Genomic DNA, 123,403 nt, shown 5'->3' on the forward strand with positions numbered 1-123,403 from the left:
AAGGATTAAGTCACAGAAAATCTAACAGCTTGAAAGGGTTGACTTTGGGTAGTCTAGTCATTTTAAGGGAAACCTTGTAAAACAGAGGTCCAGTATTCCTCCGGTCTGTAAGTGTCTAAAAACCCAGAAACCAGACTGACTGACCAGATGGGGCAGATTGGATCTTCCCGCAAAATGGAAGGAAAGGGAAATAATACTGTAATACTGCATCTATAGTCATCTATAGAGAAAACAGTTTGAGCCACTTCATCATCAACAAATATTCTGCAGAGTCATACATTTACAACAAGAAGGAGGCAGGAAGCAGAGGATAGCTTAGTATGTGATGAAGTTTTATTGATTCACAGTAATGATGAATGAATGGATTGTGATTTGTTCTTTAACTGATATTTGCGTCTGACCCAGCCAGTGTCTATCCACAGTCATCCCAACATTCCTCAAGGAAAAATGCAACTAAGCTTATCACCTTCATACCTTACATTTTTAACAGCAAAATAAACATGTGGGTACAGATTACTTTTGTAAGAGTGCTGTCAAAAAACAAACAAACAGCCCCAGTTCATCTGGCGTCGTCATGTATGCATCACAGCTAAAAGTAACTTAAATCACATCACATGAAATGTTCTTTTTACTCTGTAGATGAGGTCAAAGTCCCTGAGAGCACAGCTTTCTATGAATATGATTGTAGATAAGCACTCACACTCTCAGCTTTAAAGACAAAATATAAGCAGGACTGGCCATGGAAAACAATATCCCAATACTACAGCATGGGTGCACATACAGTAATATGATGAGTGTAGTGAATATGAACCAACTTAAGATATGGAATGGCATACAATTTTAAATAACACATAGAACAGACCATAATAATATGTCAATAGCAACTGTACACAAGCACAAAACAACAGAAAAGCATATCAGCAAACACTCCAGTTAGACTTTCAACATTTTTTTTATCATTTTTAGTGATGGGGCTGAATTTGAAATGCAGGTTTTAATGCTTATAAAAGCTACAATTCTTTCTAAACCTTATTCATGGAGTCAAAGTTAAGAGGGTCCAGTGAGGAGGATGACAATCTGTGAAAGGAATTAACGTCTACAGTTGTCTTTATGAGTGGCGCGTCCTTTCTATGACATGTCTTTGAAACTGTCCATCAGAAAACCATCTTCAACCGCATCAAACACGTGAATAGACTAAAACAACATGATTAACACAAGTTCCATGTTGTAAAGAAATGCAGTTGCATCATTGTTTGATGGGGAGCTTAAAAGTTATTCAGCAGAGATGTAGAAAAACACAGTATGTTTTAGCAGGCCAAGGGTTTAGCACAAATAAGGCCCCTGTTTACTGTGTTGGTACATGGATTGAGGAGTTTATTTTTTCTCCCAGACAAACATGTTGTTCTCTTTGGGGAGCTGAAAATGCCTGCCTGTGGTCTACAAAAATGCAGCTCTGGTAGTAAAAAGTGTATATCTGCATAAGTCTTTCTCCAAACTTAATCCCATTCTTTGTCACTTTCTAAGTCTTTCTTTCATTCACTGTCACCCTCAACTTAACCTCTTAGAAACTCAGAATCTGTCTTTCAGTTTGCGTAAAGATGAAAGTGCAGATTCTTTCTCTTTCCGTGCTTCCATAAGCAACAATACCATGGTGTTTTTTTTATAAAGCACATGCTATAGTCCTAACCTTAACCGTAACCTTAAGTCTAACCCAAACAGACATAATTAAAAGGCTTTTTATATGCTCTCAAAACCCAGCCTGCCTGCCTACCACAATACTGTGGTTTTGTCAGGCTGGTTTTCTCTCCCATCAGGGAGGCTGAAAGAGAAACGACTGTACACTTACAGTTGTTTTAATAACTAAAATAAAATAAATCAACAATTATTCATCTGCATCATGGGGACGTTTTCTAATTATATGTTCTGTAACTATGAAATTATTTTTTCTCCAAATTTAATTTATGTCAGAAAAAGAAAAAAAAAAAATCAGTCTTTTAAATGAAAGTTAAACTCTAGCTGACACTGAGTATGCTGTGTATGTGTGAATAAATAAATAGTACATTGCATATGAAAACTTAACACAAACCTTATATTTCACTGTCTGACATGTCAAAACAATAATGTATCATTTTTTGGATAAACATCCTAAAATGTGAATTCGGTGGCTAATTGGGAAAAAAAAAAGAAGTACGGGGCAAAACTAGAATACTGATGTTAAATAGATAAAGTGCTTTGTTCCATTTGAACTTTTCTTACCTAATCTAGATGAGAAGCAAATCTTTGCTTTGTAGGATGACCAAACTTTCATAAAACAATGATTTTGTTAAAGCCAAAGCAATAAAAATACCTGATTAACTGTTAAAAAAAATACCCAAAAATGCATTGTACAACACTGTTTACCTGAAACTTAGTGAGGTTTATATAATAACATACAGTATTCACAAGGTGCACCGATATTGAAGTAATGTAAGAGTACAACCTTAACAGATGATCCAATAAGTATAGAGTCTGGATAAAATAATGCCTAAAAATTATACTAGTTTTTTCTGCTTGTGCATTAGATTAGTTGCTGTTTTTTGCAACAGAAATTAAGTAAACTCATATTTTTATACTCATTATTTTATTTTATTTTTTTCAGTTTTTTTATATCTTTTATCTTGGGAATACGATTTCCCAACAGCACCGGCTTCCCCATTGTCTTTGCGACAGATTAGTTATAGCAACTTTAAGGTCTTTCATGCGTATATGTTTTGAATAACTAACTTAAGTTACTAGTAGTCCTCATTCACAAAAAAACATTATAGTTTGAACCAATATCCAATATACTCTTACTTAACTAGAGTAAAAAAAACATGTTGAGCTGACAGGCACCTGCTCCACTCTTGTTGTCATTGGCTGTTTGAGTTGAGAATGGAGTCTGTGCGATGGTCGCGTCTGTGATGTGATGTGATGTGATATGATGTGCTCATGAATATTTTATCCACATCTGCCAAGGAGATGGACAGGCGCCATTTTGCGTGTCCTCTGATATTGTGGGTCTTAAGGTCCCAAGAGCCTGGGGCCGTCAACCTCAGTCCACCCTGAGAAGTGTCTGGGCCCCACTGGAAGGCCTTCGTACTGGGCCCAGGGACGGGCTACACAAAGTTGTTGGTGATTTGCCTCTGGTGCTCAAACAGGTCTTCAATCTCTGCACTGTATGCATCTCCTTTAAGGGAAAACAATGTGGTTGTCAGTGACAGAGTTAAGGTGAAATTAAGGGAAATTAAAAAAGAGGAAAAAGTTTTGTGTTCTCACCTGCATGACATCCATACATGTAAGCTCTGTGGCCATCGTACTTGCACCGACATCTCATGACGTTGTTCATAAAGTCAGACTCAGCCATGTCCATTGAGGGGTTGACTTCCACCTGAAAAAAGGACACAATCTCTGCTGACACTGAGGACCGATTCGATATCATTAACAGCAGATGTGTCCGACCTTATTACTTGCAGCTGTTTATATCATCATCGCAACAAACGTTAATTAGAATACAGGGAGAATTTACAACTTTGTTGTTCTCACTTTTATCTAATTGTATATCTCCAGCTGGACAGGAACATGGACAAACAGGGAATGACTCCTCTCTTTACACACTGAGAAAGCATTTTGAAATAAAGAGCAGTTGGATGTAAAATTGTTAGAGGGCCTGTTATTAAACTGACTGCACTGGTGGCTGGTATTGTTTTTATAGTCAATCCCTAATTTATCTATAAAAAGTTGCATGACTTTTCCATACAGTATTTCTGTTGGAAAGATAAATATGCTATACAGTACAGTACTTTCTCATGAACACAACGTTGGAATGATGTTCACTTGCTAGTCTGCAGCTGAGCATATGGAATTGTATTTTGCACTGCACGAAACATACTGGTAGATACTTAAGGAAAGCCCATCGTAAAATATTTTATGTGTGTATGAAAACATGTAACAAAGACACTGCTGCCCACACAAAACATGATAACTGGCTGCATAAGAGGTTACGCAACTTTATAGCTGAGGTTCATGGAATGTGGTTGTACCACAGTTTAGGAGAAATCTGCTCTTTTCCTCACACCAAACATTGGTATGCAATAATAAGAACTAAACTAGCCTGAAATTGAAGTGTGTTGCAACAGAGTAGTTATGCATAAGCATGTTTATGCGTCTGAAATCAGACTTATTCTGAGTGCTGCTATACACTGTGCTAATAGTCTGTTATTTGCAGAGCAGCTCTATAACTGCTGATACAACCATTCTCCTAATCTGGTCTGGTGATAATATGAGAAGCCATTTACTCTAATAGCTGCTCTGTAAACTGCTACACCCATTTTAAGTACAGGTTACAAATGGCTACAGCGAGAAAGGACGCAAACTACACTAAGAAAAAAGGGGAAAACTTTAAAAAAAACTTTGTGAAAACTATCTCTTAATTTTTCAGGGTAAATTACAGTGTTGGACTTGAGTGTGTGAGGCTTTTGCTGAGGTCTCACTGAGTGTGTTGCTCAGTGAGAAAGTGGCTATAAAAATAAAAACAGGGCATGAGGAATTCCTTGGTGGCAAATTAGCCGTTCCTAATGGAAGGGGGACTAGGCGCTGTTTCACTAAAGGGAGGCAATGGTTATTGGGTAATTGGTGTGTTTCATTAACACTGGAAGGTTCAAGGGTAGGCTGGCGGAATCTTTCTGTAAAGCTCAGGATCAGAAAGGTCAGGCATCATCTGCACTTCACTAGTTAAATGAAAGGACACAGCAGGGAGAGACAAAAAGCTGCTGTGAGTGCTCTTTGTATTTTTCCAATTCTAGCTAACTCTCTGCTTGGCGTACTTTCCGCTTTTCTTTTGCCTCACTTGTTCCTCTTAGCTAAGTGTGGTTAGTTCCTAGAGTGCTGGTCATCTCAAATGTCCCTGACCTTTTAACCTTCGGTAGTTCTTCCATCATTCATTCTTTCTTTCCGCCTCTACACTGTGCGCTGTAGCAATGTGCCATTTAATGTCACTCGGTTCAACATGCTTAAAATACATCCAGTCTGCACACACGTTTAAATGTGTGTCTGGTATGTCTATCACAAGTAAATTAAATAAATCCATCTTCAATAGAGAATAGAGAGGTGTAATTACAAAGATTGAGTGTGACCTCTCAGACAAACTGGGTAACAGCAGTAATTATCAGACAGTGAGTTAGACTGTAACCAGTCTCCCACAGCTGGGAGGTAATTGGCAGCATGCTAGGATCTGAAGACTGCTGCATACCATGGTGGGATGAGTAGTCTGGACTGAAGATGGAGGATAATGGGAACTGTCCTTGATGTGTTTTACTCTAGTAGCCACAATGACTCGACCGATTGACCGAGTTAAAATAATGACAGACAGAGGGACAGTTGAGGTGGACTGTGAGGACTGAGGGAGGTCAGGATGTTTTACTAAAATAGACGGAGACCAGACAAGGGGAAGTCCACCTTCAGAGCCTATGACCGTCTTTCTTATAAATCTTTAGCCTCACAAGAATAGTCTGACATCCTGAAAATACGCTTATTAGATTCCCTGCCAAGAGTTAGATGAGAAGATCAATACCACTTTCACACTGTATCTGTACACTAAATATGAAACTACAGCCAGCATCCGCTTAGCTTAGTTTAGCATAGACACTGAAAACAGCAGGGAACAGCTAGCCTGACTCTGTCCCAATGTAACTAAATTTGCAACATGTTATATCTTATTTGTTTAAACCTCTCAGTGAAGACTCCAGGAAGTCAATACACCTAGCCACAAAATAGTCCAACACATAATCCTCCCTAAAACCACATCATGTCGTTTTTACTCTTTGGTTTTTTTTATGGATTTAAAAAAATAAGTTATAACATCTCATTATATGAGTGATCTTTAGAGGTGCTCGTGGGTGGACTTTGTTAGCTTTGGACAGAGCCTAGCTCTGACTGCTGACTGGAGCTTCGTATTTGGGGAATAGAAATGAGAGTGGTATTAGTTTTTCTAACTCAAACAAGGGAATACGATTATTTTTTTAAACACAAAGTTATTGATGTTTGATTTAAAGAAAAAAAAAAAAAGAATAGTTTGAACTAAAGCCAACCTGCAGGTGTGAGAGAAATAAAATGACCTCTCACCTGGAAGATGTAGTCTCCTGGCCGTACATCTGTCACGTCAACCCACTGACAGTCGATGTCGTGGCGATAAGTATCCCAGCAGCCCACAGAGATACCCTGGTCACCCATGTTGTAGCAGGAGAACCGCTTCTGGAGTCCTAACACACACCACAACGACATTATCAATCACATCATCAAACTCATTTAATGCTCAGCACTCCCTTTTAATTTTAAGAGAATTTAGCTTCCTGAATTGCATTAGACTACATATGAGCGCTGCTTTTTCATATGAGCTAATTCATCCATGATATAACAAGTAAATGGAGAGTAAACAAACAAAAACAGTAGCGATCTAATACATTAACCACAAAGTAAAAATCTGAATAGCTGTAGCTGAAATATTGATATTAATTTCCTGTCACTAATGGAAAAGAGTATTTTTTCGGGGATTCATGAATGGTGGTGAACATTACCTTCAGGGCAGTAAGTGTCCTCCAGACAGAAACTGGCCTTGTGTCCCTCTGCAACCCTCGTGCCATTCAGAGTCAGCAGGTCGTAATGCGTGAACACCTCGATGCTGTGGTAGTGCCTGAGACGACAGAGGGGGAAAGCCCAGGTGAGAGTGTGTGTGTGTGTGTGTTTCCGTGAGTGTGTGCATTTACACTAAATGAACACTGGCTTGTCGCTCAATGACCTCACTGCTTGAACATGAGCGTGGGTGTCACCGTAACACCTCTCACAGAAACTTGTTTTAGCGCCAGCTTGGTTGAGCTGTTTACTCATTCTCAGTGAATGGAGGGCTTTGAAACACACATCCAAAGCTCTGATGTGTTGTTGTAACAAACTGCGGCAGACCTGACTGTGCGTGGCCTACCCTGTCCTTTGTATTATGCCCGACCTGTAGTAAATGGTTTGGTTCAACAGTCATTTCCACAGACACGTGCTGCAGGGCTGTTAATGGATCTGGAGAGATGACAACACTGTTTCGGGCCACCCGTAACTCACTGGGACACATCTCACACAGCCAACACTGTGGGCTTCAAATGGGTCATTCTTCTCTCGTGACGACAGGCCTCAAAGTGCTCTCGTCATCTGCCAAGAAACTAAGTAACTGAGCAGAGCGTACTGAGAGGTAGAGTGGAATGTGTTAAGAGTATGCCAGGTGAGCCTGGTGACAGACAAAGGCTCTTATGTTAAGCTTGTGTTGCATGCTACCTGCCGACCCCTCATAAAACCGTACGTGCACTGGAACAAAGATCACACTTCAATATGTTTTCTTTCCAGATAGTAATTGAATGCAATTAAATTAAATATAACTCAAATTACTCAGTGTGGAGGTAGTTATATCACGAATGCAGGTATAAGAAAAAATTGTATGAGAATCAGGTGTTTGACAGAATATTTTTGGCCGCCTTTCATGCCCTTTGAAAACCACAAGTCACCTGTATCCAGGACACTCTATACCACAGTTTCCCCAAACAAACTGAACAAAATGACCACATGTGTAACCACAACACCCCAAATATAGTAAGTATTTAAACAGTTCTCTCCATTGCAACATACCTAAGCAAAGTAACACAGCCAAAAAACCCTTGTGGGATTCTCTACCTGTGACACTGGTGCCATGTCCAGCTCTCCTTTGATGCTTTGGGTCTGAAATCGGATCTGCCCAGGTTCATGATGCGTGAAGAGAAGCGCAGCAGGCGTCGATGGCCATAGGGCCAGTTCATCCTGGCAGCGGAGGAAGACAGACAGTTCTCTTCATGTGCACAGGTCAGCAGGTGGAGGGGTCTGTCTTCCAGGTAGGCTGTCTCCTGGACCAGCTGGGCATCCAGAACAAGGTCAGGTGCCGCTGAAGCAGGACAGATGTGAGAGGTTATGTTGGATTAAAACAGGTTTTGAACCAGAAGAGGGGATGGAGAGCTACAGGAAGACGGTTCGGCTTACTTTCTGAGCAGCTGACCCCAGCAGCTTTAGTTCCACCTCCCCGAGGGCAGTGGACATGGTTGTTGCGGCGACACTGTTGAATCGAAAGCTCTGTGCCGACACAGTGAGTTCCACTGAGAATCACATCAGCTGCATTTGGGTCACCAGACCAGTACCAGGTCTCCTGTTGGAGGCAGAAGCGGGGGTGGGGTCACAAGACATAGACAGCTTGTCAGGGTTTTTTTTTTATTAATGAGAAGTATTATAGCTTATTGTCCACCACACTGACTTCAGGGGCTGTGACTATGGATTGGCCTCCATCTGTTCATTTGTTTGATCATCTGTTTGTTTGTACTTTCATCAATAAGTCAGACACTGCTGATAGGATTTTGACAAATCTTGGAGGAATGATGCCTCTGACCACACTGATTGGTCTAGAGGTGGGAGTGCTATATTGTTTGTTCATTCAGGGCATAATGTCCAAGATCTTTAACAGTGATGATCCAACTTTGAGGAAAGTTGTGGAGGTGTACTCTGGCATTTACTAAATCACCCTGATTTGCTGCAGGGGTGGTGCCACAATCAAAGTCAAAATGACAAAATGCTTGCTGCCACCTTGTCAGTTATAGACTGTTGTCAGGTGGATTCTTACAGTACCTGATGTGCACTGGCAGCGAAGCCCAGACCCAGCTGTCTGCACACCACCATGGCTTCATCGATGCTCCAGTTCTCACTGCAGACAGAGCCCCAACGCTTACGGCCCCCAACCTCCATCAACACCTCAACACGGCCTTCCGATGGAACTCTACCACCAGTCAGCCGCACCTGGAAATCCATCAGATTAAAGGGATTAAATAAGTAATGCTTTATCAGTTGAAGCTGATACATGTACATGGTGTGATGGTGTAGTTTTTATACCGTGTTCTCTATGCCAGTCTTAGGGACGTTACAGCGTACTGAGGCATCCTGGCTGTGTTTGAATGTCCACGGTTGGACTTCCTGGAAATAGCAGTCTAGGATGGAGCGCTCTGTCCCCATACACTGGACACTGTTCATATGGATAGGTCCTGTACCTGGAGAGGGAGAAGGAGATGTGGGAGATTTAAAGACTGTACTGACAAAAATAAAGCAGGAAAATACCACAACACCATTGACATAACTGAAGGGCAATATTTCATGCGCCCTGTTTGGGGCCACCCAACGTGGACACAATGGCATTAGCAGACTTTATCACGCAAAGGACATGCACACACACAAGTGAACATCTGTATTTCTTTCACATAAATACGCTTTCTCTACCTCAGCGTCAAACCAACATTAAGAAGTTCCTATCTCTCATGACAAAATGCTCCTGCCAGCCAAGCCACAGTACCACCACCATCTACTCTGGGGATCTGTCACACCTCATTACCAACATTCTGTTGCTTTGGGCCAAACAACAACAACATTGTGCAGAGTCCACCACCCTGGGTGATCAAACGAGGCCAAATCTGTGTCAACAAAACAAGACTAAATAAGACTTTCACTTGTATTCGTTTGTCGTTTAAAACAAGATAATCTCTGAACAACATAGGAAATGGTGGAAAGAACACTAGAGATTTTGTGAAAGTAAACAGCTGATGTCACAATGATGGAAGTAAATGAAAACACAGGGCAAACTATGGTTTCTGTTTCTTAAAACAAAAGACATAAACTGTAAACTTGGGAGTGTGGCAGCATTGAAATAAATACAACCATAACCACATAACCAGGGGGAAAGAGAGAAAAACCGAGGAAAAGGAGTGAAAAGGAAGATGGTTGAAATGGCAGAGACCAGATTGCAGCCTAATTCAGTCTGTCTCTGTGTTGGTTTTGGTAGATTGAAGGCCTGGTTCCATACTGGTCACCATGCGTGGGTTCATACTTAGGAAAAGACACATCTAAACCACTTCCGCCTCTATCTGTATGGTGAAGGCCACAAGCTAGATCCAAACTCCCACTGTTTAAGTTATCAAGACAAACACAGGGCCCCCTCAAGGGATCTTCAAAATGAACACTGACATGTTGTATTTAAACTTTAGTTTGGGAAATCCACGAAAACCCAAAATAAATTCCAAGGAACCGGCCACACAGACTTTACATGCACACAAACACACAAGCTTTTTGGGTGTTTTACTCCCTTATGTACAGTATGTATAGCAAACTGTACTTCACGGGTAAAATTACACGGTAAAATAACAATGTTGGTCAAGAAAGGAAATAGAAACATTGTCCCTGTAATTTAACTCGCTGATGGTGATGATAAATGCAATGATGATGGGAGTTAGATGGTTGGCAGATGGAGTTTGCACAGAGCTTAGAATATTTTCTTCACTTTCATTCTCCCTGACATCAATCTCCCAAATGATCAAACCATGAACTTCAATATAACAGCAGATACAGCTATGAGAGCAATAATGAGGCATAATATAAATGTGGTATCTTAAAAGTAGTATTTACAAGAAATAGGTCGAGCTTCATTACCGCATAATTTGAACTGGCAGATGACACTGATCATTTGGACAGATTAGAAAATTGACTTTAAGGGATGGAAACAGGGTAAAATCGGTCACATTCTTGTTGAGAATAGCGTAAATAGTTGGTTAGTGGTTACGAGGGAAACCCTGTTCTTTTACTCTCTGAAATTAAACTCCATTTTAGGCACATTAATGTTGTGTCCGTAGTGTTTTTCTTTCCATGCTACGTCTCTTTCTAAGATTTGTAAGCAACTTTCTGTCATCGGACAAATCTGTTTCTTCGCCAAGTGCTAAAATCACGTCAGTTTGTAAATAGCTCTGCCTGTGGGCGTTCAGATGTTAGAAGCCAGAATCAAAATCGTGTGTCTTTGTCAACATGATTTCAAAGCTGATGCACACGTTGTAAACTGATACTTATACTGTTTATGAGTGTGTGTGTGTGTGTGTGTGCCAGTATACTGCAGTTGCAGGTAAGTGCATATGTGCAAGCAAGTGTTTCATGCTTTGAATGTGGCCTCACCCATCAAATCTGATGGGTGAGGCCACATTCAAAGCATGAATCTCTGCCACCCTCTCTGGTCCACCAGCCAGTGAACCACGACCTTTATCACCTTATCACATTTGATCATCATAAATAATTCAATGCTCTTCTGTGGGGTCTTGTTGCTACAGACTTCTGGCTGAAAGATTTGATAGAAATCATGGAGATTTTCTTTTCTCAAGTGCTGACAGAAAGCAAGTGAACCTGAGTGTTATGCAGTGTGATGTGAAGACTGTATTGCTGGCTATCTCAAAATATTGATGCTTTTTAATATATGATGATTTAAAATAGAAATTAACTGTGTGTGCAAATAAAATATGTACAAAACTACATTTAAAACAATTTACTTTTTCAGGACTTCTTTCTCAGTGAGAGTTTGTTCTATTAAAGAGTATAATTTCGGCCTTTTTCAATGATACATGGACCTATGTTTATGTGGCCTTCAAGCACATGGAAAATTATATGTCACAGTAAAATGTCTAACAGGCTGCATGTTATAGAAAAGAGGCTGTGAGACGCCTTTGATGTCCAATCCTCCTGCAATGGCAATGTATATGTAAGACAGAAACAGACAGAAAGTGAGAGTACTGTGTGTCTGCATGTATGCGTGTGGGTGCCAGTCTTGGACTGAGAGCAAGAATGAGAGAGAACGTATGTATGTGCGTGCATAGTAAATGTGTGAATCACCAACTCAGGAAACACAGTATAGGAAACCTGCATTTCCAGGAGCGAGACAGGAGTAATATGAGGTGAAATTAGAGGGTAAACCTGCCATTTGTCAAACCAAACTACAGCTGCAGAGCCACATCTTAATGTTATAATTTTGAGACTGATTTTATTACACACACACATGCAAAATATACATTCTGGCATGTGCACGCGTGCACTTACACAAATGCAGCTTTGTGGGCAGGAGAATCTATTTTAAGGTAGAAAATTGAACGCTTTTTGGCTTTTTGGCTCCTCCCTGGCAATTAAACACCTCTGCTTCAGACTACTGGAACCATGAACCATGAACCCGAACCCTGAACCGACGAGTAAAGGTACCGACTGAAACCAGACGATACGGTTATATGTTTGTAAAATCTCCTTAGAAGAGCCAGCTTTAGTTCTGTTAGACTCATCAAAAAGGAAGATAGCATAAATGACATCATCTACAGAAAACCCACTTTAAGAAGTTGAAAGGTAAAAGGGACTATTCCAACACTTACAAAAATATCCTCTGTATGATCAAGTGAACAGCTAAACCAGCAGATTGTCATCCCACATTTCATCTTGATCAACATGATTAGAGAGTACACCCTATCCTGAGGCCTGGGTAGGCTGTTCTCACATCTTGTAAGGGTGGGGACACCACTGGCGCAGCTGGATACAGACTGAATCTGTGCGTCACCATAGCTGGAAATTTGAAATCGAAGGAAAAAGACCACAGCACTCAGTGAGTGAATAAAAAGCTTGCTTGAAGCTAGCAAGATTATGTCTGTTACTTTAGTTACCAAAAGCCAATGTAAACCACTGTGGCTTATAGTATTACATTTTTTTGTGTAAGTGTGTGTATGCACATGTGCATGGTGTTTGGGCAGCTGGTAGCCTTGGCGAAGGACTCACGTAATCACAGCTGGAGATACTGCAATCATCACATTTGCAGTTTCACAAGGTAACATACAGAGACAGACAGACAAACACACATGCCCATACATTATCTGATCCGTCAGAGCAGACGGGGTGCGGTGTCTAAGATAAGCAAAAGACTGGAAAAGTCTCCCTTTCGTCTCCGGAAGACCATGACGCACGATAAACACATTCAAACATCCACATTGCAGATTCCAAACAACTAGATTAAGTGGGAAGATTTCCAGAAACTCAAGCTTAAGTCATGCAGAAGCCTTTGTCCTGAGCACCAGCAGTGATCTCTCTCACCTTGACCCATAAAGGCTCCATGCAGGGCATCCTTGGCAGTACCGAAGCCCAGTTCTCTGCACACCACACTGGCTGCAGTTCTTTCCCACATGTGGTCCACAATGGTCCCCCACTTTCCATCTCGGAGCACCTCCACACGACCTTCACCCAGCCTGGGGCCGGCCTTCAGACGAACAGGCTGAACAAAGCAGCAAAAGAGAGTATAGTTGAGCTTATCTGTAAGAACAGTACATGCAAACACTGTATGATTGGGCTACTGTAGGCCTAATTTTGTTATATCTTACCACAACTGGATAAGGGGCCTGGGGTCTTCCTGAGGAGATGCGAGCGAACTGAGGTCCCGGCACACACTTGACCACTGCATGCCTCCCATTCTTACAGGGGGTGGGGCTACGGGGGATTGACAGCTGAGCATGGCACTCTGACAGGCTGTTCTCACTGCCCAGACAGTGTACTTTCTCTACCCAGAATCCCTTCTTCTTTGCCATAATGCTCAGTCTAGAAAAGAGCAGGAAGTCCATTTTTGGTCAAACATTCTTAAATAAAGTTCAAGTTCAGAAGGTCAAATAATGTAAATAAACATGACTACCTTGTTGAAGGATCTGCAACTTTGGCATCCCATATTTTCCTATAAAACAACAAAGAATAGATGGATGTTAGTTCTATCAGGTCTGTGTATTTACTGAGGTTTCTGGGACACACACAAATCACCCTGTGAGGTGACTTGAGCAACCAAACTCTGATGCAAAGAGGGAGTGACTGTAAGATATACTGTAGCATCTGCTGTTTGTTTTATATGTAACCTGGCCAAACAGGAGAATTTTCTGCCACAGTGAATCGCTGTACACACACACACACATATACATAGACTTGCTTTTTACTTGAGTGCTTGGTAATTATCTAAAATAGTTGCTGCTCAGACGCTGACTTTATCAAAAAAATGAATCATACTGGTCTAAATATAATTTCTGCGTATAAAACCACAATGAGCTGTGCATGTGGCTTTGTGGTGAGTGTTAAAATTAGGTGTATTGATGGCAATGACTGGCAAAATTCAAGAGAATTCACTGTGCCTGTTCCCTTTCAGTAAGTTCATTTTCTGTCTCTCTTTCTTGTTTTATAAGTTCAGTAGGCTGTATTTCCATCAGGAATGTGGGCTGTTTGCTATTTGCTGCGTTTATGTTTAGAGAAAGTGACCGGTGTGTCATATGTCCCTGAGCTATAAGGCAACGGTACAACTCAAATTATTTTTTGCTTTTAATCTAACATGTGCCCTTTTACTACACGACTTTTGCATTGCTTGTTGTAACATAACAGAGATTTGTACATAACTACAGGATGTAAGAACTATAACAAGATAAACACTAGATATTTTGAACTCTGTCGTTAACCTCCAAAGCCACAAACTAAAAAAAAAAATCATGACATTCAACATCAGTGATGTACAACATTTCTGGGAAAACAGGGTTTGACCAAGCACGATATGCAAACAAAAACTCTGGCACGTCCGAGAAATACCAGAATAGAGATTTATGCACCAAGTCGGCTGGCTGACACGGGAGAGCAGTGGAGAGGAAAGCCTTCTGTTCTCTTGGCAGACAAACAGCCAAGCAGACATGCCACACGGACCATGCCAGGGTGTCCTTAAACCATCGCAAAATACACACACCATTGTAAGAATTCACATCAATTACACCAAAACACACGAGATACATATGATACACTTGATATAGCCTGACTGATGTTTTATTGGCCAATATCACCAAATCTTTCCAAGTTTAATTTCCTCTTTGGAGCTGTGCATCAGCATGGCATCACAAGTGTCGGAGGATTAAATGGTTCTTTGTTGTTTTTCCTACTGACAAGGTGAGAAAACTTGACTAAAACATACTCCAATGCTGATTTCAGTGGTATTGCCCTTTAAAGAAACAAACATTTCTGAGTATATTTGTTTGAAAGCACAGGAAAGTAAATGTTTGTATTTCTGACATGAAACTGCAGACTTTCCCGAAAAGCTAAGTCTTAAAAATAAACTGAGGATGTTGAAATCAAGAGACGCATTGTCATTGACGCAGTGTTATATAGATGATTGCGTGAGGTCATGGGCTGCTGACTGTACACTCTCCAAAATGACAAAATAACTTGTTTCCTGATGTTGTAAGCACCAATGGGCCAGAAGAAACCTCCTCGCTCTGTAGTTAAAAATATAAACAATCCCTCATCAAACATATTAGTATTTGGTAAGGAAATATACTTACTAATTAGTTTTAGAAAACGAGCACACTTTCATTTCAGCAATTATTTAGCAAATAGAGGTGTTTCGCAAACTGCAGATGCTATTTTTAAATGAAACTTTTTAAATGGACTTTAGCTAGTCGCTGAGGCCCATTTGAAGTACAAATGCAGCACTGAAAAGCTCAATGTAATTTATGAACATCTGTAAAAGAAATCTCAATTGCTTAAATCGTCTTGCTTACTACCACTAAAGACTATATCAAACATTTCACTTGATGAGGCAGAAAAATCCCATAAAGGCATACATTATAAATCATGTGCATGGCGCTAAATAAAGCCATATGTGATGTCAGGAGACACATTGTATAGAATTTAACACTTGTTCTTTACTGTGTCTTGAACTACACTTGTAAAATATCTTCAATGCGTCTACCATGTGGCTCTGCAGTAACATATCATCGAGGACAGACACTGAGGAGCATCCACACACGTACAAACACATTTTCCCATGAGGCAAATATGACTTGTTTGTGACCTCACCACAGACCGATAAGCTAACCATTTTCCCTCTTCAGAAACAAACAGGCACTAACAAGCTATAAATGATACCTTCAGGTCTTTCATTTAACTAAATCAAAGCACTGTTTGTTGATGTTTCATTTCTTATCAAGATAGCAAAATGCATACAAAGCACTTTGTTAATATAGAAAAAAATATAATTAACAGTTCAGTGTTTCTCTTGGTTATGAAGAATATAATTGAGTCTATATGACTGCATGTATTTGTAATAAATATCACAAGCAGTATGGGAGCATTGGTCCACAGCTGTGTGCTCATGCAGTTAACAAACAGCCACAGTATTAGTTTTCTACCTCCATAGCATTCATCAGCCTGCTTAACCAAACATTGCCTGCTTAACCAGCACTTGTTGTGGAGCCAAGAGAACAGAGGCTAATGATAGGGAATCCCACCCGCCTCTTAAAAAGACAAGTATTACAACACTGTTTGGGTTTCATCACCCTCACACTGCTCACTGGCTTTAAGTCTTACTGTGTTCTGATGTGTTAAAAAATAACATCACTGGTATGTTTTAATCAGAGATTGGTGAGGATATGTCTCAAAAAGCAATGATACCAAAATCAGGGAGCAAAGATTATGAAAAGAACTAACTTCACATCAACAGCTTATTTGCATTTTTTCCCATTTGTACTACCAGAGGAACAGTCTGAGCTGTTTTTGCCAAAAGTAGACCTTGTTTACTCTAAACTGCGGTGAACAGCACAAAACACAAGTTTTGGGAGCTTGGAGACATAAAATCAGGGTAAAAAGTATAATGTTTTGGTTTAATCTGCTTCTTTAAAAAAAAAGTGTAAAATTGAAAACAATGAGCCTTTTATACCCTATATCAGGTGTACTAAATATGCTAAAGTATATTACTACTAAACCTTGGTTTACAACAGGCTTATTCGGCTCAGCAGTTAGCATTAAGATGCTTGAAAATATGTTCTGCAGTCACATCAAGAAGTTATCTCCATAGTGGACCAAATACTCAGCTACGGAAAAATGAAAAAGAAGGACAAGAGAGGGAATTTTATTTCCTTATAGAGCATAAATGAAGCCAATCTGAAAAGGATCTTGCAGACCAGAATGAGCTGATTAAATCACTCTGCTTCAACTTGGTTTTGAAAGCCGGCTTCCACAGTCTGTTCCAAACCACAAAAAGAGCCCATGGCATGAATACAGAAATTAAAAGATGGGAAAATAAATTAGAGAGAAGGTCATTTAGGAAGATCAGATAGGAAAACCAAAGTCGGTCACACAAAATGTCACCCAAAGGCCTGAAAATCATACCCTCATCGTTAAAAAAATTTCAGCTAAAACATAATTAAACAGAAAATGCCGGGTTAAGTCCCCAAATCACTACGGTGACAGAGGAAGACAGACAGCTGCTGACACAGCGGCCCTCACTGCAAACTGCAGCTGTAATTGGACATATTTCACACGAGCAAGCGAAAATCTGGCTCATCTGACTGCTGCTCTTGTTCTCTGCCTCCATCTCCTTTTTCTCTCGTTACTCTCTTCCTCCACCTTTGCCAACTCTGTCTTACTCTCTGTCACACACACGGCTATAATTGGGGGTGTTTTTTCACTCTCAGCAGAAACCCCAGAGAGCCTCAGTGCTGACCAACCTGTAATTACAGCATCTCCAGAGTCTCATCCAAGAGACACAGGCGGCCGAGAGACATGCAGGGTCCAGGATTTCTAAGAATGGACTGAGAGACTTGGAGCAAGGTGGAGAAACAGGGTGGAGTGTCACTGGCTAAATTTGGTCTAAATTTGCAATACAATACTAAGCTTTTCTGGCACCCGTTTCAGTGGAAGGTGTTACATAAAAACTGAACACCATATAGTTTCTTGGTGACTCTGCTCACATTTTGTAATTATAATTACAGCGGTAATTTCAGTCAGAGTGCAGTCCTTACAATTACCCATGAATCCAAGCTGAAACAGCATTCCCTGTGCTCTAAGTATTCTTTTGGTTGTTACTGGCTGTCAGATATGAACATCCCAATACGATAACACAGACAAGGATTCATCCTGACATTAGAAACCAAATACTGTAAAATAACTTGAGTATAACACTGGCATTTAATATTTTGAGACATGTGTACACCTTGAACCAGTCTGAAGTCAAGAACAAATATGCATTTGTGGTGCTAGAAAACAGGTACTGATTTGGACACAAATACATCATCGTGGTTCAGACCAATATAGCGCCTGAGGCTACAGCAAAACACCAGGTCATACCCATGATGGGCAAACCAAGATGTATCAAGTCACAACCGCTTCATGCCAGAGCCTTATAGTTTAAAATATAGAAAATCAACATAATGCTTTCCCACACTTTTCACTGTACATGTAGAAGATATGCTGCATAAACAGTATCATCCACATTGTTGTGGCTTAGGGCAGAGACAAAAAGAGCTTGAGGAGTGCTATTATTTAAGATCCTTTTCTTTAGAGGAGGATTTCAAAACAACACCCTGAGACAGTCGGTGAGCTGCTTCCCTGCAGGCTTCAGTCCAAGCCCTTCAAGCTACAGCAGCACTGTCCTTCTCTGTCATATCTCTCTTCTTGGTGAGCAGTTAAATCTCTTATGTTGCAGCCAAATCTACCCATCTGACTCCTCACTCAACTATTACTTGTGCTCCCGTCTCCCATTCTTGGCATTAAGTGGTGAATCTGTACTGCGATAGAAAATCGAAGAGAGTCATCACACCTGCAATGCGGGGAAGCTGTGCTCTAATAAATGATCCCATACAGATGGTGTACAGAGTCAGGCTAGGTTGTTCAGCGACAGCTCACTCTGAGGACCTTTTATTGCTGTAGATATGATGCCTGATGATGCCCTCCTCCAACAACAGAATCAAGTTATAGCGTCACTGTGTTCCCAATAAAAGAGTTCAGCGGAGATAGCTTTACAGCGGAGATACAAATTCAGTTTGTAAAGTGAATAAAGTCTATAAAACAAATAAGTTACCCCCTCAATAGGAACAAGGTTTCAGCAGCAAGAGGAATCCAGCACCTACAATACAGAGCAGATGTTGCGGTCTGTCGCCAGTTGAGTCACACTAACCCTGGCCAAGAGAGAAAAGGAATAGCTTAACTGTGAATCATCTAGAGCCAACAGCTCTCCAGGAACCAGATCCAACTGGGTCCCCCATTCACTGAGGACAGCGAATGGTCAGACATTATTCATTCTTATAATAGCACAGGAGTAATCCTCTGCTTATGTGTGGTCCTCCCGCGGTTTAAGAGTAGCACCCTTCCAAAAACCACTGTCACAGTTTTCAGCAGGAGAGGAAGTGCAGATTTGTGTCAAAAGGGCAAAAGGAGAAACTTAAACACAATATATTAAATACAATGCGGTGTATGCGCAAGAGTATGCATGTGTACACGCTAGGGTTGGGTATTGAACCTTAACACTGTTTAAACAAAAAAATTACCAAAAGTACACAAAACTGGGATTGAATACTTGGTCAAATTCTTATTCTTGTTTAGTTATTCATAATCAAATACTTCTTGCTGCTTTTTTGTTTGTTTGTGTGTTTTTTGTGTTTGTGTTTTAGTTAGAAATAGTCTTTAATAGCTGCTTCATGTTCAGACTAAATCAAACAGATGACCTTAAGAGGTTTAGCTTATAAATAAAAACATTATTTTTATTATTAAATAAAAACTGTTTCTATGTTCCCTGAAGTAAAGTCTTGAAAGGAGTATTGTTTTGCTACTGATACAGTTTGCTACTGTATCAGCAAATTTCAAATGACAAGCCCTGTTACACACACACACACACACACACACACACATACACACACTAACACTGGCAGCATGTCACACACACTGTTGGAGGAAGATGTAAAAGTGAAGAGATGCATGGCTGACTCAAGCCTGCAGAGGCTGTCCTGCCAATAAGACGAGTCGCTTCACAAAGACACTCATCCCGCTCTCCAATAGCTGCCTCAGTTGCACACCATGGTATCAATGGGACAGTTACAGCACAATCAGCGGTGATATTACACCTCGGCACAGGAATCTAAAAGTAAAAGTGGGGCTGTTTGTCTGGGAGCTGCATGCTGAAGATAGCATCGGAAAGAGACGAAGGGAGAGAGTGAGAGAGAGGCAATGAGGTGAGCAGAGGTGATTTACCTAGAGAGAGGTGTAAAGAAAGGGCAGGAGAGAGGGGACAGAGATCCCTTTATCATCATCCTGAGGCTGAGGAGAGGACGGGAGGGGAGGGGGAGAAAAGGGGAACATGGGGAAGAAGTGGCTGGGGGAAGAAGATAAGCTCGACAAAAGGCCTTTATTCAATGCAGCTTTAAACGGGGTGCCACTGTTGTTCTTTTTTTATTTTTGAGGATGTGTTTTTATTCATTTAACAATGGGATGAATGGCATAGTATGTTGCCCTTCTGAACTACAGTGAACAGCCAATCTCATAACTTGAGTTCATGAAGGTCAATTGTGTTGTTCTCAGTGGAGCTTGCAGGAAAAGATTCATACTCACTTGTACGTTTTGACATTGTGCTGGACAGCCTCTGGAAAGCCAAGCATCCCGCACACAACTCTGCTGCTGTTGAGACTCCAACCCAAGTCACAGACCTGCCTCCATCTCCCAGCATGCTTCACTTGCACCATACCCTCTGTGACCAGGCTCTTCTTCTTGGTAGCCATGAGGATGGGCCGAAGACGTACCTCCTCGATTTGCACCTTACTGTGACCCTTAGGGGAAGAGAATGTCACATCTGCTGTTATAAAAGAATAGCTCACAAATTCAGCTACCTGTCAGGTGGTGTTTATCAGAAGAATGCTGCTGTACCTGGAAATGGTGATGTCGCTGTAACCTGGGCACCTCATATGGATGTCCATTTCCGTAATTTCCGTATCCTGGATGCCTGCGGGTAGCCATGAGGCCTTGCCACTGTTGTGCAGGGCTAACATTGGGCCTGATGGCGTTGGTTTGGCCTCTGCTGTGTGTCTGATCCAGCCTTTGCTGAGGGGTGCACACCACTCCCAGGTCTTCAGAGTGTTTACAGTCATTCACACCCCAGCCATTGTGCTTGCAGTCTTTCAAGGAGTTCTCAGAGCCGTCACAGCGTACATTGTCCATCCATATTGGGCCTTGTGAAAGGATAAACAATTCATTACTACATTCATTGGGATTTTCATTGATTTTTCAATAGACAGACTAGGCATTGCATCTACATGAGGGCCAAATCAGTTCTTAAACACCTAACACTTGACTTTTACTGGCAGACTGATTTAAGGTTGCACCTTAGCGGTGTGTTTAGCAGTAGATACACAGTATTTTACAAGGCAGGGTACAGTAGATCCTGCTCCTTGAATCCACTCAACCTTCTCTTTAATTTGGATTTAAAAGCAGCAGTAAAGAATGTTTATGAACCACAGCGAGTGTTGCACAACTCTGGCAAGCTTATGCTGTCATTATTCTAAAACAAATGCCCCTTTTCAGCCCATATATTTGCTCTGCCAGCCTGCCGGGCGACCTTAACGAGATGTAGGCTCCAATCCCAAAACAAGTTATCTTTGTCACTTCATGATGCTAGTTATTTTGGATGTCTTAATTGGTGGTCTGTTCATGAAGTTATGCACTTAGTGTGTTGCTGGGAAAGGACAGTGTAGCAAGTCTTGGAAAAGACAGGTTTGGATAAACTGGTCCGATATGGCTGCCTATCATAGGGATATTAAATCTAATAAACTGACTATGTGAGTCTAATGGACCTTTTTCAGGACAGATATTTCTTGTAATAGCATGAAAAGCGCAGGTGTAGCTAACAAATACTATAGAATAGGCTATCTGTAAGCCTTGCACAGTGGTGGGACCCTGAAACTAGTAAACTAAATGGAGTGCAGCCCTTGTTAAACTTGTGGTTTTCCTGCTACCACATGTCAAAATGTCTGCAGTGAAAACCTATCATTTTGTTAACACTCACATTCAGCCAGTTTGGCTTTGGCCTACCAGTGTCATTTGACCTTTCTCAGTACAGTCTCTGACTACCAGAAAAGTGGCTGAATTGAATTTGGCACCGAAAGTAGTCTCACCCGTTCCTTCTCCATACTTGGCGCTGTGCGCCCACGTTATACCACTCTGGAAACCCAGCTCTCGACACACCACGTTGGCGAGTTTGATGTCCACTTCATCATCACAGACAGTCCCCCAGGTGTTGTTGTGCAGGACCTCCACGCGCCCCTCGTTCGGCTCTCGCGCAAAGTTGCCCGCCAGACGCACCTTGGCGGCCGGTGCGCGAGCCGCCCTGCGCTGAGAAGACGTCGTCCGCCGAGGTTCAGCACGAGCGGGACAGGAGAGAGACAGCAGCAGCAGCAGGAGGCAGCAGCTCAAGCAGAAAGTGCGGGTCATCGTGACAGAGAGGAGGGGGTCTGAAGGGAAAGGTTGAAAAACTGTTTGATTTAATTTGTACCACTTTTATTAAATCAACCCGTGTTCTAATTGTTTTAATTCATTTCGTGTTCAATTGACAAGTGAAGTCTTTAACTGGCTTGTCAATTAGGTATTCAGTTAAAAATTCAGTTAAACTACAGGCTCATTTGCCTGTGATGGGAAACATCTATCAATTTTAGATTCATCCTGAGACAAACCACTGCGCATTAAGACTGAGTAATTCTCTTCAAGTTAAGGAGCCAGCCCGCAGGGAGAGAGAGGCCTGGATATTTAACAGACCAACGGTGACATCGTCTGGACAAAATAGTTCAGATTGTCAACTCACTGACAGCCACCAGCATCCTCACTCTTATCAAAGATGACTGATGTGCTGATACAGTGGCAGTTTATCTGTTAACAGTCAGAGATAAAGCATGACTGCTTTTCTACACCCACATTTGATTTCAGCCAATGCAGTAATCTTGCAGTGATGCAAGAGAAGGCAACAAAATGCATAAAATGAACGCTCTTCACTCATGTCAAACATAGGCATATAATTAGAGATGCAGCAGTGCACTTTTGTATTGCAATTCACGTGAACAAACACCCCCCAAGGCTAACAAACCAGACAGAAACACAAGGCAGGTTCTAACTGGAAGTTAACAAGAACCAAACAAGAACGCAGTGGTGGAGACAGACACTGACTGAAATATTAAATTACCGCAGGCCACAGCACAACGCTGGCCGCAAAATGCACAAAATCTTAGTATGCTTTCATGATGAAATTATAAAGGAACAAACCAACGACAAGCAAAGAGACTATTCAGACTGAACCTCAGTAAATCATATTGAGAAAAACAGAGCCCAACTCATATATCATACAAAGCCATATGTATCTGTTGTTACAGTGTAATCCAGACACTACACTAACCAGTTTGAAATAAATTAAAAATTATTTAAAAATTATTTAAAATATTTCCTCTAAATGTTTAAATATTGGCAATATTATTTCTAATTGATTTTTTTCAAGTTAGAGAAAAGATTAACTGATCCATCTCAGCCCTTGAAACACCTGTTACACTTGTACATAGCTGCATCTATTAAAATAATATAATAAGAACAATATTAACTAAGCATTTTAGAAAAGATAGAACAAAATCTTTTATCAAGAAAGAAAATGTAAAAGGAGAAGTTAGGGTGAAAGTTCACTCACCTGGCAGGCAGCAAATGCTTGCAGTCGTGGACGTCACTGACTAGGAGAGAGTGACTGAGTGAAGGAGTGTGTCTACTAAATGTTCTCCCTAGTCAATCCTCCCTTCTTCCCTCCTTCTCCCTATATCCCTCCCTGCCTCCCTCCCTCCTGCTGTGCTCTCTTTCCCTTTAGGTCTCTTTCTCTCATATATGACTAAGAATTGACTAATTAAAATAGTAAAATGTAAAGCTGGTTTATTAGATTGCAATCTAATTGTCAAGATAATGATCCAACACTGTTCAAAATCTAAAAATATCTATAAGCAGTGGGTTTCCTCTGCCACTTATCATTTTGACTGAGCCTGTGTTTCTGTCTGTGCTGACATGTGTATGATTGTGGGTGAATACTTTTAAACAGGGCTGAATGAGCTCTTTGATAAAACATGGGATTATTGTTTGTCACAGAGAAATTAATCAGACGGTCAATCTGGTGTCAGATATTTGACAAATAAGTCTATGGCAATACTAGACTCACCAGTTTCAGCAAAAAAAATTGAGTTCGTACATTACAAAACTCATTTGCATTATTATATCATGTGATTGGACGTCTTACCAACTCTCCTCTCTGGTTGGCTGATCATGCTTTACACAACTGTACACTCAGAGCATTGCACAACAGTAGGGGCAACGTGTGTAAATGTAACCAACAGGAAGGTCTTGGTTCCAGAATAGTTTCAAACATCAAGTTCCAAGTGTCTTAAAGAAGCTCCTTATACCACAGGGTAGATATTTCCTTGTTGAGATGGCCGCAAACCACCAACACTAAAATAGGCCCAGCCTCACCGTAGCCATGGTGAACGTGACTGATGAGAATATACCATACCACCCCTGCACAGGAGTATGTTACTACCTTCAAACCTATCATCATTGTATAGAAAGTATAAAGAATTTGACTCATTGGTAGATCCAGATAAAAAATGAGGGAAAAGTCCTGTTTATGGCTTTCTAGCAAAGGTCACCTCAGTGCTCGGTCCTGATCCGATTTAGGATTCATCCAAATGACTACTAAGGTCTTTCTACATGTTTGAAAGATGTTTATTTTTTGAGTAATTTTGGGAGGATTTGAGACTAAATTAGCTACATGGAAAAGTTTGGCCTCAGGGTGTTGTGTTGATAAACTGTATTTTCAGTTTTCAAGTGAAACCTCAGTGGGCACCTTTTTTGAGGCAGCAAGGTTTATTCATAGACGTGAAAAATTACAATCATGACAGGGGAGGTTCGAACTGCAACATCAACCACAACCGTAAAAACACTTACTCATATGCAGATTACCAAACAGGGTGAAAAAAAAATCATACGTTACATACAGTATGTGTCTATTTGCGTGCACACGTGTAAAACTTTGAAGCTGTAATTGAGATGTTTGTGTGTGCCAGTGATGGTGTGACTGGGTGGCAGGATAGTGGTCCCTCCCTGACTGGTAAACCCGAACAGGAAGAGCAGACCCCCTATTAGCGGGCCAAATCAGAGGATATCCGAGGCCGACAGGGAGAGGAAAGAGAGAGGTAAGAAAAAACAGCAAAAGTAAAACAGGGGGTGCTAAGGGTAAAAATATACCTATTAGTTCTGTGTGTGACATCACTCCATTGTAACTGATGCTGCACTGTTGCACATCAGACTAATTAAACTAGACTAGACAGGTGTTCCTGCCTGTGAGCCAATACTTAACAGCTCAGTGGGTGTGTGTGCTAGTGAGAGTGTGTCTCAGGGCTCTCTCAGGGTTCACAGGACTGAGTCTCCGAGCGAAGCAGCTCTCTGTGGCAGAGCACTCTTTCTCTCCACCTCTCTAATTAGGCTGACTGAGCCGGCTCTGCCCTTACCCACAATCTGTGGAGGCATGAAATAAATACTTGCTCTCCAACAATAAACAAGTGCCTTTTCAAACGACAGCACCTCCTTATGCTCACCCCCACTGCCTTCTCTCCGGGCTTTCATAATGCTTTAACTTTCATACAGGCTATAGGAGTATGTAAGCACATACTGTATAGAGGTTATGCTGTACGGGCAGCAAAGACCTTTCCGAGTGAGAGGTTGACTTCATTAGATATAGTATCAAAGGCTATCGTTGGCTTACACCCAAGGTGGGCTAAAATCTGACTATCAGGTAAAAATCATATAAAACAGGGTTAAAATTTAGATTGTTAGCAGTGAACACCTTCCCACACTCATTTGAATCTGATAAATAATGATAGAAATTCCTTAGCAGATATTCATGCACCCTAAAATCAATAACTTCGAAGGACATACATCCAATTTTATTTTGGGAATTTTAAAAAGTATTGCGAGAGGCTGAGATGTATGTCCCCCCCTCACACACACACATACACAAACACAGCCAGTGGAAGCATTGGTTTATTTTTTCAAACTTTGGAGGGCTTTACTGTTTTCACATGCCGAGTCGAAGTACTCCTTGTGATGAACTTCATGTGTAACGAGTGCCCTGTTAATTTTGCAGTATCCATTTGCATGGATTGATATGTGTGCGTTCACAGGTGAAATCAGGCCTCTATTCCCCTTTTAAATGCCATTTGTGACAATGTGTGTTTTTCTCACACACTCTCAGTACTGTTAATCTTGTCTTTATTTCCCACTGATCTGGATGGTTACAGATTCCCTACATCATCTTTCATGCTGGCCACACAAGTGTATCCTACTAGTGATGACAGGGTTACCATATGTCCACCACACCAGGCTGGTCTGCTTTGATTTAAGTCTTTTGGGTTATAAGCATCAGGAATTACTTAAAGTATCATCTTGCATCCAGGAGATCAAAAAATACAGGATTAAATATGCATAGTGTAGGCTGGTTGAGTTAATGATATGTTTCAATGCCAGCTTTGCATGTACAACACTGCCACCTTGTGGAAGGCAGGAAAACCACACACACACACTACAGCCAGAAACTTTTTTTTTTTTTTTTTTTTTTTACAAGTTATCAGCATTAAAACTGCATACCAAATATCCCCCGCCCCAGTTCTTGACATTACTCACATAGAGACTGAGAAATAGGTGGTTCAAATACATTTATTAAATATAAAAGACTCTTTTGCAGTGCAGTAATGATAATACAAAATATTTGGAAGATTAACAAGATTGCAGTGCTCAGGTTATTAATGTATACAACATAATTAAAAATGCATTTTCCTGAAATAGCAGTTTGAATAGGGGTAAGAAAATTAAAAACACAGCAAATTACTAACAAACCCAGGGAAACCTCTTGTCCAATGTGGAAATATGTATTAGATTAAATTAAAAGATGCTATGGTAACAACCCATGAATTCCATTGACGACTACAAAATTAAATGCAATGTGTGACCACAGCAGTTAACAGCACCAATTACATAAAGGAACAAGCAAGTTTGTTCAACAAGTGCAGTCTTGAAGTTTGGTGTCTAATTCCTTTCTCACAAGTTTAAGCCACAAGACAGAAAGTAATACATGAAAAGCAGAAGTAAGGTGTGAGACAGTGTTCACACCAATTACTACAAATAGCAAACACTTTCTTGCCTTCTACGGCCAGACATAAACTGGGGAAAACTGTATTTGTAGAAAATACATTTCTTTAACCTACCCTAAAGTGAGAAGAGAAGGCGGCCAGTAAATTAAAAAGCAGAATTCAGCTCCCAAGGTTTGTTTTTTTTTTGTAAAAAAATGTTGAAAAAAATCATAGGTATAAATAGGAAAATAAATACTGTCACTATGCTGAGCATAGTACACTAATGAATGTAGTGTAGACTTAAACCAGATGTCATTACTGTAATTCTTGTCTAGTGGATGATACATACCCATGCCAATGAGTTTTAATGCATGTCTAGTGTTGTAACTCATGAAATAACAAGGCTGTTTTTACTTCAGAGCCATCAAATGAAGCATTCTTTGGTTCACTGAAATACTGAAATGGAGGCCCTAGGGTCAAAAACACTGCTTTTCAAGAGTTCTGTAAGAGCATCACCTTACACACGTGACTTTGTGTGTGCGCACATGACTGAGCATGATTTTTTGTAAGGCACTGTCTTGTAGTTTGAATTAGTTTATCAATGTGACCGGCATGTCGGTCATAGACAACAACAACCTATAACCTCGGGCAGACTTGCATTTGCCATACGTGGTAGGTGTGAATGTCTAAAACAGAACAGACAATCAAGTCGCTACATTTCTTTTGCATAGACAGAAAGCACTGTGATGTTTACTATGCAAATGTACCAAGAAATTACATGGACTATTATTCTAAAGCTATGATAAAAACTTATGAAGGCCATTCATTTGCATTGGGTGCACAGATATATGCCTCAGCTCATCTACAGGCCACAAAACAGGGAGTGAAGACTGAAGAACTTGATAAACCTGACACATCATGCAATCCAATAAAACAAAGCCAAAATCTATGGCTTTAAATTTACCATAGAGTTAAAACAATACCTCTCTGACACAGTCCCGACAAAACCTGAACACTACAGCCTTCATAAAGGTAGTACTTATTCTACTGGATTGCATGATATTGTCAAGTGTTTCTATTATTTCTTCTACATCCCACAAGTATGGTTACAAAGGATAAAAAGTCCTCTTTCCCAATATTTTAACAAAAGGGCAGCCAATAAGTAAATAATGTGAAATATGGACCTAATCCAACATAATCAAACATACAATTTTTCCATCCTTCAAGTCCAATTTGTGTCACATACGTCCACTTATTCATGTATAATCATCTAAACTGTAAAAGGTTACATAGCACAGTCCAAAGGCTCCTCACTGGGCCTCTGTAGCTTATTGGCTAAAGAGAAAAAACACACCTAGGTAGGGGAAGTACTAAAATGTCAAATGTCAAAATAATCTGTTGGTAAGTCTTTGGTCTGGTGGAAAATCTACTATTTTTGGCACAGAAACAGAGAGTATGAATGGAAACATCAGTCTAAACCATAGACTGATGCGAGAAGTGGTGGATGCACAAACTACAAGTGAAAGTATCGGCCAAGTTACTGTACATTATAAACAGGGAGAAACACTGCTGTATATTGGCATTTCTAAAGGATTAAAGTCCTTTATCATTTCATCACCGCTGTACAGAACGGAGGCAATCTTTTTTTTTTTCCTTTTTGTTTTTAGTATATTCAACAATTCAACTTCCTCTTTCTGTAGTAGGCCTGTGACGTTATGTTGTATCCCTTACAGCGGGGATAGATCACCATATGCCAAGAGCGGCTGCGAATATGAAGGTTTTCATTCCAAACAAAAACTACACCGGGTGTTTTCTTTGCTCCAATCTGCTAAATGGTGAACTGATAATCAATATCATCCAGTATTGTGAAAACCATCACACTCCCAGTCCTTTGTGGCACATGTTTGACTATCCCTGCTTTAGAGCCTTAGAGTGCTGGCTCTGATCCTTTGAATATTCTGGTCCATTTTGCCATAGTGAGTATTTTTAGCCCAGAGAACCTGGTCCATTTAGTACCGGTTCCTTCCGCTCTCTGTGCATCCTAGTTTCCTGCACACTACTGAAGCAAACTGAGTTTAAGGCTGCCAGGGTTTCCTGTCCTTGCCTTTCTGTTCAGGAATGTGTTTGTAGCGACACTTGTCCCCAAAATGGCAGCCGGTGGTTCTCCAGAAGTAACACTCATCTCCGTTCACTGGGCCACGCCTTCGAGGTCTGAGCACAGAGAAGGATGACATAAATTAAAAGACAAAGACACAGCAGAAGCTGTGATTTCAGTGAACTGGACAGTCTATACAGTGAGGCAGGAGTGCTTCTTACCCAGCAGCTGCTCCTGCCTGCTGTGTGACAGGAAGACAGGTTTTAAGTGGGAAAGGGATGACCCTCTGAGTGCGACGGTCAGGATAGCGCACCACTAAACGTGTGTTCTCAATGCAATAACCCTGTAGGGGGGGGAAGCATATTTGCAACCATGAGTCCAGAATACTGTTATTTAAAACAGCTTTGACAAAGAGGGGAACCAACAAGTACTCACATTTAGTTTCTCCATTGCACGAGCTGCCATGTTTGCATTCTTGAAATTGACAAAGGCACAGAATCTCTCATGCAGCACACGGATACTCTCTATCTCACCATACCTACAATGCAAAGTCAACATCTTAACAGACAAGTCAACAACCATCTTGGTTAAATATTAATGTCCATGTTTCTGTGCAAGTGTTTAAAATGTCAGTCCAGTTATTGAATTAGGAACAGGAACATTGTGCTTATATGGACTGATTTCAACTCATAAATTTGTAGATCAAATATTTGGCTGGACTAGGGTCATACATTTTAAAAAGGTCCCATAGGTGTTTCTCAGTTAGCTCAGTTGTCACATTTCCCACCCAGAGAGATGGGCAAGGGCTTCTGAAGGAAAGACAGAGAAAAAACATGACTGAAAGCAATAAAAACACAGTTCAGATATATCATTTGTTGATATTTCTCTGAAGAACACTAAAGACAACCTGTAAAGATAAATATGTAAACTCAGATGAAAAAAAAACCATTTTAACCACCACCCCTTCTGGACCCCAAGCTTTGATAAGACAAACAAATAGTGACCTACCCTGGCTGCACAACTGACTGATCTTGGCTCCCAGCTGCAAAACAAAAAAATCTTCAATAACTGAATATATAGAATAAAATCTTCCAAGCTGAATGATTTTAACATATGGCATATTCTCTACATCATTGCTTTCCACTGTTACAAAAGAGAAAATGAAGGCCCTTGTAAAATATAATATTGAATATCTGCATGTGATCTTACCCCTGGCAGCATCTGAACAAGATGCCAAAACAGCCTGCACAGTTGAGAATTTCTCCAGCAAAAGGACACTTTGCACTTCATCAAAACCAAGCTCCTGATGAAAGGGGGCAGAGAAAAATAAAAATAAAAACACAAATATAACAACATACAGTCAAAGGAATTAAGCTATAAGAGTCAAGAGTCAAGAATAGACAGTTGAGGTTAGACAGATTATTTTCACTCACAGCTAACAGGCTTACGAGAAAGACACTTTGTTTACAAGTGTATTTACCATTAACTGCAGCACTTTGCAGTTTAACAGGTCGTTGACGGCCTCCTCACAGTCTTTGTCCAGTTTTAGCACCTGCTCCATAGCCTTCTCTGCCTCACTGTACCGCTACAACGCAGATAATCAGACACAAAACCGTCAGTGAGTCTTATCACACAGTAAAGGCCTGTGAGAAGCTATTCAGTAGATATTTCTTCCATTCTAATAATACTAGGGCCACAGTGGCCTGTTCCCACCTTCATGCCCATTAGAGCACTGCCCTTGCGGAAGTGTCCTTTGGGCCAGTCTGGTGCCAGCTGAATGGAGCGTTCAGCATCTGCCAGGGCCTGAGGGTACTGCTCCAAGCAGTAATAGCAATAAGAACGATTCCCAAAGAACCTACAGGAAGTTGTTTTTGAAAAGTGAAAAATAATGATGTTACATGTGTCTAAAATGTCTCTATCCCCTTTGTAATAAGCAAGTCATGATCACAGATGATGTACCTGTAATCCTTTGGATCACATTTGATGGCTTCTGTAAACATACTGACAGCTTGCGAGTACTGCCCCTCTTGCACAAGCTTTATCCCTTTTTCTACAAGAGAAAAAAAAAAAGCCTTGTAAATAATTCTCTGGTGAGTCGGTAGCCCAAGGGCTCACCTGACCGCAGTGCCGCACGCTGACATGTTTGTACAAAGGAATGGGTAATCAATAATTTCCTTTAGGGCTTTGTGTCTCTGTCAATGAATAACCTAGTAAAAAAGAAAAGTTAAATTCCCTATTACATAGATATCATTCTTTACCTGTCAGTGATGCACTTTTCTTAGTCATGGTGTCAGTTCCGTTTGTCTGTAAGAAAATTATTATTTTCATCAGTTCATATTCACAGCTGTGAAAATGTATTCAATGATCTACTTCTCAACATTTTCAGTAGACAACGTTCTACTTGGGTTTGCCTTTTCAAATCAAACACATACAATGTGCGTAAATAAATTTACTGCTGATAAAAGTGTGTATATATATTATATACTTTTTCAAAACTACAAAAACAATAAAAACTGCCTTTTGTTGAGATTTGTTTTGTTATTGACGAATGCCTAATGTAATGCATTACATGACAAAGGTGATGATTCATTCTACAGCTGAGGTATAGTAGGTCAACACACACACACACACACACACACACACACACACACACACACACACACACACACACACACACACACACACACACACACACACACACACACACACACACACACACACACAGCTTTTAAAGCTTTTGCAGTCCAAAGTGTATTTTCCACACATCAGACTTTGGACCTATTAGAGGAACACACTGTTGTGGACAGTGGACAGTTATGACATGAGCTCTGATTTCACAGTGTCTATCATTATCTATTCACCTCTCTCCTGTCCTCGTTCTCCTTGTTTTCTTTGGACTTGCGACATGATCCTTTGGGTTTGATATGGCTAGCAGCATTAGCAAAGAAGGCACTGCTCACATCCCACTCTGGCTCCTGTGGAAAACAGGAAGACAGACATTGGTGATTGTTCAGTCATGTGCCATTAAAGCCTACAAGTATTAAGGCTTTGATTTCAAACCAATACTACAGCAGCTGACTGACAGATTTGAACAAGAGGTGGGGTAATTTATTGGTGACATCTTCTACTGTCGTGTTTGGCCAGAATTAAAACCTGCATACTCGTGAGTGTGGATGGCTAATGCCTGGGACACACTGCCTACCTCTACCTGAGAAGCGCATGTGCATCACTGAACTGCTGCGGCTCGCATGCATGTGGTGTCCACACAGACAGTGTTGCTGCTGTGGCGCTGCTACTGCCATCTATCCTTCTACATAGAGTTTGACTTTGATCATGGTTATCGATAATAGAATGTTTCATATCATTTCATTATAAAATTTTATTTATATTTAGCTTAGACAGAAAAAGGTTAAGAAGCGTGTGCTCAATTGTGAAAAACAAAATAAATATGTGAGGAGAGAGCGACTTTCTTTCTGACGGGCACGGTAGGGTCTGGTTGGGCCTACTTCTTTGTCGGCTACATGCACAGGACGAGGTTTTTTTTATTTTATTGATTATATTGATTATTCTGCCGCTGTTATCACGCCAAGTGAAAAAATTCCCTCCAGATGACAAAGTTCCCCAAATGAGCCAAACACACTCTACAAACAAACCTCCAAACTGACTGTCGGGGGAAACTGACAATAAATAAGGAAAATAACAACACCAAATCTCCGTCTGGAAGCACGTAAAACAGGCAGGAGTCACAGTTTGAACTAATATCACAGAACGCGAACAGAAGTCGAGAAAAGAAGCTCAGTGTGTCAGCGACTCTTTGCGCTGGAGTTCCCTGCCAGAGAGGTTCTCTGCGCGCACCACGCAGGCTGACCCGCAGTGCTGACACATTATATTGTTTTCATGTCTGTGACATATTTTACAGATATAGACATTGAAACTATAGTGAAAGATGTAAAGTTGCTGGTTTGATGTCAACATGGTTATAAACAGATCAGTTTCACCGTCTATTTTTGCTAAAAACCGCGCAGGTCACACAGAAAAAAGTAGGCGAGACTTTGAATCTCTAGATGACGTGCCGCTGCAGCTGTGCGTCTCACGCAGGCTGTGTGGCTGCTCTGACCTGTTAACATGGACGCCAAAATATAAAGCAAGAGGTTCCACGACGCACACGTGCTGCTCACCCAGGTAGTGTATCTCAGGCGTAATGACTGAAAAAGCAAGCGAAAGAGGATTTAATTTATTTTCGTCCTCACCTCTTCAGCGGACCTGGCTTGGGTCTTCTGATGCCCTTTGATTCCTGAGGGAGCCATGAGAGGAGCGGTATCGTACTTCTGTGAGGCGACTGATTTTGCCTCCTTTTTCTCCTCTTTCTGTACTTGTTTCTCCTCTTCAGCGTTAACCTCTGCTTCTGACTCGCTCTCATCCAATTCAGACTCCGCACCTCCGTCTTCGTCTTCATCATCCTAATGTGAAAGACCACATAAATATCCAGCTACTCAAAGCAAAAGCAAATGTAGGACACTCCCAGAAGGAAATGTGACTGTTACCTGTTCAGCACTCTCGTTTTGCTTAACCTGCTCCTGCTTCTTACGTTTCCTACGGCGCTGAAACAGATTCGGTACTTTAGACATGAGAAAATGAATGACTGCACCCATCATACGTAGCATAATAAACTCTACTTATTAAAAGGTGCAACAAGTAGGATCTTTAAGGGGTGCAGTGTTTGTGTGCTTACCTTCCTCTTGGCTCTGCGTCGCTCTGCCCTCCGTCTGACCTTCTCCTCCTCACTCAAATCCTCCTCTCCATTTAATGCATCCTGAACACACACACACACACACTCAGAATTGCACATGACACTTTGTACCTTCACCCTTACAGTCCTGACAATGCCCTGTCAGCCTGACCTCAATTGTTTACCTGTAACAAAGTGGCATCATCACTTGGTTCAGGGGTTGCGGCACCACAGTCCATCTGTTCCTCCTGCTGCTGAACAGGGGGGCCTGTTGGGAAGTACACCTGATTACACCGGCTTCTGCAGTCTTCATTTTTTACATTTTGGGAGCAGATATGTTGTCAGTTGAAACAGCTCTATCCATCTGTAATGTGTAGCTGTTCATGTTTAGCTTTGTAACATATCTTGACCAGCACATCTTTATCAAATTAAATTTCACTACCCCGCGCACGGAGGGGGAATAACTCTCCAACACAAATTGCATAATGCTTGGTGCCTATGAAATATGAGATGAGAAGTATAAACATTTGATTTGATGGCATAACTGGACCCATTTCTTTGCTTCTGTGTCCGATGCAAATCTCTAACTGGTTGTCAATTGTGAAGAGAAATCACCGGCAGCAAGTATCCTTCATAAAAAAAAAGAGGAGGTGCCAACAGTTCAGAATTGGCCTTAATAATAACAATTATGTAATTAAAAAATGTCGCTGTGTATCAGAGGAAAGTGACTGTACATCTGTGAGAGAACCAGGAGTTTTTTAAGTACCTGCCCACACAAACAAAGGAAATATTGGTTATCTGGATAACAAACAAACATGTTCCTTCTTTCCCCATTCACATTCAAGTCTAACCACTATGACCTCTGATAACAAAAAGCATAAGTCTTAATGGCAATGGGTGGAGACAGGAAAGATGATGTAATGGTTTCTCCTTAAAAAGAGCCAGGAAAGCTCAACATGGGACAAAAACGTGGACCGAACAGAAAAATCACTGAGATTAATTCAAGTTGTTTCTCTTAGGTTTTAGAAGGAATGTTTACTCTTCATTTTTTCACTACCAAAAGCCTTACATGCAACAAACAGCTGCTTTCGGCTATTGCTTTTTGAAAAAATGATACCTTTTTTTAGAAACTTGGTAAAAAAAAAACGAAATAGAAACAAAACAACCACTGCCCTGAATGTGGTTTGTGTCCGTGTGCATGTGTGTGTATGTTGGAGGAGGGGGGGCGTAGATCAGATCAAACCAGAACGCTGTAGTTGACTTAGGCCCAATGGCAGCAGACAAATGACAAGACAAAAAGGAAGCAAAACACTGGACCATGCGGGAGCTGGTGTGGTGTCAGATTTCAATTTGTTCAGCAAAGGTTTCCTGAGTAGTGACAAATTCATACTTGGTCTGTGACTCATGTTGTGACTCGCGAGGCATGGGATTGATTGCAGCTCTCCTACTGTTCATTGCAGTTTTGCTCTCTAAATGCTGTCTTGCATAATACATTTCTTGTGGCAAAATGAGATGACAAGCAGCGACCGAGCTTCCTCATTCTCTCTCCATTTATTCTCTAGGGCTCTCTATAATTACAACAAAAGTATCTAATCCTTGATCCATGTGCATGCCAATATATTTATTTGTATCTGTGGATCTATGACTAGCTGGCTTTGGTTAAGAATCTACCAACCTACCATCGCGAGGAGTTTGTCTCTCCAAACATGCATAGAAAGTGGAAGGAATTTCAGCTGTCTGTGTTTGGCTCACTACTCAGATATCAAGACACCACCACTACTAAAGTGCAGCTCCATCCCATTTGCTGAATCTGGCTTTTTGTTAAATCTTTACTATAAAGGAATGTTCTCTTAACAAATAAATGATCTAAGATCCGTGGGCAAAAGCAACAAAAGAGTCTCTGTTTCTCTCCTTGAAGGAGACTGCCTAAATTAGCGTTGAGCTGAAAGGTGAGCTCTTTCCACAGGAATGCAAAATACAACAGTGGATCATCATGGACTGGAACTTAAACCATGAAATCAGCTTTGCAGCTCTTTTTCTTTGCTGATCATCAACACGGCATGACCAAAACAGAAAAAGAGAACATAACCTTGTCATTAAAACAATCACTACAAAGTCTAGTCAGTGGTTTGATTTTTTTTTAAGTCATTTTGTGAACTGATACTCAATGAATCACCAGTCTTCCTACAACAAGTGCATGGCTGCAAGGTACAACGGCTGTGGATGTAGTTCATTCTTTATTAAAAAAAAGGGAAGTGGCAATTATAGTAAACATGGCATGGCCAATTTGTGACATGACAGCAGTTTGTTACTAAAAAACCCCACAAAGCAAGAGAAAAGTATTCAGTCTATTCTCTGTTGTGGTTTAGCCTAACCACATTAATGTGTAATAATCTGAAAATCTGACATTAAAAGAAAACAGAAGCAGTTGTAGGTTTAGATTATAGGTGCAATTATTAGCTGATTAATCGTTTAGTGATCAACAGGAAATAACTTAAGGCTCTCAAATGTAAGAATTTGCTACTTTCCCTCATATCACATAGTAAATGTAAAAATCCTTTTTGGGCTTTGGATTGTTGGTCAGACAAAACAAAACATATAGGGCCCTTGGAAATTGTGATGGGCATTTTTCACTGTTCTCTGATATTTGAATCTAGAAGATTGTAAACAGATTAATCGAAAAGACTCATTCAGATACACCTTAAATTCCCCATCAGATGTGTTGACGCCTAATAGGATGCTCATCCGCCTCTGATGTGGTTTTAAGTTAGTAAACCGACCTGCTCTACAGTTTGCACTACAAGGAAACACGCTTACATGGAAAAAAAACGAAGAGGAACAAAAGTGTGGGCACATGACTTCTTTTTAAAGACACATACTTAATGCTCAAATAGCCTGAGCTGTACCACTTAGCAGATTCTGGGCTACAGAGCTTTTGTCACCTATTTGAGGCATTGCTATCATACCAACATGTACCAGGGAATGTACTTCACACTCTCTATAAACTGTGTAAGTTTTGGCTTTTTGTGAACATATCTTTCTGCATAAGGCATACTCTGGCTTGTCTGCGCTGTTATTACTTGTTTCATGAATTAAAAGTATGTGAAAGTGTCTTTCAGATACGTTAATACACCAACTTTATGGCACCGACTGCGCAAACTTGGAAGTGGTGCAAGCAAGGGTGTAACTGGCAAGAGGGGAACTTTCATTGTCTGCCCAAGAACACAATTTGACGACAAATGACATTTGCGATATAATCGCACAAACAAACGTCTAACAAACCACGAGTGAGATTATTAACCACAGTTTCATTGTCACACGCGGCTCATTATCGATTTAACTTATGGTTGAGTTTAGAAAGTTTTGAAAAGTGGGACGTTTCTTACCGCTCCCGAGACCCAACAGCCTGCATATGTCTCTGGTGAATTTCATGAGCGCAACCATCCAGCATTATCGTCTTCAATATCCCACCAAAAATATTTAAGCAAATATTTAGGTTAGTGTGGACACGTTCGTAACATCGGGACTATCGTTATCGAATCTGCGGGAATCTTAGGTGGTTTAGTCCACTTCCTGAGCGTCAAACGCGACGCTGGGTACACCCTGAACAACGTCTTAAAGGCACAGGACACCGTTATCGACTGCGTCTTAAAGGCACAGGACACCATTATAGATTACATCAGTGGTTTTAAAGTGGGGTCCGGGAACCCCCATGGGTCCTTGAGGGGGTTCCCTGCAAAAAGGGGAATAATTTATTTTCAATGTAATTCCATCCATAAGTAACACAATGACAGAATGTATGACTATTTTGGTATAGATTTCATACACTTCCTGTAATAAACATCTAAAAGAAAAAAAAAAATCTTGTCAGAGGGCGATCTGTGGTCTGATTTGTGTCAGTTTGGGGTGAACCACGGGATCACACTATGTAATTTTTGTTCCTGGGTAGTCAAGTGTTATTTCCTAATTGCTTATACCTAAAAAGTATAGAAAATGCTATTATTCGATTCAAACTTTGCTTTTGTGACCTGGGAATTGATATTTTCAAATTTACCTATTTCCAATGGGGAAATGAACAAATTTGCACATTTTCATTCACATAAAGTCATAAAAAACAACATATAAATCAAAAGTAACATGTATTTATACTAAGCTCATATAAAAGTGACCACAAAAGATTTAGGTGTAGTTTTCAAGACATACAATTATACTGTAAATCACTACCACGAATCAGCCCCCAAATTCAGTCTCCCATCATCATATCTCATAATTCATATGTTGTTGTTTATGTGAATGAATATGTGCAAATTTGCCCATTTCCCTATTGGAAATAGGTAAATTTCACAATATCACTGTCCTGGTTACAAAAGCAAAGTTTGAAGGGAATAATAGCCATTTTCTACACTCTTTAGGCATAAGAAATTAGGAAATAACACTTACTAGACTTGAAAAATTGTGAACCCATCATTTAAGCAACTGTCTTGTGTTGTTTTATGTTTATACTTAGAATATGTGAACTGGCAATACTGCTCTGCAGACTCATGCTTTATATAAATTACATTTCAATCACCTAAAATGTCACATCAGTCTCAGTAGAGAATGACACACATAAAAGCACTGGCACCACAATCACTTTGCATGGTTTAAAGGAGATGCGACACATTTGCTTGAATGCATTTGAATTTATTCATACAAAGTTGTAAAAAGTTGCACTGTGCATCAATTCCATCATTACACTATCAGTTATGGCTGTTAATTTCATAGCGACATGTTATTTTAAAAATGCATCTATGTTGTGTTGGTATCACTGATTTTCTGCTAGATGACTTCATAAGTGTTGTCACACCTGGTTTTTGTGCAGCAATATTGTGCTAATGTTTAATATTAGGAATGATGTCCTCTTTTTCACTAGTTAGATTTTGGTACGGATGGCCTGTAAAGATTATTATTCAATCTCTCATCGTCTCTACCATCCAATGTCAACTCTGTTATTAATTAATCAGACACCCTTACATACAGGATGCACAACATGACATGGTGCATCAGATAGATCAGATAGCTTAAGTGAGTGTTGAATGTTATCGCTACAAATAGTCAAATTCAAACAAATCAGACAAAGGAGGGCTCTAAGATTTCAGCGACGTTTCAGGTCAGCCATTACAGTAAGTGCTGCGTTCCAGCCGGGAGACCCCATCACACCACCACCTAAAGAAACAAATATACAAATGAATTGGTCTCTTTCTGTTTAGGGAAATCATAAACTGTTCACTCAGCCACTTGACATCACTAGGTGACTTAATTTCTTAATCATCATCAGAAGCCAGGATAAGATCTCATCCAAAGGTCCAAAGGTTCCTTGTGTTCTTCCAATACAAAACAACATAACACACATGATTATACTCATACTACAGTACACTATACACAAGAATTAAAAGCAAACCTGGATGACCGCCACTGCCACATAGATACAGCCCTTTAATTGGTGACCGGTAGTTTGAGAGTGAGGGCAAAGGTCGTGCTAGGTAGAGTTGGTCCAATGACATCGATCCATGGAAGATATTCTGTAAAGATGACAGACCCAAATGTTTCTTTTAGTTTCATGATATAAGTACTTTTTGTAAAAAAAAAGCTGCCTGGCATTTGTTTAATGATGCCATCCTCATAAAGTCATAACCAACAAAACATTAGCAAATACCACACAGTGAATAGTGTCACTTGCTGATGTGAACTTTGATTCTGACTCACTTGTTGTGGTAAAACTCCCTGTAACCATTAATTGCTTATAGAACAGGTCTGTCCCTAAGTGGATAGCGAATGAAAGAACATTGTCGAGGACGCAAATTACTTCCTCATCCAGTGAACATTTGATTGTGTCAAACAAATCAGCTGTAAATCAACATTCAAATAGCTGTTCAGTTCCACAATGTCTACAGTGTGTACCCCTCCAGTGAGCCCAAAGATCCTCTCCAGGTCAGGTGGAGTCAGGATGTCCCTTCCCACCACTGACTTTTTGAACCCAGGGGCGTATTGCTCCACCCAGTCAAAAGCTAAAGAGGCAGACAAACACATACAGGTGCTTTATTACTGAAACAAGTTTATCAGTTCACATTTAAAAGCTCTTTGTCTGTGTTTTTGGAAGAAGAAAATACTTGAATTTGTCTGAATTTCACCAGTCAACATAAAAAAATATGGATTAGAGCTCAACCATCAGTTTTAAGATATTTACCACACTAAAAGTTGAGGAGTTTTAAATTAATGGGTGAAATAAATATCCTAAAAATATGTGTAGAGGTAATGTACACTTTTGGAACATTTTGTCCTATTAGTAGTCCTGGACCACTCTGTTCCTCTAACCAGTGTCTGCGAAGGCCTCTCTGTCCTGGTCTGTCCACTCCCTGCCTTCGATGTGGTACGGGGTGAATTGGGTGAACAGTGACACCACATGGCAGCCAGGGGGAGCCAGAGTAGGATCCAACGCAGAAGGGATGGTCATCTCCAGCATGGGCCTGCAGGAATAGAAGATAAGATGAGACAAGATGGTGGGGAGTGAAGGGTGGGTGAGTTGTTGACAAAAACTCACAGTGAGAGAATCTAAGTTTCAGAGGGTTGAAACTCCAGCTGTTGAATATTCAAGATTCATCAAGTGACTTCTGATACAACTTTTGGGTAAAGGTTACATGGTCAGCTGCCAGCAAGCAAACTATATTAACTGAAGTATGAACATTTTCAGCAAAAGATGACCTCTTGTTCAGGAGGATTTATTACTTATTCGAGGCTTAGCGTTATCTATGAGATAATGACATGTGTACAACCCAGGCTGTGGAGGAAATATCTACACACATACAGTACAAAGCACTCTTATCTTATAGTTTTAATACATACATGTTGTAAGGAAAGACATTTTGAGCTAAGCACTCAAAGTTTTGTTTTATTAACTGCGATAAGTGGTATCTTTTTGCTGCTGTGAGGTTTATCTCTAATCTATAATAACAAGCACCCAAAACTTACTGTATTCGCTACAGTAGGGAAAGTATGATTAGATTACATTATTTGAAACATGTTTATCCATAACATATGTTTACTTACTGTAGTATTTCTTTCATGGTCATGGTCATGTCTGCCAAATGTTATAAAAGTAAATGTATATGGTTGAATTTTATATGAGCAGTTACATTTTATATGTTTTAAGTGCTCACGTATGTAGAGGTGTGTGGATATGTGCACCTTGCTGAGGGACGTCCATTCATGGCCTCTTTGTAAGCAGTCTCCAGTACGTCCACACTTTCACAGTTGAGATGAATGGAGCACTGATGGTGGGGTCCTGGTTTATCATCTGGTGTGGGAGATGCTAGGAAGTTTGGTAGCTTGTCCACTGCCACTGTTTAGAACAAAACAAAGAAAATGATAAATGAAATCAGACATTCAACACTTGAGCCCCTTGTTTTGTGTAAATGTTTTTAGGTAAATGTTTTAGCATGTCAATGATTGTTGCACTATTTTCTTGTTGTCTATGGTATTTCTTATGCATTTGTCAACTTCCAGTCATTTCTTACTTACTAAAAATTAAAAAAACATACTTTTCACTATTTGTCACTGCACTTGTACCTAGTCAGAAAAAGCACCTGCCAAATGTAAATGTACATTACAATTATGACAACTCTCATTCAGTATGCTGTGCTTAATCCCTTTTACCTTAAAGCTAAGAATGTGAAAATAAATTCTACCAAAGCATGAAGACTATCATAAAGTCTAAGAAGCAACACGCCAAAAAAGATCTGTGGGGAGCAACGACTTCCTGAGTAATAAAGCCCTACAGCTCAGGCTCTACTGTAATTAGTAAGCAGGGAGCTACAAATGGCAACATACAGGAAGCTGAAGAACTCTCAACATCTTAGCAATGTGTACTTTACACAGTTTTATAAGACCCCAAACTTTGAAACTCGTGTTTTCATTACCAAGAGCTTAGGCAGTGACCTAATCCTACACTGTAATAATATACTGTACACAGGAGTGGAGGGCTTAAGAGCTGGTCCTTCCTGATAGACTACATCTGTTTGTGCCTCAGTGCTGAGTCTCCATTGTCTTACACCTTCCCTTAACAACAGGACAACACCAGAACAATAGTGTAAGTATGGATAAACAATGCATCTACACATGGTTAGCGTATGGGTGGAGAAACAATGCTTGCACTGAGCTAAGACAATGAGCCCCGCAGCTTGTAGCTAAGAGGCAGCTTCTTCTATTCTGACAGTCAGAACCTTTGGAGGATGATAGATAATACATTTATTTATAACAGTCATTTTTAACAGTCAAAACAATTACATACAACAACTAACAGCTACAGAACTTTTGCGTAAAATCATGATTTGAGATTAGCATGACAGATACAGAAAAGTTTTACCGTTGATCTTGGTGACAGGTGAGGTGTAATCTATCTGATCAATAGCTTTGATGAACTCTGGAGAAAGAGCACCCTACAAAGAAAACAGGAAGTTAGAATAAATCAAAGCCTAGTGCAGTCCTTACATGTGGTTTTTTTTTTTTTTATTACCTGTGGCATGAGATTCTTGAAGGTGACGTATGGGGTTGCATTTGAAAGAACAACTTTACTATGGATCTCAGTGCCGTCTTTAAGCACCACTCCCCCAGCAGCACCATCAGGGCCAACCAGGACCTGTCCTACATCCTGCCGATGAGACACATTTTATATGCATGAAGACTAAGATGCAAATAGAATGATGTTATTTCAGTTCAGATTACATTTATCCATGCCATAATATATATAATCAAAACCACATTACCTTCTCAGTGAAAATGTCTACACCATAGGATCGAGCAGCGCTGGCAATAGCCTGGGACACGCCTCCCATCCCTCCCTCCACATAACCCCATGCTCCCTTCTCCTTCTCCAACTCTCCCATCACATGGTGCAAGAGCACATACCTTCAAAGTGAGGCCATGAAATCACACTTTTAGAGACTTCACTTTATTTCTGTGCAATATAATCTATTACGAGTGTTTGTTTGTCACAGGATGCCCTAAAATGAGTCTCACCCACTACCAGGATTATGGGGACTGGTCATGGCTCCAATCACAGCATCAGTAGCCAGCGTTGCTCTCAGTGGCTCTGACTCAAACCACCGATTGAGGATCTAAAATTACAAAACATGAGTTAGTCATGATGCCATCAATAGACAACAGTATGTAATGTCAAACTATGTGTTAGCTATAACAAACCTTCATTATTGGTGCAGTTATAATCTCATATAAGTCTGGAATGTTTCCGCCCAATTTCAGACCTAGCAAGAAAAAAAATGAGTGCATGATGAGTAATTTGTTTATCAGACATCTAAAGTGAGTTTAAAGTTATTTCCCCAGACATGCATCCTCCAACACACCGCATTTGACAATAGGCATAAGTGTTTTAGCTGCAGCCAGCCTCGTCCTCAGTGATCCAGCAGTGACACCTGGAATGTCTACAGGAGGGGCATCCAGAAGAGGGTGGATAGCTGCTGCTAGCTTGTCAAGGTGTTCAACAAAACCTGGAAAAGCCTGGGCACATGTCAAAAAAATGTGTCAAGATGTAGGTGAGAGTAGGAAAAAGGGTGGAATAACTTTACTCTGGTGGAGAAATAAAAGAGAGGCAATGTGTTTTTTGACAAGAGCATAAATCTATAATCACTGGTGTGTAAAATGCAGACTCCTACGTGATATACAGCATGTCTAAATCACCTTTGCATCCTTCTGTGAAAATTTGCCAATCTCCTTCTGGTTCATAACGAGATCTGAGCCCAGGGTGAGAGACCTTGGTGGGGCACCCTTTACCCCCTCCTCCAACATGGGGGTGAAAGCATGGGGGTCCCTCATATACACTTTCAGCCCATGTTTCTGAGGGCAAAGGCACAACGATAAAGAAAAGTTACAGTGAACATTAAAAAAAATTAAGAGCAGCAACAAAGTAATATGACAAATTCCGCTGAATTAATAAATTTATGCAACTTTGCTGTGTGATCTTATTTTTTTCTGTGTTTACCTTGAGCTCCAAGTCTGCGTATATATGTGGTCTTAACAAACTGAGCAAGTAGGAACACCTGGAGAAGCGGAAACCTGCACATGAGAGTGTTATTACTCTTACAAGGATAAAATAATGTACATTGCTTTTCAACATCGCTTGACACAACACATTAAAAACAGTGTGTGAAGCAATAAACATAAAAATGACAAAACTGTTTATCTGCCAGATTACACACAGATGGTGTTCATTCAATCTCTTATAGCTTCTTTGCTTGTAGTCGATATACAAAATCAAATCTCCTCCACCATTAAAGAGTGAGTTCACCCACGTATTTCACGTATTTCTGCACTTACCTTTATGGTATCTAGTCATGCAGATAGAATTGGTTTTACCGGTATGTTGCCAAGTTTTAAGATATCCATCTCTGAGATTTGCCTCCACTTCAATACGATAGAGGTGAAAGGAATTTTGTTTATGTTGCTCACAGCACTGGAAAATTACACTTAAGCTTCTTTCACACATAGTTCCTGGTAAATTACTGGTAAAATCTTTCGGGCAGCGCTAATGATTTTCACTATTCACACATGCAGCTACATTCAGGAACATTTCCGTCTTGTGCCTTTTCGTACATGCAGTGGCAATGCTAGAATAGATGGGGCAAAGGAGCGATCCAGCAGATGGCAGCAATAAAACACTTAAAGATGCCAACTGCCATAAAACTCAACAGAAGAAGAAGAAGATTGGGCAAGGCCGGATGTAGGCGTACATGGCGGAAGATGTCTGTTATTATTTTCAGGAACATGATGGGCGAGGAGCTCTTTTTGTCTAGTGTCCAGACATTCTTGAAAAAAGGAACTTGTGTGTAAACAAAAGAACTGGTACTGCTTTTCAATCATGAAAGCATTGACAAGAAAACAATGCTTTCATGAGTGATTTGATAGGGACGTGCTGAACATTTCAGGGATAGACTGCATGTGTACATGTGTTTAGAAAATTCAACAATACATCTTTCCAGTGTTTGTAATCCTGAGAACATGCTGTAAAATGTTTTCAATGAGACTATTTAGTAGTTAGAAAGTGGTTCTCACTGCAGTAACTACATGGCAAGATAATATTGATACTAAATACTATTACTAATACTAATATGTATCTAATTTAGGTGAGCCACCCCTTTAAGACTTGGGTTGAGCCAAGATTGTTTCCCAGCCAGAGGCCACCATACCAGGGAAGAGCTCCTCTGACACAGCTGCTCCTCCAAGCAAATGTCTGCGCTCCAACACTGCTGTCTTCACTCCTCCCTTCTGAAGATAGGCAGCCTGTATACACACACACACACACACACACACAAACACCACGTTTCTATTCCAGAGAGCAGGTTCAACAAACTCTGAGCCTAACCTTGAACTTTGGTTTAATGACCCTTGAGATGAAAAACTGAGTTTTCAGTTCCAGCTGATCAGTCAGTTCAGTCAACTCTGAGTATGTTCACTCTGAGTTAAGTGCGTGCATGGTGAATGAAAAAAAAACATCATCAGTGGAGCTTTGATACTACAAGTCACCATGGCAACAAGTAAATAAAGGGCAGAGCCTCCATTTTAATCCAGTGGAGGTAGATATATTAATGTGTGTGTATGTGGACGATGACCATTTATCTTTATTTATCTTTAAAAAAGATAACAGAACCTGAGTCAGAGCAGGGAAAAGTGTCAATAGGTTCAGACAATAAAGTTTTATTCCATGTTGTCCATTAATTCACCATTTACCAGACTTTAATTTACTTAATGGATGATAAAGAGGTGGAATCTGACTGTTTATTGGGCTATAGCCTACATTGCATTTTTACATATATTTATTCAGCTTTAATCTGATGGAGACAAAAGACATGGCAGCAACTGAAGATGAAAAATATAGTTGAAGATTAAAAAAAATATAAATCAAACAGATAAGACACATGTTGCATAGAGACAGGATTGTAAGCTCAGTCTGAGCCAGTAATAATGACTTTGGTGATTAGCAGTTGAAGGTTCAAACTGAGAGTAAATGTTTAGACGTCTATTTGGATGTTGGCTCAACAGTATTCAGTGACTATATTTCCACTATTTCAACAAATGTAGTAAATTTAAACAGCATCACTGAAATGCTGTTAAAACACGTGAACACTATATACATCCTATTTAAAAGACTCACTTTAAAACTACATTGATTAAAACCTTAAAGTCCACAGGTGCACCACAATCCTGCTCACTCAGAAATATGAACATAATCTCCAATATGACATGAAAACTATGATAGGAATGTTCAATCAGTACGACCAATCACATCATGAGTGATAGAGATAATTATTCATTGATCTTATGTGTCTAAAGGTTCATACTGATTCTTTTAATTTAAACTGAGATTACACATTATGTGCAACAAACATTTCAGTGCAGAAATTGCTCTAACAACCTGACAGCTGCCTTATAAATGTGCACAGAGTCACAATGTTATAAAAGAAGAACATGCAGAGGTTTTATTCTGAGCTGAGGGTTCACGCTGTGTAATATTTGAATGTGAGGGCAAAACCTGATGTTCAAAGAAACGACTGACTATCGCATAAAAGTGGTAACTTAAGATAGGCCTTAAGTAACAAACTTTAAGTTTAAGTAAGCTCTCTTTCTGGAACTGAAAACCCAGAGTTTCCCTCATCTAAGGGTTATCAAACTCAGAGTTTTCAGTAAACCAGCTTTCTGGAATACACCCTACATCACCTTTACCCAGTGCTTTACCATTAGGCAAGCTAGGCCCATATGAAACATATAAAATTATATTACTATTCTAACTCATTATACCCTGAAATTACTTACAAAAAACCCCAAAAGCACATTTAAAAAAACTGTCAATGTGCAAGTACAAGTAGCAAATACTTGAGCAAATGAATTAAGTTACTTTGCACTGGCTGGTTCAGTGAGCAGTTCATATCAAAGAAGAAGAGGAAAAAACTGGTTAATGATTACACTTATGGGAACCATCAACTCCCATATGCTGAAAAGTAACCAAGTAAATTTACACAAGTATTATGCTTACAGTTATGAGGTATGTTTACTTTACTTTAATATTTCCATTTTATGCAACTGTATCAGCTACTTCTACTCTACTTCTACTAGGAGGGATTCAGTTCCTTCTATTTCAGGAGGAAACACTGTACTTGTCATTCTACTACATTTATCTGTCAGCTTGTCACTGGTTACTTTACATATTAAGATATTACACAAAAAGTATCTGATCAACAAATAAAATATGATGCATTATTATCGATTAAATTATCAAGCAGTATATGAAGCAGTTAAAATGAGCTCCATCTTAAACAGGCGTTAAGTAAATTTATGTCCATTGTGCTAATAATACTTCTGCACTTTTACCTAAGTGCATTTTTGAATGCAGGACTTTTGCTTTTAACAGACTATGTTCAGTGTGGTATTAATAGTTTAAAGTTTTGGGTAGGCTACTTCTACCAGCACCAATACCAACATTCTTAATTAGAGAAAGCATGAAAATAAGGCACAAAGGAGGCCCCATGACTGAGTTTGCCTCGGTTCACTAAAATCACTGATCCGCTCCTGCCTTTCACCTTGTGGCTGAACCATGGACTCACAGTGTATGTGTAGGGGAAAAAAAGGAACTCACTGCCACCAGTCCATTGTGTCCTGCAATGAAATAGAAAATGTGTCAGACAGTTTCTCTAGAAATGTAAATTCCCAACAGAAATTCAAATTACTGAGCAGCCTAAGGCTCAACTTCATTTGCAATTTGTTCAAATTCAAGTTTCAGTAAAATTTTTGTTAAGAAAGAAGACTTGCTTGCAATTGTTTTATTAAAAAAACATGCATGCAATCATGAGTGAAATAACTCTATTAACTTGTGAAAGCTGCTCTGCAGTCATTTTTAAGTTGAATGAGTCCAAATTTGATCAATTCATGGGTAACTGTGATCTTGCAAACCATTTAAATACATATCAAGAGCCACTTGATAAAAGGGAATTTATCGAAATGAGATAGACAATCTTACTAATCACTTTGATTGTAAAATACATATAAAATAGCTGGGAAGTTTTGTTAACATTGCAGAGTACGACGTGGGTTGTTATGGCATAGCTGTTGTGTTTTCTGCACTTGTTTTTTCTGCAGTCCACTGATCTCACCTCCACCGATGACTAGCGCGTCATACTGGGATTTGAATGCGGTGTGACTGGAACTGGATTTGGATCTGGTCACTGTCCCCACAGCAGTCACAGCCCTCCGTCCTCGATCCGTCCACACCGTTGCAGCCATGGCAGAAGTTTGAGCCAAAGTTCCACTACAAACCACAAGGTCCCTCCCATTTTGCTCCTAGAGCCGCGTAAAATAGATCCGAGTTTCTTACATCGAGGACTGGCACCCCCCACCGACACCCTCCACTCTAAACTCTTAAAAACACATACTTCATGTACATATTCGTGCGTATAGACTGTGTAGTTTAGTGGATCCATGGGCCATTTGAAAGCATAGGGAAACATCCGTTGCGCGCAAATATAGCCCTATGATTTTAATGCAATATTTCTACCAGATACAGCAATTTCGAGGTATTTATAGTTTATTTTAGTTAACATGCTGTTTCCACAAATTCCCACTTTGTTTACCGCCAATTAACTCGGGTGTTTATTAATTAAAACGTCTCAACTAATTAAGCAGAGGGCCAATTTGCCGTTCGTCTTTCATAAACAGGAGGCCCCTCAGCCAAAGATTTACATTGTCACCTATTATGTTTGATTACTTGCCATCATGCTGATTGTATTTCCCAAAAGCAGAAAAACACAAATATACAAGGCAAATGTAGTAAACATATGTGTTATTTTAAAATAAAGTAACAGGATTCAGTAAAATAGTTGTCAAAAATATCAGTAAGCAAATTTAGTTTTAGCTGTTGTGTAAAATTAAGTAATATTCTTGAATTTAGAGTGAAGCAGCCTGCTTGTCGTTAGCCAGTTTACCACTTGGTGGCACAGTTGTTCCATTAAATCCAGCTGCACAAACCGCTCATACAACTTCAGGCTGCGTCACCAGCAGTCAGGTCTGTCAAAACTCATCGATTCAGTCTATATTATATTTATATGTAGTGTGACGTGTTTTTGTACTGGCAACAGCTTACAGAACAGATTCACAATTTTTCAAGTCTAAACAACAGTCAGGTGCCCAAATGAACACTGGAACACTGATATAGGTTTTAATCATTCCTCCTGTTCATACTGGCCATTAGAAAATCCCTTAATAATGCATTTACACTGTAAGTGATGGGGGACAAAATCCACAGTCCTCCTTCTGTGCAAAAATGTATTTAAAAGTTTATCTGAAGGTAATATGAGGCTTTAGCCATCCACATTAGTCAAATCAAGTAGATATCTTTAAATGCACACAAAGAGGAAATTTTATGCTAAAAAAAACCCACTGTAAATGTGGCAGATATCCACTTGATATGACAAACTCAGACTGCTGAAGCCTCATTCAAGCTTCAGATACATTTTTGCAGAAAATGACTGTGTGGACACACTGTGGAATTTGGCCCCCATCACTTACATTGAAAGAACATTTGAAGGGGATCTTTTAATAGCCAGTATGAACAGGAGGAATGATTACAGCGAGTGTTCATAGGGGCACTTTCAAGACAGACTTGAAAAAATGTGAGCCTATCCTTTAAAAGATACATGTTACCAATTTATGAATCGATATGTCAATGTAACTATGTTGATTTTCGGAGTCTCCAGACTTCAGACTCATTCCAGATTTTGGAAATATTCAACAATATGAATATGTAAAAACAAAAAATGGCACAAGATATCAGAATTCAATCTGTACAAAATGCTTGCATGTGAAAACCATCATATGCACCACAGAGCATATGTAAACTGTGGAGGCATCACATACAGTGTGTACGTGTTTGTAAAGGTGTTTTCACACTTAAGCTTCATGAAAAATATATAATAACCAAAGAGTACAGTTCTCTCGGTTAGACACAAGTCATCTCACAGTAAGGGCCTATACCTTAAGAGTTTTAAGATGAGCTCTTAACACAGAATGGTTTCTTAGTGCTGCTGTTGAAGATGTCATATTGGCCTAGTGGTTCACTTACCATGCATTAATAAGATAAGAGGCCATAGATCATGCTTTGGGCTTAAGCAGCAGTCCAGAGAGTAGACAGAGCCAGAAGGAGATTGTCTGCTGGGATCTTAGGATGGAAGAGTGTTAACTCCTACAAAAACAACCAAACACAGCAGAGCATAAGCAAGTTATCCTCTCATCTTGTCTGTATAATGTGAATTTTTGACTATGTTTTGCTTAGACAGTGTAAAACAATTCCTCTGGCTTATATGAACTGTGCACTCTCTTGGCTGAGGGAATGAAATGAGGTGTTATGGTGATCTAGGGTTTCCCGCTAGACCTAACATGCCTCTCCCTTGGTGTATTAGAGTAGCATTAGTTTCAGAGAAGAGAAATTATCCTGATATGCTGTATGCTTGGTTTTGCTTCAAGGAACGTCTGCGGACAACAGCCAATCAACCATAACTAGATCAGAAGGAGGAGATTTTGTTCTTGTAAGCAGAAATTAACACTTCATTCCCCTTTGTCGGCAGAAATCCAACACTACAGCCCTTGAAGGCTCTCCCAGGCAATAAAGGAGAAAATTCAATTATGTGCATATAACAGTGCCACACCAAAACACAATTACCTCATTTTCTGGAAAAAATGTGCTCCTTTCCCTGCAGGCAGAGAGGTTCAATGAAGATGTTAAGCCTGGAGACATTTAACTGACATCTCTCAGCCTTCATAATTATTAAATCATAGACTACAGTCTCACAGCAGCCCTTAAAAGGTGTTATGCTGCAGAATGAACATTTGAGTGTCTTAAGAGCTTCTTTCCTCATTGTAACATTTTGCCACATTTAAGACATCTATGGTACTTTAAGTCTTTATGAGAGGTAAAGTCAAGAAAGTCACATGAACAAAAACAAAATTATCTTCAGTATAAAAGGAGACTGTGTCTTGTTTTCCGAATAAAAAGTCAAATCAAAAAGACAAAATAATTGAGGTGTGGTCCATGTGTAGTACTTGAATGCATAATACTTTGCTCTGTGGCGAATGAGCCCCTGCAGCACAAGATAGAACCGTAACACTTGGTTAAATGTACATCTTTTTTACCGTGATGTGGAAAAATGACAGCCTATCTAATGTACTGTGAACACTGAGATAGTGTTCAATTAGTTGATCAACTGACGATTAATCACCAGCACTTTTGAGAATTGATAACTTGCTTAAGTCATTTATCAGATTGCTGATTTCCTTTGGTCAGACAAAACAAGCAATTCAAATGTATTGTCTGGGGCTCTGGGAAATTGTGAAAGATAAATATTTTGTTAAATTTTACATAATTAATTGAAATAATAATTAGTTGTAGCCTGTTTATTTCTTCTGAAAAAAATGTCTTTTAATAAAATGTACTTGAATGAAAAAAATTGCAGTAGAAGCTCAAACATTGGCACAATACATTATTCTTTATATTCTGAATAAATTATTATTGTATAATTGTAAATTCACATATTTGAAGTTTTTTAGTGCCTATATATATATAAAATAAATTAAAAATTAAATTATATTAGTTTTAATTAAGTTTAATTAAGTTAGTGTGATGGCAATTGTACATGTGTTCATGTGTGTTTACTAAGTATTACTTGTGTTGTGGGGATATAAATCTATTACACAGTCACATTGTGGGCACTTGCCTTCCTTTTGGGGACAAAAAGCAAGTCCCATAATGTAAATCATAAAATTTTAGAATGAAGACTTGTTTTTAGGTGAAGGTAAGGTTAAGGTTATGGTAATGGTTATGGTAAGTCTCCAGCAAATGAACGTACAGTTCTGTGCAAAGGTTTTATGTACTAAAAGTAAAGTGAGGATGCTTGCAAAAATATTGCTATAAATTATGTTTTTTTATTTAGCCTTTAACATCATACAAAGTTCAGTAAACAGAAGAAACCTAAATGAAAACAATATTTGGTGTGACCACACTTTTCCTTTAAAATAACACCAGTCCATCTTTTTTTGGGTACTTGGCAGGTTGGTTGTTTCTGTATCTTGGAGAAGTTGTCACAGTTCTTCTGTGGATTCAGGCATCTCTGCTGCTTCCGTCTCTTCTTGTAATTGTAGACTGACTCCATGATGTTGAGATCAGGAGTCTGGGGGGGCTGTCCCCTCTGTTGCAGGACTCCTTGTTCTTCCTGCCACTGGAGTTACCTATTTATCAAATCAAATCAAATCAAATCAAGTTTATTTACACATTTTAAAACAACCAGAGCTGACCAAAGTGGTGTACAATAAAATAACAAAAGTAAATTAAAACAAGATAACAAGGTAACAGCAAAAAAAAAGAAGTAGAGATAACATAACAATACTATCCCATATGCAAACAAAAATAAGCAAATAATAGTAAAACATGAAGCTTAACACTCAAAAGGCCTGAGAGAACATGTGGGTCTTAAGTTTAGCCTTAAAAAAGGCTAAAGTTTTGGAGCAGCTACAGCAAATACACGGTCACCCTATTTATAACTTTGGCTGTATGTTTGCAGTCATTGTCATGCTGCAGAATTAATTTGGGACCAATCAGGCACCTCCATGATGGTATTACATTAAAGATAAGAATCTAAACATCAAAAGTGCCGAAAACTTTTGCACAGTCCTGTAAGTCAATATAATGTCATCTAAAGTGATGGAAACACCACTGTGTGTGTGTGTGTGTGTGTGTGTGTGTGTGTGTGTGTGTGTGTGTGTGTGTGTGTGTGTGTGTGTCTGTGTGTGTCTGTGTGACTGTTTACAAAGAAGAGAGGAGATTGTTGGTGTGAAAGTCAGTGGACTGTATCACTGGTGAAAATTTACATCATAGTAGCAACACAGCTGTTAGTTATGCAGCTATTTACATTGCCAGATGTGGTCATTGTTGACTATCTTTACTGATGGAATAATCACTTGATGAGTTCATGAATTAACAATTGATCAAGAGGCTTCTACCTGTCAAGAAAATAGCAAATTGGATGTATCAAATCACTGTCTGTGGCCTCTCACATAACTTAAATAAAGTTAAACATGCTAATGAAAAAAACCCACTCTTCATATGGGGAGATACACTCTTGGACTCCAAGCTGTAAGTTTCAGATTTGTGTGAGTGAGTAAAACACAACAAATTGGACTACAAAAGCTGCTTAAGTGTAAACATAATCCATACTAATACAAAAATCTTGTACACTTTATTTTCTTCTCGACAATTTAAGAAATGTATTTTTGATTGACCTATAGGTGTGTCTTTTAATAGCCCTCGAAAATGCACTGACTGTGTGGTAAAGGCCTTAATACCCATGTCAAGTGCCTCATGACAGGGTTTGAAGTCTTCACCAAAATGCAACCAAGAGTGACATGTGTATTAACCAATAGCGTGAGTAGGACTTGGCTACTGTAACCAATCAGAGTCCATTTCCGCGTTGCGGCCTGCGGTGTGGCTCGATGTGTATTTGTCCGCCTCGGCCTCCCTTGCTTGGCTCTGGCTGGGAAGGAAAGGAGCGGGGTGAGGGAATGGTTTAGCGGGCAAGCAGCTGCAAAACTACCCCAAGGGAATGCAAAACTTTCAGGCTGAAATTGACCACAAGACGCCGTGCCTGCGTGCCTGAAGACTTATTAACACATTACCTGGTTTCTCATGGAAGCAGATGGGTTTGTGAGGAGGCGTCGGATGACAGCGGAGACTGCAGGCAATGATCCCGGAGTTGCGGGCGCATCTGCCGGGGCAGAAGTTCGATGGCTGGGAGGAAGATTCTGGGTAGTTTCGGAAAGTATTGTGGGAAGCCTGACACCTCGTATCGGAAGCGAGACAGAACTACAGACTGTTGACTTTATTCGTACTGCACAAGATCAAACAGAGGACTCTGAACCAGACTATGAGGGTTTACCACAGGGAGCCTCCACCAGCACCCACATGTTGGCTGGAGCCGTGGCCGGGATCATGGAGCACTGCCTCATGTTCCCCATCGACTGTGTCAAGGTAGCTTAGCTTGGTGGCTGACCAGCTGATCCACGAGTTTGTGTGTTTGTTCTCTGTGTTTTCACAGACTGTGGATGTTATTCTTGGAAGGTTAGCTAACATGTTTGTTAGCATAGCTCATTAGCTAAACACGCTGCAGAGCTGACGGCTGTGAGGACAAGGTCAGCTAGCGTCTCACACCCCTCCTAGCTAACTTGTTAGCATGCTATAATAACAACAACAATAACAATGCATTTAATTTATACTGTAATTTTCATTCGCAGTGAATCTCAAAGTGAAGTTAACCGCGACTAACGTTAGCTAGTGGCTAATTATTATAACAACCTTAAAGCTCGGTCAAACACAGGAGCCCAGTTGGCTACTTGGTTGAAAACATACAAAGTTAAACAAGAAATTAATTTACTGTCAAACCCATAACGGCTATAATGTTACTTAACTGATGTTTACATGTGTAAAATGTAAGAAAATCTGAAAGTTAACGCCAGGTTGAGTAATTTAATGAGGAAACGGTTGTTTAACTGCAACAACATTTTAGGGAGACCAACGCTATGGTCGTTGTTTACTAAAAGCAAAGGCCACTAGTTGAATGTTGTTGTTGCTAGGAACTTACGCCCTGTCTGCCACTATTATCTCAAGGAACATAAAAATGGTGGAGTCGGGAGGCAATTTGGCTCTTCCAGTCCCCGGTGGTGCATGTGTTGACCCCTCCCCTCCTCCCAAAACACAGTACACGGTCGTTTTATAGAGAAGTAGGCCCACTGCTCGTAGTTTTGTTGAGAAGTAGGCCCACTGCTCCACACACCGTAAGTCATTGTTTTCAAAAAGTCTTCTGGTCACATGTGAGTCATGCAATTACTCTGGGCCAGTTCTCATCATGCGGCCCTGTTTGTTATGTATGAACTAGTTGTCTTAGGAATAAAAAGGTAAAGAGGCATGGCCTATTACCCCCTGAGGTCAGTTGTGGCCATGAAGTAGTGATGATTGTATAACGCAGGCACAGGGCCAGAGGAGATGGGACAAGTGACAATGAGCTTAGTACAGTCAGCTGTCCATGTCAGACTGAAAAGCTGTTCCCACACCTGTGCTTCATCCATGTCTCTTCCACCTGTAGTCTACCTCCGTTGCAGCCTGCAGAGCCCTAAACCTGGACAAGGCCAATGTTTACAGAGCCTTCTGGCGTGTTTGCTACGCTGCTAATGGATCTCAGCCTCTCTCCGTGCAAGCCACAGGAATTTTGGGGCATTGTGACTCAGCAAAATGACATCTACAGCCCATAATCAACCAGACATATTATGCAGAGAAACAGATATTTCAGAAAATTGAGAAATATTTAAGAGGCATCTAACATATTCCTTTATTTTGCATACAGTAAACAGAGGTTTCCCTCTTCCCAAATCAAGGCTTCTCCTGCACGATAAGCTTCTTCACTGCACTTGTTGTGTAATTATAGTTTTGAGTAGGCTTGTATTCTACCTTAATGTATCCTAAATCCCAGTAATTAATTGTGGATTTTAAAAAAAGCTTGCTGCATTTGCAGTGAATACTGCACAGCGCACATGAATGGAATTTCCAGTCATTAAAAGAAACCAAGAAGGTCTTCAGAGTTTTCTACAAGGATTGATGGACATTGTGTTAACATTGAGCACAAAGGTCGTTGCCTTTTAGATATGTAAACATACTATAGATAAACACAGCACTGTGCACAGCTGACCTTCGTGCATGTGTTTCTAAGGACAGCCATGATCGAATGAGTACTGAAATTACAGCCTCTGCTCACTCGGTGCATACACCTGTACCACTGTTAGCCAGCCCTCTTTGGGCCCTGCATTCCTCAGCTGTAGTATGGAGTGACATGAGGCCATGTTTATACTTTGCTACAGCACCACATGCACACACATACACAGACACACAGTGGGGTGTAAGTTTGTCCATTCAGCTGGAAGTTTGGTATTTAGGGATTATGTCGCTGCTAGTTCCTCAAGGACAGACGCACTCACCCAGTCCCCTTGCAACCCTCGCTAAACACCAAATAGCAGGTGACTGAAACAGTGATTCCTTGCACTTGTCCTCTTAAACAATATTGATTTATTTCAGTATGTGGGCATGCATGTGTGTGTTAAGCGGAAGAGAGAAAGGTGTGCTTTAGGGTCAGTGGGAAAAGAGGCTTACAGGAAATCAGCTATGTCCCCCTGTGACCTTGGAGCTTGTAACGCCATACTTCCTTCTATTCAATTATGCATGTACACCAACACACACAACACACAATGTCCGACTCCTCATTTCCCTTATTTGCCCCCCTATTCACACCACAGTCTATTCAGACCTCTTTTCATTGCCATGCTATTCTTTGCTGTAATAGGGAGACGTATGGTATTTTTGCGTTATGTTCAAAATTTTGATTTCAAATTCATTCAACTTCGCGCACTAAACTTATTCTTTGTCCATGTTTGACTTTACAAAACTTTTGTGGGTGGGACGTGAGCACTGTTTCGACTTTGACCATTGCTACATTCCACCTTTTCCTCTTTTCCAGACAAGAATGCAGAGCCTCCAGCCCGACCCCGCAGCCCGCTACAGGAACGTGATGGATGCTCTCCGCCGAATTATAGCCACAGAGGGCATCTGGCGGCCAATGAGAGGGCTGAATGTGACAGCTGTTGGGGCAGGGCCTGCCCATGCCCTCTATTTTGCCAGCTATGAGAAACTCAAAAAGACTCTAAGTGATGTCATTCACCCAGGGGCTAACAGTCATTTGGCTAATGGTACCATAAAACATACATATGCACACACAAGCAGTGACATATAATGACACATACTGTGCAGATGCTTTATAGTCATCTTAACTTTGAGATCAATCTAAGTCTGTTGATATGTAGGACTACAGGCCTAACTTGACCAACTTCAAGCTCAATACCACGCGCCCTCAGTGAAATCTGTGGAACTGCTGAGTCAGCCTAATCCGTAAATAGAGCAGACACGGCCTGGCCAGTCCTAAAAAAAAACCCTGACAGGATGTCAAATTGGATAGAGCCTTTTCATAGCTACAGTTGTGCACTGTGAGGAAGTAACAGGGACAGTTGGGAGTTCAACAAACTCTTATTTTGGTTCAGCTAAGTGACATCAACTGCCAAATAGGAGATTCAACCAGAAATTCTGTGTGCTCTCAGTGTCAACCTTTTCCTTATTCCATGTTCTGCCCACTCTCTCTCTTCCCTCTTTTCCAGTGTAGTGGGAGGCTGGGTAAGTCCTCTTTCTCCCATCTCATCTGCTCTCTCCTCTGTTGGTCCTGTCTTTTCAAGCTTTTGGGTTTGGTTCATAAATCTCAAAGGAGCAATGAACTGTCTTGTCCACTAGGTGTCTCTCTTTGCTCAAGTTTGGCCTACTGAACTCAGTCAAGAGTTATCTCTAGTTTTAACCTGTGCAACTTGCCATCAAGTATGCACCAATTCTGTTAAGATGATATATATGTATTTTTTAGCATGACAAGCACAGCCTTTAGGAAAGGGGAAGGAAGGGTTCTTAATCGTGCAAGTGAAATTTTGTTTTTTTTCTTACTCATTCTCTGCCTCTTTGCTGCAGTGCGTCCTTGTGCGTTTTTCCTGATTATCTCACTGTCTAGTAATTTTGGAGTTGTGTTTGTTTCAGGAGCAGCTGGGTGTGTGGCCACTCTGCTTCATGACGCAGTCATGAACCCAGCTGAAGGTAAGGGCAACATTTTATTGTATACTACTGTTTGCCTTTGGCCACAATTTGGGAACAGAATTAGGATGTGCGTCAAGATATTTTTTTAGTGAAGAAATTTACAGGTGCCACGCCTGGGCCAACCGTCTGCACATGGTGGCCTTAACCCCTCAGTCTCACATATTGACTTTCACAGCTGCATCCAGTCCACCTGCCCAAACATGTCCGTAGAAGGACACTGGTCAGAGTCATTGTGTGCAGCTGTTGGATGGGGTGCAGCTGTCTGAGCAAAAGCTGCTACTAAAATGACTTACTACATCTTACTGTATGTTTATTTGTTCAGAAGCTAGAGGTAAAAGCTCACTAATTTCTTTCATTCTTTTTATGTGCTTTTTTTTGTTCATCTCTGCAAACTGTGGACACATTTGACCTTCTCCATCAAAACATCCACCCATGCGTCCTTAGTTGTGAAGCAGCGCATGCAGATGTATAATTCGCCCTACCGTGGCGTGTTGGACTGTATACGCGCTGTGTGGCAGAGAGAGGGCGCTGCAGCGTTTTACCGCAGCTACACCACCCAGCTCACCATGAACGTGCCCTTCCAGGCGCTCCACTTCATGACCTATGAGTACCTTCAGGAGCTGCTCAACCCCCACAGACAGTACAATCCCTCATCCCACATGTTGTCCGGAGCTTTGGCCGGGGCCATCGCGGCTGCGGCCACCACACCTCTGGACGTCTGCAAGACCCTGCTCAACACCCAGGAGTCTCTAACCCTCAGTTCCCTGTCTTCCGGCCAAGGCCCCGGCCAGGGCCAAGGCCAAGGAGCCCACAGACATATCTCAGGCCTAGCCCATGCCTTCCGGACAGTATACAGGCTGGGCGGCCTGCAGGGCTTCTTCAAGGGAGTCCAGGCGAGGGTCATCTACCAGATGCCCTCCACAGCCATTAGCTGGTCAGTGTATGAGTTCTTTAAGTATGGACTCACCAAGCATCAGCACAACAAGAGGCGAACGCAGCAAATTGAGGCTGAGACATAGATGCCTCTTCTCACATTGCTTTGCCCTCCTTGTGAGGAGAAGATGAAGTCAATACGCACATAGAATCTGACTAAAATCACCTCAGTTGTCCCATCCCTCTCAGACATAGCAGATAAGAAAGACATCTTTGAAGACAGTTTGAGTAGTTATGTTCCTGCAGCACTATTTCAAGACTAGGCACGGTTTGAGTTATGTTGTTTCTCTCTACTAGGAGACAAGCATTTACACAGTATTATAGAACTAGTTTATCTGGAGATTTTTTTTTTCTTAAAACCATTCTAGTGACCAGTACAAGCTAAGGAAAATGTGAAGAATGCACAAGTTTTGAGTCGGAGAGGTAGTCAGCAGAGGGCAGTAGTGTTAATTTGTTAACTTTCTGGTAGTTTCATACGCTTTGCTGTCCTAGGATCAGATTTAATGAATAAAAATGATAACTGACTCCTGATACAGAGCCCTTTTTGGATTCATGCATTCATTTTTTTTGTATATCTCATAACAATATTCTCACAGTAATCCAAGACCAGACAAGTTGTTTGTTTTGGTGTCTAGTTGGGGGTACACAAAGGCATTCAGTCCCTTATTAAAAGTATCTATTAAGTCTTCCATTCTGATTTAAATGCAAATTGAACATGGGTGAGGACATTTTGTTGTTAATTCAATACATTAATCTACTGACTGATCAGTGGCCAGATACCTTTTTTATAGAAATGTAATGGAACCCTGCAAACAAAAGTGAAGACCACCAAATATACATATATATTATATGCAAATAGTATGATATTGACTCCACAAATGAACAAAGAGAACATGGATCAGATTGGGTTTCCCTTTTTGTTTGGCTGTTGGTGGTTCAAAGAATGAATTTGAATAATTAAATACTTTCTTTGCCCTTTATCAAATGTCAAAGTTCATGATTGTTGCCCATGATAGAATTGGAAAGAGAAATATCAACTTTCAGTTGAAGTTTCTGAAGTGTATGTTTAGTTTATTTTAACTAAAGTTGATTCCTCAAATGTTATTTTATTTCCAGAAAAAACATTGGTTTCTTTTGTTTTCTTATGGTCCCATTTATGAATTTAACCAACCCACTCAACTACTCACCATTATTGCCTTGTGTACCAGTTTGGCAGAGCAGCGTTATGATGGCCATTCCTGTGCATTAACTGTAGCTACCAGCCTGTTTTCATCTTGTGAACTACTGAGTGTCAATATCTCTGCTTGATAGCAAAGGCTGCATAAGATGTACCATGCTCCAAAAATATGAATTTTACTAAAATTTATGTGGAGTTCAGTATCCCAGAAGAAGTTAAATCGTACCCCTGTTGAGTACACATAAATGGAAGCTGTCATTCTTATTGATTGAAGTCTGATTGTTTCTGACACTGAATTGCACTCGAATAAAGACTGAGCAGTGGGGCTCCACTCACTGCTCATAAATGATGGGAGTCCCTTTGATGTATTTCTTTTAAATGTTGCTGAATGCTTTGCTAATGATGTGAAGATGACTTAATAGAAGAGAGTTCTTGCATATTTACTGATCATCAGCAAAGGGACAGTCTATAGTACTTTGTTTTCCTGGTGAAAAGTCACTAAATAATAGGATGGATGAAAAGGAAGCAATACCCAAAGTCACATCTGTACAACCAGAAACACATTGGTGAGTTTGTGTGTGTTTTCAGGTTTCATTTATTTTTAGTTTGAGGCAGGTACAGTTGTTTAGTCTTGAACGCAGGTGCAGATCTCAACTTTGACCCTCAAGACTGAAAACACTATTTGAACTAGTGGACACATACTCTGCGTACAAACAGCTAGGAGAGTGAAGCATTGGAATTCAGCAAAAATGACAGCAAATGTTAGTTCATGTAGAAATAGAAAAGCAGATTGCAATGAGAAAAAGTACAATATTAGTGCCTGAAATGATGGAACTTTTGCAGTAAGCCATACAAAGTGATGAAGATTTCTTAACACAACAAATCAATAGAAATGTAGAACAATATTGAATGTTAGAGAATATAGAATTGGCAATTTAAATGAGAATTAAGTTTTCCTGGCTTTTCATCATTTTGCTTCATCAGATCAGATCAACTTTATTATCCCACACGGAAATTCGTTTGGTCCAATGCTTCAGACATAAAAGCACCCGAGAATCCACGGTAAAAACAATAGAATAACCAATAAGAACTCAGCATAATCATAAAACACTTTTGATCACACTGAGACAAAGTAAAAACAAATCAAAAACAAGTCAATCCAAAATCAATAAAATCAAATTTGATATAAAAGTGCAAACGTGCAGGTGAACATGTTATACAGGCTGATGGCCAGAGGAATAAAAGACTTGTATCTACTTGTTTTGAGTTTTCTTTGTAGAAGTCTCTTTCTCCTTTCAAGTTGTTGCTGCGACTGAATTTGGAGTGACGGGGATGGGTACTATCCTGTAAAATCTTTCTAGTTTTTGGAAGATGAGTTTGGTGTAGTGTGGCTGTTTCTTGGTCAATGGCTATGATTTTTCCCGCTGTCCTGATTTGTCACTGCAGCCTGGCTTGGTCCTGTTTTCGCATGTCACCAAGCACACAGATGAAATGTGGTGGTAACTGTTTATGCGAGGCCTCTATATCTTGAGGATAAGTGACTGTGTTCTTGGTCAATATTGTAGGACAATTGTCGGACTTTCTCCAATGGAAAGGAGTTTAGATACACTTGAATTGTCATCTTAAAACAGTCTAGCCCCTTGCCAGTTCTACAGAGGATCCAGAAAACATGCATTTCCGTACATTTAAAGGTTCTATATATCGGAATCAGAAATTCCTTCTCATTAGTGACCTCTGTGGCCGTAAAATGAACTGCAGTCAACATCCTGGTGCTCACGCTCACATGCTCACAGCGCGAGACTATTGCAGGCCATGTCTTTTTCCTCGCTTACTCTTCTCATAGTTACATTCAACACGCCGTGGCTGGGCAGCAATGCGCTGTGGTCGAGGAGCAACAGGGTGTGGCTGGGCAGCAACGTACTGTGGTCAGGGAGCAACAGGGTGTGGCTGGGCAGCAACGCGTTGTGGTCAGGGAGCAACAGATTGTGGCCAGGCAGCAACATGCTGTGGTTGGGGAGCAATGCACTGCGGTTTTGTTGTGAAATGTGTGCTACGACCTTTGGACTACCGACAGGAAAAACAAAAGGGGTAAACTATGTTCTGCTATTGCTCTGGAGCTTATTTTCTGCTCCTTTGTTGAAGAAATAATGTTGTTTTAGTTGTGTGTGCTCAGGAGTGGATGACTTGTCATTGCAGGGGTGTTTTGTTGTGAAATGTGTTGTGGTTGACTGAGGCAGCTAATCATCTCAGTAGCTGGAGAGCTAATATCTGCAGGATGTTTCTAATCAGATAGCACCATTTTTGTTGTGGTATGGTGTCATTATGCCAGTCGTTTGTTGATGTTAGCGAGAGAGAGGCAAAAACAAAAATTTTCACAGAAAATCCAGCCTGGGTCCTTCACATAGAAATCAGTCCACAGGCTGTTACAGACAACCAAGAAAGTTGGGTAAGGTCTCATTTTTTACATTACATTACTACCTATTCACTCATTATCAAAAAAATAAAGATTAACACATGTAAATTGCTTCACAATTCTACATATAGAACCTTTAAGTATAGAGATCTGTGAGATTGGAGAGACACCAGAGGCAATAATAGAGTTGCAGTGAGGACAGAGCTAGTTCACAGATGCCACAATATGCCTGGGGACAAGAATATACCTCCAGAATTGAATTTAAGTTAAAAAGGTATGAAGATTATGGAAAGTGCGATTCATAAAATTCCCTACACAACTGGCCTTTAATTGAGTCCAAAACACCATAATTTAGAATGTGGGAAAAACATTTTAAGACTTGTGACAACTGGTGAGATGTAAATCAGTTTCAATGACTCATCTTTAGAATATAATCAAGCAGGAATGAATAATCAAATCCTGTTTAGCCATTCTTGCAGTAAACATCAGAGACAGCCCATATCTTAGTTGTGATCAACACAAGTATGTCAAATGGTTTTATTATCATTTTGATCTGTGCACAAAATGACATTACATAATGACACTCCTGCAGTGTTTGTAAATTAATTCAACTGGATTTGACAGGGTTGGGCTCCTGCACAAGGTAAAAGTTGAGAACTGGTTAACTGGAAAATTTGTGGTCCACTTGTCTGTACTTAATGTCCTCTTATGGATTGAAAAATGCCAGACAGTTTTTTGATGTCACATCATTTGACATGTTCACCCTATTTCTCTTTTTGGGAAAAATATGAAACAGACTCTACACAAACACCAAAATCTTTTGGGTAGCATTTGTGGACACATCAGTTTCATCGTGGTGAGGAGTGACAGCTCCCCCACCCCAGCCTCTACACACACACACACACACGCACTCTCACATACGCATGCTTGTCAGACAGACACCTGTTCAAACAGGGAGTGTTAATGAACCGTTTCTGTCTCTCTCTCTCTCTCCCAATATCTCTCTATCTCTGCGTGCATGTACAGTATACAGTATGTGTGGCCTGTCATAGTTTATGCTGTTATAATGGTGTGTGTGTGTGCGCACACATGCTCCTTTCTTTCCTACTACTGCTCAGCCAGCTCAAGCTTGCCCACAGCGACTCTCGTGACACTGTGCATGAGAGACTGAATGAAAGGTTTTACATGGGTGGGAAAAATGAATTGAAATGGCAAACGTGTTTAGAAATATTTTGATAAAAATACAAAGAGAATGACATAATACAGTAGAAACTGTTATTCACATGTCAGTTTTGTCTACCCTACTACTCTCGCTTTGCACTTCCCTGTCAGTGTGGGAGAGTGTGACTGATCAATCTGAGAGGAGTGAACTATGTAGTCTGTTCATTTGCCCCTTTCTTTCTCTTTCTCACACTTTTTATAGTGTGTGTGTACTTCAGAAATGAGTATCCATTACTAGCCTGAATATTATGCAGAGGCAAGAGTTGTCATGAAGGACAGAAATACTCAGGTGCATGTTTGTTTTTTTTTTAGCTGTCTTTCAAGATTCAGAATTACAGGGATGGAAGTTCTAGCTTTTTCCAGGGCTTTCAACTACATCTCACAGTCTTATCAGCAAATGGAGCTGGCAGGTGTCATCACCTGCTCATATGATAACAAATGGCCGTATATGGAGTATTTATTTAGTGATCGTCCTCAGGATTGGATGCAAATGGCCTCCTTCATCTTTCTGTCCAATGACTCCTGGTTGATGACTTCTTCCCAGTCAAAGCTGTGACTTTCTGTGACGTCTTTAATCTTCTTCTCTGGAGGTTTTGTCTTCAGAGTGTACCAGCAGGGATCTGAAGGTGTTGAAGGTAAGTGCTGCCTCCTCGTGACTTGAAAACTGTGGTCCTGGCTGGGTAGATTTCTTGTATCTATTGGTAATCTGCTGCACTTCCCTCTCTTTATCCTGTTTCTCACAAGACAAGACAATATGTTCTGCTCTATGAGCAAGAGCCTTCACCACTGATCTTTTATGTTGTAAGTGGTGGTTAGAGTTAAAATTGAGATATTGGTATGTGGAGTGGGTTTCCTGTATACTGCGGTCTTTATGCTCTCATAAGCCCTTCACATGAATGCAGGTGTCTAACAACGACAGCTTACTATCCTCTTCCTGTTCGCTAGTGAACTTGCTGTGTGGGTTGATGTTATAGATGTGATGGGTGAAGCTGTCAGTGTTGGAACAGAGCAGTTTGAAAAAAAAGTGTGAAACTGTTGTCCTTGTACTGGTATGAGATGTCAGGTAGGGTAGAGGCCATTATAGGATACAGCTTCTACCTTAGTTTCTGTGGATGCCACTAGAGTTTCTACATGGCAATTGTTAAAGGTGAAGTATGCCAGCTCCTGAGCCGTGCTATTGTACAAGTTGACTGGGACACTTCATTGAAACAGAGCCACCATTAACGGTATTATTAACACCTGTGCTTTCCTGCTATATTTGTGGTGCAAAGACAAGTAAACAGTAAACAAAAATACAGTACATGTACATAAAAACACTTGATCCCAAATAGATACCAGAACAATCACAAAAACATGCACAAAATATCATTTTAAATGTCTGTCAGTCCTGTCTCGTTAGGTTTTTACATAACATTTTCACTGTCCATGTTACTGTACATTTTATTGTTCAGACAAGGCTGGAGATATAGCACGGCCAACATGGAGGAAGTGGACCCCGTGATAGGCAGTTTTACAAGCTCAGGCAGCACCAAGACATAGAGATATTGTAGGGCACGAACAGCATGGGCTCAGCACAGCCCTCATGGGGCAACAGCAACAGCGGTAGGCAGGAGGATGCAGGTTGTAGAGGAGATTCAGAGACAAGAAGAGGCTGCTAGATGTGCAAGAGTCACTTAGGCAAAGCAGTACCAACAGATGATATGGGAAAGTGTAGAAAAGAAGAAACAGGGAAGTGTGGAAGCATGGAGTCAGAGATAAGATGGAAGTTGATTTGGGTAGGGATGGTAGGGACATGTCCAACATCAAGGTGTTGCCAGATTGTCCCTACCAATATTTTTAACAAACTCAAACGATCTTGCCACTTTAACTCCATGTTATCTTAATGGTAAGATTGGTTGATGATGGTAAGCAGAGTTGCTAGGTTTGTGTGTTTTCTGCAAAAATGTGTGCTTTTATGATGAAGAGTGAAGAGCAGGATATATTTAATATTTAATGTCTCTATTTAATTTAATCTCTCCCCTTTTCCATGAGTGGATCAAGAGCAGGGTTATTATTGCAAATGTGTCATTAAGACATGAACATTATTTATAAGCTAAATTTATGTGTGTACATGTTTGCGTACACGTGCCTAAAAAAGAGAAAAGATTGATAGAGAGTACAAATACACAATTATTTGGCAAAAAATGTCCCTACCAATGTTAAAACCAAACATAAACAGCTGGTGGGAAGGGCCATCACAGTGCATACTGTAAATGGATAGGTGAGGACCCAAACTGTTTTCATGTTCATGTATAGCTTCAATTCAGCACTATCTATCGAGGGGTAAAACAAAAGGCCTTAAGGGTCTCAAGGGCGATATACCTGAAGAGGTAACAAATTGCTGAAGTGCCTAGCAACAGCTATTGAGAGCTCTTAGAAGTTAACTCACTGGATACAAAAAGGAAACAAGACAGGATTTTGTTTATTTGTGAGAGCGAAAGGCCAGGCATGAGATGGGGCAGCAGGGAGCTCATAGTTCTTTAAGAGATAGACACCACTAATGTAAGACCAGATCTTGTGTTGCCGTCAGAAACACAGCATGTTTTGTCCATTGTACCATGGGAGGATGCAAGCAGGCAGAGAGGCGTGGTTGGAAACCTAGGGTCTGCCCAGTGGAGGTTGGCTGTAGGGGTTTTGTTGGCAGATCAGTTTTGTCCCTAAAAAAACATGGCCGACACTGCATCGGATTCTAGTGAATGGCTGTGGGTTAGAAGACAAGTGAGTGACTGGATTAAAGAAAGGTAAGTGGAGGATCTTGAAAATGTTTGCCAGTGGTGTTCTACACTGAAGTGTATGTAGTGTTGCTTTCTGGCATGAAGTAGCAGAAAAGGCTCGGTTGATTTGTTTGGTGGCAACATGCTGCTTAGCTTAACATGGTGTTAGCTGATGGTGCTAGCTCAGCTGGTGGACATAAGTGTATACTTTGTTGCTTGCTAAGGTAAAGTAGCTGAGGAAGATTGTTTGGTTTGCTGTTTGGTGGGTGTTAGCTGATGGTGCTAGTTGGTGATGTTATAGATGAAGTGAATATAGCTTGCTTTGGAGGATTGTGTTGAGTTTCTTGGTGCTGGTAGAGAGAGGGATGGCTCTGGGAAGCTGGAACACACCAACTCAATGAAACATCATTTTGAGATGGTGCCCACACAGATTCGATTCAAGTAAAACAAAATGCAGTTAGCATCCAGCTAGTGCAAACAGTAGCAAGTGCCTATAGATATAGGGTAGACTAAACCGTATGTACAGTAGAATGAGTCAGATAAACATATGTACAGGTGGATATATCTATGTTGGTGATAGATGACCCTGTAGACTTGCTTGCACTCTTACACCCAAATACAACTTCATATAGAAACCATTTCCTTTTTGTCTTTGTTAAGTCAGGTCAAGAGACATGATCCATGCATGGAATAGTTTATCATATCCGAGAGGTTGCTCATTGGTGACTAGTTGTGAAGGTTGTGTAACTTTAGATAAACAGTGATGGTGGCTGGGCAACTGATAGCCTTCAAATGAAACTGCTTATCAAGCCAGATGAGCCAGTCATTGTAGCTTAACCTAAGCACCTACAATTTATAAGGCCTTATGAAGCAGCTGAGTATGTACTGTTTGCTTGGGCTATGGTAGAAGTTTCTTATATAACTAGTGACTATTTGCAAGTCTATAGTGGATCTAGATAAGCAGGAACTATGTCTTGACTACTGAGCGTGCCATGGCATTCAGATGAAACTGCCTATCGAGCTAGTGGGCCAGCCAATGTAGGTTAATATAAGCAGGTACAATGTAGATATAAGGTTGGGTCTAGCTGCAGAATATCTGCTCTTTGCCAAAGTGAGAGTATGATTTAAGACAGTTTAAGGTACATTAGGTCAGCATCTAAGAGAATGGAGTCGCCAGTCCCACGGCTCAGTAGGTCTTGGACAGCACAGCCTGATACTCACTGCAGGCCGTAACGTTGAGTCAAAACAAAATTTAACATTAATACTGGGCTTCCACAGGCATGGTCATCCAACTTTTGACACATTTAATTATGTGTATTGAGAACTATTAGTATACTGCATGTTAAAGTTGGTGATGGAAGGTGGTGGCGGCCAGATCAGCTAGGTCATATAGGCAGTGATGTTCTTTCACCTGGCATTTATTTTTATATTAGCACTAATTTTTGGCCTTTTGCCTTTATTTGAGAGTCAGCGCAGAGATACAGGAAACATGGGGAAAGAGAGGGATATGACATGCAACAAGGGTCCCCAGGCTGGGAGTCGAACCGTTGATGTTGCGAATATTTGGTAACCATTAGGCCACTGCGACACCCTGTTGTATACTGTTTTGTGAGAAATTGTTGATTAGTAAGCTCAAGGTAACTTATTTTTGTCACTACCTTCTCCTTAACACAGAGAGACTTACTTGTGAAGAGCTACTGTATGTACAGTAAATGCATGAACCTGAACTTAACAGACCTTGACTTGTTTGATGATTCATTCAAACATCAAACATGACCCACTTCAACCCTCGTGTCTTTTAATGGAAGTATTATGGTAATAAGGTCGACCATTAATTGATCTTATCACAGCAATTACACCCTTAAGGCAAATGAAACTATTACATTTACAATTGAGCATTTTAAATTGATATACACATGAGAACAAAGATTTAATGTTCTCAGAGTGGCACAGTTTACACTGTCAATCACAATTACCTTGAGGTGTTTAACCAGTGGGTGTGTGATAATATGCTACTACGTGTGCTCACCGAAGGAGAAAACCAGTATGTGCATGTGTGAATGCGTCATCACAATATGTGAGTATGTGTATATACTGTATATGCATGTGTGTGAGTGTGTGGACCAGTATCTGCTGTCACCTGAACCTACATGTAACACTGTCTCTCCTCTTTGAATCTACTGAAGATTATGACTATATCAAGACCATCATGTCTGACTTTATTTGGATAATCATACACACACACACACACACACACACACACACACACACACACACACACACACACACACAGGTTAGATGATGCAGGTAGAATGAGGGATGCTTGGCTTTGGTAGGAATGAAAAAGTGTTCTTTTTTTGTATCTACCTGCTGAGATTGTTGGGATATGGAAGATGTGTCGAGAATCTGACTTCTCCATTCATGTCCTCTACTGCTATGATGTCTTTGGGACCTTTGTTCTTCACTTTGCTTGTCCTACAAAAGCAGCCAAACATGCAAAGAGAAAAAGACTGACGATATATCAGACAAATTGCAAGGTAGATCCACAAAATATTAATTTGTCCCAAAACACTTATTTAGGATAAAAATACTCCAGACACTGAAAACTGGAGATATTATCACTCAAATATTCAATCAATTTTTGGTTCATATCACAGCATACATCTTTACTGGTGGAAAAGACCCTTACAAGTTGATAAAGGGCTCACAAACACATACATACACTCCCTTGTGTATTGGTGTAAGCCCATGTTTTGGAAACTCAAGCCTCCGGTCAAAGCCCCTTACAGCAAGCACCTGTGGAAGGGTGTATTTAACACACTCATGCACGCACACACACACACATATACTCACACACATACACTAATGCTCACAAACACACACTCCAACGGTACTTAGGAATGTGAACGCCTGAAGGACTAAGGACCTCTACACCAACTCTCACTCAGTCGCTTGCCTTCTCCCCTTCTCTACATATTTATGGCCCTTTTGTTGCTTTTCTTGTCAGATCTCTCTCCATATATTAAGCCAAATCATAACTGGACCACTCAGCATGAATTACAAAGTGATACAGAATTACGCCATAATGTCCACTTTATTCCGTCCTTGTCAGCGTCTAATGGATGAGGTGTGATTACAGGCTCTTCGTCTTACTCACTGGGATACACACAGACACATACAGGTTGTGATCTCACGCTCCTCGGGAGTGCTGCTGGATAAAGGAGCTGTTGTCGTAATCACTTTGGCTGTTGCAGTCTCTCCCACTCTGGCCAAATAGAGCAGCTTTGAGGGGAGGAGAGGAGAGCAGAGAAGAGACCAGAGAGTAGAGCCAACAAGCTTGTTGGTACATACATTTAGCAAAACCGGATCCCATATAAAAATCTGCAGACAAGATAACTATGATTTGAGATGTTATCTCTGATTTTGATCATGTTTCATTTCCATTATTTAGCACAGGCAACGTGCTAATTGGATTTATGCAATCTGATATGAATCGTATTTCTGAGAAAAGTGGACTTTTACTCAAGTGCTGCTGAAATATTATCTTATCTCTCACACAGGAGGCTCTGGGCCCTCAACACTCAGGGTTCCCCCACTTAATTTTGCTATAATTTGATCAAATGCAGATGTATTTAAGTATATGCACTATATACACATAATATCAACTGGTATATAAAAAGTATTTTAGTATATTGGATTTTTGCGCATGACCTCCACCTTCCTTTAATAGTCAACTTTCTTGTAGTAAAGAAACATAAAGTCCTCCTCTATTCATGAGTGTGTTTTGCTTATTGTTACATCACTTGGATTTTTGACTTTCACTGTGCAGAATGATATATGTATAGTTTGACAATAGGAGGCTGTTTTCACATTCATCTTTATTTATGATGAAAGTTTCTCTGTACTCACCTTAAACCTGAGTTAAAGGCGTGTACGTGCAAGATGATTTTGTGACATCATACCTAGCTTGGAAGTCAATCATGGTTCAGTATGCAACTTGCACAAGTGTGGTGAGAGAAGTTGAAACATCAAGTGCACATATAGTATGAATGGGCTTCTAATGTAGTAGGAGACATCTTGTGTGCAGCAGGTAAACTTTTGAAACAAATTCAAGTATTTGCATATTTATAGATTTTAGATTTTAGAGAATTTATAGATGTAATAAAATTTTTAACAAGATAAATGAACCATTTGAGGGAAAACATACTCTATTTTTTTATTTAAGACAGCATTTTCACGTGTCTCAAAAGATATCTGATGGGAATCTTTAGATTATGAGACAAGTGAAAAATGTTTCCTGGCTAGATCCGGTGATGTGTTTATCCATCTTTAACTCAGACATTGACTCCAACGATGGCAGTATCAGACTGAATTATGAAGCATAGCAAAATGTAAGATCTGGATGAGGGCCAGTCTACAAAAATAACAGAAAGATTATCAACCTAGCCAGTTGTGGCTTGAACATCTCCCATAGTGCTGTGCTGTGGAGAATTAGGATGCGGGGGAGATACGGTTCCTGTCATCACTTAAGAGAACAAGTTGGGGAGGAAAGATTCTTCCCACCACCACCAAAGATACATGATGATCATTAACACACACATACACACACACAAATACATGAATATGCGCACACACAGCAATTTCTCTGTGGGAGAAAAAGCTGAAACAGAAGAGAAAACAGCTGCTTTGATTATGAGCATTTAGCAGAGTATACAGAGTGTGCAGGGCACCATGGTGATGTATGTGTGTGTGTGTGTGAGAAACGGGATCTCCCTCACTTTTCGTGCAATAAAAGAATATCACGCAAGACTTACAGTGAATAGAAAGCTCCTCGATAAATCCAAGTGTTTATAGTAAAATGCCATTGCTAATGGGCCAGAATAGGGAGAAGGGGAGAGAAGGGGGAATAAAGCTCTTAAAGCAGGGAAACTGATATTCTCATATCAGCAGACAAAACCAATGTATGATGATGATGAAAAAAATGGGAGTTTAAATAGAGTGGGCTTGTGTCATAGTTTGGAGTGTGAGTGCAGCAGGCATATTTCGATTGCTATTGTTGGCTGAGGAAGGATCCCCAAATGCTAACTTACTCTGACATGCCACAATCATGATCAAAGCAAAACATACTCATATGCGCGCACACAAACACACACACTTATCATCCCTCGGGCCTTCGGGAGTGAAGCCTTGGCAGAGTCTGATGAACTACAGCATTGTTACGGATGAATGCAGGTGTCCAGCACTTTCTCCTCCTTGCCCTTCCTTCTGTCTCAAATGTTGTGACAAATTCCTTTAAAAGGTAAGCAAGGTCATAAAATCTTCTTAGAAACACTTCGGAGAGCCGCGACCGCAACTTAACACAGAAACACACACACCTTGTGTGCATGCCCAGCACATGTGCGAGTTCAAAGATACACGCACACATGGTTCACACACAAAACCAAAAGTACAGCTGTCTGTCAGTAGTGTGGAAGCAGTGTGGACAAGATTCTCTGCGTGTGTGTGTGTGTGTGTGTGTGTGTGCTAAAGCAACACAGGTGCAGTCAGGGACACTGAAGAAGAAAGAAACAGGCCTCCTGCCCTTTGAACTTGATCTTGAAAAGAAAGCTGTCTTTCCTTTCTGTCAAACAAGCTTAACTGCTATGCCTTCGAGCTCTAGTGAGCGCTAACTGGTCTGGTGAAAAACCTTACGCCGTTCATTTATTCACAGACGGTATTCACTCCAATTCAAAAGTTTTCACTACACACTTGTTGGAAATATCTTCAGTGACATGTATATATCATCAGCAGTCATTTATACTGAAGCCCTTTTTTTTTGTACTTTGTTTTCATATCTGTTTTATTTTAATCTATTTTATTTTTGCTCCAAAAGAGAACTGCAACCTTATTGTGACAGTCCAGGTGAAGATTGTAAATTTCTTATCAACACATGTTCAAATATGTGTTTCTGTCTGCCAAACAGCATCAGGGAGGATTTGCCCAATTTATATTGTATCCCTCAGTGTGACAGGTGGACTCAAGGCTTGTGTGTGTGTGTGTGTGTGTGCATGTGTGTGTCCAGACGTCCAGAAATACTGGTTCAAGGTTAGGACATGTTTTTTGAATTTGTGTTCTGCTCCTGTATCCTTGTGGAATACCTCTCTTGCGATTCAGTTAATGATGTGGTTTACAGAACAGAATATGGGACCTGAAAGACCAACAAGACAGGGGGGGGGCAGTGGCACAGAGGTATAAATTGAAGAATAAAACATAGAGATGCGAGAGAGAAAATAAAACAGCTCCAAGCAAGGTTTAATCTAATCTAGAATATAAAAAGTGAAGCTTTAAAGGGGACATATTATGCTTTTTGTGATTTTCTATTTTTTTATACTGCTATGATGTTGGTTGTCTATGTTAAACATGGTCAAAGGTTCAAAACTTGAGGTGAACATATGTAAGTCAAAAGCCCAGGCTTCAGCCTGCTCTGAACACTTCATTTACAATGTGACCTCTACTTCCTTGCTTGTTCGCGCATGCCCACAAATGACAGCCCGTTACGTAGTCTTTGTTGCTAAGGTTGTTCATGTTGTCCACTCAAGTTTCTGATTGGATTTGGGCTCAAACATGTATTTGTATGTCTTTGATGTATTTGAGAAGTTTATATTTCAAGTAAAGAATGAGGAAAGAGAAGAAAAATCCGACTACCATTGTTTGTCTACGTAGTCTCTGCAGAGAGGCGGCTTCTGAGAGCTGGCCAATCAGAACAGAGTGGGCTCATTGGGAGGGGGGCCTTAAAGAGACAGGAGCTAAAACGGCTTGCTCAAGACAGGGTGAACTGAGGGCCTGCATAAAAGGCCAGTATAAGATAAATAAGAAGTTTTTTGAACTATAAATCATGTAAAGATATACCAGTAGAGCTCCAGAATGTAAACATAGGCCTGGAAATGTGAATGATGTGTCACCATTAATAGCGCTCATGAAAGACAAGAAAGACTAAGAGATGATAAATGGCTTTACTAAAGTTTAAGATACTCTCTGTTTCACACAGCAGAGATGAGAGTATCCCTCACTGGAGGTGTAGACCAGGATGAGGAGGGAGAGGAGGGCGGCTTGAGAGGCCGTAAGTGGGGCCTGAGTAGTTCCTTTATCAGCCCACTGATAGGAGACGTCTCTCTGTGTGTCAGAGCTGCTCAATGCTCTCCTTGTCTCCGCTTATCACCGCTAATTAAAACATTTGGATTCCTCCGGCCTGCTCTGGAGGAGTGTGTGTCTGTCTGAGGATGTGTGTGGGAGACATGAGAGCGGAGAGGAGTCAGAGGAAGGAAATGTAGCAGCTTGGAGGATCTTCTGTCCATCTATGGCCAAAGGAGCTCAGAAAATACTCACCCCTAACAACTGATAGACAGGCTGCTTCTATACAGACACAATACCCTTTATATAAACTTTTTATGTTAGCAGTTTTGTTTCCTGTATTTCTTTTTTAAATCCCATATTCATTTTTGGAAAATAAGGTGCTTTTTGTGCTTTACTTTCTACTCTCTTGCCTTAATCTGCCCCCAAATACACTCACATTCTCAGCCCCGAACATCCTGTATCTGCTCCTAATCGACACACACACACAACACACACACTTAAACACACACACAGACTAGACCTGTGCTTCTTCCTAAAACTGAGCCTGTTCTTTGTAGGTTCTGGGTGGGCTCATGTCTCTGTCTTTTCTAATCCTCTCCATGACCCCTGCTCCTGCTCTGACAAACACAGAGCTGGGATCGCTGCGTTTCTTTACATGCACAACTCTATGACCACTCGGCCACAATATCCACTGGATGTTACACCCTGCCCAGTTTGAATAACTCCTGAAACAATGTAACAGGAACATTTCTGATGTTTTTGTCAAGACTTTCCATAAAATTATCTCAGTTTGGTTACCGGTAATCATAAATCTGTATGCCTGGTCACACAACTGCTTCAGTAATCTATCAGCATGCCAAACAGAACAATGTGGAATGATTGTACAGAATCGGTTCAAATTGTGCGCAAAGGTGTGATGTCTAATTCCTTTTGAAACCAGGGGTGCTTATGAGTGCTGATGTGGTTGGCCTGTGATGGATGTGTCTTCCCCAGGGGGAGTTGATGTCTTATTGCTTTACTGTAAATGTTTACATTCCTACATGCGCTGATGCTATCTGCTAATAGTTTCTGGAACAAGCCTGAAGAGTCCTCTGGGTGGGATTATTTGCTTTGTGTGTGTGTGTGTGTGTGTGTGTGTGCATGCGCGTCCGCTTGTGTGTGTGTGTGTGTGTGTGTGTGTGTGTGTGTGTGTGTTGAAAGAGAGACCAGGTCAAAGGGAAGCAGATCTGTCTTTAAACAGAGGTATTAACCATGACCCCTCTCCTTCCTGAATCCTGCCCTGTGCCGGCTGAGGGCTAACACATTAAAACACACTGCTGCTCTGTACAGCCACTTTCCCCAAAAGCAAAACAGTGATTGTTTCTGTCAGAACAATCAAAAGTAAAGGTAGGGTGTGAATAATCACGAGAGGACAGCCTCACCCAGTGTCTGTGTCGTGTGAGCTCTAAATCCCTTCATATCACCCGGCAGTGTCTCGGTGCCAGCAGCCGTTATGTGAAGGTGATATTGTTTAAATCAACAAGGCCCTTAAGAAAATGACTCCAGTTACAATAGGCGCATCGGAAATGCATGTGTAATTACAGCTCAGGAGCCATGTGAGAATTCTCCGTCAATAGATCTGTATCTTTAAAAGTGCAGCTGAGCGTGGATTAGGTGAGAAGCCTACTGTCATTCCTGTGTTGTGCACTGTAGCTCAGCCCCACCCTCAGTGCATTCCTCTCAGCTGAGAAATCTGCAGCGACATAAAAGACAACAGGAAATTATCTGTTTCCACTGGTATTAATAAGTTCTATTTAAATCCACCCTTTAATGCTTTAAGTTGTGGAAGCTGGTGCAGTTGATTGTTCAAAGAGGCAGAAGAACATGTGTTTCTGCACTGCTGTCCGACTCGTTTAACTCTCTCTCTCCCTCTCAGCTTTATGAGCCTATTCACAGAGAGACGCACAAATAAAGCACAACGCTGAATGTTTACATACTTGAGTATTACATTTATAGATACAGTAATGCTTCATGGCTCAGTGGCCTACAGGCTGGAGCACATGCCAGAAAAGCAGTTGACGTGGCTGCAACCTGAGAATGATTTAGTGATATTTCAGTAATGGAAAGAGAATAAGGGTTTCAAGACTAAGGCTTTGTCTGAAATCATTCACATAGAGTATTCACCACTCCCTATATAACAGACACTCAATAGTTTACCCTATGGTGAGCAGTAAACTGAGCATAAATTTCACAGTCAGAATTCAGACACCTGGATACAATGGTGGACAGTAAATATAGTGCACACTATGGAGGGATTTCGGACACATTTTAGGAGTCTACAGCCATGCTTGAAGCTCTGTAAGGCTATACTTGACACGGCACTACAAGCTAAAAGCTAATGTCAACGTCAACAACTTTCTCCCAATGACGATGCCAACATGCAGGATATTAAGCAGGTATAATGTTTACCATGTGCACCATATTAGTATAGCATGTTACAGTTCTAACATTGCTAATTACCAGACAACTCAGAGTAGGTCTGTGTTTATGGGAATGTAGTTGTAGAATGTAGCAGGAAATGTGCAGATATTTGGTCATAAACAAAAGTATTTTGATCCAATGATGATTCTAGATGAAGTGGGATCAAAAACTCATCCTAAGGAAGACATTATTGACTGTAGCAAATTTTATCCAAAAGTTGTAGAGAGACAGTTTACTAAATTAAAAAAATGTCAACCTCATGGTGGCACCAAAGTGATTAGGATTCCTCCTCTGGGGACCACAAATGTCTATACGATATTTCATGGCAGTCCATCCAATTGCAAGAGCCAAACTGCTAACATGGCTTGAAGATTTTGAGCTTACTGTGGAATTGCTTCACAGTTTGTGCAAAGAGGAATGTTTACATGACTATGGCTCACTTTTAGTTTTACCTCCTAATAAAATAATTGTTTAAATAATCTGGTTGAAATGCTGGTTAGCTTTCTAACTTGTCTGATTGTCTTTCTCGCTCATGCGTGTTTCCCATTTAGACTGTTGGCAAGATGTTGCTGTATTTCCAGATCTCAGTAATGACTCGGTGAGTACAATGTCATCACCACTGGTAGAAAATGGTGGCCAGAACTACAAAAATAAGACCCAAGTTGTAATAAACCTGAAGTGAAGACAAGGAAAGCTCTTTTAATGTCTAATGTTAAACCTCACTTAAGGATGAGCCCCATAGTCATCAAAAAATAATTCTGTGTTGTGTCACCTTTTCAGTGTCTCCAACTTCTCAATGGAAATTTACATCAATATGACGTCACAGACTGGGTGCAGGAAAAGAAAATCTTATCTAGTCACGGTAGACAGGAATGACTAAAGCAACTATTCACCAGCACAATGTGAATAATCAGAGCACACAGGACGTAGCATACCTCACAGCCACAACGCAACGCCATGACCTTTTCTGTTGCATAATCTAAGTTCTGAATAGAAAATACAAATACACCCCGTGCAAATGAATTTAATTAGACTTAATGTTAATTAGACTTAACAGTTGGACATTCAAAAAGAGATGTTATTTCTCCTTCACAGAAACCTGCTGTGTGCACAATGCCAACCACTTACGATAACTTGAAGTGGTGTTTTGATACAAGAGATAAATGAGGTTTGGGCTGGTGCCAGAATACGGCACAAGGTGACTCTTTGTGCCAAAGCAGCTTGTTGTAGGAAAAGGGGAACTGAAGTACCTATTTTATATTACATTTCTTTGATGTTGCAGCCTCTTCGATGTTGTAATATTGTAATAACATTAGCTAAGATATTTGCTAGACAGAACACTACCTTGCTTTAGGCAAATACATGCCAACATTGTGTAAATAAGCACACAATTTATCTTGTCAAGTCACTGGACACGTTGGACAAATATATACATACATGTTGTATTTCTAGCCACATAAGGAACAGATCTTATCTGGTCATTACAGTAGAGCTCATGGTGCCCTCCCCAGCAGCCTGCAGGCCCCAGCCTTAAAACTTTGGAAGTTAACACCAACTTGCTGGTATAAGCACAATCAGTTAAGAACAAAACCAAACCATTAGTCATCTAATTTAGGAATAATGTTTTTACTTTCCTATGGAGTGTAGCTATTGTGCATATTCCTTTAGGATGAGGGTGTAGTCTTTTCTGTTAGATATGATTAATGTGTGCTGTCTTGTGCTGCCCGGCTGGATGGTGCAACATCTCCACGGTCTATTGACCCTCTCTGACTCATGCAGCACACAGTAGAGCAGAGTAGGCCTATGGCGGACTTTTTTTACACACATACAAAACACACTTAAAAAAACATTCACCTACTGAATATCATTTGGCTGAGTCAGTACAATTTGACATATTCGTGTAGTGCTAAAGTAAACTTTAGTATTACAGTAAACTTTTTTTGTTGTCTGCATGTCTTTGTATGGATAGGAAACTAGATTGGCGTTACAGTACATATCCCTTTCTACACACACTTTTTAAAGACATCATAAAGTTTTATATTCATGCTATTTGTGCCAAAGTCAGAGCCCAGCCTGCCTCTTAATCTGTTGCTTTAGTGAAAAAAAACCCCATCCAAGATACATAAACACACAAGACTCCTAAAGGTCCATGAACTCCATGTAAAGAATGTGTTCCTGCACGTGTTATGCTGAGTTTCATGATCAATAAAAATGTCCCATAAGTAAAATAAATACCTACTAAAAATGTCAGAGTGCGGTCATGCGTCTCGCATGCTGAAATAAGCCACTTTCTCTGGTTGGGTTTGTATAAATTGTAGATTCCTTTCTGCTCAGTCTGGAATGGACTGTCTAAATGGACTGTTACTGGCAGTCATTAAGGAGGGAAAAAAGCGATGTATAGATCATCCTCTGGACTCTACAGACACCCAGTCCTGATCCCAGGAGCTGGCACTGGGATCTGGGATGGCCTGAATTAATACTGATTATAGGTTATATTTAAATAAAATTGGTAAATAAACAGCTGCATCATTTCAGATCCACTATGTTATTTTTTATAACATAAATATATAAGTTGGTCATTTGTGTTAGACTTTTTTTATTGTTAAATTGTGTGTAACTGTAGGATATTATTTAGACAAACCACTAAATGCTGCATTTAAACTATATTTGATTTTCTGTTTTTTTTTGTTTGTTTTTTTCAAATATTACGATATTTAACATTTTTGTCTTAAAACTGAGGAAAAAATATTAAGGTGAAAATTTGAACAGTAATGTTTTTTGAGCTCACAAAAGTAATTTAGACATTAAATTACTCTGTTGTTTTGAAAATAGTTTAAAAAAAACTAAAATACATATGAAATATATATTAGCACAGGCCTCGCATAACAGATTTGTATTATTTATTTCTTCTAATTTCCCTATTTATAACAACTTCCAAAATCTTTAAATTCAGCAAATCATTTGCATTTTATGAACCTTAAACTGCAGGTCAAGTTCTCATATTGTTTGACTTAAAAACAAAAAAAAAGGCTTAACTGTCTTATAAGACAAACAAGAGCCATAAAGAGAAACTGTTATATTTTCTGAAAAACAACAACAATCTCAATCAGTTTTCGAGTATTCCGTACAGAAACTTCCCTTGAGGTGCACCATCGGAGAGCTGCTAACTTATAAAACAGTCACACACTTTGTATTTTTGGTGACACTTGTTGAAGTCATTTACTCTCCAAAGTTGCAGTAAGTTCAGAGAGCGCTTCAGAGCATTCCTCCATGGGACATGCTACTCATGCTCCAGGGCTGGCAGCAGCAGTGCAGGTAGGGGTAGCACTGGTAGGCCTGGTACAGCGGTACAGTCATGGGGATGTGTACTCCATTCGCCTGCTGGTACTGCTTTTGATCGTCCCTCACCAGCACTTTGACTGCTACCTTCTTTGGTGAGCTGCACGCCGCCAACTCTGCAGCCATCTGGCGCCGTTTGGTTTTATATCTCCTGTTCTGAAACCAGATTTTCACCTGGGTCTCTGTGAGTTTCAGGGTCCCTGCCAGATCGGCCCGTTCAGGACCTGAGAGGTACCGCTGCGTGTTGAAGCGGCGCTCCAGCTCGTAGACTTGAGCGTGAGAGAAGGCCGCTCTGGAGCGCTTCTTGGTGCCGGACCTAGACTGTCGCTCTTCTGGGGAGCAGCTGACCATCTCCCTGCTGTGATATCCCTCCTCATCCACCCCTTTATCCTGCAGTTTATCCCGCTGCACACAATGTGGTTGCTTGTCTGCACCATCTAGGAAAGACAACACGGATTTGCAATGACGATGGTCACATTTAGCAAACTGTCATTCTCTCTCAAGAGGGTCAAAAAGTCACTACAGGAAGGTGCTGATGTTGGCCACTATGAGGCTTTTCTTTCTTATCCTGTCACACGGTTATGACAGTTGGGAGATACAACGAAATTGTATTAAAATGAAATTAGTTAATGTGAACATTTTTTTACAAGCAAACCCCCCCTCAGTAAAAACTCACAACACGACCTGGAGGATGGTTTTCCAGTGTTTTAGAGTCACACTTCACAACCACATTAACCTGGTACCTTTCTCTCGATTATTGAGCTATTTTTTATGGTATATCGGCCCTTAATATATCTCTATGCAAAATGTAAGGCCTAAAGAAACACTCTCGAAACACTCTCACCATGTGGGAAAACCCCTGGACATAGTGTTGACGATTATTAATAATTCATCATATTTTCTGTCGTCAGTTAAAATCATGTTTTATCTCAAAAAGATGGTAAAACCAAGAAAAGACAATTCATCATGTTTCCAATGTAAAATTTCAATTTTATTATTATTATTTTTTTTTATCTTGAGAAGTAAAAGTAAGTAAATGCAATAAAATGCGTAAACTTGTCTCTCCCGCTGCAGTCTAAACGCATCGAGTTTTTATTTCCTCACTGTTAAATAGAAGAAAATAGCCGACCTTCTCTGTGCTCAGTCTCCTCTCCTGTGGACTCTTCGCTGTAGGTATCACATTTGAGGTTCCCAACAGACACACTGAGTTCAGGAAAAGGTGTCTGAGGGTGGATGCGGTTCTCATCCACGTCTTGGTGAGACAAATCAGGGATTCTTGTACCTCCATGCCCGGTGTAGATGTTGCGCGTTGGCGCGCAGAGCTCCTCTGTACTCCAGGTGCCACCGGGTTTCCCCCGGTCACCGCGTCCTGTGGTGAGGATGTCTTTGATGGAGAAGGACGAAAAGCTTAATGTCATGATTAAAATAAGAGCACGGATGTTTCCTTACTCCCACATGTGGTTTATATGCAGGCATTAAGAGATCGGCCACCTGAAAGCAAAAGCCCGTACTGATTCTATCTTAACCGCCTCCGTTAATTGCTCTAATTTAATTGTGGTGAAGTAAGTCCGGTCTGCTAATGAACAGCTTATAGCGGGAGCTGTCAAGTCTATTACAATATTCTCAGCAGCAGCAGGAGTTCTAGTCAACAATTGATTGGCTGTTTCTCTGTCTGGTACCTCCTTCGTACCGCCCAGCTCCATGTCGGTCTCTGTGCCCTGCGCTCTAATTGAGGACGAGGAAGGCTGATTTTGCAGTTGAACTTCTTTAACTTAGGGGGTGTGATTTTTTTATCCACTTATGAGAGTAAAAAACGTTAAGAGCGTTCTGCAGAGGCTGTTCAAGTATGTGCGCACGAGGAGAGGACTGTAAATACAGTAGACCTTATCGGCAAAATCAAAATGTAACATTTATATTAGACAATAGTTAGAGACTCAGAGTGGATGTTGTCAACCATTCCTGCAAAATGTAGCTCATATGTAATATGTTACATGACTTACATGTAAATTGCAGTAAGAAAACCTGATGCGTAAAGTTCCCTAGGCGTGCGTAAAACGTGGCTAAATGCAAGCTTTCACTTGTGAATTGTGGTTTTAAATCCTTCCACATTGCTGCAGAACAAGAACGTTTAAAGGAGTTGTGACTCAATTTTTATAAAACTTTGTTTTTAACTCCCACTTCAGTTAATAAACTTGTTTCATCTCATCTTTGCAAAAATCAAACCTTTTATTCTTCATAATTGGGTATTTTAGCATTTTATCCACAAAATTGGTCATTTTTAGTTGTCACATTGTGAAGTGTTTAATGAGGGAGCCTCAGATTTTTGATTCCATGATGCTAATAATCCATAATACTTGTTTATAAGACTCATGACAGAAAAGTCACCGAACTGAGATTGACAATAGATGTTTGATCCGTATGAAGGTTGCTGCTGAAACAGGTGAGTAGCGCCGCCGTGTGGTGATGATAAGTGATTTCCAAAGTTACAGGGGGTGCGTAAAAAGAAAAGATGCATGGCAACTCCCCCCCCCCACGCCTCTTCCTCTCTCTCTCGCGCACACACCTTACACAATCAGCAGGCCTATTGAGAAGACGTGATGACAGATGCAGTGATCTGCCTCCTCTGTTATTTTGTTTTCTTCCTCTGACTAAACAGAGAAATCTCTCTCTGTTTGCCGCAGTGCGCAATTCAGCTCACGGGTGTCAAAACATGTCTGGATGGGAAACATTGAAGCAAACTTACATGTGTTCAAACCACGAAATGTCATCACCATAATAAAAAAATGTAACGTTTGAATTCAGCAAAACCATGAGAGGTTTTTCTTGCTAATATAAAATTGTGTTGATTATCATTTCTGAACGCAGCGTATCCTTCACTCACACACTCACTCATAGCTATAAGCACCTTTATGCTTTATAATCCGCATCCAAATACACTCATAATTTCAATCTCCCTTTCCTTTGCTTGCTATTTTCCTCTGGATTAGTGGACTATATTCAAAGTGCATGTATCTGATCTAAAACTGGATACTCTGCAATTCCTGAAAATAATTTCTGTGTGTAGAAAATAATTTTATGTCTGTATTTCTTCTCTACATGATGGTTTGGATCATGCGGAAAAACGCACAAACGCTAGAAAAATATGTTTAAATCTTGTGATGCATGTGATGCATCAAGTGGCTTTCACAGTAAGGTTTATTTATATAGAGCAAAACTACAACTTTATCTCAGAGCTTATTTTTTTTAGTGTACCACATCCACACCCTTAATCATTGGGCCATTCCAAACTGATTTTAAATTCTCCCAGAAGGTTATAGTCCTGACAAACACCTAATGACTGAGCCTTAATTTACTCCTGCTTCTCCACGCACTTTTCCCTCTCTATATTTGGGCCCTGGTTCTTTTGTGAGCTGCTTAGTGGTTGCCATTGGAGACTTTGTTTTGGGAAACTCCACGCCTCGCTCTGCGATGAGCCGAGCTGCTATCTTTGGAAGCAGGAGATAGCGATCGCAGCGCCTGTCAGGGCAGCCGTGGCCAGGCCGCGTCCTCAGGCATCGCCGCCCTGTCGCCAGCTCTATTTACACTAGTGACTCTGCAGCACTTAGGACTGACACCAGGTATGTCCTACCGGCAGTGCAGTAGCCAGGGGAAGTGGCCAGTGAGGCTATCAGAGGAGACAAACACTCTGTTTACGTTGTCATTCATCTCCTTTACATCTTAGTGTCTGCGTATTCGACCATGCCTGGGAGGTGAAGGTGTTTGTTTAACACTGTTACTAATTAATGGCGTGTGTGTGTGAATGAAAAAAAAGAGTAATTATTCTAGATTTATTGTCAATTCTTGCCAAACACATGGTGATGATTAATATTAGTATTATATAAGTAGCTTATCTTGTTTTAACTGGAGAACGATATATTTCAGCGTCAGGCATTAACAAAGATAAAATAAATCCAACTGTATTTATTATCCAAAGCTTTGTGAGTTTATGTGCTCTGTGGGTCCTGAGGATGCGGCTGTCTGGTTAATGTCCATCTCTGAATCCTGACCGGACATTAGCTCGCCTCTACATTCTCACTGTTTCTGGTTCTTGTCTCAGACCAAGGTCTGCGACAAGCTTTCTCACAGGAAAAGAAAACGTTTGCCTGGCTTTAGAAACGACCTAAAGCTACGTATGCTTGAAAAATAAACCCAAGGCAAAATTTATTTATTTATTTGAATTTCCAAATCCATATTCATATAATCTAAATGTTAAAACGTAATAACGCATCGGGAACGTCGCATTGGCATAAAGAAATGCATCATCACATATTTATATTCTGTGCTTTTTTTTTCTCTATATGTTTTATTTATATATATTTTATATATCTTAATAAGCCTGTTATTAATAAAAGTGAATGAAAAAATCTGGCACACGCGCACACACACAAACACATACACGCACACACACACACCAAAGGACAACATAAAAAAAAAATTGTGCCATTATGTTTGTTGTATAATGTTAATTATCATCGTCATTTCGTTATGCGCATAAAAAACAGTCCTGGTAAACAAGCGTCCGTTTTAATCAGGTAATATACCACTCCATGTCACGCACTTTGTTTCATAGAAAAGGCTACTGGCCAAACACAAGTCACTCTGCATGTTAAAAAATAATAAACAACATAATACTTTATAAAACTGCATGAGGAAGGCGATTGAATGGGTCCACTTGGATCAATAATTACTCTAATTCTGTAGGCTATTGATAAAAGCATGTGTGTGTTTTTATGGAAATGTTAATACATTACTTTTTGATCCTCAATATGCCAAATTACGCACAGTCTTATCGGAAACATTCAGTCCAACAATCAAATATCCAACAGCAGTTTTAATACGTTTTATAAACATTGAGGCTCAGAGATGAAAAAAAAAATCTGTATATAGTTTGTATCTCAGTCAACTGTAGCGGGTTAGAGTTTCCTTGAAGGCCCGCCTGGAAGCCATGTATTTTCTTTAGAGTTTTAAAATGTGCTTTCATTGCATTAGTTGACTTGAGTCCATTCAGCTATCCCAGAGAAGTCTCCTCTAGCTGTGATTGTGCGTAAAAACTGCGCTACCATGCCCGGATGCCCTGCAGAGTTCCTTGACAGGGTGTGACCACTGGTCCTTGGTGAGCCTGGCTTTGCGTCTGTGCTCCAAGATTCCCCAAATTCATGTTCATCAACGCATTTGCAGTGGTGTTACTGGGCGGCAGAGCAGGTAGACTAGAATAAGTACAAGAGTAAGTGTTGGTATACACCGAGTTGTTGTAGCTGTAGGCCGGATAGCCATTGTAGCTGTACGGGTTTGGAGCTCCGACTGTGTAAGAGGTGTTATAGTTTTGGGATCCAGTCAGACAAGGCCTCCCGTCCCGGACCAGCACCGGCACAGCCACCCTCCTGGGCGGCGGAGGTGGATGGTGGTGGTGATGGTGATGGCCTGCCATCTCCAGAGTCTTGTCCTGCCGCTGCCTCTTGCATTTGTACCTCCTGTTCTGGAACCAGATCTTGACCTGGGTGGAGGTGAGTTTCAGCGAGCTGGCCAGGTGCTCTCTCTCCGGGGCGGACAAGTAGCGCTGCTGCTTGAACCGCCGCTCCAGCTCGAACACCTGAGCCTGGGAGAAAAGGACGCGAGGTTTCCTTCTGGTCCTTTGCTGTTTATTAGCGGTCTTCTCCGAGTCTGCGTCCTCACACTCAGCCCGCAACGCACCGCAGCTCTCTGCATGGAGACGAGAGGGAAACATTTATAACTGCTAATTATGCATGATCCATTTTGGCAACATTTATCGCACAATCTACGATTTCCTTATCTATTAACACTGATATCTACATCAGATTATTTATTTCAGTCTGTGTTATCTTAAAAGTTTGAGGGAAAACATTTTTTCCTCAGCAAATAATTTTGTGGCAGTTTTTTAAAAATTGAAAATTGTCCTGCATATGATTTAGATTTTTTTTTTTTTCATAGTATTGACCTTTAATTATTTAATCATTCTTCAAACATTACAAGAAAAAATGAAAGTGCACTAGATAAGAAATTATCACGCCAGCTTTTTAAAATAATAACTGAATATGTGAGTATATACATCCAGATGTGTTTAAGTGATTACAAAGTATATTTCATTGAAAGTGAATTCGGAAGAAATTTTGATGAAATAGTTGTCAATAAGTGTAAGAAGGCTACATGCTTCACACTGAGATTTCTCTGACGATTAAATGCGCATTCAGGGTAAATATGGGAAATTGTAAGACAAGTATTAAAAATACGTTTAGTTTTAGTAGTTTAGAATATAATTTGGTTTGGTGACTTTAGCGGATTTTTAAAAGTAGATAAATCAGTACAGGTGTAAACAAGACTTAAATGCCTGCAAACTTTATGAACAGTAATTGAAATAGTTGGCGGTAAATGAATAACCTGGAATTACACTTTGCTGTATTTTCATCAAATGTGCAAGGTGTGGCACTTCATATGTGTGTGTATATATATAGAGAAATATATTTTAATCTAAATTTTAGTGGTAGTATCATTCCAGAGCAAAAATGAAGCCAAAACGTATACATGTATTTATTTTATCCATAGAAAACAAAACAAAACAAAAAAATCCCACCATTGAGGAATTGAGGACCTATAGTTCTATATTCTTATGTTATACAGTCTGTGCAGTTAATGATAATTTCATCGTAATTCATACATGAATCAACACATGCTATATCGTATCTTCTCATATTTTTTCTCCAGAAATGTCGATTAAAGTTTGTTTGGAAAATTTGCCGTCCATTTCCGCGAAACTGTCAGATTTTTCAGTGTTTAATGCGAGTATCATCTATAATCTGGGTCTCTGCTAAAAATTTTTTATACAGCTATCAATAATAAATACAGCTACCATCATCACCATCCTCACTGACTTCTGAACGAACACCTTTATTATTAGACTGTGTACTCACTGGTGTCCTCCTGCTCGGTCTCCAGCCGGAGGTCTGCAGAGTGGCTCTGCGCCGGGTTGCTGAACATCTCCACCGGCAGACCAGACTCCGCCAGTCGGTCATGTACAGTCAGCGCGTTGAGGTACGACATCCTCTCCTCGTTCTCCGAGAGGCCGGAGCTGATGGGACTTGGACTGTCCCTGCCGGCCAGCATGCAGGAGGGCGGTGAATGGGAGCGAAACGATTTGTTTGGGAAAGGTCCCGGTTGTGAGAGCGCACCAGAGAGACCGAAGCAGGAGATAAACTGGAGCTGGTGTTGCTGAGATTGCTGCTGCAGCTCTAACTTCAGAATGTCCTTCACAGAAAAAGGCGTGGTGGAAGAAGTTATGACCGGACTTGGAAGCATTATTACCACCAACAGAGAGGTGACAGACAGCAAATGGTCAACAGGCCCAAAACTGGACCAGTTTGTCTTCGCCGCGCGCGTAAAAGAAATAAATACCCCGTGCGTAAGCGTGAAGAATGGTCGCGCACTGCTTGTTTTTCATGCAGATCGAGAGGGACTGGCTTTCTTTCAGCTGTGACATCCCTCTCCTTTGGCTGTGTGTTTACGGCTGGAGGGCAGAGAGAGAGAGAGAGGAAGAAAGAGAGAGAGCGAGCGAGAGGTCGATCCTGTTTGGTTGGCTGAATTCAGTTATCTAGAGAAAGAGCTGGGTCAGCCAAGATGCTGTCCTCTCCCTTTCAGTGACGTCCTGAAGCGGGGGAGGGATTGACAGAGCTCTCTCTCTCTCTCTCTCTCTCTCTCTCCCTCTCTCTCTCTCCCTCTCTCTCTCTGTGTCAGGAAGACCTATAGACCTAATTTATGAAATAATATCAACACCATCAACTCTTCTAAGACTGTTAAATGTGATAAAGATAAAGATTTGATCACACGAAATGTTGTTTTCCCAAAAGAAAACAACACCACCAAAAATGAAAATAGCACACGTGCCTTTTAATCTATATGATAAGAAAGTATAGCCTATATAGCATAAGCCTTAATATGGTTGGGCATCTAAGTAATTGGTTGAGTTTATCTAAACTTGAAAACCACTTATTATCTGTTGGATGGTCCCACGGCACCACAGCTCTTCCCATCATCACTACGGTGGTTTTTCAGATTAGGCATATCTTCGTTTCCTGTCTCGGCAATCCATGGATAAGATAATATGCCGCGACTGTGGGAAATGAGATAAAATTGGCAACCAAAAGAGGCATGACGTATATATTTTAGGACCATGTCGTGTATTTATGTCTCCTTATTTTGAGAAAGTTGTTTGAGTTTTTTTTTTTTTTTTTTTTAATTATTTCAAAAAATATAGCCATGATACTTTCCCTTGAAATTACGCCAGTATCTCCGAAAAAAACCCAACCTTGGATAAAATATTAAGACAGCTTGCTCAATGCAAAATATCTGTATCATATACGGTAATTAATGGGATACAGAAAAAGTCCTTTGAATCATTTGAGAGATTGAGTGTCGCCACAAAATAGTTTAATTCGATAAACTTCTGCAATAATAGTAATAATAATAACAATTATTATAATAATGTCACCTGCTTCAAAAAGATACGTTATGTTTAGTTTAGACAGAAAATGCCCTTAACGTTTGGCTCAAGTACGACTTGTTTGCAGATTCACAGTATTCCCAACAGGTTTGGTCATATTTAAGAGATACTTAACAAAAGAAAAATGTCTTAAATTTCTGCTTAATTTTACCTGAGTGTCAGAGGGCAAATATCCTGAAACGGGACACCTCTCTGCCGGTCGCCTATCAGTGGCCAAGTGCAGGCGCCAGGCTCCGAAGGCCCATTGCTCCTAAACTGTGTGGAAAGAAAAGGAGGTACGCCGACATAATCTCATCCGCTCACCATCAACAAGGCGCTGTTTAGATTAGGGCAGCGTCTTCCCCTCTTCTAAAGATCCATGTCTTTAAAACGGGCCATTTAAGTGGAGTGGAAAAGCACAGAAAGGAATTAGGTCTGCGGAGAAAATAGGCATGAGTGTATACAAGGATTTAACATTTCCAAATGTAGCCCCGTAAAAATAAAAGGAGATTTTGGATGGTCATTTGAGTTTGCGCCCTGCTGGGATACTGCTGAAAACATCTTACATTACAGTCCTCCTTAGAATTTACTTCTAAGGACAACCACTGGTTATTTTTGGGGCTGTTGAATGTGATTTTGCGCGTGTTAGGTGGAATTTATTGAAGGACTTTACTGGAATGTATTGACTCATAAATGCCCCCCAAAAGCAGTACATCGAGCCAGTGTATTTCCCAAATATTTACTCTGTCCTGTTTATTGAGTGCAATTATTCAAAGAGACAACCAAACAATGTACGTTATATAATGGCAAAACAGAAACAAAGAAGAAGAAAAGAAAATAAAGAAATTTAGATTCGTATGTGTTTAACTGCAAAGTGTTATTACAGTCTTTAAAGGCCATTAGCGGCCGTATTCATGAGAATTCAAAACGTCATGGGCCAGAGACTCCGGTTACGCACTAACGGCCTAATTAGCCATAACCCCAAAACACGCACGCGCGCTCATATGGCTGGCTCGACTCCTTTACTGACCATCATCATCAGTGGTCCTCGCGTGCCACCGCCAGCCCAAAAAGTGGCCAAGCAGAGAAGCGTGTTTACGGAGCGGAAGAGTCTGTTTCCTGCCTGTAACAAAACCCAGACTCCCCGAGAGTGTCAAGGAGCTGCTCGGTGATGAATGCGACTCTCCAATACATCATCTTAATTTCAGAATCATCTCGATAAGCTGGGTAAGGTCAGACCTACGGAGAGGTCAGCACGGATAGTCTGCAGAACACAGAACAAGATAAATACAAGAAGTTTAATTTGTTGGATATTGATACTATCCACATATTCACGTTTCAATCATCCTCTTAATTCACTCTCTGGTGAGTTCTTTAAAACTGGTGGCTTGCCAGGCAGTGCTGAACAAGTTTCTTCTTGTTCTCCCTCTTCTCTCCATATCTCTGGCAGGCAAACCTGTTGAAGCAGTGTCTTCTGCAGTGCAGAGTGGCAGGTGTATATTCATATCAGAGGTTTGCAAACCCAGAAAAACCAATCCACTTTGGGGATGTAGGCTTGAATGTTCTCTAAAGACAGCAGATCCCTGAACACAGAATGGAAGTTTGATGACCTGGTAATGACTGTAATTATCTTTCCCCTGTGGTCTGCATGTAAACCCGAGAGGCGAGTGGTATCTGATGGTTTTACCGCAGTGGTAAACTCTGCGTAAAGAAAGCATCAACACCTCACAGTGTCTGTGGGTGCACTGTACAGGCCTCATGCATGTGTGTGTATTGAAAGAAAGGATGTCTGTTATTATGACTTGACAGAGCTTTGTAGAGGAGCACTTAACATCTTTCTACAAAGGAGCTGGTTGTTTACAGGTGTTACTATAACAGCCTAGATGTGTGATGAGGAACTGAAGTATGACTGTCCATTTGTCTTAGCCAATAACAACACTAGATTGTGGCATCAGGATTAGGAAAATAGATTAGCTTAAGTGTGTCCGCATGATTTGTTTTCCATGTTGTGTGCGAGTCCAAGATTGGGTGTGATAGCTTTTCTCCGGCATGTTGCAATGTGGAAGTGATGAGGGGAAAATTAGACCTTGAAAATATAGAGAAGAGAGCAGAATTATACGCAGACTGTATGCATGCCTCATGTGGCTCATAATGTGCTTTCCTTTTCCCCTTTTATTTCATGGTCATCAGTAATAATGGCAAAGGACCAAACTGTTGTGTTGTCACTAATGGCTATGTTCTGGGTCCCGGAAGGTGAGTCTTATCAGCAGCCCATGTGATGGTGTCAGTAGCCAGGACCTAGACTGTGCTATTGTACCCCTGCCTGGGCCCGAGTGACGGATGACAGCGCCTTCTCACTGGAGGAAATGAGGAGGCCAGAGGCGAGCCTGGGGCCAGATTTTTAGCAAAACCCTGTTCTCTCCCGCTCACCTTTGGCTCTGAAAGTGCCAAATATTCCACTAGGTGATAGGTAACTTGTATGGTGCAGCAGTTCCTCAGGGCTCACCAGGTTAGAAAAAGATATCCAAGTTAGGTAGTTTGTTTGAAACACTGTGAGCGTTTGAGAAACCCCTGATCTGTGTATCAGCATGGGCCATGAGGGCCATGAGAGGAGGAAGTGAGGTCAGGTCCGTCTGGGTCCCCTGCCCTTTGCCCTCGCTTGGGTCTCATAAATTAGCCTGCTGTAATTCTCTTTCAGACAGCCTTGCCCCAGCAGGTGTGTGTTTGTATATATAAGTGCTAAAAGAGGGATGTAAGGGCTGTGATGTCTGTGATCTACGGTGTTGGGAATGTAGTTTGGGAGGAAACATGCAACCTAAATATGCTTATCCTCTCCGCTGCCACACAGGCCATGTAGATAAAGACGCTGCAGGGAAAACGGATTCTCACTGAATAGGATGCGTTGGCCTTTAGTACTCTCATTAGCTGCTTGTATGCTCTGTCGTACTTGGCCAGTGCTGGGTAAAATCATTTTAAAAATATCAAGAGGTTGGATCAAGTTCAGCTTGCTACTGGAGGGATGTTCTCTTGCTTGCTCACGGCTGTAATGGCTCTCCTGGGAGAGACAATGTTGCTGTGAAATAAAAGCATGCATGTATCCTGGCTTCATGAGGTAAACATCCTTGTGAGAAAATGCTGCCGTCTCTATAGCAACCAGAGTGGTATCTTTATCACAGTGACAGCTTGTTTTGGCAAAGCTCTGACTCCCTACATATAAAGTTCAATTTTTGTAAATAATTACTATTAGAAATACCAAGCAATATTGTTCCAGTGTGCTTTATCTCCGCTAATACGCATTACCAAGTTCAAGCTGCATGCTATCATAACGAACAAGGAGACTGTCCTTCAACTGAAGGACTTTGGTTCAAGCTCCAGTGTTTGCAGGCATCCGCCCTCCTGAATCCCTGGTTTGTAGCTGACCCTGAACTCTGACCTCTCTGTAGATGGCAGGGTGCAAAAAGTTAATATCCCTATTAGCATTGATCAAATATTACATCATTACACATCCCAGTACATGCAGTCAGGGTTCTTGTGACCTCTCTCTCTTTTTTTCTTCATAGCAGTTCGCTTTAACTATTTATGCAGACAAAAATGAGCAGTGAGGGTGAAAATTCAGTCATGAGTCTTCCACTTCCTGTCTTTGTTTCTTAGCATGCATATTTGTGTAAAGCTGAGGTCTGGAGAGGCTGAGCTGGCCAAAAGACAACATCAATCAATTAGAATAGCATACTGTAGACCTTGTGTTTGAGGTTCCACCCATTTCAGCCTTGCAGGGTAAAGGCCAGATCAGAGCGAAGCCGTGAGTGACAAGCATATTAGCAGACCTTTAAAGATATTACAATACTTGCCAAAAGTCAAATCTTGGATCAAATATACAGTCAGTATCCATTTATACATAAAATACATTAAAATTTTGCACTTTTATTTAGAAACAAGCAATGTAAATTTAAAGGATTAGTTCAACATTTTAGGAATTACAATTATTTGCCATTATTTAGGTGAGATGACTGATACCAACCTTCTCAGCTAACTGCCGGCAAAAAGAAAACAGCTGCATTTCCTAAAATGTTTCCCAAAACTACTCTAAGTTAATTTAATTTTGTGTGAGTAGCATGTATGACTATGTATGTATGTATGTATGTATGTATGTATTAACACACTAGTTTAACTGTGGAAACAATGTGGTTGCCAGTGTGGGATTCCTGTATTTGCACTTCAAAAATATAGATAGCCAAGGGTGTGTTAGCGATGGGATGTCTGAGAATTTGCATTTTCCAGAGTAATTATTGTATTATCTGAAAAATTAAATTTGAATTTCATTTGAATACACTAATCCAAGCAGCTTCTGTTCAATCAAACGGTTTTCTTTGATCGTAGAGGTATTAATAGTTGGATCCGGTATTCTTGGTCCTTTGTCGGGTGCACAATGTGAGCGTGTTTGCATGCACAATATCTTATGATCATTACTGCAAGAAAAAAAAAAACAAAACACAGATTGTCACAATATCAAACGGAGCACACAAAGGCGCACATACACAAACTTGCGCAGACCTACACACAAACACACTTGTTGGAATGTAGTCAGGCACACAGAGCACTGATGTCTGTTACTGCATGCATGCTCCATCAGTCATTGGACTACACAGGGAGCAACAGGGAGGTCCTGCGCTCCGTGTTGTTGCTGTGTCTAGTCCCTTGTTAGAGAATTGATGACACTGTCTTTGGAAAACAAACAAGGCGGGGAGCTAAAAAGGTGGTCACTCACCACAGCTCCCTGACCCAGAGACACAGAGGCCATCGCTACATGTGTGCAACGCTGCAACGTCCCCCTTGGAATGTGCTGCAGTATATGTGCACACACACTCCTGTTTGTGTTTCTGTGATACCGCCGCTGGAATGTGTCTGTCTTGTGCCTGAATGTGTGCCTTTGTGTGTTTTAGTGTCAGCGTACCACAGGAGCAGTGATAACCTGCATGCAAAATGAAAACACTGTGATAAAAGAAACCTTGTTGGCACTACTCTTTTTTTGTCATATTTGCATTACACAGGTAGATGCCAAAATAAATGTTCCACATATCACTGTCAGGGAAATGCAGAGACATTGCCTGTGAATGTTTGGCTGACTAACGCATTGATCTGGATGTGACACACTCTCCCTATGGGCACTGTCTTGCCAGCGGCTACTCCTGTCACTCCTTGCTCTGACTCACACTTCACATCACAGCCCACACCGTGGCCCCGGGGCCTCCCTAGTACGTACACACCAAACCCTGCCCTGGGCCCCCAAGCCTTGTTCTGGGAGCTCAAATCCCATAATTGCAGGGCTGACAGTGATAGCTAACATACGAGACACCCTCACCTGGTCGGAAAGAATGAAAACATCTACTGTCAAAGTGAAGCGAGGAGATGACTGGGGGTGGTACCAGGTATGGGGAAAGTGAGTAACATCTGGGACGAAACAGAAGGGGAAAAGAATAACTCAATGTTCTGTGATAGCTATCAGGAATAACTGAACCACTTTCTAGTAAAGTATAATTTATGAGGGGTTTATAGGGCGTAACTGATGATTTAATGTTGATAACTTATTGTAATGGTTTTTGGATGATTTATAACCTATGATTAAGTAAGGAAACTTTGGGGCTGCCAGGTTGTGAAGAACACCTTACTTGCTTTGTCTTTTTAGGTTGCTCTGTAATTTATCAGGAAGATAACAGTGACTTGTTAGACCACTTACCTTCTGGAAAAGAGCTGCAAATCAGTTCACTTGTTTTACTTGTCAATATTTACAACTCCAGATTTACCAGCCAGATTTATATTTTTGCAGCCTAAACCCAAAAGTTATCCTTATTAATAGTTAATATTATAAGACAGTTCTCTTACACATTAATTCATGCATTTACTTATTTTACATTTTAACATGTAGAACTGCAGATTTAGCCATACAGATTTCCTGCAACCTCAAATGTGTCCTTACAAATACTGTATTACTGAGCAAAATAGCATTAATTAATGGTTCATTAACCATTAATAAAGCCATTAGTTGCAAATTATAAACCCCTATAAAGCATGCCTTATCAGAAAGTGATACTGGCTTAATGCGTCATCAGTGAGTTTAACTACACAAACTAGGTTGGACCATATAATAGCCCCTCTATCGACAGTAACATTAAGAGCAAGCAAAGACTTATGAATTATGACTTTTTTCTATAAAGCATTAATAATAATTTATTAACCATTAATAAACCAATCAGTGATACAGTAGAATAACTATGAAGAACTTTTACTTATGTAAAAGTAGTAATACTATAGTGTGATGTACTCTATTATAAGTAAAAGTCCTTCATTCAAACCTTTACTTACATTTACAAAAGTATGGAAGTGTCGGCAGCAAAATGTTCTTTAAAGTATCAAAGTGCTTGTTATGCAGACCTGCCTCATTCAGAGTATTCTATTATTTTGTTATTGTTATATTATATTAGAGGATTATTATTATTACTGAAGCATAAACATGTGAGCACCATTTTAATGCTGTAGCTGGTAGATGTGAGGCTAATTTTAGCTATTTTACAGTATAAATGGTTCCAGAGTTCAATCTATAACTATGCATCACATTTTTCTGATCATTTATTTTGTGTGTAAAATCCTAATCTAACTTTTAACTACAGTATGGCTTCTACTAAATTATGCTTTATTTGAACATGGGACTGGCTCAATGTATTCCATTATTACTGAGATTAACTAGGTTGGACAATCCAGCAACTTCATTTGTACCAGACAGACAGTCCTACCTCTAGTGTGGCTGAAAAACTTTCCAACAAAGTGAAGCTCCTGGTAGAGGGGAGCAGGCTTGGAGTGGCTTTCATTTATCATCCACTTCAGCTCCTGCAGACAGCTGCGGGGAGAGCACAGAGGAGCCGGCGTGTTTACACCATAGCTCAGCCGAGGCCCTCAGGACAGAACAGATGAAGATCCCTGCACACACTCATTTACACAGCCTTACATGCACTTACTCAGTGTCGAGCCTGAGCGTAATAGCTGTCTATTCAGTTAGAGTTCAAATTGACATTTATGATGGGATGTATGGCCTCCCATCTGAAACAGTGCTTGCACTGATGAGGATTAAGCAACGTGAGACTGAGCTATTGCCTGTGAGCCATTTGCCCTTTATATGAGTTATTTTTATCTATAAATAGAAGACAAAACACTGTGCAGAGCAAATCCCACCACCAGTGGATATGATCAGTGGCTAGTAAAGGGATCCTAATATAATCTTTTACTGGGTTGTGGCACCATCTTGTGGCTAAATCCTGTATTGCAGTGCAATTATGAACCACCCCCTTACATCAACGCCAGACATTTGTTGTGACATTTGTCAGTTATCCTGCAGAGGTATTCATTGGTCAACACCCTCTATGCCTGTGTTTTCCTGAACTTTAACCTAACCGGGATCACTGCCGGGATTGGCTTGGCACACACAGCTACATTTCTATTGGTAAATCCGCTCACGCCTCCTCTACATTCCCCAAATCCAAGTTGAAGGTGAAAGTCCTCTTTCCTCCCGTTAACTGTCCCGTTAACTGCTTGTCGCTCGTTGTCGCTACAAACTGCTGCAACTATGTCGGTGTTTGCTGAAGTTCCCCAAGCAGCTCCTGTGGCTGTCTTTAAGCTGACCCAGGATTTCAATAACGACGAATTTCCCAAGAAGGTGAACCTCGGCGTGGGAGGTAAGTTTTGAAGTCTGAACGTCATTTAACTCCGCGTTAGCCATGGTAACGGTATCCCAGAGCAACCAGTCAGTCTGAGTGCTAGCTACCAGAGCTAGCTTGAAGATTTTAGCTGCAGCCGGTGTTACGACGAATTCCGAGACCCGTACTATTATGTGACCTTATTAGGAATTTAACCTATTTTATAATTAACATGTTATTATGATGGTGGTCACATATTGTATTTTGATAGCAGATGCTAAATATGGTGATTTCATAGTATGCAGATAGGGACACAAATTTTGATAGCCGTTAACCCAAAATTGTGACCCCATAATATTCAGAGAGGGTAATAAATTTTGATGTCTGTTAACATAATTTTTTAACACATAGTATATAGATGCGGTCAAATAATTGGTGACTGGCAGCAGAAACTTATGGCCAATAGCGAGCGTCACAGAATCTGACGGGTCACAGATTTCGTTGTAACACCTGTAACACAGACAGAAGCATTATTTACTATGGAAATAGACTACCAGGGTATCAAAATGTCTTGTTTGGTGTAACGTTACAGCCGTTCATTTATTGTTTACTTTCTGAATAATCTGGAGATTGTGAAGATGACGTTTAATATATTCAGAAATGACAGAACCTCACTATCTGCAGAGGTCATACACAGTAGTAACTGGTCGATTTCTCTGACCATGTTATTTGCTGACATGTCATTCCACACTACTGATTGCAGCTTTGTTGATAATATATCATTGTTATGCAACAGTGTACCACTGCCAGTGAAACAATATCTGCCCCTGTCATCTTTGGTTTCGTCTTTCTCTCTCACTTGCTGCAACTCTGCATAATAACCTCTCACTCTGAGGACAAGGGAGATGATTGGATTACTTCACCCTCTTGTTACAAGAACAAGCCATTCTTAGGAGTTTAAATATGCAAGCAAACGGCACATTTTAGTCCTCAGTACAACAGTTTTCAGTGGTAATCTTATTAAAAGTAGTAATCCTTGCTGCTTACATTGCAAAGGACCAGTGTGAGAAAGATTGCTCGGCTCTGCTGTGGCAGGACGAGGCTACCTGAGTCCCATGATTAGTACTAGACTGAGGCCTCATAATCCCCTTCTCTCTGCAAGATACACAGTGCCGCAGATGGCCATCAGATACTGAGCAGCTGGCAAATGTAGGCCACACAATGTCTACTGCTACATCTGTTAAATTTCACATGAACTTGAGATTGATGATTTGTTTTGTAGAGGATCTGTAGCTTTCAAGCCCATGGAAGAAATAGAAATACTCACGTTGGATTATATTTAGCCTGGGGCATGGTAGTGAGTTGGAAAGCAAAGTTGATTGTCTCTGCTCTGAGGGTGAAAGGGCTTTTGTATACTTTAGTCCTTATCAGGAACACACAACATATGAAAGTACATGTCTGTTACATTATCTTTGAAGTGATACTTTGAGGGTTGGTTTTGCATTCCTGTGATTTTACCAAGGTCCTCATGCATCCAGCTTCTTAAAATGAGAAAAAAAAGTCATGAATAGTTATTTTGATGTGAATATTGATATAATCATAAATATTACACATGTACCTGACTATGTGCCTCTAAGGCCATTTTTTAAATGATCATTGGTTTATAAACTCCACCTACTTTGCTAATGTGGCTACTGGCTTAAAACTGATACTTGATGATATCAAAAATCAACAGCCAGTTACCTTCACTCTTCCTTTAACACTTTTGTACAATATTTGTTTTCTTAAATTGTCCTCATCAGCCTACCGGACAGATGAAGGCCAACCATGGGTTTTACCAGTGGTGAAAAAGGTGGAAAAGATCATTGTGCACGATGACAGGCTGAACCATGAGTACCTGCCCATCCTGGGCCTGCCTGATTTCAGATCCTCGGCCTCCAAGATCGCACTGGGAGACGACAGCCCTGCCATCCAGGAGAACAGGGTGTGTACGGATAACAGAAGAACTGGGTTGGTGCAGTAGTGTAGTGCTATACTATGTTTCAGCTTTGATTTATTTACATTTAGAATAACTTTCTGTCTCTGTCATTGTCAGGTGGGAGCCGTTCAGTGTCTAGGTGGCACAGGTGCTCTGAAGATGGGGGCAGAGTTCCTCAGACGTTTCTACAATGGAACCAACAACACCAAGACGCCTGTCTATGTGTCCGCACCTACCTGGGGTACACATACACACACACACACACAAAGTTAAAATGAACATGCTGGTTAGAAATTGTCTCCTCATTTAAGGACTTTGATCTTTGGAACCTTTCCAGATAAGTCTTAAAGAGTTAGGGTGTCAGTAGAGTGTTCAGTTAATACATGTACTGTATGTGACTGTAACATCTTATCAGAAATATTCTTTTGTTATCTTTTGTTAGGATATGAGCAGTAATAAAGCAGTATTCACCTGTGTGTCCAGAGGAAATATAAACAATAAAATAAGCACACTGGTATCTGTTTGTTTCAGAAAATCACAATGCTGTATTTGCCAATGCGGGCTTTGAGGATGTCCGTCCATACAAGTACTGGGATGCACAGAAGAGGGGCCTTGATTTGGCTGGTTTCCTTGGTGACTTGGAGGTAAGCAGTGTGCGATACAGACTCTAGTTAATTGTAAACGACTTAATTTACAATACCGCTTCTTCTTTCCCCCAGAGTTGTCCAGAGCACTCCATCTTTGTCCTGCATGCCTGTGCCCATAATCCAACTGGCACAGACCCCACACAGGAGCAATGGAAGAAGATTGCTGAAGTTATGATGGTACTGTAAACATACATTCACACAGAGACATGATGTCTGTACTTTTGTTTCAACCACAAGAAAGAGGCGTCAGTTTAAACAGGGACATGTTTTGCATACTTAATGTTTATCGCAGTGTGGTGATTGTTTGATCTTTTTATCCTGTTCTTTGCCAGAGGAGGAAGCTGTTTGTGTTCTTTGACTCGGCTTATCAGGGATTCGCCTCAGGCAGTCTGGAGAAAGATGCCTGGGCGGTCCGCTACTTCGTCTCCATGGGCTTTGAGATGTTCTGTGCTCAGTCGTTCTCCAAGAACTTTGGCCTCTACAGTGAGTGACCCCTGGGTGCACTAACGCACTCACTTACATGGATCGTAGTACCAGACCGATAAATAATAATAGGCTGGGCAAATATCACCAGCCAATATCCAGTTGCTGTACAAGAGAGTGACTAATTGTCCAGAGCAAAATTCATTTTTTATATTAATCGCAGTGACAAAATGCTTTATATGTCCACATTTGAACATTAAGTAAAGGATAAGCGTCATCCTTAGAGTCTTGTTAAGTGCAGTGAAAAGCTCACCAAGCTAGCGATGAATTATTTAAATGGTTGAGCTTGGAATGCAGTGCAACTACAATATATATTTAGCAAAGCAAGTTTCAACCAGATGCACATGTTCTTGCTGAATAGGTGAAAGGAAATCAGAATCTGGTTTACTTGGATATTTGAAAACATGATTAACTGTATGCTCAATATAGCATATAGTTGAAACTGTGCTACCATGAAAAAAGAAAAACAGGCTTGTAATTCACTCACAAACTTACTCACATTCAGCAAGCTGCAGATTCTCAACAGGAGACAGCGGTTTAGTCATTGTCAGGGTTGTTCTACACATGCAAACTTGTGCCATCTGTGGGGAAGAAAAGTAATAGTGTCAGCAAAAAAGAGAAGTATCAGGAGTGCTGCTGGTTTCCCTCGAACCACTGGTGCTCATGGAAGGGAATAATATTCAAGAAGAGCGGAACAATTATGACCAAAAAAATGGCATAAAAAATCCAGGTCCAGGCACTCAAAGTAGGTTTGAAAAATAAAAGGCCTTCATTTCAGTGGGTTAGAGTCATTAAAAACAAACCAACGCGTCTCAGCTTGCGCCTTCTTCAGGGTGTTTCAAACCTGCCTTGAGTGTCTGGACCTAATGGTAGCAGCAGTTTAGACCTGCAGTCGATGCAGATATGTCAATTATGCCACCTGCAGGAAAAAGAGCAACAGCGGCAATATCGTTTCACATGTGACATGTGTTTGTCCCATCAGATGAACGTGTGGGCAACCTGACCGTTGTGGCTCGTGATGCAGACAACCTGAAGCGAATTCTGTCCCAGATGGAGAAGATTGTCAGGACGACCTGGTCCAACCCACCGTCACAGGGAGCTCGCATTGTCGCCGTCACCCTTAACTCACCTGAGCTCTTTGCTGAATGGTCAGCATTCAAAGCACTATGTAAAGTGTATCAGTCATCAAAATAATGTATGTACTAATGTAGAGTCACTCTTTTCTATTTCTTTGACTTCAGGAAGGCAAACGTGAAGACCATGGCTGACAGGGTCTTGTTGATGAGGGCTCAGCTGAAAGCTAAGCTGCAGGCTCAGGGGACACCGGGGACCTGGGACCACATCACAGAGCAGATTGGCATGTTCAGCTTCACAGGCCTCAACAGTAAGTGCACAGACCATGCACAGAAAGCACACATGTACTGTTGCATTAATTACCACACACACACACACACACACACACAGAAATTATTATATTTAGCACCATAAGTTGCTACAGTTACACAAAAATTCATGACTTAACTGCATCTCTTGGGGGGGAAAATATTCTGGTGTCTGTAAACATTGTTTGACTTCTCATGGAAGTTAAAATGTTTTCAGAAACTTACAAATGTGCTATAATGTCACGACTCAAATATACACATCCTAGACTAAACACATAAAGATGTAGCAACCAATCCTGGATGTATCTAGTTACTGCAGGAATTTAAACATTTGTTCATAATATTACACATACTGATTAATTAAACCCGATTCTGTTTTATTTATTGCAGCCAAACAAGTGGAATATATGGTGAAGGAGAAACACATCTACTTAATGGCCAGTGGTCGTATCAACATGTGCGGTTTGACCACCAAGAACATCGACTACGTGGCCGAGTCCATTCATGAGGCTGTCACTAAGGTCCAGTAGAAGACTGCACTATATCCACAGTTCCTTCTGCCCAGCCCTGAGCCACCCTGATCCCAGGGACAGTGTTTGTATCCAGCAGAGTTTCTGGGGCAAACACTCTTAAGCCCCCTGGCCCCATTTCCCCTGCTTTGAGTGTTTGTGCTAAGCTAGGCTAAACACATTCTGGACCTGTTTCTCTAATGAACGCACAAGACTAGTGTAGATATTCATCTTCTCACCTAACCACCATAAGACAGCAAATTCATTTCCCAAAATATGGGAATTATTCCCTTAAGTAATTGTTTATAATTTGTCTCTGTTTTTTCTGTGTTGGTCTCTTACTTGTAGTGTGTACTTAAGAGTATGACATCACTTATTTTTTAAATGTCATGTACTATTAGTTCGCTGTTGTGTGTCATTACTCGGACCTTTGAGAGGGTTAAGTACGTCTGTGACTGTGTTACAATTACCTCAGCAGTGCTGACTCTGTGATCCTCCACTGTTATTATTCATCCATTCCAAGTGTTGATGACACATTTCCAGTTTTAATTAGCCTGCAGTAATTAGCATGTTATGATTAACAGTTTTAAGAACACTTGAAAAATAGAATTTGCATTTACCATGACCAAATTCATTGTATGTAGTTTTATTTAGTGTACACTGTCGTATTAAAGGGTGAAGAACCACCTCTATCATGAATTAAGTAGTAGTATTACATCATTTTCTTGATGCAATGTAAAACAGAGTGTTCTCAGGAAGATATTTTTAACTTGAACTATGTAATTTATTAATGATAATGTCTTCTGCCCATGGGGGTTATATTAATTACCTCACTTTTAATCTCTATTTGTGGACTGTTTTTCATTCTGTGAGCACAAACGCTGCTCAACTGTTCTCACAGCTTCCGTGACTCAAGAGCAACCTCAGTGTTTTCTGCTGCCAGACTAATGTTCTGGTACTTCTGGTTCTGTCCGGCACCTGCCAAGTTAATGTTGAGTTTGCACAGTGATTGTCTGTTCGAAGCACTTGCGCACTATTATGCAAGACACTCATGTCAGTGGCACAAACACACTAATGATCAACCAGTTGGCTATCATATCACTGCTCACAGCAATAAAGCAGTCTTACTGTGTAGCAAATGAATGCAAGCCGATGAGATGAATGAACTACTCTAATAAATGACTATAAATAGTATGTTTGTACAGTTGTCATTCATGCTGGAATTGATTTTGGGTTTAATGACAAGGTTTGTATTCATACAACAGCTATTGCAAGGCACTGCAACAAATTATGTGAAATGGGGAGAAACTCAAGTGAGTGACCATAGAAAAAAAAAGATTTAGTGAACTTTACACTATTATAGTAGTTTAAATATTGGACAAATATAAATGGTGGAAACAAGAAAGCAGACATAGTAGTACTTCAGTCAATTTATTATTAATTTCATTATCCCTTATGTAGAACATACCGTCTGTTTCTAGATATCGATATCTTTGGGTAACTTATAGAATCATCTGAAATACAAAATGTAACTTTGCATTTCTGTATCAATCCTCAAAAATATAAATAAGCACAAAACCAACTGCAAAATCTCTGAAAGCATTTTGCTGAGAGACCTTTCTGATTCACACAAATCCTCTCACCCTGTCAGTTGTCAGATCAAAAGACTTCCCCTTGCGCAGTCTGTGTATACAGAGGGGTCAATGTGAATAGCTTAGCAGTGCAGTATCCTTTGTACTTCCATAACCTTACCAGGCAGAATCATCACTGAGTGTCCCCAAACATCACCTATGTGTGTGTGTGTGTGTGTGTGTGGGTGTGTGTGGGTGTGTGTGATGTGCGTTTAAAAGAGAGGTGGTGGCTTGACGTCATGTGTGCGTCACATTGCTTTCCTGTCATATCTCTTTCTCTCTCTCTGTTCTGTTTAGCAGTGTACCTGCCAAGATTTCACAACGCAGACCAGCTTAGTCGAAACTGAGCTTGCAGCTGTCGCTCACATTTGAAAAAGGATCATTTCATAACTACAGTACTAGATAATCTTTAGAACAATGGCTTAAAAGTGAGCAGCATTCTCTGGCCTACCACACCCTCCTCAGTACATCAGTGACCTCTGATCTCCCTGAAGTCCCCACCCCCCTTATTCATTTTAGCAACAGCTGAAACATTTATTTTAAAAAAACTGCCTTTTATGAAAATGCAGTTTTGTTTTGTGTTTCTCTGTTATCCCGCAGAAAAGCGTGGCTATCGTTTCTCCTCAGCGCTTGCAGTGGCTACTTCAGCTCCTCTCTTTGTGAGGTTCACATAGGATCGACAGTGGCACAAGATTTCAGTAAATCGCACACTGCATTTCTGCGGGAAGAAGTTACTGCAGATTGGCATAATCCTATTCATGCATCCCTTTGCCTAAGCATGCATATGGACAGCAGGACTTTCTACAGGGGATAATTCTACAGTAAAAGCAGCATAAACAAACATGCAATTAGCAACTACTCTCCCTCAAGAATACTCAAAATCCATTGAACCCCTTCACTCAAAGAAACCCCTCAAACCCCTAGTTTATTGTTAATTGGTGTATGCAGCTTTAGTTAACGACCTTGTGAGAGATTAACTGTGCACAGAAAAGTGGCTAATATGATGTTATGAAGTTGAAGAATTCCACACTAGTGTGTCTTTTGTGTCTTCAGTGTGACAGGCTAATGATTTTTTAAAAGGTGGTCAAGAGAAAAGGTCAATAAATGAAGGTGTGTGTTTAATAGAAACACTGAAATGTGTTGTAATGGGAAAACATATACAAAACAGACTGTGTGTAGAAAACATGCATTTCTGTAGGACAGATGCATTTACTGAAGGTGCGCGTGTATGTGGTTGTCTAGTGATAAATTCAAGCCATTTATATAAGATGATTGATATTGCTATCTTTAAATTACATTTGGTAATTCTGACACTTTCATATAAAAATCAGGTAAGAAATTGTGTTGTTTCAAGCACAGATATTTTCAAAATTGTGCGCACCCCTCTAAACTGTATAGAGGCCAGTTTGTAAAATTAGTCATTCATGCTGAGAATAATTTATGAATTTTTTTAAAAATACAGTTGCGCTTTTTTTTTACTCTGGTGTAAAAATTGTGCTGTGGTCTCGTGGCTTTTTCTTCTGTGGTGGATTATGTTGGCAGTAGGTGGCACCGTTATGGCAACAATAGGACAGTTCCCTGTGCAAACAGCATTTTCAGTATGTGGGAACTGCTTCATAATAACAAATAAATAATTAATACTGTTTTTTTTGACTATGGAAAAGGTCAAAAATGGCTCAGATATTATTGAAGAACTTTGCTGAGTTCCTCCATATTGACAGATCTCAGAGTTTAGATAAAGTGATTGCAGCTAATGAACAGGTAGCCGGTTATTAAATTCCGGACTATTCTGCCACTTGATTGACACATTATGGCTTAAATGAGATGATTTAGATATTAACATTATGGGTAAAGCTACCAGAAAAAGGTAACATGGACATGAAGTGGCCCAATATTCTACAAAACGTAATGAAAACCTGCTGAGATCCAAACAGTCCAGTGTAAGGCTGGATAAATCCAATACTATGTTATTTAGATTTTTCCAATCAATTTTCCAATCTTGATCTGTCCCTCTTACGATCAGCAATCACTAAGGGTGTGAAGTCAGGCAGAAGTGGGACAGACTGTGTCAGTGGGGACCTGAGTATTACTGGTGGCTACAGCAGATAGGATGGCTCAGTCTCCTGTGAAAGTTGTCGGATCATTGAGGGAGTCTATGAAGGGGCGGTTGTTAAGTGAGGAAAACTAGCAAATGATAAAGAAGAAGAAGGCGTCTGCGTCATCCCTCTTCCTCAGTGTCACTGTGCTAGCTCGTCACTGGTGGTTGCTCTGAACCTTCCTCCAAACTCTTATCTCCTTCCCGAGACTTTTTCCTCCTCTTGTTACCTAGAAACAGAGAAGAACATGCTGGGATTTAGGTAATTACCAGATAAATACCTGCATGAAAAAACACTGAAACTGTGGCTGCATCAGCTTTCTCTTGCTTTTCTCATCCTTACAAGTGAACAAAAACAAATGACTTTAGGTTTTGTACCTCACATTTGCCATTAAATGCAAGAATGTCAGCTGTACTACGCAGCACAGACACCAACTCAAATGAATAAATAAAAACAACTGAGTCATATTGTATCTGAGCCAACAAGGACAGTAGTATCTGGAGAATCTGCTCAACAGGAGAGAGTAGGATACAGAGAGGGATACGACACATCACCTGTTGCTAAGATACACCCGGCACTGTTGCTATGCCTGACAGAAAAAGTTTGGGCACATCTGACAGTATGTGTGGGCGTGCTGTTGCATCGATGTTCGAGACAAATGGCTCACTCACTCAATTTACGCAATAGCTTCTTTCCAATGTTCTCCTCAGAGCTGGATAGAGACAGAGAGCTGATCAAGGGAGAGGTGGATGGCTGAGACTCTGTAGGCACATCTGAAAGAGAAAGTTCAAAGAAGTTAGAGAGTGAGATAGATGGGGTAACAGCAGAAATGACAGGCAGAATAGATGAAGGGAAATAACCACCTCACTTACAGTGATGTGTTGATATGCTGCCTACAAGATAAAATCTTCCGTATAGGACTTTTGTTCATCTTAAACTGTCACTTTTATAGAGTTTTAAAAGCAAGACCATGTACCTTTTGCTGCAAAGTGGCCTCAAATGACTGTTAACATTTAATTTTCCAGATTGTCAGTTGCTTTAAAGACGTCATCATCATTAGGAAACTTGAGTGAGAGTGAGTGGAATAAGAGAACGACAAGTAGAGAGGAGTTAGCAAACAGACTCAGTGATGTCAGTTACACATCGATATCTATATAAAGTTAGCTAACATTAGCCACCGTAAGCTACTGGTCATTCCAGACAAAGTAAGGCTGTAGCAGCAAAACCCCTGAGTGTATTAAATTAAGCAAGTGTGTGTTTTATTGCTTGTGAATTAAACTTTTCATTTGTAAAAGGAAGATTTTGTTATGTCTTTTTTCAAAAGTTACATAGTCTTGCTTTAAATAAAAGCTTTTGTTGATTCTTGTATGATTCCTGAAATAAAATTCTGTCACATAATTTAATTTCACTGCCCTTCAAAGAAAAATACTAAGCACAGGCATGTTTCTTCACCCTTATTTACCACCAAATTCTTTATATTTTGCTATTTTTAATGTTGGTTTGGGAAACTGATTTTCTTTTCACTCTTTTTTCAACCATGTCAGACAATATGGTTCTTAATATCTTAAGTACTTATGATTAAAATCTTATGGAACAAAACATAAATGCCTTTAATTATTTACTTTTAACTTTTTAAATGATGTAAGAGTCTATGATGCATGAGCCTGCTCTCTTCTCTGTACTCACCATTCTCCCCATAATTTTCTGGTCGGTCCTCGTTGATGTAGGGAATCTCATCCATGCGGAGGAACACAGTATCATTCGGACTCCTCTGGCCATCAGACTTACTGCCTGTAGAGAGAAATAATTACACCAATCAGCACCAATCCAACTGCAAGTTGCTGCAAAACAGCAGCTGCTTTGCATCTCTGCCTGTAGAGGGAGGTAGGGAACATGCTATTTATCAATTAATAGTTTTCAAAATCCAGTATGAGGTTAGACACTGCAGTGGTCACCGCTTAAGGGTGAAGAACATAGAATTTAAATGTCAATTTTAAGATTAGCAACAAGTCAGAGAGGACATAATTATTAAATCAGTAGTGTTTTAATTAGTCTTAAAGCTGCTGACTTGTAGCTGAGTGGTGCATAACTGGACACTACACTTTTATTGACAACCAACAGAACCATCTGTCTCCCAATTTTTCTTATTGACACGTACACACACACAAACTGGGTGGCGTGTTACACACAACATAAGACAGATGGCATGTGGGAAATCCTTTAAGCCTTGAAACCAGTACAGATTGGTTGATGCCATGTTTGCATGAGGTTTCTGAGTGTATGTATGAGTGAGTCACTCTAGGTGTTTGGCTTCATTGGATTCACTCTTTACTGATGCTGTAAATATATTTAAAAAAATATTTTTAATAAAATATATAAAACTATGTTTTAATATTAAAATAAAACAAATTTGTGACTTGTGCTATATTTGCCTTTTGTTCTCAAACATGCACACTTACAGTTAGGATAACGTAATATTCAGTTTGGGGCTTTTTTCAGATTATAATTTCTAAAACACCCTGAGTTATTTCAATTAATGTCTCTATTATTCCATTATTATTTTTACACAATAGCTTATTTTCCAACAGCAGCCTTGGGGAAATTATACTGTCTGCAGCTCCATTACCTTTTCAAACTTATTTTGGTTTTCTAATTAACTACACACACTGCATTTTCAATTCTGTTATTCACAGTGCTGGTATGAATGTCCTGGGGGGCGGGGGGTTACAGAATTTATCATCACTGAATCTGCCAGTTATCATATCATGTTGTGAGGTCGTATCTATGCAGTCAGACAGGTTTTGGGCCTGTAGCCCACAAAGCACTCTGATCAGTGTGTTTGATCCTTTGAACCCTCTCTTTCTTCCCCTTCAAAAGAAACCTCTGCCAATCAAGCGAGTCATAAAATTCAAATTCAGCTACACGGAGCTTGATCATGGATTTTGTGTTGCTCTTATCTATTGAGACTAACAGTGAATGCAAAAGCGGTTAGATGTAACAGAGAGCTGGAGACATGATGTAGTCAGACCTCTGTCAGTCGTCTGTCAGAGTGAGGGGCTTAGAGAAGAAAGCAAAAATTAAAGCTAAGAAGGGAAATAAAGGGAGGTAGGTAGGCAGAGGGAAAGGAGGCAAGAAGGAATAATTGAGTGAGGACAGAAATGTCTTTTTGAAGGCTTATGTCAATAGTTATAACTGGACTGAGGCTGCTGGTAGTTTTTATTCTTTCCTTCAGAACTTAAGTATTGGACATTGGAAAATGCCTCAGAGAGACCTTGAAACTGTTACTCAGTGTGATTTATAGAGGTGATGTAATTTCAGGGTTAGCAGTAGCCGTTGAGGGTGGTACGAAGCCTACAAAACCTTGATCAATCTGTCTTTTATTTTTCCAATCAATTATTATATAAAATGTGAGAAAACTGGGAAATAGTCCTTCATAATTTGCCAGAGTTCAAGGTGATTTCTTCAAAAACCCGAATATACTTTATTTTCAATGACATAAAAGAGAAAAAAAGCAGCAAATCCTCACATTTGAGAAGCTGGAACTTGTTGAACTTTTATTTGATAAATGACAAAACTTATTATCAATTAATTTCTGTTAATTGCCTAATCAATTGATTCAGCACTAAAACTAACCCACCTAAGTAAAGTAAGTAAAGACTCTTAGTCAACATATTAAAATGAGTTTCAAATACTTACGAACGATACGGTTTCTTTCATTGAGCTGGGAGGTGTTGCAAAGGCCACCATGGGGATGGAGGTGTGCGAGGCGTGCCAGTCCCAGCCGAGTGTGTGTGTGTGTGAGGGGGAGGGCGATGCTGTGTGAGCGGGCCTCTGGAACTGGAGGCCTCCCTTTAGCGTCAGGGTCCACCGGGTCTGGTGTCTGAGGGGAGCTGTCCATCCTTGTGGCAGTCAGAGCATTCTGGTAGTGGTTCCTGGAAATCTAAAGGGAACGTCAAATGTGTAATAAGTGTTATCATCAGTATAGGATCTGTGTTTGAAATGGCTGCTATATCTGACACATGTGGACAGGAGGAAACATGGACTGGACTGGAGAAGGGGGAGGAGAGGTAAAGCGAGAGGGCACATTCATCATTTAAGACTAAAATATTCATGGTTGAAATGGAGCTCAATTATCCCCAGTGATTAAAGCAATAAGGGTGCATGGAGGGGAGAGCGAGAGACAGGATGTCTGTGTTCAGTCAGAATCAGGGATTAGGACATATCAAAGGCATGCTGCGGTAGAGGAAGAGTTTGCGTTTTCGGGAATTTTGAAGATTAAATGGAGCTTAAAACTGCAGTTGCTCGCTTGTGCTCCAAAGCTTTTCCCCCAGTATGCAGGAAATTATAGTATTTAATTTAGCTCATAATAACAGTGGTTAATGTTAATTTATTTTTGCTGTTTCTGCGTTGTGTGCTTGCATTTTTGTATGAAACCTTGATGATCTGCAGGTCTGTGAGCTGTCGGACTGAGTAGTCTGGTAAGTAGACCCCTCCTCCTGTTGTGAGCTGACCCACGCTGCCTCCACTCAGTAATGAATCTGATTGGTTCAGACCACTGCCTCGCGAATTATACCTGTGACCTGCATAGAGAAGAACAAGAAAACACAGGTTTAGTAGCATAATTCATACATTCATCGCTGTTGGGTTGAAATCAATTAGAAGCAAGTACAAAAAGAGTTCACACACTCAAATCTATCAAGACGCTATTTTAATTCTAATTTTTCAGTTTCTGTGTTTGGCACAGAAAATTAAAATACGAGTCAACTGCACTCATGTTTTTTCAGTATACCTTCTTCATTGTGTGTTATTGCAAACTAATTTTGTACTTCTTGGGACTTTGACTGTACCCAGTACACTGTACACTCTTTTTGTATTTTGTTGAGTGTAATATTTTTTATTCTACCTTTGAAATTTGTTATTTGTTGTAACTGCCTAAGTTTCAGGGAAAAGGAAAACAGCCTTGTTGTTGTATTTTTGAATTCAATACAAATTGCATGACTCTTCTCAAATATACAATGGTTTATTAATGTGGATGGACTTGTATCACAGCTCACAGTAGTCTGCACTCTGTGTACTCAGGATAAGAAAGTATTTTTGAGTTCACAAAATGAGACTGAACATGATGTAAAAGCCCACAAGTCATAACATTTTTTTAAAAATCATTGAGAAATGTGTTGCTTGATAGTGTGGGATTTCATGTGAATGAGTGTCAGCCTGCTCACTCGAGGTAGTTGAAGTTGCCACTACTTGCTTCATTTGATTTAGAATATAAGTGGCATAGTGTGTCATAGAGCAGCTACTTACACTTCTAACTATAACTGTATAATGTCATTTAATTCTGCATGGTGTCATACCTATAAAGATGTTTTATATTTTAATGCTTTACAATTAAAGGTATAAAAGAGGCAGATGAAATAATGTCAGCAGCTTTTAAAAGATGATTGACAGTGTTGGACACAGAAGCATTTTATGTGTATATTTAGTTTTTAGGTCCCCTCTCTGCCGTGTCCTGCATGCGTTTGAGCTCCTCTTAACTGGGTGGCATAAAGTGCTGCTCTTGTCAACTCCAGCGAGAGAGAGAGAGAGAGAGAGAGAGAGAGAGAGAGAGAGAGAGAGAGAGAGAGAGAGAGAGAGAGAGAGAGAGAGAGAAGGAAACTGCACCGGCTCTTTTGAGATGTGACACTTCTGCAGCTGCTTAAGAGAAATTCTGGATTCGGTAATGTCCAAAGCAGGGATTTAGAAATACTTCATGGAGTCTTCCAAATTGCTTTAAGCTTGCCCTGAACACCACACATGCAAAACATGCACACAACCACTTCAAGACAGAAAGAGAAAGGGAGAGAGAGCGAGAGAGAGAGACAGTCTTTCTGCGCGCTCTGCTGTCTTTCATATAATCCTGTGCAGGTCATGTCCTTCCACTGGGAAATTCTCTGAAATCACGTCTTTTAATTACTTACTTCCCACGGCTGCTGCTGCTCCTGCAGGCTGATGCTACACAGATACTGAGTGGGATTTAGCCAATAAAAAACACTTCCGCCACCAGCAAAGCATTAGTTTTATGATTATTACTGCCGTTGTCGTCAACATCACCATCATCCTCACTGTGTGTCCCCTAGAAATATCGATCTATATCTTTTCATGTGTATACTTACCGATAGGCAGGGGTGGGATGAGTGCTGGCATGCCATAGTAGGAAAATGCTCCATTTTCAAAGCGAAGAGCCTCCTTTCCTATCTCTACCTCCACCCGTCCCTGCAACATCAACACATCCATTTACATGCACAAGGTTTCAGCTCTACACTTATGGTGTGACTACTGCATTGATTACTCATCTAATGGAGCCACCCACACAGGACATAAACAGAAAAGCACTGTAATTATAATAATTTCAAGCACAGACATGACTATCACTTGGGTTTCATGGTTCATCTGCCACAGCCTTTTTGTCATTCTTTTTGTCATGCAGCGTTGTTTGCACAAAGCATCCAGTTTAACGTAACTTAACCCTTGTAATCAAAAAGCAGCAGCAGAGTTTGGGATTCACCTGCAGAATGAGGACAAAGTAGTCGACAGGTTTGTTTCTCTGGAAGAGGTAGTGTTGAGGAGTGTGTTTCTTCTTGGGGTTGAACTTGAGTTCCTGCACAACACTGGGATGTTTGATGAGACGCAGCAAGATCTTCTCTGACAGGTGACACGGCCGGAACGGTTCAACCTCTACAAGATAGATGCATGTAGACATGCAGACACACAAGGACAAGAACACATCGGAAGAACCAAAGAAAGAATCAAAGAAAGAACTCTATATTCCCTGTCACATGTCCTCATCCTCATTTTATTGTGCAATTGCCTGTGTGCACGCATGGACACGGCATACATACACACAGGGATAAACACACATACAGCTCTACCTGTAGCCAAGAAGCGATGTGTTGCGAGCAACAGCTGGGGCGAGATCTTCACCTTCAGCTCATTTTCTGCCAGTTTGAATATAGAAAAATCCTGCTGTTTCCTCTCATGGTTGGACACTCGCCTTTTGGTCCGATTATCAGCTGGAAACACACAAAAACAGACAGCATATTTCACCTTTATACACTGATAATAGCTGATGGAGGGAAAGCTTAGGTTTGGCTTATTAGATTTGCCACATAAATACAGTATTCTTATACACACCAGGATTTAGCAACTACTCTGAGGTGCCACTGACCTCGTTAGTTGATGTATCTTTACTTCATGCTAACAAATACTAGAGATGGATATCTATTCACAATTTCTCTGCCATGCATAGTTAGTTTATTTGCATTCGCAGATTGCAGTAGATTATCCAATGCTACGTCAACATACTTCTGATTGATAAATGGATTTATCCTCTGCATATGCGAGGAGTATTAAACTTATTATATCCGTATAAATACATCATGGCTGCAGCAGAAACAGCTGGTGCTATAAATGCCTGCAGTGCACAGTCTGGAGAGATTAGCTCCCCTGTGCTTTATATACACACACATAATTATGCGCACGCAGACACACAAAAAAGACCCAGTGAGTAAGAACACCCACGCAAGTGCACCCATGATAGAGGCTGCTTCACACACTCTGCATGTAATTAAAATTGTAACATGCTTCAAAATGTAATGTTCCAGGCTGCTGGAGTTTTTGTGGAAATATACAATAAAAAGTTTTTTTTTTCCAATTGTGGCTTGTAGATAGTAAGGAAATCAGTGAGTGAAAAGAGGAGACCAAATTAGATATGAAACAAAAGGAGTTTGGCATTTGACATCCTCTCTGTGGAGAGCTTTCCCAGCCAATTAAAGATGAGCGGATTATGGTGATTATCTGGGAGACTGGGGCATTTATTCACATTATTTAATTATGCATCAGCAAGGAGCTGGGAACAACAGGGGAGAGAATGTGGGATCAATAGTTTAATTGGAAAACAGAAAAGGAGGTGAAGGAAGAGAGAATGTTACGATGTACTATTCACACAAAAATCCAGCTGCTAGCATCCCTAAATATTGTACGTTGCTGAATTGAGCATTTTCCAGTGATGTTTAGGACCACAGGGCTGAACAATCTGTCAGCTGCGGAAGCAAACTGAGAAAATCTATTCAGTATGGGAGCTGGAAACATGATAAAATTGATTCACAGCTAATGCAACAGTGACTTTGAAAATTTAGACCTTCATAATCAGTGTGTTTATTTGTCATACGTACTATACAGATCTGTCTCATCCACAATCTCGGACTTGATGATCTCCTCTATGACATCCTCCAGGGTGACGATGCCCATCACCTCGTAGAAGGGATCTCCCTCCCCCTCACTGTTCACCCTCTGCACCACAGCCAGGTGGGACTTACCTGCATTCATCAGAAAAGAGAGATTATAAATGTGAGTTCATGCCAAAAACTGCACATGCAATGAGTTGAGAGGCAACGTCACCGGATAAAAATAACACGAGTCAACAGCCTCCAACTGGATCTGTGCACTCAAGATGAAAAATCAGCATTAATACACCAACTGGAGCTGAGCGACCATAAATACAGGAGAGATCTGTATATATATTCTTGTACACAAAATCACAGTCACACATATTCTACACATATCCTTGCAATGTCAGGACTGCTCTCTTGTATGTGTATGACTCAGATGAGAAGTAAGTGGACATTGGGGGGTTATTCTGGAGACACTTTGACAGTTTGGAAGACTTGGTCCTTATATAAACACTATGGTTATGCAATCAGTCGGGTGACGCCTGCATCTGCCGACTAAACTGCCCATTGCGGCTGCCACCTCTGTGTAAACACACATATGCAGCAGGCAATTTGAGGAGGGATGCTATCCTCCTTGTTAGCAAAATGACCAAAATGCATCCCCCTTGTTAACCCGCCATCCCCCCTGTCCATCCCTAGTAGCAGAGAGAGTGCAGGGGCAGAGGGATTGTTTAACTGAATATGTTAGTCTAGTCTGCCTGATTCATTGACCTTTATCTGACTGAGGTTTGTACAAGTTAGAATCTATGGCCCTGACCATGGCTCTGAAATATCAGTAGCCTAACTGTGCTGTGTATTGATAAATCCATGGCGCTGTCTGTGGTGCTGAAGTAGCAGACGGATTTGTAATTGTGCCTTTTTCTCTCAGTCCCACCCTTCTGTCAGTTTCGTCTTGGATCTACAATATTCTCTAAACTATATACTATAAATACTCATTTCTATACTTAATTGTAGCCTATGTACTCTATAGAGTAGTGTCACCGTCATGATCAAGTGACAAGAAGCAACGTGTAGTCACAGAAGAGTGAGAGAGTCATAGAGTCACACTGCTGCCTGTAGTATTTCTATAATATTTCTTTCCTACAGTTTTTACTATAGGTGTTTGGTGTAATGTGTAAAATTAACCTGCACTGACCGTACCATGCTCTGCTACAGTTACATAATTTGAGATAATGTTTATACTGTCAAAACTACAGTGTGTTTTGAAAAGTGTGCATCTTTAAAATGCTTAATGTGCACATCTAGAAGAAAATAGGCCTACACAAAATATGTATTTAGCCTAATAGCAGTTCGGTTAAATCAGAATTATAAACGCAATTGTAATATCAAGAATTAGGCTAGGCCTATATGATAATCCTGCAGTCCAAGATTACCCTAACCCCAGGTTACTATAAAGTTAGGTTACCCTAACCTTAACCCTAAGACTAGAACTAACCTTAACCCTAACCTTCCCATTGGGCCATCCCCCCTGTCAGAAATTAACAAATCACCTACTGCACATATACACACAAACACAACCACAACTTTACACATCTGTGAGCAGACCCAGCACTCCTACTCAGTAAGAGTTTGACGGAACACGACAAGCCTGCCAGATACAATTATACAGCTCGCCAACAGCATCTCTGGAGCGAGTTGATAAAGCAAATGTGACAAGAAGTCAACGTTGCCACCAAACTCAAGCATCGCAAGGAGAGAAGAGCAGGAAAACTTGCCATAATAATGTAATTAAAAATATATTATTGCACTATTTAAGGCTAACTAGTTGTTATGTAAAGATTTTTTTTCATTTTCAGTAGCTCAAAAAACAGGTTTAATTGTCACTAAAAACAGATATTTTTATGCTAATTCAGTGCAATTCTTTGCTTTGCCATTATTCACTGTCATGGTTCTGCTTACATCAACGCGCAAGTATATTTGGTGACCAAGTAAGTTATCTAACCAAATTCCTGATGAACTGACTTCGAACAAAATCAGTGGCTCATATGAGTTGGAACGGTTTAGGAGATCACTGCCAGGGGATAAAATGGATCAAATGCTTTAATCCACTGCAGAAAAAAAAAATGCTGATTGACTGACATCTCCAAACATATCTCTGGCTGCATACAGGCGATTGTACTGAGATGACGAGATGATCAGGTGACCAGTTTGTCTGAAGAGCTCAGGTGAGTCAGAGTTGGATTTGCCCTCAGCTGCTGATGTGCCAGGGAACTGCATTACATCATTCGTATGTTACATAATACCCTTGCAGAACGACACACACTCACCAGACTCACACACGCAGACACACATGCCCGGGGCAAAACTAGGTCTAACATGGATGTCCCTTTTGCAAATGTTTCTGCTCCGCCAGTTTCCCAGGCTCCTCCAGTCTATATTTCAACTATGTGTACTGTTTTATATTATGCATATGTTTTCATATGACTATGCATTATATGAATATTTGCTGTCTGTGTTTTCTGCAAACATAACATTCATACAGCACTACAGAACGAGGAAGGAAATAATGCATTGTTTATATCTCTGCAGCAGTCTATTTTTTTTTTTTAATTTTTTAACCTTCGGTTTTACATGCATGAACACAGAACAAACTTCTATGATTTGTCATGTGTTTACTACATAGTAGTTGCTTTCATAGGATGAAGTGTCTCAACCCAATCAATCAAAATATTTATAGCAGATTTTGTGTTGTCCATAAACCTTCAGTGCCATGAAAGCATCCCTTTGCATTGAGTAAAGAGCATGGCTTGGCATATAATAAAAATTACATTGGTTTTGACATTTCCATCCCCTCCCCTGACACAGGCCTCCCTCCTGCCCATTACCCATCTCAAATAGACATCTTCACAGCTTCCAGCCAGGCCTCCTGAACAGCGGGAGTCTTTCAATCCATGAGAGCAAAGTTGGAAGGAGGTGAGAGGGGAAGGGAAAGGTTGGATCTGAATTTTTCATGGTTTCTCTGCAGGCTTGGATGGCGATGGCCTACTGAGTGGAAGAAGCTTCAAAGTCACCACAGGCTGACAATTAGGTGCACACAAACAGCGGAAAGGTGAAGCCTGACCTCACCTTTCCACCTTATTTATAAATTGCACACACACACACACACACAAACACAGGGTCAGACCTGAGCTCACGGATCACTTGTAACAGACCAAAGCCATCTTTTATAATCCTGAGCATGATGAAGCAGTAGACCTCTTGACCTGTAAGCGGGATGTGTACGTCTAATTTATAACCCTCCCAAGGTCACCGCTGAGTCTCCTTTCACAGTCTGATTGGACAACCGCAACCTCTGACTGACATCTATTGAGCCCCTTTTGTCAATGAAACATCTTAATCCCCACAACCAATGTCAATGAAATCCTTACATAACAGTCATTCCAGTTGCCTCTCATATGTCTCCATTTTATCGTATGACGCTGTCAGGGGAACAGTTTGAGCTGTACACCGCAGAGCATCGATTCAGAATCATACTCAATGTTATCATCAAGACTGAATGGGGTCCCTGGAGAGAGGCGACACACTTTTGCTTGGTAGTGAACAGATGCTATCTGAGCTGTATGAGAGACTGAGTGCAGTAATACTGTGAACTCACTTATCAGCAAAGATGCTTATCAGACAATGAATGTGTGAGGCAGAGAGAGAGAGAAAGAGGGATAATATTCATTGACTCTACAGCCATTAAAGTGTGGGCAAATGCCTCTTGATAAATTGCTTTTTGATGGCGCAAAAAATACAGTTCAACATTACAGTATAGTGTACAACTGATGCATGGCATAATATAGAAAGAGGAAACAGGGGGTTTCAGGGGCAGATAAAGCTCAAGGGGTTGTTGTCATGGGAAAATGACTTTTACTGCATAAACTCTTAAGATAATCCCATTCTGGTCCTTGGTAGCCTCTCACCTCTGGTTGAACCACACTCACTGTGTGACACTGTATCAGATTTCACATATGGCTCTCACTGGTCTGGGGATCAAAGGGCTTTACTGGCAGGCCCACTGTGAGCCAATGGACTGATATATACACTGACTTCTGCTCTGAAAACTTGGTTTTAAGTCCACAGTCACATCAAAGGCCATTTAACTCCTAGGTGGCAGGAAGCAGCTTTCTGCTCCAAAACATGTGGGCCCCATACACTCAACACTGACTTCATATAGGCTGCTCATAAGTCACTATAAGTTCTGGACATGTAAAAACAGAAGATAAACCTTCTTCCTTCGGGATATATCGGACGTGACTTCTGATATGATTTAAAGTGGATTTACCTCTCTTAAATTCCTCCAACATCACATCCAGCTTGGTGTCATTGAACACGCAGTGCATGGGATGCTTGTAAAACTGAGTAATTGTCTTCAGCGGAGTGCAGTCGTCAGGATCCACGAAGGCCAAGTCTTTGACAAACAGGATGTCCACGATGTTGGATCTCTCGTTCTCGTAGACCGGGATTCGGGTGAAGCCGCTCTGCATCACGTCGGACATGGTGCAGAAGTCCAGCACGGCATCCGACGACAGCATGTAGCAGTCGGACAGCGGTGTCAGCACGTCCTCCACGGTCTTGGTCCTCAGCTCCAGGGCTCCCTGGATAATATTGAGCTCCTCTTTGACCAGGTCGTGGTACGGGTCTGTGACGCGCAGCATGGCTACCAGCTTCTCCCTGGTGTAAAAGTTGCTGATCTCTTGGTGTAGCATGATGTCCAAAATTTTGGAGACTGGGTAGGCGATGGGGAAAAACACCAGCATCAGGAGGCGGGTCGCGCAGAGGGTCTTGGAGGCGATGGCGAGACTGTGCCTGGACGCCACGGAGTGAGGTAAGATCTCGCCAATAAAGAATATCCCCAAAGTACAAGAGGCAGTTGAGAGAGCAGTCATCCCTAAAATCTGGCACATCCAGACCACAAAGCATGTGTTAGTGAGCACGTTGCCCAGCACCACGGTGCAAAGGATGTAGTTTCCATGTTTACGCACAGACTCTATTTTCCGTGCGTATTTCTGCTCCTTCTCTGTGCCACTGTTCTGCAGGACCCGGAGCTCCACGGGGTCCAGGGCCAGCATGCTGATGTTTAGACCGCTGCAGAGCGCCGACAGCCCCAACAGCAACACGGAGACCCCCGCCTGGAGCCAAACGTCTGCCTCTGGAGGTCTCTCCACCACTGCCAACCAAAAGTCTCTGGTGCTGAAATGCTCCCATTTCACTCCATCAAAAGCGCACATGGAGTAGTATTTGATCACCTCGCCTCTGCGCAGGTCTTTGGCAAGCAGCTCCACCAAAACTGAGTTGTGACTTGAGGTGGATTTGAAAGAGCCCAGCAGCTCGATGTCAGAGCTCCGGGCATTCTCCTCTTCACATGGGTTCCCTGTGGACCGGAGCCACCTATCTGAGTCCCCGCTGTCCCCTCCTGTTTCCTCTATGAACGCGATCCATGGGGCGGCGGGAGCAGCGTCAGGTCTGCCGCTGATGTTCAGGTTGTTTGGATGCTCCGTAGCTGGAGATGCGGAGTAGTAAACCCGCAGCATGAAGCGGGTCCCCTCGGTCGCCCTCAGTATGCCGTCCTGAACGGACAGCTCTCCGCTCTGCGTGTCCTCTGGCCGGACGCCGAGCAGCGCTGCTGTCGGGGCCGGCAGAGAGGAGAGGGTGACGGTCAGAAAGAGTAGAGAGAGTCGGCGCGGATGCAGGATGCAGCAGAGAGCATCCGCAGCATCCGCAGCCATCATGCTGAATGAACTACTGAAGGACATGGGAGAACTGGGTCACGTGGTTTGCGGATGGGATGGATGGAGCAGCTGGATGGCCATATCCATGAAGACGAGGATGGGTAGGATATGTTAGGGTGAAAGAAAATTTCAGGAGGACAGAGAGAGTGTGAGGGTATGTGTGTGTGTGTGTGTGTGTGAGAGAGAGAGGAGGGGGCACCAGAGTCCTTAATGACACACCGTGACGTAGGCCTGTCTTATTTGCTTTCTGCCACTTTCTAAAAATAGAAGGCAGGAAATGCCCAATCATGAATGATTAATGTGATACACACGGGATCATACAACACTTACAACTGTAGAAAACCTTACATAGGCATAATTTTAGACAGGTACAAAAATACATACACATGCACTATTTGGAGGTTCTCTTTAAGCATAATTTGACATTGTCGTGTTTTATGGCACAACGTCTTCGTCAGTGTGCGTGTCTATGTTAGGGAGTCATAAATATTACACAGCTAAATTGAGTCCTCGTCGTTGTTTTGAATATCCACCAGATGGCAGTATTATCACCTATTTCAGTACACCGTTCTCTGAAAAGTACAGTATATTTTGAAAGCCATAGAAAGGATAATGTGCGAGGATTTTGTTTTTCTGTTATAGGCCTACAGAAAACAGCGTTGTTTCCAGAACTTGTATCCCTAAACAAAATAACTATTTTTGGGTTTGTTTTTTTTTTAAAAGATTTTTTATTGGCATTTTCGTCTCTTATTGGACAGTCAGCAGTGTCGTAGCAGCAGGAAATAAGGGGAGAGAGACGACATTCAACAATCCCTGTCTGAAATCGAATCATAAATAATATAATATGTATAAAGACAACAATTACTAATTAGAATAATTATGATTTTTTAATCGTATTTGTCGTAAATTGATCAGCTGCTATGGAATGTACAGTGAAACCTTCCTACATGATAAATGTGATGATCAGTGTCGGATTTAGGAGGCAGGAATTAACTGAAGGTGATAACAGCGTCTCGCCAAATCTTAAACACTTGAACACTCTCTCTGCTCTTCATCAGTCACACATACACCACGACCTTTAGAGAAAAAAATACTTTGCACGCACAAAAAAAGTGTGTTACATGCAATATTGGCTCCCAGACTGGAGTCTGAGGGCCACCAGTGAAATCAAGATGAATCTAAATCTGTTCAACCTTTCCCGTATTTGTCCGCTAATCAGCAGATAATCAGTGATAATACCTCCCCACCACATCGCTGTCATCGGGCTTTAACTTCTTAGCTCAATTTACTTCGGGCGAAATACATTATGTCCTAATAAACCTGGTTGTCAATCTTGTGGAAATGTTTAAGAAATCCAATTTTTAAAATATTTCGCCCGAGAATCCAACTTTATTCTTATAAAATCTACACTTTATTTCGTATTTTAATAGGCTGTTCTTTCTGTCAACATAGGAACTTTTTCGATGGCAAATACTGTCTCGATGTAATAATAATAATAACATTAACAGAAACACATAGACAATGGACTCGTAAAACTTATTTAAAGAAAAAGTGATTTGCCAACAAAAATCACCACAGTCCAAGATGCTCTGCAGAACATTTCTATGTGTTTGGTGAAACTTATTTCTGTTCAGGGAGTTGTTGGGGGTTTATTTTGTTTTTTTTTAAAAAAACTCTTCAGGATTTGAATTTCTATGACCAAGTAAGTAACTTTTAAAATTAATTACATATTATTCACAGCTCGAGCTCATCCTCTCTTATCGCTAGTTGATCAATATTTATAAGCCAATTAATGAATTTGCCCAAACACAATCTGTTCATGTTGGTAGCCTGTAATTATTATAGGCAACATGTATAATATCCAGATATAAAAATAAATCAATAAAAAATCGCAGGTATAGGCCTACCGAAATTGCAACAATCATCTTTTATTAAACAAAATATTTTTGAATTTTTCCTACAAGCAATGGGCCCAAAAGTTCACTTATAGATTCAATAGTTATTGATCGATGTCTGTTCAACCCTCAAATTAACCTGTAAATTTAAATGTGTCTCATTGTGCTTGTTAGAAGAACTAGTTTATTAAGACCATTGGATTTAGTACCTGATTGTTCTCCCAATGAGCAGTTAAAGAAAGATTTTCGTTAAATCGATGATTTTTGTAGTCTTTAAAAAATGCCAGTGAAGTAAAACATTCCTGTAAGCCACAGTTTTAAGTTTAAAAAGTTCTTATTGGAAAACATTTTTCTATGTAAACAATTAAAATATCCAGTTCGGTAGGCTTAAAGTTTGAAATATATTCAAAAATTCCAACTTCCGGGATCAATAACTCATAATTCATAATTGGACATCAACAACACGCCGCTTGTAGCAAAGTAGACAACTTAATTTTCACCAAAACGAGCCGTCCTCAGAGCTGGACAGATAACACTGGTCTCTATGCACAGCCGGCTGTGAGTGTGCAGGGACCGTCTAAAAAGTGCAACACTCTTATACAGTGCAGTGTCCCCAAAATCACTTCACACATCAGTGGTCTCCTGTTGGTTATACTACAACACTTAATTTGGAAAAATGTGCTTTTGCATAATTTTGAGGATTTTTTTTTTGTTGAAAAATATTCAATAACTTCACTCTTATACTGTAGCCACAGTGTAGTGTCACCAAAATCACTTCACACATCCTGCTGGTTAAACTTAACCTGTTCTCATTCACAGGTCATCAAATACAGATGCTTTGTGATGCCCCACAAGGCATCCTTCAACATCTGTATGAGGGTGCAGACACACAGACTCCGGCAACAACGGATCCGGACACACCAGACCACTGAACGCTCCGGCTGGGGGTGGGTGACATGCTGGATGATGTACTGTGAGTTGGGCGGTAGGTTTTTGCTCTGCCGTTTTCAACATGGCGGCAATGTTATGAATGATCTCATTTTGCAGCTGAACAGTACACTAAAGTATGTTTCTGAAAACATTTGAGGTAAGAAATAGGCAATGCGGTAACAGAATATTGATTCATATTTGATCAGCATGACCTGGTTTGACAGTTTAATCTGAGTTTCATGAGCTGGCCACCTTACACTGGACAGACTTCATTTGCACAGGGTTGAGGTTGAGTCATGATTTTGCATATTCAGATACAACGGTTGGTCCGTCAACTCACCGTGCCTGCTCTCCATAGAAAATGAATGGGATCCGTCGACTTGACATCCGTCAACGGATTCGGTGTGATTGCACCACGAGACACACAGGGCTTTCAACTCACTCCAATGTGAACCCATCTGCTTCATTATTATGTTTCAACGTGCAGTATCACAGCAGTTCATGAAATTTAGTCTATATAATGTATTTCAATTGGAAGTATCTTTCGTGCCTGTACCAGCTGTTACAAATCACTGTTAAAACATAATTATGTTTTATGGTGTGGCAGCACTGTGGTTAAGGTCTGGTTAAGTTTAGGCACAAAAACCACATGGTTAGGGTTAAGAAAAGAACATGGTTTGGGTTATAAAATGATCACTTGAAACATGGTTAGAAGCAGGAAGCAAACAGTGGTCTCCTGCAGCAAAGTTCAGCTAAGTCCACTTATTTTTCTAGGCATCCACCCAACGTGCCACCTCTGAAAAAGGGCATATGTCATCTTAAATAGAGGTTGTCTGTGTCATGGCATCTATTTCAGACATTATGCTAGTTGTGTAGAAGTCTATTGGAATATCCTGCATGATGAAAAATTATTCTAATGGGTACCCAGTGTGTTAAAAATTGATGCTAAGGGGCATGACAAAGCATTGTGACAAGTTGGGAGTGAGAGCATAGTTTGGAAAAATGTGCTTTTGAATAACTTGGGGGATTTTTTCTTTTGAAAAATATTAAATAACTTCATTCTTATAAAGTGCAGTGTCACCAAAATATTCAATGAATATTCTATTGATTATTTTTCCCAATAAATATCCCCCCAAATTATGCAAATTTAAGAACATATAGTTTGTTATTTTCTTGTTTACTTGTATACATAAATATATATAAAAAAACAAAATTCGGTTTCTTCCAGCCCACAGTAGTGCAAGAACAACAAGGATGAAGATGTGTCTAAAAATCCCCTTAAAAATGATAAAAACATAAATCCTAAGAGAAAAAAAAGAAACAAACAGCAGCACAGTGCATTAAAGTGCATTTAGAGAGAAAGCACATGTTTCAGTTTGATGTTGACAGCAGGTGCATGTCAGGAGTGACCAGCAACGATGGGGACACTGCACTGTATAAGTGTATAAGTGAAGTTATTGAATATTTTTGTAGTATCTCTTTTCAGTGTTGCACTTTTTAGACGGTCCCTGCGTATTCGTCTCACAGCCGACTGTATATAGACACCGGTGTTATTTGTCCAGCTCGGAGGGCGGCTCGTTTTGGTGAAAATGAGGTTTTATCAGTTATGTATGTTTAGATGGCAATTTATCATAAATAATAATAAACATGACAGAATTGTAACATAAATTAGTGAGTTGTCAGTTTATCCCAGACTTCCTGAGCTCTGTAACTGTCCATTAAAAGATGCTGCTGTATCTTATCATCATTGCAGAAAATGACTAGACATTTTTTTTTGTAGTAACACAACAACTCTACGACACAACAGCTCTATCGGGACATCGTCCCACAGATATCAGCCACCGAACATCCCTAATGCTGTCTGAAAGATTCTTACTTTTTAGATTTTTTTAATTACCTCTATGCTTTCATTATAAGCTAATTTTTTATATTTAATAAAGCCACCATATTTAAAATCATTTATTTTATTATAGATCATTTTGCTGGCTAGACCAACCCAGTCCATTTATAGATGTTGTGTTATAAAATTCATGTTTAGCCATGGGTCCTAATTTAAAGTATCACACAGTATCAGGGGGGTCAGGACACTCTGTCAGTCATCTTGAAGGCTTTGTGGAAAGATTGTACTTTGGATAAAAGCTGCAATTTTTACTAAAGAAAAGTATATATTTTCGTTTTCCACCGTATGCAAATTAACTGTAACTTTCCTAAAATAATAATAATAATAATAATCGGGTTTAGTTACATATCGAGAAGAAATAAGTTAACATTTTGCTATGATGGTTTCTTATAGTTTATTCAGTCGGTTGTCTTTGTGTGTTAAATATGTTGGTAGCTTGAGGGTTAACAACATTTATATATTTCCAACAATCCTGAACAGAATATTCTGCGTGCGTGTAGACTGACAAAGTCGTGATGCTGCTTTGATTTAGTTTTAATCTCAGCTTCAGATCTGTCCATAAACATTTACAAAGTGTCCTTTTAACATTTCCAGTAAGATTGTCGATCAGTGAAAGAGGTCATCCTTATAAAGACGGTGCAACATTCATAGCAAAACCTTATAAGTGAAAGGAATACAGGCCGAGTTACAGTGAGAGATTGAAATAGTCTGAGAACACTAACACGATAATTGCACAGACATACATGTCATTTCCTTTTGAAATATTAAACAATTACATTGATGTTTCGTTAGGGTAAAGTTTCTTTTGACTTTGCTCGGGAAAACATCT

General features: G+C 40.5%; 8 protein-coding genes across 9 annotated transcripts; 2 read left to right on the forward strand and 6 right to left on the reverse strand.

Moving 5' to 3' along the window:
- Positions 1-311: 311 nt before the first annotated feature.
- Positions 312-22,359, reverse strand: loxl4 (lysyl oxidase-like 4). Its single transcript, XM_042432724.1, has 14 exons — positions 21,855-22,359; positions 20,611-20,912; positions 20,299-20,513; positions 13,589-13,627; positions 13,284-13,497; positions 13,000-13,177; positions 8,962-9,116; positions 8,701-8,868; positions 8,065-8,227; positions 7,726-7,969; positions 6,591-6,706; positions 6,139-6,275; positions 3,295-3,406; positions 312-3,205 (listed from the first exon to the last, which is right to left on the reverse strand). Exons 1-14 carry the CDS (start codon positions 22,168-22,170, stop codon positions 3,135-3,137), a joined length of 2,430 nt encoding a protein of 809 aa, XP_042288658.1. The 5' UTR covers positions 22,171-22,359; the 3' UTR covers positions 312-3,134.
- Positions 22,360-26,448: 4,089 nt separating this feature from the next.
- Positions 26,449-37,293, reverse strand: zgc:123010 (uncharacterized protein LOC641500 homolog). 2 transcript variants are annotated; one of them, XM_042432734.1, is made up of 16 exons: positions 37,090-37,293; positions 33,889-33,971; positions 33,707-33,787; positions 33,519-33,575; positions 33,225-33,434; positions 31,836-31,949; positions 31,233-31,278; positions 30,934-31,024; positions 30,688-30,829; positions 30,455-30,559; positions 30,184-30,277; positions 29,983-30,016; positions 29,706-29,780; positions 29,410-29,512; positions 29,196-29,317; positions 26,449-29,090 (listed from the first exon to the last, which is right to left on the reverse strand). In XM_042432734.1, exons 1-16 carry the CDS (start codon positions 37,145-37,147, stop codon positions 28,955-28,957), a joined length of 1,551 nt encoding a protein of 516 aa, XP_042288668.1. In that variant the 5' UTR covers positions 37,148-37,293; the 3' UTR covers positions 26,449-28,954. The 2 variants fall into 2 exon arrangements, with proteins under 2 accessions (XP_042288668.1, XP_042288667.1); XM_042432733.1 differs by having other exon boundaries at positions 29,706-29,783.
- A 1,083-nt stretch (positions 37,294-38,376) lies between these two features.
- On the reverse strand, positions 38,377-48,336 carry pyroxd2 (pyridine nucleotide-disulphide oxidoreductase domain 2). The gene is made up of 16 exons (XM_042432732.1): positions 47,899-48,336; positions 47,385-47,404; positions 44,941-45,034; positions 43,737-43,810; positions 43,436-43,591; positions 43,102-43,255; positions 42,941-43,002; positions 42,758-42,855; positions 42,505-42,646; positions 42,255-42,389; positions 42,105-42,177; positions 40,928-41,081; positions 40,058-40,209; positions 39,644-39,750; positions 39,144-39,264; positions 38,377-38,908 (listed from the first exon to the last, which is right to left on the reverse strand). The coding sequence occupies exons 1-16, from the start codon at positions 48,026-48,028 to the stop codon at positions 38,838-38,840; spliced, it is 1,743 nt and encodes a 580-aa protein (XP_042288666.1). The 5' UTR covers positions 48,029-48,336; the 3' UTR covers positions 38,377-38,837.
- Positions 48,337-53,299: 4,963 nt separating this feature from the next.
- slc25a28 (solute carrier family 25 member 28) lies at positions 53,300-59,977 on the forward strand. The gene is made up of 4 exons (XM_042432735.1): positions 53,300-53,816; positions 56,350-56,578; positions 57,462-57,518; positions 57,963-59,977. The coding sequence occupies exons 1-4, from the start codon at positions 53,475-53,477 to the stop codon at positions 58,535-58,537; spliced, it is 1,203 nt and encodes a 400-aa protein (XP_042288669.1). The 5' UTR covers positions 53,300-53,474; the 3' UTR covers positions 58,538-59,977.
- An 18,320-nt stretch (positions 59,978-78,297) lies between these two features.
- On the reverse strand, positions 78,298-80,550 carry nkx3.3 (NK3 homeobox 3). Its single transcript, XM_042432837.1, has 2 exons — positions 80,057-80,550; positions 78,298-79,364 (listed from the first exon to the last, which is right to left on the reverse strand). The coding sequence occupies exons 1-2, from the start codon at positions 80,343-80,345 to the stop codon at positions 78,844-78,846; spliced, it is 810 nt and encodes a 269-aa protein (XP_042288771.1). The 5' UTR covers positions 80,346-80,550; the 3' UTR covers positions 78,298-78,843.
- Positions 80,551-83,523: 2,973 nt separating this feature from the next.
- Positions 83,524-86,410, reverse strand: nkx2.3 (NK2 homeobox 3). The gene is made up of 2 exons (XM_042432838.1): positions 85,893-86,410; positions 83,524-84,666 (listed from the first exon to the last, which is right to left on the reverse strand). Exons 1-2 carry the CDS (start codon positions 86,275-86,277, stop codon positions 84,023-84,025), a joined length of 1,029 nt encoding a protein of 342 aa, XP_042288772.1. The 5' UTR covers positions 86,278-86,410; the 3' UTR covers positions 83,524-84,022.
- An 8,558-nt stretch (positions 86,411-94,968) lies between these two features.
- On the forward strand, positions 94,969-101,333 carry got1 (glutamic-oxaloacetic transaminase 1, soluble). Its single transcript, XM_042432836.1, has 9 exons — positions 94,969-95,181; positions 96,945-97,126; positions 97,238-97,361; positions 97,652-97,764; positions 97,840-97,944; positions 98,100-98,250; positions 99,233-99,398; positions 99,492-99,634; positions 100,023-101,333. Exons 1-9 carry the CDS (start codon positions 95,073-95,075, stop codon positions 100,160-100,162), a joined length of 1,233 nt encoding a protein of 410 aa, XP_042288770.1. The 5' UTR covers positions 94,969-95,072; the 3' UTR covers positions 100,163-101,333.
- A 234-nt stretch (positions 101,334-101,567) lies between these two features.
- On the reverse strand, positions 101,568-117,976 carry LOC121911409 (metal transporter CNNM1). Its single transcript, XM_042432839.1, has 10 exons — positions 116,403-117,976; positions 112,079-112,222; positions 110,777-110,917; positions 110,413-110,582; positions 110,021-110,120; positions 108,303-108,448; positions 107,565-107,808; positions 105,555-105,659; positions 104,540-104,641; positions 101,568-104,097 (listed from the first exon to the last, which is right to left on the reverse strand). Exons 1-10 carry the CDS (start codon positions 117,871-117,873, stop codon positions 104,018-104,020), a joined length of 2,703 nt encoding a protein of 900 aa, XP_042288773.1. The 5' UTR covers positions 117,874-117,976; the 3' UTR covers positions 101,568-104,017.
- Between the last annotated feature and the right edge of the window lie 5,427 nt (positions 117,977-123,403).

Source organism: Thunnus maccoyii, chromosome 14, assembly GCF_910596095.1.
Source record: "Thunnus maccoyii chromosome 14, fThuMac1.1, whole genome shotgun sequence".
NCBI lineage: Eukaryota > Metazoa > Chordata > Actinopteri > Scombriformes > Scombridae > Thunnus > Thunnus maccoyii.

Excerpts from the sequence above, each read along its gene's own strand:
- slc25a28 (XM_042432735.1), top strand. The coding sequence starts at position 53,475 with ATGGAAGCAGATGGGTTTGTGAGGAGGCGTCGGATGACAGCGGAGACT. Across the intron at positions 53,817-56,349 it reads TCCCCATCGACTGTGTCAAG|ACAAGAATGCAGAGCCTCCA; the intron begins GTAGCTTAGCTT and ends CCTCTTTTCCAG. Across the intron at positions 57,519-57,962 it reads AGTCATGAACCCAGCTGAAG|TTGTGAAGCAGCGCATGCAG; the intron begins GTAAGGGCAACA and ends ATGCGTCCTTAG.
- zgc:123010 (XM_042432733.1), bottom strand. The coding sequence starts at position 37,147 with ATGGTTGCGCTCATGAAATTCACCAGAGACATATGCAGGCTGTTGGGT. Across the intron at positions 33,972-37,089 it reads GCTGTTGGGTCTCGGGAGCG|GCCCCCCTGTTCAGCAGCAG; the intron begins GTAAGAAACGTC and ends ACTTCCCAACAG. Across the intron at positions 31,950-33,224 it reads AAGCCAGGTCCGCTGAAGAG|GAGCCAGAGTGGGATGTGAG; the intron begins GTGAGGACGAAA and ends TGTTTTCCACAG.
- got1 (XM_042432836.1), top strand. The coding sequence starts at position 95,073 with ATGTCGGTGTTTGCTGAAGTTCCCCAAGCAGCTCCTGTGGCTGTCTTT. Across the intron at positions 98,251-99,232 it reads CAAGAACTTTGGCCTCTACA|ATGAACGTGTGGGCAACCTG; the intron begins GTGAGTGACCCC and ends TTGTCCCATCAG. Across the intron at positions 99,399-99,491 it reads CCTGAGCTCTTTGCTGAATG|GAAGGCAAACGTGAAGACCA; the intron begins GTCAGCATTCAA and ends CTTTGACTTCAG.
- pyroxd2 (XM_042432732.1), bottom strand. The coding sequence starts at position 48,028 with ATGGCTGCAACGGTGTGGACGGATCGAGGACGGAGGGCTGTGACTGCT. Across the intron at positions 42,178-42,254 it reads TCAAGAATCTCATGCCACAG|GGTGCTCTTTCTCCAGAGTT; the intron begins GTAATAAAAAAA and ends TTTTCTTTGTAG. Across the intron at positions 39,751-40,057 it reads AGAGGCCTTCGCAGACACTG|CTTTTGACTGGGTGGAGCAA; the intron begins GTTAGAGGAACA and ends CTGCCTCTTTAG.
- nkx3.3 (XM_042432837.1), bottom strand. The coding sequence starts at position 80,345 with ATGACATTAAGCTTTTCGTCCTTCTCCATCAAAGACATCCTCACCACA. Across the intron at positions 79,365-80,056 it reads GGAGACTGAGCACAGAGAAG|ATGGTGCAGACAAGCAACCA; the intron begins GTCGGCTATTTT and ends TGTCTTTCCTAG.
- nkx2.3 (XM_042432838.1), bottom strand. The coding sequence starts at position 86,277 with ATGCTTCCAAGTCCGGTCATAACTTCTTCCACCACGCCTTTTTCTGTG. Across the intron at positions 84,667-85,892 it reads GACCGAGCAGGAGGACACCA|AGAGCTGCGGTGCGTTGCGG; the intron begins GTGAGTACACAG and ends GTCTCCATGCAG.
- LOC121911409 (XM_042432839.1), bottom strand. The coding sequence starts at position 117,873 with ATGTCCTTCAGTAGTTCATTCAGCATGATGGCTGCGGATGCTGCGGAT. Across the intron at positions 110,583-110,776 it reads ACATCGCTTCTTGGCTACAG|AGGTTGAACCGTTCCGGCCG; the intron begins GTAGAGCTGTAT and ends TCTATCTTGTAG. Across the intron at positions 104,098-104,539 it reads GAAGCTATTGCGTAAATTGA|GTAACAAGAGGAGGAAAAAG; the intron begins GTGAGTGAGCCA and ends CTCTGTTTCTAG.
- loxl4 (XM_042432724.1), bottom strand. The coding sequence starts at position 22,170 with ATGACCCGCACTTTCTGCTTGAGCTGCTGCCTCCTGCTGCTGCTGCTG. Across the intron at positions 13,178-13,283 it reads AGGCCCCTTATCCAGTTGTG|CCTGTTCGTCTGAAGGCCGG; the intron begins GTAAGATATAAC and ends TGCTTTGTTCAG. Across the intron at positions 6,707-7,725 it reads ACATGGCACCAGTGTCACAG|GCACTACCACAGCATCGAGG; the intron begins GTAGAGAATCCC and ends CTGTCGTCTCAG.